At 41.0% G+C, this 144,179-nt stretch overlaps 3 protein-coding genes and 1 long non-coding RNA gene across 10 annotated transcripts; 2 read left to right on the forward strand and 2 right to left on the reverse strand.

Moving 5' to 3' along the window:
- Nucleotides 1-4,934: 4,934 nt before the first annotated feature.
- On the forward strand, nt 4,935-55,454 carry larp1 (La ribonucleoprotein 1, translational regulator). 6 transcript variants are annotated; one of them, XR_007114293.1, is made up of 22 exons: nt 4,935-5,929; nt 24,290-24,354; nt 26,041-26,106; nt 29,986-30,057; nt 33,397-33,547; nt 37,244-37,378; nt 38,111-38,260; nt 40,958-41,120; nt 42,872-43,016; nt 44,283-44,457; nt 44,560-44,741; nt 45,315-45,410; nt 45,705-46,031; nt 46,842-46,965; nt 47,874-48,079; nt 48,171-48,277; nt 49,619-49,776; nt 50,526-50,670; nt 50,796-50,905; nt 51,027-51,154; nt 51,921-53,629; nt 54,662-55,454. XR_007114293.1 is itself a non-coding variant. In XM_047606619.1 (21 exons), exons 1-21 carry the CDS (start codon nt 5,521-5,523, stop codon nt 52,149-52,151), a joined length of 3,345 nt encoding a protein of 1,114 aa, XP_047462575.1. In that variant the 5' UTR covers nt 4,935-5,520; the 3' UTR covers nt 52,152-55,454. The 6 variants fall into 6 exon arrangements, 5 of the variants coding, with proteins under 5 accessions (XP_047462575.1, XP_047462577.1, XP_047462576.1 ...); XM_047606619.1 differs by having other exon boundaries at nt 51,921-55,454; XM_047606621.1 differs by having other exon boundaries at nt 45,330-45,410; nt 51,921-55,454.
- On the reverse strand, nt 5,949-33,382 carry LOC125020946. Its single transcript, XR_007114294.1, has 3 exons — nt 32,424-33,382; nt 25,685-25,839; nt 5,949-15,861 (listed from the first exon to the last, which is right to left on the reverse strand). It is a non-coding gene; the product is annotated as an uncharacterized LOC125020946 (long non-coding RNA).
- An 821-nt stretch (nt 55,455-56,275) lies between the features above and the next one.
- faxdc2 (fatty acid hydroxylase domain containing 2) lies at nt 56,276-68,323 on the reverse strand. Its single transcript, XM_047607705.1, has 9 exons — nt 68,230-68,323; nt 66,874-66,917; nt 64,969-65,066; nt 62,961-63,064; nt 62,396-62,517; nt 59,510-59,712; nt 59,249-59,354; nt 58,248-58,414; nt 56,276-57,475 (listed from the first exon to the last, which is right to left on the reverse strand). Exons 1-9 carry the CDS (start codon nt 68,252-68,254, stop codon nt 57,319-57,321), a joined length of 1,026 nt encoding a protein of 341 aa, XP_047463661.1. The 5' UTR covers nt 68,255-68,323; the 3' UTR covers nt 56,276-57,318.
- Nucleotides 68,324-74,001: 5,678 nt separating this feature from the next.
- LOC125021391 (core histone macro-H2A.1) lies at nt 74,002-94,735 on the forward strand. Of its 2 annotated transcripts, none has more exons than XM_047607450.1 (9): nt 74,002-74,222; nt 75,350-75,550; nt 75,802-75,908; nt 75,997-76,188; nt 77,348-77,455; nt 84,558-84,648; nt 86,425-86,514; nt 91,923-92,097; nt 93,131-94,735. In XM_047607450.1, exons 2-9 carry the CDS (start codon nt 75,379-75,381, stop codon nt 93,294-93,296), a joined length of 1,101 nt encoding a protein of 366 aa, XP_047463406.1. In that variant the 5' UTR covers nt 74,002-74,222; nt 75,350-75,378; the 3' UTR covers nt 93,297-94,735. The 2 variants fall into 2 exon arrangements, with proteins under 2 accessions (XP_047463406.1, XP_047463405.1); XM_047607449.1 differs by lacking the exon at nt 84,558-84,648 and adding an exon at nt 82,295-82,394 and having other exon boundaries at nt 74,003-74,222.
- Nucleotides 94,736-144,179: the final 49,444 nt, after the last annotated feature.

Here is a 144,179-nt window from a genome sequence, read left to right on the forward strand (position 1 = left end):
TACCTCAGGGATCTATGCTTGGTTTCTGTCTCTTTTCAATTAGCCTCTTTCGGTGAGCTCCACCAATCCTTGCACAACATTCGTTCCCTCCCCGTTTTTCCAACGACAACATGTGTGTGGTCTTTATATTAGTGTGGAATGCTCATAATAGAAGTTATGTACAATAATTCCGCTATCAGACTAATTTCCATCTATTCCTTGCAAAATATTTGTCTGGGAGATCCAAAAGAAGGCGCATATGACAGCTGAGCATGTTCAGACTTGATGTGGTGATGATACCAGGTTCATCTTATGATTGCAAAGTTATTTATGTAAAACTGAAATGTTAGCGCGAGACATGACAGTTTTTCATCCACTTATCAATTTTGAGATTTTTTTGCTGTTTTGCTTCAATCAAACTAATTTTAAAAAGTGGTCAAAATGCGCATTTATATGTTAATTTCACTACACTTAGTCTGTGTTGTGCCTCTGATTTACCCCTAAATTCGCTAAAAGTCATCTTTCTACTGAGCCTTGTCTCTACCCCGGCATATGAGGTACCGTTGTGAAGCTCTTTTTCTCCACTTCAGTAGCTCTTACACACAAATCTGTAATACAAACTTTCCAGATGTATTCCTAACTGCATTCTGCAGGTATTTACAGAGGGGATTTTTTATATATCACTCAAAGCCTGATTTATAGGATTTATCATTTATGATTTATCATTTTACTCCTAAAAATGTGGAAAAGTTTGATTTTTTTGGACTGATTTTTTGAGTGATGAAATTCCCTCTGTAAATACCTGGATATCTAATAGAATTTTGAACCTCACTTTAGCCCTTATTCAGATTTCTGTTCTGGAAATGTATGCAAATTAGCGCACACTTAAGTAGATGACTCCTCATTTGCATATTTATATATAAATGAACAGAAAACGTGTAATACAAAAAATATTGTATTTATGTCAGTAATCAATTGGAGAGGTTTCATGGTGATATCTATTAGTTAGAAATTTTACCCTATTCACCTGTGGTGTCTGGCCTTAATTGATTTGGAGAGGAGGACCCTAAAAGTACCCCCTGTAGATAGTAATGATTCGCCTCTGTTCTAATACCCAAGGTAGTGTGGTAGCTCGGAGGACTTTTGTCTAAGGGTCTCTGAAAGGCTGGGAAGCGTACATGAGATAAGCACGTGGCTGAACAGGACTGTAAAGGTCATATCTAAGCACCTGTACTGTACCTGTACAAATATCCCAACTTTCTCTGCACCTTAGCCCGATGTTACGAAAGCCATAAGAAAATGTGTTGCAGTGAACACGTACGTCGAGAGATTGAATAAAGATAAAGCCTTTGCCTGGCCCTGATTTCCACACCTGAACACTTTTTTTTTTTTTGAAACTTTGCGTTCTCACTAGAAGGACTGACTGACTCTCTGACGGTCACATGACCCGTATTTGCCAGAGGCTTTACAGAAGCCAGAGGAAGGCTGGTCCAGTCTTGTCCACCACACCCCGTTCACACAAAAGATTTTTGCCCTTATCAGTCAGGGATCTGGCGGCTTTCAAAGTGTTACAGTTGTTTCATAGGTTTGTATTTCTGCACAGATTTATCATTTTATTAAGATGCACCACAACCTGGACACGATGCTGCTTTTAAATTTACTATGTTTGGGTGTAGTGATATTTTTAGGTGTAATTTAAGAGGCTCAAATTAAAAATGAACATAAAAGCAAACATTTCTCATTTCTCTTAATTTCTGTTGGCCACTGTTTTAGTTTAAAATGATGATTAGACATTAAAAATGACCAGTTCTACCTGCACCGTGGAGGGATTTGGGTTCAGACAATGACTCTTTTTTAAGGTAGGTTTGCGTAAGGTGTGCCCATCCATACGGGGAACGCCATTTAACTGTTCAGTTTGTATTTTTTATCCACAATAGTTTTCTGTCCTGCGCAGCCTTTCACACGCCTGCCATCCAAACAGAGCAGCCCATGCTGCGCCCTTCGTAGTAATGCAGCCACTGACAGTACGCGGTGAGAAACTGTACGGGTCATGATCAGTGTCAGCTAGCAGCATATTTCAGCCTTTAGTCATAAACACTCCAGGAATCCTGCAGACGCTGAGCAGCAACTCGAACTCCGTTTGCTTATTTCACCCGGTTTATATTTTTAATCATATATATGTAGACCTTAAGAGGTACAGGGCTGTGAAACTGGATGGCTTTAACCTTTAAACACCAGAATGCATGTGTTGCTCTGCAGCATCTGAACGGTAATTCCATGTACGAGGAACTCCATTGGCAAATTTGATGAATCTGGAGTTTGATCATGTAGTTTGTTAGATTAGGTGTTAAGTGCCGTTAATTAAGTCTCAAATACCTGGCGCTGCTTTAATCCTGTGTTATCAGTCTGCACTTCTGTTGGTTTAGCAACATCCATTTGTATTGTCGACTGTAATCCTGTTAAAAGTAACACATTAACTGTACGGTAATCTTGTTTTTCTATTTATGATTATTTTTCTTTCCCTGCACCACTGAGCAGCTTTGGAGAAATCACATTAACCCGCTCAGTGGAAACAGGTTTTTCTAGGGCGCCATAATAAACTGCAAAGACTTGTTTTTAGTAGTGAAGACAAATGAACCCTCTGTGGAAGTCCCTACAAAGCTTGAAGCTGGACGTAAAAGGCCTCAAGTTCCTCATCTGACATTTTTCTTTTGTACAAAAGAGAGCGACGCCATAAATAATCCTTCAAAGAGATATTTCTGTTGCTGTTGCTCCCATAAAGTGACGACTGAAGAGTGACAGAGTGAAATACAAGTAGAATGAAAAGTAATATATTGATGTAAGATGCATAAAAAACAAATATTGCATTATTAAGTATTCACAATACAGATGGATAGATATATCCTGAAGAGTTAGGCAAGTGTTGCATGATGAATTTATTCAAAGTGTTATATCTTTTGCTGCTTTATACCTTCACTAGGGGATGAAAAACTCGAGGTCTAAAACCTTTCGGTGAAATAACTTGGACTTGCAGACATGATGGGACAAATTGGCAAATCGATCCAGATCCAGGGCTCCGCACTTTTATATTCAGACTAAGAAAAAGCGTTGAGGGAGTAGAATGTTCTGTGAAATCCCTGAACAATTTTGCAAATACCAACCAAAAATTCCTTATTTTGGTCCCTTGCAAACAGGTTTTCTTGTTTTGTTATTCTCTTTTTAATGTGACAGTATTTCTTCCTGTGTCTATGGCCCTTTCAATGCTCCATACTTCATTGCAGTGCATTTAATAAGAGATGTTGCCTTTTCACTCCATTAAAAACAAGATTTTTTTTAAAGACACAAACTGTGGATGGTGCTTTGTCTCAAACGACATTAATAATAGTTTAACCACATATTTAACGAAATAGTTTGGAGTTAACTGTGGCATGTCATTCAGTTATGCCCACAAAAGTGACCAATGGTGCACAGTTTTACTCAGGTGAAGCCATTTTCTTCTCTGTGTTGAACGAAAGTCACATTTTTCTCTCTTGAAACACGTTCACTCTTTCCCACACCACCCCCCATTTTCTCTCACTGACACACACCGAGTATCAAATGTCACACTGTACGGCTAACTTGGGCATTTACAGCTATTATATAATCAACCAGACTTTAATAGTGAGACACACGTTGGATGTCGCCACAGACACAACACAAACACAAGACAGATGCAGACGCGGACTCTAGCACTTTTAAACTACACGCGTGTCAATGGTTAAAGTATCTGGAAATTTCTTGAGAATAAAAAAAATCACCAAAACGCCAATGTTCATACTCTGTAAATACAACCTGAGCACGAACACACACGTGCTGCAGCAGCGGGGACACGTGTGTGGAGCGTGGGGACGGTGAAGGAGGGTTTACGTGGGTTTTCTCCACCTTCTTTTGCAGACTATAAAAAAAGACAATAACATAAAAATACGATTAAAGATAAATTACAAATACCGGCTTTTGTAAACTGGTAATTACGTTAAAAAACGTGTGTTTTTGCAGATATTTAATGAGTTTACGGTGATTGGTGACTCACAGGGTGAGACCGACGTCATCTAGGGAACCGCGCTGCGTTCACGTGTGTCGGAAGTTTCTGACGTGGACGTAACAGGCGAACTACTCATCACAAAGACAAGAAGTAAATGTAACTACTAAAATACTGGCAGTACCATTTTACCTTAGTTTAACTTTTTTAAATAAGTGTTCTGCACTTTTCAGTACATTTATTTGACTGTTTCAAAGGAACTGAGTGTTAAAAGTAACAAATGTATATTAGAAAACCTGAGACACTAGCTATTTTCATTAGGTTTTGACATTATTGACTGACAGTGAATTGTTGATGTTAAGGAAGATCTGTTTGTGTATCAGCCCATAAATTGGAGCTAAATTAAATGATGGTCACAACAATTTCTTGCTCAAATTGAGTCTTTCAGAAGTTTGAGTTTCACAACACATTTGTCTAGATCTATATAGTATTTGTACTGTTGATGCTAAACTAAACTGACTTTAGCACTTAACTGGGGCATTTGTCCTGATCTATTTGTACAGAATATGCCAATATAGCATATTTCTAAACTACAAAATTAGCTGAATTTCTCTTTTATTACTCTTTATTACTCTTTAATGCTAAATCTTGGCTTACACCACAGGTGTCAAACATACGGCCCGTGGGCCAAAAGCAGCCCGCCAGAGGGTCTAATCTGGGATGCATTTGCAAAGTGTGAAAATCATATAGAAGACTGCAATTTTTTGCTAATTTGTTCACTGTTTTAGTCAGAGAAGTGGACAGAACACAACACAGAAACCCCGGACTAAACAGCAGACGGCAGTGTACCCAAATTGCACTTATTTTGCTTAAGAAGGATAGTTTATTAAATGTAAACATTCGTCTAAATTACAAGTTCTTCTTTGCATTAAAACAACCGATAAGGTTGATTAGTTATGATACCGGTCCGGTCCACTTGAGATCAAATTAGGCCTTATGTAGCCCCCGTACTAAAATGAGCTTGACACCACGGTAAATACAGTTCTAAACAAACACAATTTTGTTACTAAAAGCACTTGAATGCGCCCTGCAAAGTGACACTTTACGACTTCCGAAATTGGAAGTGGAGAGGTTTTACGACGAGGAAGCACTTGAAAGCATCATCTCGACGTTGACCCTGAAGCGCGCTCCCTGCGTTTACGTGGCTACTCCCCCTCCACACCGTACGTGCGCGCTCCCCTCTATCGCGTGGTGGGGATCATCCATATTGCTGCTAGTGCTGGAGATAAGGTTGTAATCCAGAGAGGCCCTCGGACACGTTTCTTTACATTTTTACGTGTTTTATTCCGGCGCTGACTGCACCGCGTCTTGGGCTGAAGCTCGTTTGGTCTGGGAGCGACAGAGGAGCGGCAGCCTCCGCGGAACAACTTCACGTTTCCTTGAAACTAAAAGGCGAATTCGGACCGGGGGGTGGGGGGAGAGGACTGGTAATCCTGAGGGGGGAAGAAAGACGGTGGTGGGAAATGGCCACTCAGGTGGAGGCTCTCCTGCCCGGCAACCCGCTCGCCAAAGCGGAGGAGCACGGTAAAGTGATCCGCGGCGACCCGGAGGAGGAGGACGGGGGCCGGGGCGACGACGGGGCCGAGACGGGTGTCGCCGAACCGGGGAGCGATAGCAGCGGAGGCAGCAGCAGCAGCAGCAGCAGCAGCCCCGACGACCAGGGAGGACCCCCGGAGGAGCAGACCTCCAAGCGGGGCACGGAAGAGGGGAAAGAAGAAGAAGGAGGCTGTGACAGCGAGGACAAGCAAGGCGAGGAGGGTGTTAAAGGCAGCAGAAAGGAGTTTACCGAAGCTCCCCCGCCCAAGGTGAACCCGTGGACTAGGAAAATGAATGCGGTGACCGTGGTCAGCGTGAATGGACAAGCACACCACGGTCTGTACCCCTCCCTACATGTTGATTTACTGACTGTCAGTGTTGTCTTGGTGTCTGTGCGTCCAGGTGTGGTCGCCTTGTTGCTCCACACACACACACACACAGACACACAGGGGGGGCAACGTAGTATTTATTGAACCACACACACACTTAAAAAAAAGAAACACGCAAGTAGATTGATAAGCGCGTCCCTGGCTGTGGTCGACCTCTTGTTGCTCCCTGTAAGCTGGTTATATTTGGAGTGAAAGCCGCCACTCCCCCCCCCCCACCCCACATCATACTCCATACTGGTGGAGGCTATTCTTGGGGTTCACGGGCGACTGATTACACAAGTGATCACACCCTTTAAAACACTTGAAATGCTCCAAAAATATCTGATGATCTGATAATATTTGGAGGATCTGAGTGACCCCCCCCCAAAAAAATTCTCTGCTCCTGACTTAACTTTGAGCCTACTCTAAATTATCCTATTCATATGCTTTTTTTTAATTTTTTTTTTTTGGTGCACGTTTGCGACACGTTGTGTTGCCGTGCAGTGGTTGTGAGGTCGCTCAGCTTGTGTCAAAGCTCAAGATGAAAACTGCATGCACTTTTTTTTTTGGATCTCAGTGGGTATATTTTTTTTTTTAATGGAAAGGAGTGTTTCATTTCCTTTTTAGCAGTGTCATTGTGCCGCACGCTGGCTGCAGAGGCTTGAAACTTTCAGAAGGGATGAAGTTAAAAAAAAAAAAAAAATCATGTGCGCTGCATCACCATCTTCTCCTCACCCCCCCTCCCTCCCTCCCTCGCTGCCACCCAGTCAGTCAAACCTTAGCTGGCACCCACTCCCAATACTCGCCAAATATTTAAACCACCGCTTACTACTGTTTACTGTCTTTTTTTTTGTTCTCCTTTCACGCCAGACACCGACTAAACGAGACATCCACCCGTGTCTCACGTTGCACCAATTAGCTGCAAAGCCACGATCTTGGCTGGGTTGTGTAGCAGCTTAGCCGGCTAACAATAGCGCACGGTAGAGACTCGTCTCTGGCCTAGTCCTAGCGTTAGCTCCCAGGTGGCCCCTGCCCACTTAAAATCCACCCGGCGTGACGCGTGTCATCTCCACGGCCTCCCCAAAATACGCTTTAAACACTTAAATGCGGCCCCGCGTTAAACATGCGCTCGTTTAATCGCTTAAAATAGGAGCAAGGTTTTGTTGTGAGACGTCACGTGTTCACTCCACGTGTTCCCCCCGAAGAGAAAGGCATGGGCGCATGGCTGCTAGCTGGCTAGGTGGCTACTGGCTTTTACTGCACACGATCCGGGGCCGGGCATCGGTGCGCGTTGCCCCGTGTGACACAGCCCGGCCGTGTCGTCGTTAATGAGCCGGTTGTCATGTCGTGTACGTGTTGTCAAAGCAAACCCCGTCTCCCCACATGCGCGTCCGCACCCACTCGACGTTAGCTTGGTGGCTAGCAGGCAAAGTCATCGTGGCTGCTCTTGGATGAGCTTACAACTAATCACAGGCGTGTCTGGCCAATTTTTTTTTTTTTTTTTTTTTTTTTTTTTTTATGGGTCCTAAACTTTCTCTCAGCACCCTTTAGATATACGAATTGAAAAGACTGTTTTTTCAAAAAGGATTTGTTTGATAATAGGACAAAAAAACAGCACAGTAGTAGAAAATATGTGGTTTAAGCTACATTTTTGGGGGGGTTGACTGCTAAAAGTCTAAAATGATACAAAGGAGAGAATAATGATGTCTTTATCTTTATTGACCTTCATATCTTTATGTGTGTTTCCCACTTATTGTTACGAAATCATCTTTTCTTTATTGTTTAAACTGAGCGTTAGCTTTGTGCCACAGTAGTTTGACATTAAATCACCCCTAAAGCTCTGAGCCTAGAATCACCCCAGCGACTAATCACTGTGATTCATGTCTTACCAGTGAAATGCCTCCTGGATTTAGTTCTCAGTCAAGACTGGTTCTCAAAGTGACAGTGAGACAAAACGATTATGTGATTATTGATGATCCTGGTTGGAGGAGACCGCTCCCTCGTCGGTGTCAAGGCGACACGGTTCCTCGTCTCACAGACATGTGTTGTTGTCTGTTTTGCAGCTACACATCCAGGCCCTCCTGCTCATGAGTGTGGCCTCTCAGCTGTATGCGTTGTTTTGTGTGTTTTTTTTTTCTATCTCTCTAGACAAAACTGAACCATGTGTCACTAGTGTGGACTTCAGGGTACGGCCTGTACTGGTGGTCTGGTCTGGACCAGTCTGCGAGGGGGGCAGTTAGATGGATTTGCTCCAAAAGCTGTCACATCAGCACATAAACCTGGCTCAGAGCCATCGTTAAAGATAATCAGGGAATAGTGTCTCCTTCATTTATGTTGTGTAGGCGCCTGTGTTCAGAGATGTGGTTCAAAATGCTGTTATACATAAAATCTAAGACTCGTCTGCTTGGATGTTAACATGGAAGGAGTCATGTTTAATCCATCGCTTTGTTAGTTTTTTAATCAATAAGTGGTCGATAAACCGTTTAGTTTAACTTAACCTCTAAATAAATTCTGAACTTTTACGAATACATTTTCTCATCATGATTATATTGTAGCACAAAGAACCGTCTGGTGATAAACTAACTATACCGTTGTCACAGAATGTGAGTTATCCAGGTCATTGTATATTAAACAAGCAGAGCTAAAACAAAGGCAAAAGAACTTTTCACCGCTCATCCAAGCTTTGTCTTTTTAGAAATTCATCACAAAGGTTAAGCATTATGTCATGTAAACCTATCCAGGAAATGTGTTATTTAGTATCTTCTGCAGTGAATAAACATGCACAGTGTGAAGTATAATTTAGCTTTAATGATTGTACTGTTAGTAATTGTAAATGCATTTGAATTATTAATCCGTAAAAGGCTGTTACTTAACATGTAACATTAATAGAGAGTTTCTAGGTTTCCAGAAACATAAATAATCTTCCTACAACTTGTAAATGCACAAGTTAGCAGTATTTTTATTCTAGCTATTAGCATCTGGTAAGTTCTCATCAAACATTAGTCGCTGAAATTCTCTTATTACTTATGTTGCTGTGTTTTTTGTGGGCAGCCTTATTTGTGCTTTTGTCCTATATCCTATAGGGCTGTAAATTATGAATGACTTTTTATTCTTTTACTAGTACTATTCAAGATTTTAGCTTTTCTGTGTTGCTTTTAAGTGATTTTCTAAATTCGGCAACACCCATGGGGAAGTTTTTGCCCCACTGTGCTTTGCGGCCACTGTTACATTGTTCAGTAATGAAAAAGTAAGTAGCTGAATCAGAGTATGTCAGAACAATGGTGGAATGGTCTTTAATCAGTCATGTGTGCTCTCTGTGCGCCCTTTAAGAAGATCCCAGGCTGCTGTTGTGGATAAGTCCACCAGCTGAGTGGCTGAAAACGTATTTACACAGATCACAGTGGGAGTTTGTGACTTTAATTTGTAGCAAGAGGAGAAGCAGTACATTTTACACTTGGCTCGGGACACGCCGCTCCTGAATGGTTTCACTGTTATTTCTGCTCGCTGAACTTTCGCTTATGAAGTTTGACTCGGAGCCAGACTTAAACATGACGCATAATCATAAAATGCAATTAAGTGAAACCCACGTAGAAAGCAACAGGTTTATAACATAGAATCTGCAGCGTATGGGAGGCAGTTACATGTAAAAAAAAAAACCGATCAGCCGCTGAGTCATGATGTTAGGAGACAGAAAATAAGACCTGGCCAGATGGGGAGAAGCATGTGTCTCCACGCAGAGTTCAGAGAGGACGTTAATATCGTAAATAATGTGAGCTTTTGAAACCGATCCGGTGAAAATGTGTTTCGCTTCTAGCGTCAGACTTGTACCTCCCGTGTTCGGTTGCTGGTAGTATTGGTAACAAACAAGGCTGCGACTTGTCTCGTCACCGGGGTGTGTGGCTGCATTCTTCATATTGTCACCAAAAACCACCATTGATTCTCTGGCATGCAACAATTTCCCCTCAGGCTTGTCTGAATAACACACTGGTCGCAGCCCTAACGATGCCCTGCGGGCGTTTTCGACATAACATATGTAAATAAAAAGTGTGTAGTCGGCATCGTTCACAGAAACAAATTTAAATCCGTGCTTCGTTTCTATCCCTGTTTTCCTGGTGGTTTGTCTCCTTCGCTGCCGTTGGAAGCACATGACTAGACTAAATTCACTGAAATCTACAGCAAAGATGCGTCTTCTCTGGGCACATGCACAATACAACCCTGTTAAAACATTGCCGCTAGTCGTCAGACCTCCCCCACGGGGTAATTTTAAGGCAGGGCCATTAAATTGTATAAGGGGGAATTGTTCAGCTAATGTCCAAACATGTTTTCTCTGTCTTCATTTATGTTGAATTATTATTTACGTGTGCAGAAATAACATAATGAACTGGGATTGAGGGGTTAAGGGGTAGTGATTGACAGAAGTGGCAGTTTGTATATTTTACAGATTTGTGGAGTAGTTGTTGTTGTTGTTAGCCTTGCTCGCTTCACATGCTCACTCAGCTCCACTTCCTCTCCTACCGTATTTTTGCCGACTCACAGGTCTGACTTGACCGTCGCCGGCTCAGACTGACTGTAATGCTGAAGCTCCCATTTCTGGCATTTAGCTGAATCACTGCTCTCCTTTTGCCTTCAGTGGATCAGCGACGTGTTGTCTTGCAGAGATCACCGCCAAAAGCCAAATTCGGACGGTCGACTGATTTATTTTTTTTTATTTTTTTTTTCTGTGGTTTTAATGTAGCATAATCATGTTAGTTGTAAATAAGATCAAGCTGAATATCACCGTCCAGAAAACAACATTTAACTTTTAACTGCCAACAAAATGCAGCCACTCTGGCTAAGCGAGTTAGTTTCTTCTCCTGCTGTGGCACCTGTTGCTGCTACTGGACAGAAAAGATGGGTTCGGAAAATAACCTCACATCCCAAAAGCCCTCACCCCCCAAAAAATGGTGGAGCAGCACACTTGTACGGTGTGAGACATTTATAGGTGCACACTCTGCACTAAAAAATGTGTCTTTTGTTTTTTTCCAGTCGGGTTAATTTTTGTTTCTACTTCCTGCTTCACTTTCGACAAAAATTTTGCCAAAGCTCAAGTCTGTTGGTGCGTTTCATTTGTACTCAGAAGTTGGAATTTCCAAGTTCTGAGTTGGACTTTTCAGCTGGAAGTACCCCCTCGAGTTGAGTTTCCAAGATGGCCGCCCCGTGTGTAAACAGTAGTTAGAAGCTGCTGATGCTCCATTTATTAGCACTTCTGATGAGTTTTTGTTGCAGTAAATCGGTCGTACAGATAGTATTTTTCGACATACATATGTTGAAATGCTGTTAGAGTGTAATTTAAGTTTATCATGTGTTATATGTGAACTACATGGCAATTTCATGCTAACAACGGCTAAAAACAGTAGCCTGGTAAAACCAAAACGGAGCCAAACACCATCGTGGTAAATCTCTGCCTCGTGTGGTTTTGTAGATTTCATCACTGTAAATACTTCTAGTAAAAAAAAAAGAGTTTGTTGAAGTTATCTGTTTGCTTTAACATTAAACATTACAGCAATAATATCAAGAATTCTTTGAAAACTTTAATTTCACTCCCAGTGCTGAATTCCACCCATGTAATCAATACATACAATCAGTTCAAAAGTGGTGGTGATGGAGAAGCAGCTGGAAATACTGAAACACGTTACAACCAAGTGGACCAATCGCAGCTCTTCTGCAACGCCGTTACATTTCTACGGTCTGCGTTCACACCGTAGCCTCGTTAGTTTCAGGACTGGACAGATTAGTGGACCCTATGTGAGATTTCTTGCCCCTGGAGATCTGGAGTAATTCAACCGAATTCAAACCCAACTTGAGAAAAAGGTTATGCTGCATTTCAGGAACTACTGGCAGGTCCGACAGTTTATGTAAATGAAGCTTGGAGCCGATGCATTAGCGTTCCTTTAGCACATGGGGAAACGTTTGAGTAACGCTTGCAAACGCAGCCCATTCTGAAAGCTTTAAAGGATTAAATCGCCTCTTTTCTTCAGGCGAGATACACAAACATACAATAAGCGACTAAAGATGTGCTGTAAACCACCTATGTACCGCTTATTAACGCTAAAGCCTCCGCTCTGTCTGTACCACTTACTTGTCTAGCAGTTGTTTCCACTACTCACAGGAAAGGAGGCGGGGGGGGGTGCCCTTTGAAAATTAGCATGGACACCTCACTTGTCTCCCACATTTGTCCCACTCTGTGGAGCTTGTCTTTTTTGTTGCAGCCTTCTGACACCTTGGGCCTGTTTGTAGCTGGGTTTTTATGATGTGTCGAGACTCGGCAAAGGTCACGATCCTGCAGGAGGGGTCGGGTGGGAGGGAGATGTTGAATGGATGAAATGGGACTCCAGTCACGGGACAAATGTCCACTGGATGGGTGTTACATGCATTGGTGTGAGCTCAGTTGATTGGACATTGGTCTGTGGAAGAGAAGTCACATCTTCTTGCAGGTTAAGGTGAAAAGTGACGGCTACTGTTTGACACATGAAGTCTGTTTGTCTATGAAAGGATTGTTTTTGTGAAGCTAGCTCGGATATTAAAAGAGCTGAGATGATTAATTTGATAGTGGATCAAGCCAGAACTGTAATTTCCAACTTTTCTGATTTGAGGATTATTATCTGCTTTTCTCAGCTCGATATCCATGTAAATTTGTTTTAGAAAAGATTTTTTCAAAGGTTTATGAATTATTCAGTCTCTCAGAATTTTCTTTTTGCAAAAACAGACATTTGAATGTTGTTTTAGACAGTTTTTTTTCTTAACAAGTCTTAATTGTTATATTTATCAATAGTGATGAAAATAGCTGCAAGCTTTACCCTTAAAATACATCAAACTCAATTATACACGTTGGGTTTGCTTCCTTATATTTAACGTCGTCAACAAAAGTCAGAACATAAAAGCAGCTTAAACCTATGTGGAAATGCTAAGCTAGGTGTTAGCCGAGCGAATATCCTCCTAACGCTCGGCTGCTTCGGAGAAGCTCTCGTCCTAAGTCGTCCAGCTCGAGTTACTTTTATCTGTCTCAGAGTTGTGTCTGGGCTCGGTGATAACGGCACATCCCACTGTGGAGGTGTGGGTGTGGACTGTTTACGGCGAGGATGAGCCCAAGCTCCTGTAGCAATAATTCTGAAGGGTTTATTAAATGGTTTGCATTTAAATACTGGATGTCAGTTTACACGTTAAGTAGCTGGAGCACGTTGATCCTTTACAAGGGACGAATGTTGCTTCTTCTGTAACGGCCAGAAAACACAAAAAAGTATTTCCTTAAAAGCACAACGGGACCTTAACTGACCCGTTCCTGATGGTCTCCTCCCAAAACACCAGCCTTGTCAGGCTCCTTCATTTGACACTTGTGTGGCTGCGCGTGTGATAAAGTCCTGTTGGTAGAAGTCTCGCTCTTTACTTTTCTAGCTTGTAACTAAATCTTTGTGGTTTAGAGTTCACTTTCATTTCAGTTTGATGCCTTGTTCGATTTTTTTACTGGGAAAACCACAGGGAAGCTTTTATTGAGAAGCCGTTCGATATCTCTACCGATTTCCAGAATCGATCTGATTCTCGTTCACAGAATCACGATTTAATTAATTGGGTTTCAGATCAGTTTTGCTCGGTTATGAAAGAGATTTTCAGAAAAGTGATGTTTTTTTTTGAGTTTCGTGTTTCAGCTCTTGTTGGCGTGGGCTTTACTTCTTGTTCAGCTCTTCCGTCTTCATACTTTTTAAAAAAATCTGCAGCGTTGCCATGCATCAGCTCTCAGATTTCAGATCTGCTTCACAACCAGCCATTGTTCCATCATCTCTCAAGACTATTCAGTGGAAAATAAGCCTAGAGAAGCCACAGCAAGATTTCTAACAAGCATATTTATAACACAATAACAAGTATTTTATGAATTGATATCAAAGAATCTGGTTTTTTAGCTGCTTTCTTCAATAGGAATAAGTGAGTTGGATATATCCAGTGTGCCAGCATGAAGTTAACAGGCTGTTAAGAAAACGGTAGATTACTGGGAGATCGATATCGGGCTTCAGCCAAGTCTGATGTCTTACAGTTATATGTTTTTGGCCTGTCATAAACCAAAACCACGTCCCTGTAGTGACCAAAGACCCTTCTGGGGGGGACACACGCAGAGAAACGCAACGCAAATTTGATGTTAACATGTTTGAGGCTTTGGTGTAGAGATCGACGATACATCGGGCCGATATTTGCATTTTTTTCTGGTATCTGCTGATGCGTTTGCCAATACATATTCCTTATGTTTTTGGTTAAATTGAGACGTGTAACATTTATTATCATTGTGTCAATATTTATCATGTCACTGGATGGAGAAAAAGCCAGTATTGGCTCCAAATATCGGCTCAGAAAAATATTAATCCAAATGATCCGTTTACAGTTTGTGGCACTTGTTAAAAAAAAAAGTGGTGGTGGAGGTGCAGAAGTCGTTGGTGATCGGCTCAAATCAATCTTTTGAATGATTTACCATCATCGATATTAAGACATTCATAATTGAAATATCGCAATATATTGCCATATTTTTTTTCCCCACCCCAAGTAGCTAGGGGGGACAAAGTGACGTAAAAGTCTAAACCGCCTGTTATTCTTCTTCTTCTGTTTTAATAGAAGTTGGCTCGCATCAAAAAGAAAGATGAAAGATGACTAAACATGCTGCGAAAGCAGTTGCTAAAGTAAAATTGTTGAGATAAATATTCCAGAGAGGGTTACAGGGAGTTTATGGCGATGGATGACCAGAACATGTCGGGAGTAGAGGACACAGGTTTAAGATATGAGCTCTAAGAAAAGCCTTTATGAATCTCCAGGGGAGGAAATTTAGTTTATTTAACATGGGATCAACCGATATTCAATATTAACAGATCAGTATCGGTTAAAAGAGTTTGATCGGGACATCCCCTAGTAAAGGAGTTTGTTTACCTCTGCACTGTTCTTTCATGGTGTTTTTGCTCAAGAACAATTGGAGGATGTGTTAAAACCCACCTAAGGTGAGATGTTTGAGGGCAGGGGACATGTGAGGTTGGGTCCCAGGTCACTTACCTGTTAAATCTTCTCCCCTGGGGGGTTTGCGTGCTGTTATTTTAAGCTCGGTGTGTGCGCAGGGAGAAACGCCTCCGGGAACTCTGAGCGTTTTCACCAACACCCTGATCACGTGACGCCAGGAAGAGCCTTTGACGTGTTTGTGTGTGTGTGTCATGGAGGCTCTGCTGGTTTCCTCCATATTTGGTTTCTTGTTGTGCAGACAGGGTTCCCTCCTCTGTCGTCGCTCTGCTCCGCTCCGCTCTGCTCTGCATGTGCGATCATCAGACAGTGAGCATCCAGCCGATAATAACTGTAGTTTCACACTGACTAAATGTTACGTGTGACTTTTGGCTCGATACGCACACCTCTTCCAGATGAGCACCGTTTCCCTTTTAGCAAACTTTTTCATGACTTTTGTTTTGCGCTGTCTTCATTCATTCCCTTTTTTTGGGGGGAAATTTCTCCATTCAAACTTTCAAATTGATTGAATTCAAATGTATTTTATTATCATTTTGCCCAAGACGTGTTAAGATGTGATGCAGTCATTTGGGAAATTCCAGAGTACGACACAAATAAGACAAATTTCCACTGAGAATGAAACTATACTGAATGATGCTGAATGATAAAATTAAAAGGTGATGATTTAGACGAGCTTCAGGCAGAGCACTGGGCCACTGCACTACACAACACTACCACTGTGTTTATCTGAGAGTGCAGCAGCGATGTGACACACGGTTTATTTATAGGTCTCGCCAGCGATACCCTGTGGGATTTTGAGCAGGTATCGTCGCCGCTGCAGCGCCCATGGGAATTTGCCCTCGGTCTCCACCTGAGATTTGTGCACCTTTTGGGTTTCTGAGAAAAAGAGAAGGGGGACTGTTAAGAGGTTGGATTAAGTAGAAAGAAAGGCAATATCTGGAGTATAAGTACATTGATACTTTATTTATCCTGTGGGACGAGGTAGTTCAGCATTAGACTTATTTTATTGATCCACAAGGGAAATTGCACAACACTCTTAAAAAGTATGAAAAAATAAGTGTAAGATATTTAAAATAAATATATATAAAAAATATATTAAAACGTTATAATTAAAACTCAAAATAAAATGAAATTTGAATAAAATGAAAATTGAAAAATAATGATAATATATATATATATTATTTAAATTAATTAAATTAATTAAATGAGATGAAAATTGAAAACTAATTATAATAAAATTAAATTAAAACAATAGTATAAGCACGAATATAATATTTGCATATGTACAAAATCTACAAGAAACATAAGTAAATCTACACTATGCATCTTCTGCAAATCTAGATGCATATAAATCTGTACCACATTTAGATTCAAGAGGTTTCAACCTGAATGAATCGATCTAACGCTGCTTTAAAGATGATGACGATGATAATGATGATAATGATGATAATGAACTGGATGATATCAGCGGCTCACGTTAACGCTAGACTCTGGCTGTCTGGTGTGCACAGCAGGCTGCAGCAACTGTCTCCGAGCCTCAGGAAGAAAGACGAGGGTAATAAACGTGGGAGCAGAAAGAACCATGAGGAGGAGGAGGATGATGATGATGATGATGCTCTTGAGACTAATGGGAGTCACTTCATACTAATGTGTCTGTTTGGGGGTAAACAGCAGCTAAACGATGAATGCAGCATCTCCTCGGCTCCTTGCGGACATCCAAGCCTTTAGGTGAATTTACAGTTTGGTCTTGTGTTTAAACAAGTTTCTTCTCTCGTTTAACATCCACGTCAGTGGTTTTATAATAGGTCAACATCCAGGATGAGTTTGGGAAATATTTGTTTTTTTATTCAACAGTTAAAGGTAAAAGTTTGGTTTCATTCTCACCTTGTTAGTAAAGTGATTAAAGGACTTTGGCTAATCATTAACAGAGTCTGGTATGTGCATTACTTTTGAACATTTTCCGTTGTCTTTACCTGATGAGCTAAATTAATACAACGATTGAACCATGCCTCCCCGTCTTCTTGAATCTTGTGACTTTTGCTAAGCTAAGCTAATAATTAAACCCCTGCTAAACCATTGAACTGCAACAAGCACCAAGCTAAAATCGTTTTATAGCTACCAGTTACACGTGCATCTCCTATAACATTAAAGTTTAATGAGTTAACAACTCCTACATTCATTAATCAGCCCCTGATTCATGCGCTGTACGCTGTGCTGTGTATATCTGGAGGTTATTACTCGTTTGATGCAGCGAATACAACCTACAGGTATATGGAAAAAAAAGTCCACAAGATGATTATTTGGGTTTAGTTTGAAACTGTGGCATAAAGTTTGGTTCATTCAGTGTTAATGTGAGCTGCTTTGTTCCTGTGTTGTGGTGTCGTGTCAGATTGTGGTTCAGGAGCATCCGATCCATCTCAGTTCCGTCATTTGTTTTGTTACGGGTCGAATAACGGAGGCACAGTTTGTTGGTGACGACTTAAAAGCTGCGTTTTTTCCTCTCTTCTCCGCACGCAGTGCACTTCTTAAAACGCTTGTTATAGATGTTTATCCTTCTGAGGAATTTGCGAAGAGGTGGTTGCATCTAGTTTCGTTTTCATTGCTGGTTCAGCTTTAGGGTAAATTAAACACATTTGGGCCAATGAAACTGAAAATGTAGAAGAATAACTACTTGTGCTCTTCCTTCTTGCTCTCTTCATGTTTTCACTGACTCCTCATACGTTTCTGTTTTATATTAGACCCACAAACTCACACTGGACTCGTCCTTGGGTTTTAGAGAATATGTAACACTGTTATCACCTAACACCTCGATAACACCCAGCTTTCACTGCTACCTGTCGCCTCAGACTGTTCTCAAGGTGCCGTCACTGTTTTTAAAATAAACTCTTCAGGAAAAAAGCTGGAAAAAAATGGCCAAATTAGTCGAGAGATGAAAAGCAAAGATTGTTAACAATAAACTAAAACATAAAAATAAGAAAAGGCGTAAGGAACAAGGGAAGTTAGACGTTGGTCTTGTATATATTATTCTGGATAAAGTGGGACTAAATAACCCTTTAAACCATTTACCGTAGTTGTTTGAACTGTCATCACCTCGGTATTTCCTGAGCTGAAGCTGACGGAGGGAGGGAGGGGGGCCACCATGTATTTTATCTCAGGAACTGAGTAATTAATTATTCAAGTGTAGCTTCTTGGAAGAATTGTATAACACAGAAAACCTCTTTGATCAAAATGTCTTAATTCGTAGAAAATGTGGGATAACTCCAAGAAGCTGCATTTGCATCTAAATCCACGTAAAACTGGTGAATGCACCGATTGTGTGATTGCCAGAGGAGCAGCAGCAGCTTATAGTTTGAGAGACGCACCGGAGGCTCCTCTCTGACCTTAAAGCATCATCTGATATCATCTGATACCACTGAGCTGTGAGCGGACATGTGAGTGACTGTGAGTGACGTCTGCGTGCCCAAGTGTGGAGGATTGGTGGTGTGCTCCTCAGCTGATCAGCAGAATGCGGCTGACCTCCACAACAGCTGATTGTCGCAGCGATTGCCGAACTAAAACATTTAATTACCAGCCGGATACAGCTGTAGAAAACTAGCCGGGTCCGGTTTGTGTTCAGTTTACTGAAGTGGTTACAAAAGATATTACCAAAGACTTAAACTACTGAGCTGTAATGATGAACCGGATTTACCTGCAGCTTTCTGTTCGTGTACTATGCACCATTCATTCATAAAAACTTTACTCTGCTTCTTACTCATCAGTAAATCTATGATTACACACTTCCTGATTATAATACTCTCCCGTTTTGGGAAAGTATGGAAAACAGCTACGAGATTAAGTTAATATAAGAGACAAGGCGGCACACTTCATGTAGTACAGTCTAACTCTAGCAAATCTTGAACTATTAAGTTAAAATATAAAAAAGGAAAAAGCCAGTGGAGACAAAAGAAAGGAAGAACGCACACGTTCATTGAAGTTATAAATAATCCAATAAAGTTTTAAAAATTGTCTGTGTGTGTATTCGGAATAGTGAATGAAAAAGAACAGGAACAGTTAAATTATTAAACAAAAAACAGAAATATAATCATCCTAGTGTAAGTAGCAGGGTTTTTGGGTTCAAATTGCAGCATCCAGATGAACATTTTAACACGGTTAATAAGCATTAATACAGTAAAATAAACGGTTTGCTTTTTCTAAACACATGTCAAACCTGAAAACTTTACAAAGTATAATATTTGAGCCATTAAAGTGTGTAATGTGTACAAACCCTGAGGTCAAACCAGACTAAAAGTCTGCAGCTGTACCAGAAGCCCTGTGAGGGTGTAGACTGGTCAATGATTGAGCTAAATGCTAATGTCATGATGCTAACATTCTCACAGTGACCATGCTAGTGTTATGAAGGTGCAATGTTTATCACGTTCTCCTGTCTTTGTTTAAACTTTTAGCATGCTCTCTTTTTTTATAATTTACACTAATTGACATAGATGAGGATGGTGCGAGTGTCTTTAGTACTCTTGCATCTCCGGCATAGCTATAAACAATACATGAAAGAATTAAAGGTGTAGGGAATACAACTGAAGTTGTACCTTAACTGATCCCTGTAGGAGGTATTTAAACTATAGTGTTTGAGGAATGATTAAAAAGCTTATCAAAATTCTTTGTTTCAACTAAGGAGACACAGCAGTTTCCTCCGGTCAGTTGTTCTGAATCAATTTGTTAGCAGAGCCTGCCAAGAGTGCTCTGTCATAGTGACGAGGCAGAAATGCTGAGTGCTTCATCAGCTCTCTCTCTCTCTCCCGTGGTCATTCAGAAAAAGCTTCCGGAAATCTTTACAGTGATATCAAGAAACTTGGTGCATTTTTAAGATCTTGTCATTAAGATCTTGTTTGTTAAACTACCAAACTAGTGTGTGTGTCTTGGCCACGGTAAAACTTGCTCCGTCATGCAGTGTAACTAGCAGTGAGAAATTTCTGAAACTACTGTTGTTCCCACTTGGTGAAATAATCAGATAAGAAGGGTTAAATACCCGAAGAATTCATGCCGATTTCTTTACTTAATTTAGCACAAAGTTGTTGCCCCGCCTGAGTTTCTACACCAGGCTCAGAAGTTGTTGTTACATGTGTTAACTTGGACCCAGGAGGCTCTGTTCAATCCATGTCTGTTTACTTCTTTCTGGCTTATTATTGGCATTGTGTGTAGTTTATTTTAGTTCAGAGTTATGGGATTTCATTGGTATAAATATCCCAGAAGGCAATAAGTTTGTCAGCCACTAAGCTTGTCAGGCTTTTTACATCATCCCTTGTCTCATAATGGTCTGTGAACTGTGCCTCTCTTGTGGGGAGGTTTATACTCGGAGAGAAGTGATTAAATACAATTAGATTGTGTAACCAAGCTATTGAAAAGCTACCACCCTGTCCATCAGTTCTCCATGCCAAAATGATGTAAAAGAAACAAGCAAATCTATTGATCTGACGTAATTTATTTCTATGTGAAATATTGCACCTTTAAATTTGTGTTTTTTTGTTTTTGTGACATTTGGTGAGGTGTCAGGACATGGGCAAAGAACCTGTTCACACCAGACATTAGAACGTGCCTCGACTAACAAATTGTGATTGTTTTACATTTCACACCATGCGTAGAAGTAAAAGCGAACATCATCTGCATATCGGTGCAACTGCGCGCCATATATTTTCACTTTAGTAAATGGGTAACGACATTATCGAGTGAACCTTTAACTAATGGTAGCGAAAAATACAATACAGAAATACAACTACATTTTGCACCAATGACTAATTTGGATGTGTCAGCATGAGCATATTACTTTTGTTTGACTTTATTTTTCAAACCAGAAATGAAGTAGCAACTTGGACGAGTGGTGAAACTCATTCAAGTCCATTTGCCTTTGTTGGTTAGATTTTTAGAAATGCGGGGCTTGGATAATAAACAACGTATTCCATGTTGTGGTTTAATTTTTTGATGTGGGTCAGACCACTGAGCGGTTGCACATCAATGGTTCCTTGGGTGCATTGAGATCTGCCGAGAAGGACCTAAGAATGAAATGATTGAGCGGTTTTCTCTTGATCTTTATTTAACTTAACATGATTCTAACTGGTGGGAAACAAAACAAAACAGGTGGTGTTTGGAATCTACCAGCCCCCATAATAAAAACCCCAGTCATGGTCAGGGCTTCGGGTCAGCTAATCCTGGAGAGTAACTGATCGTAAAAACCCCAAGAAGACGTTTGCCCTAGAGACAGGATTGGGAAATCCTACCTTGAAATAGGAGCTTGATTGTGTGTCGAAATGCTTTGGTTCTTCGGTTTGAGAAATCCTCGTTTCCACTCCTTAGGGATTTTGGGATAAATGGCAGTTTCACGTGGTGTCATCAGCCATGATTAGTGTTAAGCTGTAGACTGTTGAAGCAGCATTAATGCTACCGGGGGTGAGATGGTGAGTTAACCGCTGCAAACTGCACCACTCATATAAGAGGAAACTGTTGGCAGCTTATGAATTCAAGCTTAAACATTTATATGTTTACACGTTCATGTCAGCGAGTCATCATTTTGTTAACTGTAAAGGGCTGAAATTAAGTGACTTGTAGCAATGACAGTGAAGAAAACCATTGGGATGCTAAGTGGGTTGGTACCAAGTTGAACTTATCTTTGTTTTGACGACCTTCGTCATTTCTCCACCGTCACAACCTGGGAAGTTGTGACCTAGTGACCAAATTGCTTCATTTGTCTACAGGGTTTTCTGTCCTGGAAGCTACAGTCCTGATCTTTGACTAGGGGTGTTTCTGTAGAGTTGCCTCATTTAAAGTAAATGAAAGGCCAAAGTTGAGGACTTTTTCCTCTGTTGGTCAAATTAGACTCTGGGAAGCTTAAATCTGCAACCATTGCTCATTGTTTCTCATGAACAGTGACTGTGCTTTTCAATGGCAGCAGACACTATACTCATCAAGTTACACTGTGTTTGTGTTTGCTACCTAGTTATAGTCGCTGTGGGAAAGACCTGTTCAATTACCATACATATTTGTGATGCTAATGGTCACGCCCTTTTGTAGTCTCAGGTTGCGGGGTTGTTGCTAGGTTCCCCCCTCCTTCCTTGTTTCTCTCTGACACACTGTTCGCCATTCATTATTAAAGACAGATAAGGAACTTATCTTTTTTCCCTTGAATTCTGTTGAAATGCCCCTGAAGGATGACTTAACTGTGGCACGGCCCAGCGAACAAAGTGAAGCAAAGGTCAATTAAACAAGCCCGAGTTTAATCACGGTTACACCATTTCTCAACTTCCTAGCTGAAAACCGAGCAAACAGTTTAAAGTTCAGAAGGCAAGTTTCAGCTTGCAGTGGAGGGCTTAATATAAAGACTCTGAATTGCAAATGAGCTTACTCGACCTGTGTAGCTCGCTCCTCATCTCTGCTGGAGGCTAATTTAGGTCCTCCGCTAAATCATCCGAGGCTTCTCCTCATTGATTCTTAAAATAAAATACAGCTTCATTTGTTTGCCGTTCAGGCATGTGTATGATTTCAACAATGTGGTGGACCAGAGCCAACACCGTAAAGTGTTCCTAAATGTCACGAGAGAGTAGATAACAAAAGTATTTGCCTTCGCATTCTGTTCTTTCACGTCCTGTGTTTAGACCAGCGCAGCCGGCATTAATATGAGAAAATTCTATATTACATTTATTTTTTTATTCAAGCAGTATCACAAAAATCCGGAAGAACCAGGATTAATGAGTGCGGCTTTCTCTTTTGTCACCATTCGGGGGATTTAATTGTGTGCACGGACCTGCACCTGCTGCCTGTTGAGCTTTATTCCCCCAATCGTTTGCATCGTGCTCATTTTCTGGCTTGAGGTCGTACGGTCATGCTCTCTGAAAACGTGACCTCCACTTAGTCACACTTTTGCCTGAAGGGCTGTAAAACTGTATAATACCAACATACAGTGTGCAGTGTTTCTACTCCCACCCCCTTAAATAAATAGAGACTGGGATTTTTTTTTTTTTTGCAGATTTGAGATGTTGTAGATTTATGTTGTGCAGTTTCAAAATTTAATACCTAATTCATACACAATCTATTTAAGTAGATATGAAGTTTTATATGGTTTTTATGTGGTTTATACTGTGAGACAGTTCTAGCCTTCACTTTGTTGAGCTAAACGTCCCACGTCTTATTCTGTGGTTGGAAATAAAGGTTATTTTCATTGTTTCCTGACTAATTAATCACGTCGTCTGTAGGACAATGTCTCAGAGCCCAGTGTGATGTCTTCAAATAGCTTGTTTTACCTCTGACTTATAGTTGATTAATCACTCAATCGAAAAATTTCCAGCCTAGAGCCGCAGGGACTGGTTAATTAATTCTTACAGAATGGAAAAAATGGTTTTCTGTGGGCCACTGTGAGAAACTGTAATGGGCCTAGTTATTTATTTGTTCGTGTCTAAAACATATTACTTTGATTCCAGTAAAACCTGCTGATGTCCCTTATTATGAACATCTTCCATATATACTATAGTGACATATGGTATTTGTTGTAAGTTGGCCCCTGTGAGTAGCTTTCACTTTCTCATGTCACCAAGTCTGCGTTAGGGTTAAAAGTTTTAAAAGTTTGGGTTGAAAGCGCCACCAAATCTGGCAAGAGGCAGCACCAGGACACAAGCCAGGTCGACCACAGGGGAGGGAGCATACATATTCATGACCAGGTACTGGCGCTGGTCACTGTTGGTTGATGTTAGAGGAGAAAAGCTACGTTTTAGAGCTACAAGGGGCAACACTGCACTTGGGGTTTTTAAGCTTCTCAAACTTTTTCTGTTATATTATCATAAAGTAGAAATCTATTAGATGTAACAGTAACTTGAGGATGTCGACTTAGACTCTGGGAAATCTTTGAGCTTAGGGTTGAATATATTTGTTCTTTAATTTCTGGACATTTTCTTCATAATTTTGATTTTTTTCTCATATCTTCTTCTGATCTTTTTTTTTGTAAATTTGTTCAAAGTAATGAGTCTGTAACTCAGATAAGACGTAAAAAACTGGCTGGATTTGTTTATCTTGAAAAGAAATGCAACGGTAGTTTATTAATCAATAGAAAAGAAGACACTGAAAGTCAATGAGACAAGACGAGTAATGGAAATGTTAATTAAAACGTAGAAGACAGACAAATTAAACCGAGGCAAACGAGTGGGTGGGAAATTCTAGAAATACAAATGTGTAATCTGTTGTCTTCTTGGTTTCTACTTAACATTCATGCTGTGTTCATGTGTGCAGAGCTTCTTGTGATGTCGGCCATCTTTTTGTCTTTCCACAGAGTCGACCGGTCCCGCCAAGGTGGTGAAAGCAGGGAACCCACCCAAAGCCAGACGTGGAGGAAAGGTAATAAGTGTTAATTTTCTATTACGGTCCACTTAAGGTTAGATGATATTCACAAAGTGTGACTGTTTTGTTAAACTGCAAATGATCCACACACTGATCAATTTAGATTTTTTTATTTAATTTTTTTTTGCTATTTTGCTTCATTAACATGTCTTCTATCAAACTAGTTTGCACATTTAGGTGTTATTTTCACTACACTTTTATATGTTGTGCCTCTAATTTTCTCTAAAATTCGCTAAAAGTCAGCTTTCTAAACCGGCTCGTAGCACTGTGAGCCTCGTCTCAAACAGGGCATATGAGGTACCGTTGTGAAGCATCTTTTCTCCTACAAAAGTCTGTCTGTCCAAATATGGTCCTATCCTTTCTATCGGCAACCAATCGTCAACGTAGAAAGGCCGATCTGAAGCTAAACTCGATCACTCACGGTTTGGTGTCGATTTCTGACAACATGATTGATTCAAAAGTGTCACGTGACCGGATATTCTGCCGTGAAGTCTTTTCTAAGAAGTAAATTACAGCTCAACTTGAACGAGAAAAGTCAAAGAAAAGACACATGAAGGAGAGGAGAGCAGGGGGGAAGTCAGACTCATCTGAGTTCATTCGGCTGTAAACTGTCTTTGGTAAAAGGAGACGAAGGTGAAACGATCAGCGATGGATCATCGTTCATGTTTCACACTTGAATGAATTTATTGAGAATTTAATCTAATATTTTCATATTATATCCGTGATATATGTTTTGAAGGATTTGAGTAGATTTGGTTTTGGTACATAGTGGTTTCCAATAAAAAATATTCATGTAATGTAGAAATAAACTTAAGCAAACATTGTTCCGTAGCTCAAAGTATTGTCACATATTGTTTTTAAAACACTGACATTTATCCAATCCAGTCAAAGTTAATCTATAAAGCACTTTAAAAGCCACCAAATTGAACCAAAGTGCTGTGCTAAAGAATCAAATAAAAGAGTTAAATAAGAAAAGATAACGGAAACCATAGAACAAATACAATAAAATAAACTAAAGTCGGCATTTATGCCCTTCAGGATATTCACAATGTCAGAAAGTGGACATGACTTAATTTACTTTAAACAGAGCGACGCTGGATGCTTCCCTCTGCCTCCAGTCTTTATGCTAAGCTTCATGTCAAAACAGCCTAATTTAAATTTTCAGCTCCAGTTACTCATCTGGATCCACTTTGAGGCCTGATAAACTAAAATGCATCCATTGTAAACTGACAAGCGGCCTTCGTTTTAAAGTTGTCGTCGGTGAACTCCAGGCCAATTCAAACAGATTATCTTAATTAGAAAAGCTAAATGAAGTTAGCGTATTTACCTGTCTGGCCTCGGGGCCCCGTGCAGTCGCCTCCCCTCACGCTTCCTGGTGTGCAGATGTTTTTCTGGTGAGCCAGTAGCAAACACCAGGGCTGGCGGCCACACCTTGACCACATACTTTTATGGCTTTCTTGAGTTAAGTGTTGCAGCCAGGCACTACATGGTTTAAAGATGCAAAAAGAAGATTGTTGATTTTTTGGGGGGGATAAGTGTGAAAGACCTGGTAGACATGATGGTAACCAGTGAAGCGGTTGTGAAGGTGGTGAGCTGTTCAGACTTGTTCAGTTGTTGTACTGACGTGCGGAAAAAGCAGTTTTTTGACAAATTCTTCTTTTTTGTTTTGTTTTTTTTGCTCAGGTTGGAGATTTTGGAGACACCAACAGCTGGCCGACTCCAGGGGAGATTGCAACTAAAGACATGCAGGTAGGTGTTGTCACTGGGTCGGTAGAAGTGTAATAATGGATGAGGTCGGTGTCGGATCTCTGGACGTAAACGACAGTTTGGCCGAAAGTACGAAAAGAACATTTTTAAGTAAAGTGTGAAGTTAAGATGTCGTCTGCAAACTGTTACACTAACAAACCAGTGAACACCAATTATTTGTTGTATTAGTGGATCGTATACACCGATCGGCCACAACATTAAAACCACTGGCAGGAGAAGTTAATTACATTGACCGTCTTGGGTGTTCTGATGGAAACTTTTGGACCTGGCTTTCATTCCTGTTGCTCTTACTTAGACGTGTACCGCCCATCTAGACCAGACCAGACACCTCCACCCCTATAGCAGTGACACTCCTAGTGGGCGTGGGTCATTCAAATGGAATTTGTGATTATGACCTGGGAAGTCGATGTACACTAAATGTTGGACGTTCAAATGGTAACAATGGCCGCTACGCATTTACGTTTTCTAGAAGCCTCAGAGGCTAACACTGTTAGCGAGCTAATGGGATCGATGGAATCACCACCTAGTACATTTACATGCACATGAAAAAAAAACAAATTATTGCTTTAATCAGACTCTGGACAACTTCAGCACATGTAAACGAGTCACTAGTTTACATGTGCGGGCGTTCTACTTGGGTCTGTTCACACAGCGTCGGCTTATTTTCACAGAACATCTGTCATGGTTCTACACTTGAGTGCATTTGAGCTTTATTGAGAGTAACATCTAAAAAACCTAGTTTTAACATGCATGAGAACAGAAACGGACGATCGTGTTCATTAAAAGAGCATCTTTGCAGCTTTAAGTAGCAAATGACAACCAATCAGAGGGTTGAGCTCAGCGCGCTGCGTTTCACAGCAGCAGTAGCTTTGAGTAGTTCTCTACAATAGGTTATTTAGTGGTTGTGGCTGTAATTACGCTGCAGCTAAACAGCAGGTCCAGTCACAGCAGTCTGCCTCTGCTGGCCCGACTCCGCGTCCCCAGTAGACCACGTTTCCTTTTTTAGGGTGGTGGGGGGTGGGGGGTGGGGGTTGGTCCAGGCTCACCGCCATACCAGGACTTCTTTAACTCGGTGGAGACAAAGCAGAGACCTCAAAGCAGGAATCTGGTGAAAAGTTTCTACAGTTTGGAAGAAGAATACAGAAAGTTGAAAAATCTCATCTCAAAGATCAACATATACAAGGGTGTTGAATTAATTATCCAATCAGACGTTGATTTAAACTCCTTGAACCAGTCTATGTTCTGTCATCCAGGAAACAAAAGACCTTTTGAGTGTGACTGGATTAAACAGCAGCTACTAAGAATTAGTTTGTCTGTAAATACTTAAATCAGCTCTAATTTAAGACCCGTATGGTTTATGCGAGTCCATTCAACTATTCAGTCTGGACTGTCACCAACCTCTTTAACATTTAATTTTAAGACGATAATGAAGAAATAGTGGCAAATTAAAAACGTCCTGCTGTTCTCTTTTTAATGTCCTTGTTAACTGGGTGTTTGGGGATTAATGCGAAGGCGTTTAGAAGAGATCAGACAATCGTATTCCAAACAGAAATGACAAAAATCTTCTTCTATCAGCTCCTATTTGCCACCTTCCTTCCTTTGCTAATTGAAAATCCTTGAGTTTTTTTTTATTGTTAATTAGCAGAAAAGACACTAGAAAACATAATTTGCCTTGACATTATCTCTTAACCCCAGTTGTTAAATAAACGATGTAGACAAATCAGTCATAAAAATAGTTGATGTTTCGCTTCCAAATAAATAAAAATACTTGAGTAGAAGGAAAGATGATGCAAGAAGTGTCAAATAAATGACATTGCGTGCTGGTTGAAGTCTGCATCCACTCAGCTCAGGTGTCCTTCGCATCCATGCAGCCAACATACTCGACCCCCCCCCGTGTCTCCTACAGCTGTTGGGGATGCTTCTAATTTGTGACCTCTTACAGTAGCACCAGCAGTCGGTCACCGCTCCGGGGCCGTCTTCTATTTCTGCTCTCTGGACGATAGTGTGTCACTGGGCAAGCAACCCCGGTAACCTCCACCTATTTTAGGGCGGCCTGGTCTTCAGGAGCACGACGGAGAGAAATCTGGGTCACGTCGCTCCACCAGGAATAACCTGCAGGTCCGGTGGCAGAAACCGGGCGGAGTGTGTGGAGGGGGGGGGGAGTAGTAACCAAGGCCCTGGGAAAGGATGTCCTTTTAGGGATCCCCTTAAAAAGAAACCACCCCTGGATCTGTGCTGCAGCTATTCTTAGGAGGACTGGAGTTCTCCACCATCACGTAACATTTAAGGCCGTAAATTTGTCACTGAATTCCACAGATTGTTCACGTCGGGATCTCGACTCTGACATTTCATTAAGGTTTAGTGAGCGTCGGCGTTCAGAGCTCAGAAAAGATCTAGTTTTAAAACTTAAACACCGTCTTTACTGAATATCTCAACATTCATTATTCATTTACACACAAATCATTTTAATAATGTCGGCTTCAGCTTTTAAAAATGAATTTTTGTTGATTATAATTTTAAAAAGTATTGGAGTTGGAGTTTATACTGTTGTTAAGGGCAGAAAATCAGTCGATTGTTTTATTTTTACAATGATCACTTAATTAATGAGTCATCTGATTGACTTAGAAACTGTATCGATCATCAAATAATCACTCTGGTGAACAATGACAAACATATGGTGTTTTCTGGGTCACACATGTGAGAATTGAATGTGTCTCCGTGTCACACATAAATTAGTGATTTTTAGGAGTTTTAGGGGAAAACCCAATTTCCAATATTTCTCAGACAAAATAAATAGTGGAAAAAGGGAAACAGTTGTTTGGATGCAGCCTCAGACCTAATGAGTTTGGAAGAGTCATTGTTTCATCTGAGTAATGTGTTTTGATTTTAGCCTCTAGTAAATAGCATAATGAGATATTCAGTGTCAGCAGGTTCGATAAGATAAGATACAAATCCTCCATTCTCCTACAATCTCATGCAATGAAACGTCACATACTGCATGTGTGCATGTGACTGCGTTTACTCCACGGCGTGTTATATATACGACGTGACAGGGCAACTTTTCCTCCGCAGCAGTTATAGAAACAAACGTGTTAGTTCTGTTTTCGTTTTTTTTTTATTTTTAACAGTTTGTCTTATGCGTTTTCACACCATCTCGTTGTCCGTTTCTTGTTCAGGTTGTTATTCATTGTCAGTGTTGATTTCTCGTGCAGCCGTGTTCAGGATTTTATTTTAATATTTCCTTTGTGAAAGTGGAGGGAACAGAAGCTTCATCCATTAGTGGAGGACGACGACTAAACCATCAAGGCTGTTTACTTATAATCCTCCACTTACACCTGGGTTTTGATCGTAGTCACCATCCTCTTTGTCATCACACACCATTCTGTCATCGCTAAGAAAATAACCCACTCATGAAGTGTGGCTGTTGCCAGGTTGCTGTGTGAGATGATATTGGACGTCGAAGCCCAGAAAGAGAGAGAGGGATCAGCAGGCTAATCGATGCAGCAGATGCTTCTTATTACCCACAGATTGTGCAACAACGAGAAGCATAATGCCATCGTGTTGTGGGAGCGGAGCAGCGCAGCCCAGAAGAGCTTTTAAAGTGCCAATAATCGTGTTGTTGTTGTTTTTTTTTTTTTTTCCACTTTCCCACAGCAGATTATAACTGCAGGGGATTGGAAGGGCTCACTAGTTACTTTATCAGGCTGCACCAGGACCCACGTCCATTTTTAGCTGCTTAGCAAAAGTGTGTTGTACATTTTCATCATGACGTGTGACTCTGTGTGTGTGTGTGTGTGTGTGTACATATCATATTCCATCTCATTGTCTTCTCTAAACTCCTCTTCCCTCCCCTCTGTTCAGATGGAGGCAGTGACACGGACCGTGTCCTGCCCGCCGACTGTCAGGCAGGTCAAAGACTCGTGGAGATCCACTGTAAGTTCAACCTGCTGCAGCCCATGAAACCTGCTGACATTCAGTCACTGCATCTGATTACAATCTAAAAATTTACTCTGCGTAAAGAAAGAATTGGGTCTGATTGCAAATTTGAGTCAGGAGAATACTATTTTGTATAGGTTTGATTTTTCTTTTTAAAAAAAAGACAAAACTTTTGGGCTTTTGTTCCTTGACATCTGGCAACAAGAAACAACGCGGCTGTGTGTGATATTACCCCCGTTCCCTCACTTCTAATAGAGGGTTGTCGTCATGAATCCGGAAGTCGCCATGTTGGAGGCTCTCGGTTAGCGAAACAAAGCGCACAGACTGAAGTGGATGGTGGAAAATGATGAATTATTGCCGTCTTTGGCTTCACCAATCAGACAGACTGAGGAAAACATTTGGAATTTTATAGACTGACAAAAGTTATCAGAGGAAAGGAGGCGATTGTGGTTAGCGAAGCTAAACCAGGATCCACGAGGCAAAAGTCTGGACAACATCCAAGTTAGATTGCCCTTTTCTTGTCAGGTAATTGAAATGTTGAAATCAACGACTCTTAGCTAGTTTTCTAGTGTAATGATAATAATATAATTTATATAAAGCTGCCACATGTGGCGTCATTGACTTGTTGACCTGTCAGTCCAACAGGCACCCGTCCTCCTATAATGAGAAATACAGCAGGTTTTTAGCTCTACAGCTCTATCAACATTTCAATTACCTGACAAGAAATGGGCCGAACTAATTCAGATATTGTCTAGATATTTATCTCGTAGATCCTGGTTTAGCTTCGCTAACCACAAGCGCGGCGTTAAGTTTGAGGTTGGGATTGTTCTCTCTGATTTGTAATAACTTTTGTCAATCTGTACAATTCCCAATGTTTTTCACGCCACAATTGGTACAGCAAAAAAAAAAAACAAAAACATGGCAATAATTCACCATTTCCCACAATCTACCTCAGTCCATGCGCTTTGTTTAACTTGCGGAGCGCCTCTAACATGGCGACTTCCATGAAAATCCTCTCTATCTTCTCTGTAGCGAGCAGGAAAATGAGATTTCTCACGCTCTGTGAACGTCGTCTGTCTTCCAGGTCATGGTGTATTTAAAGACGAAGCTAAAACAAAGCTGCTTCAGTTCTGGTTGGGGAGTCAAGGTTTTTTTTAGGAATTATGAAGGAATAAAAAAAAGAACCTATACTCCCTGCCACTCTTTTAAGGCTGTTGCATAGTCTGCGAGAAGTTTGTTCTCACACCTACGGCTGCAAGAACAAAAATACGTCGTCTTGTCTGCGCAGCCCTGGTTTGCTGGTTCTCGACCGGTGAACTTTTTGCAGTGTGCAGCAGCCTTTAGAGTCTAGTTGCCTTTGTTTTAGCTTCATCTCTGCGTTAATCATCGTCATTTTGCATCATCATCACCATCACCTGTTAACGTCATTACTTTGGTTCCACTGTAGAGGTTTCAGTGCTTCTCTCATAGTGAATAAATTCACATAAAGAACAGATGTACACGTCGTATGCTACGAATTTTTTTTTTTCCCGTTTTCCTATCAGACATTCGTTGTTTAATCTTCCTCTCCCTTCACGATTCGCTGCTTCAGGAAAACCTGTTGTGCCGATAATGTCTAGTTTGAGCTCAATGAGGTGGAGTCATCTCTTGCACACCTGTACATCCCAAATTATACAAAAGAGATTATCTCAGGTCAAAGCTACGTACAAAGAGCTAAGCTTCACTTCCATTTTGTTGCTTGAGTTCTCACATATCACAGAAGCATTTTGGATCGTAGGAACTTAATGAACCAACTGTTAGAGAAAGTACCTCCTCATCCTTTCATGGCTTTATCGTCTTTATGGATCAAACATGTGAATTCAGCACATGGCATCGCCGCTAGCCAGTCACCGCCGTTAGCGCCTTTAGCCTTAATAAATGGAGCAAACAAAAAGGTGGACCGACATGAAAGCCCGGGCTTTATCCAGCCTCTATGCTATATTGTTGTATGGTGTCTTGAATCTTCCAATTAGCCGTTTGAATGCAGAACGAATCAAGACCGTATCAATATCAGTTAATAATAAAGGACAAAAATAAAATGCATCAATATATTAAAAGATGTTCAACAAAAAGCTCAAACTTGCAAACAACGCTTAGGGGCACATATGAGCCCTGTGAAAATAATTTCTAATCACATTCATTTTAATACTCAAATATATATTATATTATTCCGGTTTGTTTTGTTTTTTTTAATGCAGGACTAAGAACTACAGTGCATGTTTGGAGTTGTCTTTAACTCCCTAACAACTGTACATGTCAAAGTGTGTATGTGGATGAGATGCACTGGAGCGCGCAACCTGTTGCACCTCTGCTTAATTACTCACTGGAGACGAATTCTTTTGCAGGACTCCTGTGCAAACCCCTCAGGAGTGTCCGAGTCTGCAGATATGTGTGTAGCTGATAGCTGAGCCGCCGTAGCGCAGAGTGGAGTCTGTTTGAATAAACTCTGATATCAGCTCTGCGAGCAGAGATAACTTCGCCGAGCCGCTACGTGCGCCGTGAAACTGCCCTGCGTCCGTTACTGTGTTGGCTCCTGCTCAGCTGGAGGCGCGGAGCTATTATGGTGCACTTCTGCAGTCAAATGTGGAGCGCGAACAAAAGACGAGATAATGGAAAAACGTAAACCGCATACAAAGTCGTCTTTGTCACAGTCACTTTTATTGCGGCGCCGAGTGTTGGTGGTTTTGGCAAATGCACTCGTATCCTGTTATATTCAGTGTGTAAAAGAACTTTCACCAAAATTATCGCTGCTTTATGAACATATTTTGTCCAAATTTACTCAAATTCCCTGTGTGAATATTACTTTTATTGTATTTTTAGTATTTGGAATCAAGAATTTTGCCAAAAGAAACACAAGTAATTTGCTGTAGTTGATTATTTCCTCTGCCTGAAGTCTTCTCACTGTTGTGGCTTTCGTTGCACAGTTGGCTGGAAGCATGAGCTCGTTTGGTCCAGAAGAGTTTTAAATATTTATTTAGTGTCTGCAAACATGACTGACTGAGGCTAAAGCTACACGCCAACATTTTTATGTATATTGTTGTTTTAGTAGAGACACCACCTCAGTCATGTTTGATAACCACATCTGGAACTAGCATAGCTCTTTATTTTATTTCATGCTAGTTGTGTTGCTAAGCTAAGTTGCTAAGCTAGGACCGAAAGGTTTGTCACGTTTAACTGGTAAAATCCGTCCCTGTGTGCATCCGTGACACTAAAATGTAAAAGTGTTCCCCAGTGAGACGTTCTCCCTTCACCTCTTTCCTAAAATATCCGTCTGTCCCGAACCTGTTCCCTCTCCAGGGCCCCAAACGGACGACGGCCAAGAAGGAGTTAAAGGAGAAGAGGGAGAGCAACGAGGAGAGCAAGGAGAACCTGAAGGCCAAGTCGGACGACTCGGGAGAGGAGAAGAACGGCGACGACGACTCCCAGAAGAATGGACCGAAGAAGAAAGGTGAATATCGACGCACATGCTAAGTAGCACATGCTAATGTTAGCGTGCCAAGGAAAACTGCTGAAACCTCAACACTGCTTAGTGTCGACATTCTGCATAAAACACAGCAGCTACGGTTTGCAATGTCAGGAACAAGGCAGCCTCAAACTATATCTGGGTTCTTTCTTGGATGCATCTGTGCAGGTTATTGTATTAGACGCTTATTTATTATAACCAGAGAGAAATGAAGCAGCTCGTTGGCTCCAACATTTCAGCTCGTAAAAAAAAAAACCTGAAGCCAAGAAGCAATGTAAGGACAAAGGCGATGGAATCTGAAATGGAAAAGGCAAAGAAATCTCCAGAACGTTTAACTGATGCAGGGACAGAACAGTCTAATAGCTTCACTACTGTCACTGCCCTGATGCTGCCACTTAACCTCGTTGCTCCTGCAAAATAATGTTTAAAGGCTTAAACTGCTGCTGCCTTCAAACGGAGTTCTGTTTACCATGATCACGAGAAGAGTCATGATGAACGCTGCTGAAATTTATAGTAAAGTCTGACTTTACCCAGCAAAGGTGGGTAGAGTAGTTACACAGCATCGCTCACCCCGTCACATACGAAGCCCAAACAGAAGGTTATTGTTTAAAACTCTGCTTTTATAATCTTTACAGTATTGGTTTAGTGGATGAGGATAATAATAAATTGGCTGAGAGTTAAGTCCTCCTACGTGATGCCACTCGGCCAATCAAGGCTGTGCATTCTGTAAACATTACAACTCTACAGACGACTTCCGTCAACGCACTGGCGTGACTGGTTTTCAGGTGCTATGTGGCGTCTTTGCGCCTGACATTGAGTGGAATATAATGTCCCAGGTCTGTATCTGTCTGAGGCAATACCTTCGTGTTGATTGCGTTAGAGAAGTAAACTTTTGGGTTTATTTACGACTTCAGCGAACGACAACGCTACTTTACAACGACCATGCTAAGCTAACGCTAACAGCTGCTCTGCCGGATTACCACAACGCCTGGACCGATTTAAATACGCCTTTTCCCACTTAACCAACTCTGGGAAACACGGTGAGTGACTGAATTTCACACAGGGGCGTCCTTCAAACATGAGAAGACGGTAGAAAGATGCAGAGGAAACGAAGGGAAAGTGTTCAGTTGAGATTTGTTATCTCGAAACAAAAAAGGGGAAATCCCGGGTTTCCTTTTTATTTTCTTAATTTTTGAACAATTAAAATCAACAGCTGAGACTAAGCTATGACAGATTAAGTTACTTCCTTACGATATAAAAGAGGTTGGGATCGTTCGAGCAGACATTCGGCCTCTCGGTTGCTTTTTTAAAACTTTGTGCCGACGACAGATGCCAGAGTTGGAGGTTTGCGGTGGCTGGTGACTGGTGGCTGTTTTGGCAGCTATTAAAGGCTTAAACTGTGCCATGCGGGCAGCGAGTGTTTTCTGACCTTCACAACATGGCTGCCCTCAGAGTACCCGACAAAATGAGTTTGCTGTGTTGGGGGACTTCCTGCCTGCCTCTTCTCTCTTTACCCCCTGAGACCGTACGGGCATACAAATGTGCTGGCAATGACTTCATTGCTGCGCTGCTGTTATGTTTGTAACCACAGGGGCTTTTCTCTTAGGCACCAGGGTAGTTCTGGGCCTTTGTGAGTAATATACATGTGGTTAAAGGTGATTTATGTACCGTGGTGTGACGCTGGCTAGAACTACTAACTCTTTTATTATTAAAAGTATAATAATTTGACTTATATACGCCGCCTGGTCAAAAAAAAGAAAAAGAATGTAACTACTGGATAATACCTGCAGATTGTCTTAGTGGTAGCTTCTCATTTCTTAAATATGGAAAGACGCGTCCCATCGTCGTGAAAAATATGTTTGAGAAGAGTCAAATCATTGGCATCAAGCAGAGAAAAAACATCTAAGGAAATTGAAGCAGAAACGACTAAAACTGGGTTAAGAACCGTCCAACGTATTATTAAAAACTGGAAGGATGACGGGGGGAACCGTCGTCTTCGAGGAGGAAATGTGGTCGGAAAAAAATCCTGATTGATCGTAATCGGGGATCGCTTAAAATCAAATCGAAGAAAAACAACAGTAGGACTCAGGGCTGTGTTTAAAAGTGAAAGTAAGAGCATTTCCACATGTAGAATGTGAAGGGAATGAACAACTGTGTGGTGAAACAGCGCCACGTAACATTAAATAACTTGGTGAGAAAAAAGGAAATAGACAATATGTACAAATCAGACAAATAAAAAACAAGATATATAGCGAGCAATGAGTGAGGCTAACTGGGGAAAAAAGGTTCTATTTTGATAGGGAGCATAAAGTTTGGAGTCTGATGAGTCCAGATTTACCCTGTTATAGAGTGATGTGTGATGCCTAGTGGCTGCTGTACCAGTCTGTCGGGGCAGTGCTGTGGTCTGGGTTGGTCAGGTCCAGGTTCAGCAACATTAACGCCCAAAGAATGAAGTCAGCCGACAACCTGGATACACTAAACGATCAGGTTATTTCACCAAGAACAAGGCTTTACGCAGTGGTCAGACTCTCCCATCATCAGTATAAGATATTAGTGAAAAATGAATGCAAACCTGGATGGAAATATTTTGCAGAAGCTTCATAAAAAGCAAAGCTAAAGGCAGTTCAACGAAATGCAGATGTGCTGTAGAAGTGATGAGCTCTTCATGTCTCTTCTCTGACTAAACACAAATGAGGAGAACTACAACAACTCTGATCTCGGCATTGAAGCAAAAAAAAAAACCTTGTTTTACTGTCGACCATCCTACATAAGATTTTCCCACATTGCAAAAGATCAAATTCTTCACTGCAGTGTAACTCCAGTTGGTTTTATTCATTTTTTTCCCCTTGTGTTTGCTTTCTTCTTTCCTTTTATTTTCCCTCTTCCTCCGTGTTTTTTTTTTTTCTTCATCCTTGACCTACACAAGGCCACGTCACTTTTAAACTGACTGTCATCTGTCACAAACTCACCCACACAGCCACACAGCACAGCACAGCAGGCTGACAACCACATGTTGGATTTAACAGCAGATCAGTGATGCCGCCTGCTGGTCGGCTGAGGAACTGCAGGAGAGTTTCTCATCCACAGAAAAAGACTCGTTACTGAAATAATTAGTGATTAGTGAATGAACATCAGTCTTAAAAAAAAAAAAGATATTTATTAAGTTCTGGTCTATCAATTAATTTCATATTTAATATGCCTTTCAAAGACTGGGCATTTGAAGTAACTTGTACTAAAAGTTTATTTATATACTTAAATTTATAGGAGTGTGCAGGATATTAGGACATCCAAAATACCTGTTTAAATGAAAGGATAAATACTTTAAAAGTAGAATCTTTTATTGTTAAATTTATGAACCTGAAATTGAGAATGAGCATCATTGTTAAGCAGGAATATAAAGGGATTAAGACGGTGTTTATATTAAAAAATAAATTAAAAAGAAAATCAGGGAAATTTAATCAGAATTTAAATAGAAAATGGTATCAATCAGTGTCTGGTGCTTGAGTATTGTTTCATTTATGTCATTTATTCCCATGAATCATAATTGTACCAGCACAATATAAATTTTGTGAAAAGATCCTTGAAATTCTGCATTAAAAAAAAAAAACAAAACAAAAACAAAACTGAAACACATGTTTGTCCTTGTGTAACTTTGTCTCCTTTGTGTGTCGCCCCAAACAGGAAACAAGCAGAAGTGGGTTCCTCTGATGATCGAGGTGAAGTCCGAGGGTCCCAGGGAGCGCTCGGCCTCCAGGAACAACAGCAGACAAAACGAAAACCCGCGCCTGCCTCCCAACGCCAGGAACGACCTCAGAGGTCAGTCTGAGACGCCGACGGTCAAAATGAGGCAGCGTCTTATTGGCTGCCTCGGAGTTTAGTCTGAATGTTTTAAGATGAGGTGAAGAAACCTGACATGTATCTGTATGTGTTGATTTATGGGTTGGTATCAGCAAGAACTTTACGTATCACATTATGATACATTATTGCGTTCTTATGATATATTCAATACATAGTTCACAGAGACATTTTAAATGCATTTTAAAGTACACATTGTATATTTGTACATCAGATGACATCAGTGACAATTCATTGGACAAATTGAGTCAAAAACAGTGTTAATTTATTGCCCTTGTACAGACAAAGTGGTGGTGGATGTGTGGAAGTTGTTCATGTTTGGCCCAAAATGTGACTTTTTCTTTTAAAATCGATATTAAGACTTTTAAAAAAAATCATATTGGGGTTGTATCAGAAGAAAAAGTATCACGATTTATTGCCATATGGATATTTTTCCCCACCTGTCGTGTTGCTTTAATAAAAGATGTTATCACTTGTAGGTTGAGGCCTCATGACTCATGAACTTTTACTTCTGCTTTGACAATTGACTATTTAAATGTGGTCTATTTAAATGACTCTTGTTTCTAACGTTCACTGAGGAAATGAAAGGTGCCGATTGCAGAGAAGAGATGAGGCCGTGCGCATAGAGAGAGAACATATTGTCGTAGGTTTGGTTTCTGCACCGTGTTGATTGTTTGCTGGCTTCCCCCTCAGACTGGCACAGTCAGAAGTACGAGCGGGAGTGGCGCGACGACCACGACGAGGTGTCCAGCGTGAAGAGCGAGGGGGCGCCGTTCCGCGGGGGCTTCAGGGGTCGAGGACGTGGAAGAGGAAGAGGACGGGGACGAGGCAGAGGCGGGAGAGGTAGAGTTTTTTTTTTTTTTTTAAATGTGTTTCTTCTGCAAACAGACACAAACGAAAATCAGCTGCTTCCTTATTTTCTTCTTTTGTGGTTATCATCCTTTTTTTCTTTTTTAAATCCTCCTCAAGAAGCTTCTTGTAGTCGACTCTATCGTAGTGACATAGCTTCAGATGTGCTGTGGAAGTGATGAGCTCTTCATGTCTCTTCTCTGACTAAACATCTGTGGAGAGAATTTTTTCACAACTCTGATCTCAGCATTGAAGTAGCGTCCTCCTTAATCGATACCACACTAAAGTTATTCTGATTAGAGAATCAAACTTGTCTTACATAGCGTACACAGACCCCAAATAAAAAGGTCTGATAACACTGTACACCGATCAGCCAGAACATTATGACCACTGACAGGAGAAGTAAAAAAACGTTAATAACTCCATATTGTGACAATTGAATGTTCTGCTGGGAAACTTTTGGACCTGGTATTAATCCCTGTGGATGTTAATTAGACATGTAGCACCCACTTAGACCAGACCAAGGCTGCAGTGGTTTGGGAACAACTCAGAAAACATGAATAACAGCACAAGGTGTTGACCTGGCCTCCAAATTCACTAGATCCCAAACTGATCAAGTATCTGTGGCCCCTCCCCTCAACCCACAGTGGCCCCTCCCCTCAACCATAGGACCCAAGGGCCTTCCCCCCTACAACATCCTGTACTGAGACATCACAGGACACCCTCAGAAGGCCCATGTCCATTCTCTGCTGAGTCAAAACTGTTTTTGAGACACAATGGAGACATAGGCAATATAAGGAAGGTGGTCATAATGTTTTGCCTGATCGGTTTGTATGGCTACACGACTCAAAACATCAGATACAGTAAAATAGAATCAGGCCTCTCTATTCAGATTAACGTTGTTACATATGATGCATATTAGTTATGTTAGTGTGTATGTAGTATGTAATTTAACTAATTTAACTTATTTATTATTTATTATCATGAGGTAAAGTGAGCTTGTTTTAATGCGTAGTACTGGAGCAGCGGTTTATGTGGGTTGGACCTCAAGTTAGGATACGTGTCACGATACAATACGTTATTGCGATATTATGATACTGCAATATTCTGCATCGTTTTTTGAGAAAATTTAAATGCAGCTTAACAGCAGAGAACCATGATAATGCATGTGTATCGCGATATGTTGCCGTATCGATCGATATCTTTTTTACTTGTTTTTAGTGCTGATTCAAAAACTAAACTTCCTTTAAATGTCGGTTTTTCATTTCAAAGTGAAACACAGTAGCATTGCCCTTCTCTTTTATGATGACAGTTCGAGTTTTGTTTTTAGCATAAAAGTTGCTGCGCGATGTCTTTTAAATATCCTCTTTGTTTCTTGACAAAGTGAAGCGTGTCTCTCTGTGGTCGGACAGAACTTGCCCTGGTTGTGTTTGGGCTGGTGACTCTGATCTGGCTCGACTGAGGCCACAGCGAAGACAAAAAAAAAACAAAAAAGTGCAATAACAGGCTGAGATTACTGGAACCAGGAAAGGCCTCGGATCCAGTGGGAGAAGCAGGTTTCAGTGAAGGCCTGTTGGTTTTGGCAGGACTCTGCCTCTCGCCCTCCTGTTGTTCCTCTCAAACACATGGTCTTGTTTTACTCTCTCGCCCCCGCTACCTCCTCCTCTCCCCCCTCCTTCCCTCCCGCTCGCTTTCTGCTTCCTATTTCACAACTCCCTTCGCTGGCTGATGCAGAGAACGAGCTGGCAACTTTGTAAAAAAAAAACCCAAAAAGGAACGTGTGAGAAAGATTGCAAATAGTAACCGAAGGACGATTTTAAATCCGTTTTTTTTATTTCTCCTTGAGGATTCATTGAGCGGCTGTGAAGAAACGGTCAGAGATATAATGTCGAGCAGATGAATTTGTGTCTCTGTTTGTTTACTTGGGTCTCGCGTGTGCGCTCGTATTTACTCGGGTGTAGTGTTTTATTATTGTTGTCGTCTTTGGTTGTAATAGCTGCCAGGAGGTTTTAGCCGTGAGTCAAATCTTCTCATATTTGCTTTTTCTCTGTGTGTTTTTGATGTTTAACTAAAAAAACAACCTGACTCCTGTTTTTTGTTATAAAACATAGCAAAAAGTCCAAATAAGAAAGTTACACACACACACAAGAAACACAAAAAGAAAGGTTGAAAAAATAAAAAAAAAGTGGATACGACCCCACAGACTTTCTGAATCAAGCTGTTGCTTTAAGAGTAAAAGTAAAAGCAAAAGTAAACTACTATGATCAGTCACGTGATGTTTTTATTCATCTGCACATGTCACACGTCTCTAAAACAGCTAAAGGCCGTTCCAGTTATTATTAGAGTGGGACATTAGATGGGAATAAATCACCTCACATGTAAACAGGTGCCCCTTAAACCATCAATCGCAGTGAGAAAAAAGTCAGATAATCAGCTAAGTTTCTGTTTGTACTTCAAACTGTGGCGACTGGACGTGAGACGTTCATGTTAAATAAATGTCAAAGGACAGAACCTGAAATCACTTGACCACAGAAAGACTGAAGGACAGTTTATGTAAGAGAACAATCCTTATAAATAAGGATGGATAATGTGAACAGTGACCAGATGTAAAGGTTCAGACGCCACAGTAACACAGACGAAGCTTCATGTTTATACGATGTTTAACTATGATGCTGTAAATGTCCGTCCCAGGCCACTATGACTACCACTACGGCTACAAGTCCTACGACGTGAAAGACGGACCCTACGCCCAGAAGTTCGGCAACTCCGTCACCTACTACTACGACAACATGAGCAGCAACGACCTCTTCGCCGTGGACCAGGACCTGCTGAAGGACTACATCAAGAGGCAGATGTAAGTTTATCGTGTCGTCGTCTCTGTTGAGGCGGTTTTGATCCGATGCGCTGCAGAAGTGATGAGCTCTTCATGTCTCTTCTCTGACTAAATGTGGAGAGAAACTTTCACAACTCTGATCTCAGCATCGAAGTAAAAAAAAAAAAAAAAAGGTTAGAAAAACTTTCAGCCGTGCACGAACAGACCATTATGATTCTGTAGATGTTAAGTTGGTGGACAAGTTGCATTGTGGGTAATGTAGGCACAAGATTCTGACAAGAAGAAAGTCCTTTTTTGTTGTTTTTCTTACCTTTGGAGACAAAAATATTCCGATGAGATTGATTAGATCCTACTCTAGTATCAGTCTAATTATGTGTTTGAGGCTGAACCAGCCAAATGCAGCTTTTATGTAAATATTTTTGCATAAAAGGCGTCAAGAAATGCTTGGACTGCTTCCTTTCAAAGCTGTAGTTGTTTCATTTTCGTTATGATATGAATTTTTAATATACGGTCATATATATACAGGTGTGTTTGATTACACAGCATCTGGAACGTTGCACCACGTGACACTGTTTCTGACTGGGCAATTTTCAATGTAGCACTTCTAAACACACATGGTGCGACTGTGTCACTGTGAAGCGTGGTGAAGATGGAAAGGTCTGAAAAACGAAGCGGCAGAATGAGAAGACTTGAGATGACCTGTCCCCGAAAGTGTCCCCAATTTTAGCTTTTTATGAATGAGAAAAATAAATGTTGCGCGCAGACTACAGTGATTACAGTAGCTGGTCATGCTGCTATTGATGTTACAGACATAGGAGTTTAAATATGAATAAATAGGTCAAAATAAATTTCACCTTAATTAATGATACTTTATTTCATCTTAATGACATTTAATTGTTTTTGTTTTTTTTATCTGTCTTTTAGCTGAAATGTCCCCGTATTTCCACATACTAGTGTGGGATTATTGTACGATATTTACTCATCATCACAGTAAAATAGTCCGTAAAATGAATTCCTCTCTCAACCAGTAGAAAATGTTGTGAACACGTGATTATGCATGAAAAGGTTGAGGTTCGTCTTTGGCAGACAAACGCTTCATCCAACCACCTGCAAGTATTTTGTTTCCCCCCCCAAACGTTTCCAAGAATGACTCCTCGGATGGTTCTGTGTGGTTCTCGTCACTTTAATCCTGTGAAATATCAATTTTCTGTTCCACGTCGTGATTTTTGTTGCATCTGCTTCAGTCTTAAATATCTAACAGGACCAACACAGCTGGTTCGTGTAGCAAATGTTTTGACCAGTTGTTCAGATCATTATCGTGTTTCATCGGACTATTTTCCTGGATCTGGCCCCGCCCCCTCCCACGGTGGCTTTGGAAACGCTGTGTGTGTGTGTGTGTGTGTGTGTGTGTGTGTGTGTGTGTGTGTGTGTGTGTGTGTGTGTGTGTGGAGACGGTAGTATTTCTGGCACATAGCTGAGTGGTAACACTTTCCGTGTGCGCACTCGGTGCCCCCTTCACTTTAAATCTGGGTTAAGTTACCTGGTCTTTGAAATCCTTTTTTTTTAAGGGTTCTGGTTTTGATTTGCGGTTCTGTGGATGGTATTTATTTACATTTAAAAACCAAGCGTGGGCTGTTTCCCAGGTTTTTAACATTTGTTTTTTTTGTGTGTGCTGTTTTGAAGCCTGTTAAGGGAAATGAACAAACAACAGCAGCAGCTTTTCTTTTAAACCACATCTCTTTTTTTTGTCGTTTCTTCCTTCGCCCTCGTAGCGAGTACTACTTCAGCCTGGACAACCTGGAGCGGGACTTCTTCCTGCGGAGGAAGATGGACCAGGAGGGCTTCCTGCCCATCGGACTCATCGCCAGTTTCCACCGAGTTCAGGCCCTCACCACCGACGTCAACCTCATCCTCGAAGTAAGCGCACGTCTTTGATTTAGTTGTGTCGGTCCAGAAAATAATTTTTGAATTCATGGTTATAGTGTGATTTGGAAATGTGCTTAAATGAAGTAGTCAGAACAAAAAGACCTCAAAATAAAGTTTATTAAACAATTTAGATAGATAGGTCTTAAGGTCTAAGGAATAATCTTTATAATTGTATGGATTTACAAAACAAATATGCTTATTAAGATCAGATAAGTGTCACATGTTCAGCAGAGCCAGTAATAAACCATCTCATTTTAATGGGTTGGTTCATGTATAAGTGACCAAAGGTTAGTTACTGTGAGATTTTGTCTCATATTGAGCGATTTCTGATCTATTTCTTAGTTATTTATTTTTTATTTGCAAACATTTAACAGGATTTGGGTAAAACAAACAAGAACTAACGAGGATTTGTTTTCTTTCTCTTCTTCCTATTATCAGATGTATTTATTTTTACGAAGTAGGGACACGACTAAGTGCAGTGTTGGATGTGAAGTTGTCGAATTTTGACTTGTGATGTTGAAATCAGGATAAACTGGGTTCTGAGTTAACACTTTTACTCCACTAGTTTCATGAGAAAGTGACATTTACTGTGTAGAAACTGTACAAATTGATCTAAAACGTGTCAGCTCCTCAGGTTGAGGATGCTGTGAACACACTGTGTAGCTGGACTTGGATTCTGCACGATTACGGCCGCAATGATAATCGCGATTATTATGATCAATATTGTTATCGCGATAATTCATCGTGTGAGGGAAAACATCCGTGTTTTTATTGCACTACTTTTAAACAGAATGAAACTTAAAATTAGCATAAATGTTTAATAATGAAAACGTAAAATTTACACAAAGTTGCCATACCTGCCAGATTTGGGACGTTCCTCGGACTTTGGAGTCTGATGTTTTTTTTTGTATAATTGAACAGATTAGTTGTGTTACCCTGCAGGACAGACACAACTCTGCTGCACTCTTTGCATATAACATGTTCTTGTTTCATGTCACTTGCCCTAAATTCAAAACAAGTCCATGATGACTCCTCTCGTTAGTACACCGTTAAACCGGAACCATGTGTTCGCCCCCTGGTGGTGGGCTGACTACTGGTTGAGAAACTGCCTGATTAGATATGCAGCAGAGCATTTTAAATGTATCTTAAGATTAGTTTAATCGTGGCACCCAAACTTGTGATCATGATTAAAATTCTATTAATTGTGCAGCCCTAATTCCCAACAAACACTAACTGACCGATCACACGTCTTGTCAGGCTTTGAAGGACAGTAAAGAAGTGGAAGTGATCGACATGAAGATCCGTCGGAAGGTGGACCCGGAGAAGTGGCCTCTGCCCGGTCTCACCATGCCCAACCAAACCCACACCGACTTCTCCCAACTCATCAACTGCCCCGAGTTTGTCCCCAGACAGATGACGGACGACTCCGTGGGTAAGCGCTCTGACCGGCCGTCAATGCCAGATTTATTTAAATGTTTAATTTAAAACATGTTAAATAAGTGACACGTAACACTCGTCTGTGTCTTTGCTGTAGGATCCCCCAGGGCCTCCACGCCCGTGCAGCGCCAGACCAAGACTGAACAAGACATCTCAAACCTCAAGACGATGCCCAAGGGCCTCTCCGCCAGCCTCCCCGACCTGGACTCAGAGTCCTGGATCGAGGTGAAAAAGAGACCCAGACCTTCGCCGGCCAGACCCAAGGTCAGCACAGAAAAGGTGAAATCCACGGGTTCAAGGACGTGAATGAGTTCTCCAAGAACCTCTGTAGCTTCTGTGTCTCCATCATGTCGTTACATCATTTCTTTTTAAAATTATTTTTATTGGTTGTTTCTATCCATGATGCTCAAAGATAAATGTGTGAAATCCAGCTCATTAGAGCAGATGTCTGAGTAATTACATGAGCAAATTAAATTCTAAAACATATTTATTTATAAAAAGGACAAACCGCCTCCAGTACGAGTCAGTTCAACTAAACAGCTTTGAAATCTGATTTAAATCTCATTAAATAGTCATCTACGTACATTTGAGCTCCAGAAACTTATTTATGAGCATAGCTAACCTGCTAATTAGACACCAGACTTTTTTTTTTTTTTAATCAAAGAACCATCTCCATTAGCTTCTTCACAGCAGTTTTAGTGCTTTAATTTCCCTCATTCACATCTGCGCTTTTTAGTTTTGTCATGCTTTTTTTTTTATTCTTTCCACATCGTCTCATCATCATCCATCTTTTTTTTCCGTTCCCCCTCCACCTCCTGTTTTCTTGTCCGTGTGCTCGGTTGACTGACGAAGGCCCCGTCATTGCAGCAGAAGGAAAAGGACGAGTCGATTCGCTCCCCCGTGCCCCAGCCCGGCTCCTCGCCGACGCCCGTCACCCTAGGAAATAAGGTGAGTGAGAAGATGTGTTGATATCGATATCTCTTGTTCAGAAGAAACAAAGCTACAAAGCTTTGAGGAATTGATTTAAAGTTACAATTAAGGGTTTTAAGGTCTTTTCTTTCAGCTGTTTATGTTGTTTGTAGTCATTTAGGCATTTTTTTTGAATTTTTTTTTGCTATTTTGCTTCATTAACACGTCTTCTACAAATAATCAATCATTATATAAATAAAAAAAAGCATTTTTCCCCAATAGATCAAAAGGTGAAACCCGTCTTATATTTTTGTTTGTCTCTCTTCTGATCAGGACGGAGCGGAACCGGACGAGCCGGAGGAGCTCGACTTCATGTTCGACGAGGAGATGGAGCAGATCGACGGGCGGCGCAACACCTTCACCGACTGGTCGGACGAGGAGACGGACGGCGAGATCGACGACCACGACGTCAACAAGATCCTGATCGTGACGCAGACGCCGCCCTACCTGAGGAAGCACCCGGGCGGCGACCGCACGGGGCACCACACGTCGCGCGCCAAGCTGACCAGCGAGCTGGTCAAGGTGATCAACGACGGCCTCTTCTACTACGAGCAGGACCTGTGGGACGACACGTACGAGCCCGAGTACGCCACCATCAAGGTGAGGGTCGTGTTTCCGCGCGGTGGGATAATGAGGATGCGTTAGAATTCTGACACAGTGGAGGTGTTTCTGCCCAAGGCCGGGTGACGAGCAGACTCTTCTTTTTTCTTCTTCGGTTAGAGCTGGTTCTGGATATGGAAAGCCACCGCAGAGTTTTGTTGTGGTTTTTGTTGCCCATTGTTGCATTGTTGCGAACCTTTGTGGGACCTTCACGTGCTCGCGGGCACGCGTCCAGCGACCTGTGGAACAGAGGTTTATAAATAAACCCCCGCATGACGAGGCCTCGGCCTGAAGGGCTGTTGCTACTTCCCCCGGGGGCAAAGATGGACGCTCGGAGGTGCGAGGATTCTTGGAGGCGCGACGGGGCGAGCGTGAGTCGATGAGCCCGAGAGGACGCGAGGACGCGTCTCATCTGCGTGTGGTTTTTATAACTGAGCTGTTTCTTGTAGGAGGCATTAAAGCCGCTGTTTCTAGAACGTGTGTGGAACGTTCAGGATGTGTGCGCTGATATAACCCCGTCGGTTCTTGTAGTCGCGTCAGAGCGTTAGAGGCGTCAGATATGAAGGTGAAAAACTTGTTTTGGGCGGCCGTGTTTTGCTGCTGCCTCTCGGCCTCCAGGCTGCTGCACATAAGGTCTGTGTCAGATGTTAAACCGGATTCGGTAGAAATATTTTTGAAAATGACTCGTTCATCCTGGACACGTGAGCCCTCGCCAACAGATCCAGCGTTTTCTTATTGTTTATTTATTTAAAATAAACTTGTGATGTCACAGATGTAACATTAACGTCCGATCCTTTCTCGTTCTTACAGCAAGAGGTGGAGAACTTCAAGAAGGTCCACCTGATCAGCCGCGAACAGTTCGACTGTTTGACCCCCGAACCTCCCGTCGACCCCAACCAAGAAGTCCCCCCAGGCCCCCCCCGACCCCAGCAGAGTAAGGACTTGCTTTTATTTTATTTCTTTCCTTATAGTTTAAAACTAAAAATAGGTTAAAGTATGTGACCCAAACACTGGGTCCAGAGTGATACAATAATTGAAGGGTGACAGAAAAACTGCACTAATTAATACATTTTTCTTTAGTATTTAAGAGTTTATCATGAAGATATTGTATTTAAAAGGCTTTTAAACTGACTTCAGGATGTCACATGTCTCAGTTCATGGATCGATAATGTGTTTTTCAGTTCACTGAAATATGTCCTGTGTGATATAAGAAGAGACAATAGGGATCCCAGTATTTTATAATAATAATGTCAATAAATAGTTCAAAGCCTGTAAAATACATTCAGCAGAGAAGCTTTTTTAAGAAGATGGATTATGAGGTTTAGTTTAAAAAAAATCTGTGAGGCCTTGAAGTGGTCAGTTACATCATCCCACCAACCACTCAGGAAAAACTATTATTTTTTTGTGTGTTTTATTCTGTGAAATAGACGTCGCTTTAGTTCTGACATTAAATCGGCTCATGATAGTTAACTACCATCACACTGAGAGTGATGTTGAGTGATGAAGGATGATTTTATTTCAGGAGATGAAAATAAAGAGTAGGGCTGAGTGTATCGACCTCAATATCGATAGCATCGATACCTAGGCCAGTATCGGATCGATACTAGTGTGATGAGTCGATACTTTTGTTACAGTTTCTCTTCTTTACGTCCAGTAAATTAGTTCTCACACAGTTCATGTGAGTGCGGCTTCTCTCCATAAAAGAGTATTGGTATCGGCGATACTAGCCACGTATTTACTTGGTATCGGATCGATACCTAAATTCCCAGTATCGCCCAGCCCTAGTAAAGAGTTTTCACTTTTATAAAATCATTTATTTTATGTTTTTTTATTTCTCCTTAGTCCCCACAGACGCTTTGGCAAACAAACTCTTCGGCGCCCCCGAGCCGTCCTCGATAGCTCGCTCGCTCCCGACTACCGTGCCTGACTCGCCCAACTACCGCAGTGCCCGGACGCCGCGCACGCCGCGCACGCCTCACCGGAAGGACCCGACCATGACGCCGCGCTTCTACCCGGTGGTGAAGGAGAGTCGGCCCGTCGACGCCAAGGTGAGACGGAAACCCGGTGCGAGGTAAAACCGGCCCCACCTGATGCCCGACCAAAACATTTGACGATATTTGTTTATTTTCCTCCTCTCAGACGCCCAGGAAGAGGAAGACCAGACACAGCTCAAACCCGCCCATGGAGTGTCACGTCGGCTGGGTGATGGACTCCAGAGAGCATCGATCTCGTACCGCCTCCGTCAGGTGAGACTCCTCCTCTCTGCCAACTGTTTGCATCTCGTATATAATATATAATACAATCTATTATCATCTAATATCTGGACACAAAAACTAAAACAGTGCAGCTTTAGAGTCTAGAAAAATGACATCAGACTTTTCTAAAAAGAAAATTATAAACCAGAATTACAGGTATATTTGTGCTGGGAGAGAAGAAAACAAAACATATTATTATAACAAATAATAAGTTGCAATATAGACATTTCTGCACATAAAGAAATACAAGATGCATTTTTGAAACAGTTTTGCACAGAGAATTTTATTAAAACTGTACAGTTTGACTCAATAGTCAGTTCAGTTTCTGCTTTCATAAATCTGCAGTCTGACTATAAATTGATTAAAATAAATAACTGACTGCACTCTTGGCACACCTGGTGCTGTCAGTTTTTAGGCTTTAACCTCCTGAGACCCTGTGTCCTCGTATGAGGACATGAAGTTTTAGGTTTGTAGCAGCTTGTTCTGCTTGATTTATACCTGTTGTCCTAATAAGTAGACGCTTTAGTCTAGTGGTAGCAAAAAGGTCAATGCACTAGTCGGTGTAACTCAATCTACAGCCAGAAGTGGACGAGGTACAAAACCTTGTCAAGTTTTATGGTTGAAACTTGTTTATTTATGCTCACTAACTTTTCTAATTTGTTATGATGCGCAGATTTAATAAATTCTGTCAACAGTAATTGACAGAGTTGTGTGTAATTCTGTCTTTATGCGGCCATGATCGGGTATAAATAAATAGTTTTATATTTATAAGTGATGCCGACTTTATTGTATTAAACAGTGAAATAATCCCCGTGTCCACATCCTTTTAGAAACTACTTCCTGTTCACAGATGATACTTAGCTAATACCAAATACCTTGAATAGAAATTAAAAATGCACACTAAACAACTTGGGTCTCAGGATTTTAAAGTTGTAAATTCTTCTTTTTCCCGTGTATTCAGATTCCTATTACTCAGTGACTGTGGCACTTATACAGATTGTGGCTTTTGCAGAGACAAATTGAGGAGAGCTGTCCTTTAAAAGAAAAAAGGACCATGCCTTTACTCCAAATAGTTCAAGAAGAGCTTTAAATTTACTTTGGGTATTCCTTTATAGGTGAAAATTAAAGGAATTTATTTTCCCTTAAGACATGCAGCGTTAAACCTGAGAGTCAAATATGACAAAGATCTCATGTCTCCAAACCAAATGCACATTAAATGGATGTAAATGAAAACTGAGAAACAAAAGAAACATGGAGTTTGTTTCATTAATTGTGTAATAATTTAATAAGATGCGAGATTGAATGTGTGTCCTCCACCTTCCTCCCTCTCAGCTCCAACGCCAGTCCGTCGGAGGGCACCCCGGCTCTGGGTAACATCGGCTGCACCCCCCAGTCCCTCCCCAAGTTCCAGCACCCGTCACACGAGCTGCTCAAGGAGAACGGCTTCACGCAACACGTTTACCACAAGTATCGCCGGCGCTGCCTAAACGGTACCCTCCCTCTTCTTCTCTGATTTCTTTTTGGTATTATAGTTATGAATATGTTTCATTTCCAACAATTTGTGTAAAAAATTAGTGATGTAACGATGAATTGCCAGATTAAGGTTAAAAAGCAAAACAAATGAGTGACGATTCAAATCAGCTCAGATGAAAAATTATTTGCGATGCCCTTTTTAAACAGCAGAGGGCGTAATCTAGTTTTGAGATATGTTGATCCTCCCTAAAAAACATGTAAATCAAGCTTTAGTTTATTTATTTGAAGGGATTTTATTTATTTGTGCGATTCATTTAGTTATTTTGATGCGGGATTTGTTTTAAAGATCCGTTTTATTTATTTATTTTTGTTGTGAAACACTTTGAAGAGGATGACATGTGTTGTATTGCACAGTTTATGCTACCTGAGAAAAATAAAAAGGGATTCTCTTTAATTTGCTGAAGAGAAAATATAATTTGTAGCTTTTATATATCTAAATATATATGTTTTTAAAATAAAAAATAAATAAATTAAAAAAGAAATAATGATTATAAACCTAAAAACAAACAAATAAATTATAAACACACTGAAAAAGGAGTTGCAAGTAGTAAACACTTAAATTCCTACTCAATTCTAACTATTCCTCAGTTTGTATCAGCATTTATTCTATATAAACATCATTATAAATATATAACATCTATATAGTTTCTTCTTCATCTTCGTCTTTTGGGCGTAAAAACACGTTTGTTTTCTCCACCGATCACAGAGCGGAAGCGGCTTGGAATCGGACAGTCGCAGGAGATGAACACACTCTTCCGCTTCTGGTCGTTTTTCCTTCGGGATCATTTCAACAGAAAGATGTACGAGGAGTTCAGACAGCTGGTGGTGGAGGACGGGAAGGAGGGATACAGGTGAGAGCCTTCACCAGTAATAAGACAAATCAATCTTTGAAAAGCAAACGTGTACAGGAAGTGTTTGGAAACTTGGATCCTTTCAAAATAAGTCGTAGCTAAATGTGTCGCTGTTTATATTGCAGGTACGGTTTGGAGTGCTTGTTCAGGTACTACAGCTACGGTCTGGAGAAGAAGTTCAGGCCCGACATCTTCAAGGACTTCCAGGAGGAGACCATCAAAGACTACGAGGCTGGTGAGCAAACGGCAGATACGAGGAGATGGAAGCAACGCGGTTATTTGTTTTCCTGATGTGGGGCTTTGAGAATAATAATAATAATAATAATAATAATTTTTGTGTGTGTCCTCACCACCAGGCCAGCTTTACGGACTGGAGAAGTTCTGGGCCTTCCTTAAATACTCCAAAGCCAAGACCATGGAGATCGACCCCAAGCTGCAGGAGCATCTGAGCAAGTTCAAACGCCTGGAGGATTTCAGGATTGATGTAAGTGGGAGGATATTAATCGTTTATACGTCCTGGAGGCGCTCGCTCCATTATGATCTGTTTAAAATCTGAAGCTTAAGTTGAGGATTGATGAACAATTAAAAAAAAAAAAAAAGAAAGAATTTAATTAAAGAAAAGTGTTGTAGAAGAAGGTTAAAAATCAAGATTGATTGTTATTATTTTATTATATATTATATATTAATTTGGCATTTAAAGATGTTCTTTCTGTGCTTTGCTGCCTAAAACTTAGATGATATGGATTTTTTTTTTTAACATCAGCTTTGGCAGATAGTCGATACGTGCTGCCGATACCTGGAGCCGATGTTGCTTTTCTTCCCTTCATTTACATGATAAAAATGACACAATGATAACAAATGTCTCCCAAGAATATAAACAAAAAAACTCTCAAATATCTCTAAAACACTTTTACTCTCATGAGGTTTTTTTTCAGACGTATTGATATAACAGTTTATTATTGAATTTTCAGAAACATCGCTTTTTATTTTGCGAAAAATTGTAATAGGAATGCAGATAATGTATGGGCTGCACAGATCCACAGGGTCTCCAGCAGCACAGGGCTGCCTGTGGATGTGCCTATCTGTAAATCTTGCCAGGAAAAAAAAAATATATATATATTTATATATCTTTAATAGAACGCATATATGTATGTTTGTATCGGCGAACGCACCCATGTATCGGCCTATGCCAATGAAAATATCGCAAATATCGGCCCGATTCTAAAAAAAATCGTCATTTCTTGTTCTAGCCACCGATGGAGGAAGGACGCCGCAGAAGACACTCCTCCAGCGGAGACGGCCGCCGCCGCCACCCCTCCCAGCCCACCAGTCGTCCCCACAGCCAGGCCAGCTCAGGCCCCGCCCCCGCCCCAGCCCCCGCCCCCAAGGATGATGCCAAACCCAGCGGCCAGAAAGCCCCGACCGCCGCCGCCGCCGCCGCCGCTGCTGATCCCGCACCAGACGCCAAGACACTGAAGTAACAGCTCCACGGACGCGCCGGCCTGCACGGATCAACTCAAACCCACGCCTGCAAGTCGCCGGTTCTCTCTGCGCCACAGGAGGGGGAGGGGCTTCCAGCTCGTCATTCTAAGCATGAGATTTTTATTTTTTTTTTTCGTTGCAAACTACCATCGATTGAGGAAAAAAGGAAGACGATTAATCGATCAGTTTCTTGATTCATTTTAAGTTTTTTTTTTTTTTTTTTTGGAGAACGTTTTGTCTTAATGAGGCAACGGATGAGGTGTCAAACACTTTTTTTTTTTTTTTTTTTTTTTTTTTTTGTCCTCCCCCCCTTGTTACAAACTTTTGCCGGTCCACGCGGTGGACGGTTTTTTGGTTTTTTATTTCTTCCTTCATGTTGAACCCCTCTTTGACCCTCTTTGATCGTCGCTGTCCTGCTGGCTTATCCCTCACCCAGATTAATAACTATTATTTCTTGAGCGTGAGGTTGGGATTGGGACGTAGTTTGAACGAGGCTGAACATCTGAGAATAAAAAATAAATAAATAAATATAGAAGAAGAAGAAGAAGCCCCCTCCTGTTCCCGACATCCACCCGGACCAAAGTGGTCAGAACCGAGCGACTGACGTTTCCACCCGCATGGCCCCCGAGGACGTTCAGTCGAGGGGCTGCAAATTTAGACACATTTGATTTATTTTATGGCTGGACTCTTGAGGGGGGAGAATATTAAAGAACCAAATGATATAAAAAGAAAAAAGAAAGCAAAAAAAAAGACTTATATCGACCCCTCGCTACGGACAAGATCATTAAAAGTTGCCTTATTTTAATGGTTTCACTGCTTCTAACGTGTGCCCGCCACCTTATCGTCGATTGTACAGCATCAAGAGTCACGCTAGTTTCAAACAGAGGTGGCGCTCCGTCTGCCAAACTGTCCTCCACCTCCCCCCCTCCCTCGCTCCATCCCTCCTTCCTCCTCCGCCTCCTTCCCTGAACTGAACTGTCTTCCAGGCGTCATCCAGTCTGTTACAAGTCCTGTAATTCTTCCGTTTATTGCAAGTCGTGGCTTTTTCGTGCTGAAACACGTCGCCCTGATGGAAGTCCGCCGCCTCCTCCACCTCCTCCACCTCCTCCACCCGATAAGGAAGACGGGATTTCCCGCGTCCTCCTCCTCCTCCTCCACCCTCCCTTTTCGTCCGTTAATCCCTCCGTCGGGACATCCATCCACCAGTCGACCATCAGCGACGCCGCAGGACTGGAATCCGGATTACTTGAAGAAGCGATGGTTTTTCGCGAGGAAGAGCCGTCGAGCTCTGACGCAGGTGCTCCGGGCGGAGACGAGGACACGCAGCCTCCACCCTCCTCCTCCTCCTCCACCCTCCTCCTCCTCTTCTGTTTGACCCGGAGTTGGACCCACGCCGCTCGACGAGGCCGACGCACTCTTCAGAAACCTCTTCCTGTTTCACACACAAACATCAGCCACACTGAACGTCACACTGCAGGTACACGATGTAGCGGCTCGAGCGAGGCCGGATACAGACGCTTGACCTCGCTGTGGATTTAAAAAAAGAAAAGAAAGTTAAATAAATAAATAAAATTCACACTCTTTTAAGTCATCGCTCTTCTCACGGTCGACTGTGCGGATAATAAAAAACCTTAATCCAACAACTCCAGAACTGATGATATCAAACAGAAGAGTGATTTCCTCCACTAATGTAAATGTGAATCTGACAGATGAAGAGAAATGATTACAGCTTCCTGCTACTTTGTTTTATTGTTTATAGAACAGATTATATATTTGCCTTACATGTGTACGTACTCTAACTTTTCTTTTTTTTTTTTTTTTTTTTTTTTTTTTTAAGGGTCTCATAATTATCTTTTAATGCTTTTTTTTTTTTTTTTTTTAATTTGCTGTGTTTCTCGTGTTGTCATGCTGGAGGCGGGAGGGAGGGAGGGATGGAGGGTGGGAGGGGGCGGGTGTCTGTGGATTTCAGGTTATGGGTTCACTACGCAAAAGGGAACGTTGGCATCAGGGCGTTAAAAAAAAAAAAGAAAAAAAAACTAAATCTGTAATCGTTTCATGTTGAAATCACAGTTGAATTTTTCTTTTAGTAAAGAGATCTGCCAGGATGAGAGCAACAACAAGAAACTGTTATTAAGCCTCCAGCGTTTTCTACAAATGTGTCTAAAAAAAAAAAAAAAAAAAAGGTCCACGCTTTGGTTTTAATTGAATCAGAGGTTCTGGGAGACGAAATAAGTCTTAAAAGAGAAGAATCCACACGTAAAAATCTTCAAATGCTTTTCAGCAGAAGAATTAGTTCCCAAGTTATATGTGCCTGTTTTTTTTTTTTTTTAATTTTATTATTATTATTATTATTATTATTTGCTCCTCGGTCGTAATAATAATCATCATGAGCCTGTAGGTCGTCCTGTCAGTGTTCAACTTCTTCCTCTAAATCCAGAATTATCTGAAAATGCAAACTGAAGCTGTATTTTATTTTCCTTTTTATTTTATTTTATTTTATTTTTTTTAGTTTTTCTTCAGGGAGATTTTGGATCTGAAGCTTACAGTTGCTGCATCAAAGTGTTTACTGGATGGAAATATAATAAACGCTACTCGACGTTATGTTCCCACAAACCAGCGGCGTCTCCTGGGAGCGGGTTGGTTGCGAGAAGCTGCCTTCTTCCTTCGGGACCGTCACACGATCCTCCTCTGAAAACTGCGATCTCATGTGTCGCCTGTCTCTGGACATTTTGAAGTGTTTGTGGGGGGGGGGGGAGATGTGTGGGCTTCAGGTGGTTTTGGGAGTTGTCATTCTTCCAAACAAACTCTAGAGGGCGCAGTCTGCTGCTTTGCTCGGCAAGTTTTACACGGACATGGACGCTGGAGGGACGAAAGATGGACGAAAAGACGAGGAGAGACGATGGGAAGAGCCCCATCGGGGGTTTTGCGATGTTGCTCAGAGGAATATGGCTGGTTAATGATGTCTGGAGACTGAAAAAACAAAAAAGGACAAAATTCCATAAAGCCATATGAATAAGAAAAAAAAAACTGTATATGAACCATTAAAATAGTTCATTACATTAAAGTATCCTAGGCTTGTCATGAGGAAAAAAAGATGAAAACGAGGAAAAAAGGAACAAAAAAATATATAAAAAGGAAAAATGTAAAATACTTGAATGAGATCTTGTATTATAACATTTAATATTCATAATATCTGCTTTGTAGGCTGACGTGATTCGCTATTAGTGTTATTTGTAATTTGTAGTAATTATGCTTTTCCTTAATAAAGAAAAAAAACAGAAAATGGACAAAAAAACCTCAAACACCAGCTTCAGTTGTTTTTCTTTGTGTCCCAACCATAAACTGAATATATCTATCCAAATATATATATATATATATATATATATGGATGGAGGAACTGCGCCCCCTGGTGTATGGCTGCAGTACAGGTCGTAAGCTCCAAACCCTTTAATCTCTTGGAATCTTTTTTTTTTCTTTCATTTTTATTTTCTCCCAAGGTATTTGGGATCAGAAGAATTAAAGCTTTTATTTTTTTCATTATTTATATTATAATAAAGTGACTGATGTGTGACAAATGTTTATTTTAATGCCTGTACATGCCAACAATGAAGTCCCAACATCCTCTAATGAGTTCTTGCTAATTAGCGAGGTTTAGCCTGTCGCTGTTGATAAAATTTGTTAAATTTTCAGGTCATATCAAACTATAAATGTTAATAAGCATAAATTAATACGTTTTAACCTTGGAATTTGATAGGGTTTAGTTCCTCATCCACTTTTTGTCCTGTTTTCTACAGTGTAGTGACTCTTTGCTACCACTAGATGGCAGACTAAAGTGTCCAATAACAAGGAAAACGGGTTTAAATGAAGAAGAACAAGCTGAAATAATAAAACCTGCAATCCAATCTACATGATTCTAGGTCATTAATATAATACTGATACATACTTGATGCTCTAGAAACAGGATGTGACATAATGGTGGCTACCAGTTGCCATGCCGACTGCGTCATTAAGAGTTGTAAATAAATAAATAAAATGCAGTGAGGTAGAGGAGAGCAAAGCATTAATTAGATGAAAATCCGAGTTGGTCGGGTCATCGATGTGGCAGAAAGAGAAGAGACGTGCGTTTCTTTTTAAAATATTTTAATTATCATAAAATTATCAAGTACAATTGTTGTCATATAAAAAAGACACATTAACACAAGTGCATGTTTTAAGTGCTACTCTTAAAGTGCAAGTGTATCATCTAAGACGTGTGTGTGCCTGTAGTGGTAAGTGAACCTAAAAAGTCTAAAAAAAAAAATTTAGACAAATCATGTTGGACGTAAAAACCAAATTAACGGAGAGAGGAACGTGTTCAGTGGTGACACTTTTTTTAACGATCTCGTGTACTCGGGGAGACGGTCAACATTTCCATGATGCACATGAACAAGAGGACGTGTTGTAGCTCCACCACAAACCCGTTCACTTTAAAAATCATTTGCATGACGTTCTGTTCTCTCGCACATCACAGCTTCACTCCACGATCAAACTGAGTAAGAGTTTCAAAGAAAGTAAAAAATAAAAAGGATACTGAGGGGTCTCGTTATAAATCGTAAGTGAGAATTGAACTTTCAGCCTGTTTATTCTGAAATTCTGAGAAAAATGTAGTTTAATTAGTTAATGAAGGAAATACAAACACTAAAGAATGCACGGACAACGGAAGCCATCATAAATACTCAAATTCCTCTTATTTTTTACTATTTTACTACATTACATAATTTTTCCTGGCACGTTTGGGACTCGTACATACATTTCCACCACCGTGTGCTGTTTGGTAGAACAAAAAAAAACCCTGGACCAGTGACTACTTCACTATCACTCAACCAAATCAGGAGCTATAAATACCGTCCCCTCAGGTCACAGGAGGATGTTATCGCGGCAGGAAACAGGTTAAAAGTCGGAGCCGAAGCTTCTCGAACTGAATGTCAGCGACCGTGTTTCTGCCGAGTGAAGTTGGTGAATGCAGCGACTTTTCTTTGATTAAAATAATCAAACAATCACCTTAGATTGATTGGAACTTTGTCCCCCTTTTTTTTTATCACAATCCCAAATTTGGCCTGAGGTTAAAGGTCAGGGGCGGGGGCGGGGCAGGGGGCGGGGCATGGGGGCGGGGCGGATCGCAGGTCGTCACTGGCCCTTCTTGGTTGTGTCAGGGATGCTCTCGTTCAGGGGCGTGAAGCTGGTGAGCAGCGTGTGGCGCTCGTACTGCTTCGTCTGCCTGAATTTGGAGTCGGTGCCGTGGAGACGGTCCAGGACGCCGAACACACCGAAACACTGGTTGAACCTGGAAGCAGGAGGGGAAACGACTTAGACTGATACACAATATGGAACTGGTTGTGTCACAGCAGCTCAGATGCACATAGAAATAAATAAGTGAATGAAAAAAAAAAAGTGAAAAAGAAGGACCGCTACTTGGCCAAAAGATGGTTCTTTAAAAGGATTAATGTAAGCATATGCTGTCCTTAAACTGAGTAAAATAAACTGAATAAAAAAAATAGGAAAATTAGGTGTAAGAGCAATAAATAAATAATTAAAAATGAATAAAAAATAAATAAAAATAATGCAATGAAAAATAAAAAGGAATAACAAATAAATAAAAATAATGCAATAAGTAAATAAAATAGAAAAAATAAATAAAACAAAAGGTGTAAGAGCAATGAATAAATAAAAATTAATACAAAATAAATAATAATGCAATAAATAAATAAAAATTAATAAAATTAAATAGTATAAGAAAAAAATATAAAGGTCTGCATATGTGCAAATACATATCAGATACAAATACAACAAATACAGACCAGAAAGAAAGATATGAAAAAAAAAATATGTGTGTATTAATCCGTCGTGAAAAATAGTCCCCAAACAAGTTCACCATTAACTCCTATTTGAGTGACGCTGCTGGTTTTGAAAAGGTTAAATTTAGCTGCACTTGACTTCCAGCATTTTTTTTTTTGTATCTGCACATTCAAGAATTCATGTGCTTCTGATACTGATGAATGATAATTCTTTTTTTGTTTGTTTGTTTTTTCCCTGGGGGAGTCGTGAGTTGGACGGACCTGAGGTGGTGGAAGTCGTGGAACTCGGGGGAGGGCAGGAAGGGGAGGTGGTATCCACAGTGGGAGATGCTGGTGCTGAACAGAGCCAGGCAGTACCAAGCGGTGGTGGAGGTCATGTGAGAGCCCAGGATCACGGGCCCCATCACCACCGGCAGCATGTTGGAGAGCTAGAGAATTAAAAAAATAAATAAATAAAACAGAACAGAACATGTAAAGAATGTAAATGTGTGATGATTTAAAACGGTAAATCGGTTACTTTGGTAAACCACAGCTGAGATCAGTGAGTTCAAGTTACTTCTCATGAACGTGTTTGTGTTTAGGATCAAGTTCGTCCAGATTCCAGGTGTTAAAATGAAGCACTCCTTTCCTCTTTTAGTCATTACATAACAAGAGAATGTGACAGAGTGAAAGACAGGAAACCAAATGCATAATGCTTATCTACCTCTATTATTACACCTTATCATTTATCTTTCTCCTGCAGGCCTATATATATATATATATATATATATATATATATATATATATATATATATATATTCTATATTTACTTCTATTTCTTTGTCTATACTTATGCAAATCTACATTATTTGCTTATTTTCCATTACGTTCTGTTCCATTGTCTTCTTCTTATCAGGGTTTAACTTATTTTATGTTACTTTATGTTACTGTATTTTACTTTATTGCAGAGTATTTTATATTCATTGAATTTTATTTGATTTAATTTCATAGAATTTTATTTTAATCTCATATCATTTTATTTTACTTTATTTAATGTAATTTAATTTAGTTTTATTTTATTTTATTTTATTTTATTTATTTAATTGAATAGTATTTTATTTTATTTTATTTTATTTTTATTAAATTAAATTAAATTTAATTATAGTATTTTATTTATTATTTTTTTTTAATTTTATTTCATTTTCTTGTACAGCTGAGCTACTGTGACCAAGCCATTTCCCTCGTGGAGCATTAAAGTGGAAGTCTAAGGGAGGATCATTCACCATGTGCTCCAGAGGATGAGCGTAGATGGAGACGACGCCGATGGGAGCCGTCCACTCGTGGTGCTGTTTGTGGAAGCGCTTGTAGAGGCTGGGATGGTGGAACAACCTGAGAGAATAAAAGAATTTTAGTCATTTAATCAGCTTTAAGACGCAATTAGAAAAATAAGACTTCAGCTAGATGCAGATTAAATATTTACAAAGAGTGTGTCAGGTGTGTAAAATGTTCAGGGTCACCGTTAGACTTGAAAGCGTAGATATTACCTGTGTGAATAGTAAAAGAGAACTTCCTCCACGATGGAGAAGAAGGCGAGCTCCATGAGGGCCCAGTGGAAGGTGGGCAGCTCGGGGCCGCACGGGTTCCTCCAGCTCAGCAGGTAGTAGACGGCCACCACCATGGGCCCCGAGATGAACACCTGGTTGAAGAGGACGACCTTCACGGCGTGACGGAGCTTCACTGGGTCCACCTGCAGGACGGGGAACAGGAAACTCTTCAAACCACCGTCTAGTTGTATTACACGACATATTTATTCTTAGTTCTGTATAAATATACTTGTGAAGTAATGACACCAGAGTTCAAATTCTTTTTTCTTTGTCACTATTAACATGAAAAAAGGGGCAGATTATTGCATCACGTTACGTGTATGTGTTATCTTGACCTTTAGATCCAGGTTATGAACACGTGATGAGGACACACAGATGAACCTTTGCACATTAAATGTACAGATGAAGTACTTCAACTTGGTCAAAAATACAGACATGAACAGAAATAGACGAAGAAAAACTTTGATTAAATTGATTAAAGTTAATGTTAATGCTGTAGAGGTATTTTTTTAAGACGAGCAAGATACATGTGACTCCTTTTTAAAACTTGATATATATATTCTAACATGGTTAAGAGATGACAGGAGTACAGGTCTGTGTGTGTTTTGGTCTTTGAACTTCCCATTCAGACAAGGACATAAAAGGATATTCATTTTAAAATTCAAAAATTAAAATTGAAATTCAAGGCATTTTTCTTTATTAGAGTCGAGAATAGATAAACAAAACTTTTAATTTGCTGATTCTAAATACAAAAAATAGAATCATTAGAAGACAGAAACAAAAATGCGACCGGAAGTTGTCGTTTTCAAAGTAAGAGCATGTATGAGGACGGCGCTGTGTAACAAGTTGATGGATGTGGATCAGTAAGTTGTTTTTCGAAACAATAAAATAGTGAGTATCAGGGAACACGACATGGCTGCATAAGAACTAAGACGCATATTTCTGGTAAAAACTAAAAATAACTACGTGTAATCCGGGAATAGTTAGCTACTAGCTAACATTACTCTGATATACGTGCAGAAGACGAGCTTTGTTTTGTCAAAGATGACGTCAGAGTAAGATTCAAAGAGTCTGGGCTTGGGAAGCCACAGATAGAAGTCATGTATTTGGGCGCGCTTGTCATAAACACAGTACTGTCCTCATACGTGCTCTTACTTTGAAACGACAACGGATGCAAAATATGAAAAAAAAAAAAAAAACAGGCGCTTTTTGCTTCAGTCTTCTAATGATTTTATTTTTAGAAACAGAGAATGAAAAAGAACGCTTTTAAAGTTTTGTTTATCTATTCTCGACACTGATAATGAAATATCGAATGTCAAACGAATTTGATTTTTTTTTTATTTTAAAATGAAAATCAAATAACTTCCTTTTCTTTTTTTTTTTTTTTATCATTTTCTGAATGGAAAATCCAATGACCAAAAACATACACGGACCAGTAGAAGGTTATTATAAATGGTAAAATTATATGTGGGAAAAAAATCGTTTTAATCTAAATTTAAATAAATGCAATATAACAATATTAAACGTACTTACATAACTAATATAAAATATATAACAGGAAGCTTTTGTTGCGTTCGCATTTTAAAGGCTGTTCTTAGATTCATAAATCTTCTGATAAAAATCCTCTAACACACACATATAACAAAGTAAACTAATAAATAAAGTATGAAACTATAATAACTAATTGTTTATGGACTTTGGAAATAACCTCTACCATCAGATTTACTGCTTGATAAATTACACAGGCAGACATTTTTTAATCCTCGACACACGCCAGCACATCCTGTCTTTGTTTATGACTCATAGATCCCTGGTTCACACGGTTATTCCCGGGAACTGAACTCAAGTGACTCCTCGGAGTAATGCACAGAAGTTATCAATGAACCAATAAAACTTTTTATGTTTGATGATGTAGACAAAGCTCGACGCTGTAAATGCATCGATGAACACGAATGTCCTCCAGCAGCTGATTAAGTGTTGAGTTTGAGCCCTGGTTATCAGCCGTGTCGCTCTTTATCTCCGCGGTGTCCAACAACAAGTATTACTCAAACACCGTGAGGGGACTTTGGTCAGACGGGCGTTTGGACGCTCTGATTCAGCAACACTGAGGGCTGCTCTTGAACTCACCTTCAAACACTAGATAGATTTGACTTTTAATTAACTAATTTGACTTAAATGAGACGTTCAACGACTGATGAAGCCTCTCAAGATACAAAAAATGTAATTAACCTTATGACATAATTAGAAAAACATGACTATTTTCAATATAAATGCAGATTAAATCAGCCCCATATGTGCAGAACGAGCTGTTATTCTGCACTTGTAACTATAAAAGATGCTGAAAATTCTCGCTCAAACATAATTTCTTGTGCAAAATGGACACTACTGGTCAAACGTTTGAGGTCACTCAAATATTTATCAAACCAGCTCCATGGGGTCAAAGTCTAGAGACTGGGTCATGGTCCACTCCATGTTTTCAAGCTTTCCATCTTGTTTTTTTGTGCTGAGGTAGTTCTGTTATAGCTTGGACTAAAGTTTTAGGTCATTATCTTAATGTAGGATGAAGCCCTGACCGACTAAACCAGAGGAAACTGAGTGTTGGTCAAAAACTTTACTTGTAGAAACATATATCAAACAAAGATCAATCATATCAGATCTTTTGTGGATTTATTTTAAAAATTACAACCTATTTGTGATCTGAAAATCTATCTTGCAGATCTTAAAGAAAAAAAAAGATAAAAATAAAAAAAAAACTGTGGGTAATTTGCAAACCCCTGTCAAATGTTCCTGTGCGCTGTGATATGAAGGTGTGAGAGGGGAACCTACCGGATTGTTCTTCTCCACCTGGATGCGGTAGCGAGTGATGAAGGAGGGTTTACCGGTGGTGTCCACCAATAGCAGCAGCCCATTTAAAGCCCAGAACACCAGAGGAGGGGCCAACATCGTCCCTGCAGAGAAAAGAAACGAGGTCAAGTGTAACAGAGCCATCCGACAGGATGCCCAACAGGTAGCGTTCAAGACTTCTGAAGTCACAATGGAATGAAAGGGAACTCTGCAAACTTCTTGGACTTGACCACTGGAAACAACATCCTCTGTTTGTTGTTAATGTACAATGTATTTGTGTCCCAGCTCATAGATAACATCTAGAGGAACAAAACCTTTCAGTGCACAAATGCAGTGAATGACAACAACGTGTCACGTGTCAGATCTAACTTTAAACTTTCCCTGATGGTATCACAAACCAGTTTCCAACGAGTTAGAAAAGAAAGAAACAAATGAAAACAGATCAATTAATCACTTATTTCCACCTGCTTCACAGCAACACAAAGACTGCACCAATACCAGACAGGTTGCTTAGTGAGATGACAGGACTTGACACACGAGTTTTTACCTGAGAAGAACAAAGCGGCCTCGTGACCCTCGAACGCCACGTACAGCTTTGTCCACAGGTTCTGCCAGAAGTCGCCTGAAGCTCCCCAGAACCTCTGGAGGTGCCTGCAGGGAGAACCAGAGCAACGTTTTTACCGTGTTACACGTATCTTCTTCTTCCGTTTGAAAGCTTTTGTGCAGACACAGACACACACACAGACCCAGCAGGTTGTGTGACGTGGAGGTTCATCATGACCTGTCTATGTCCTGTCACATTCCGCATCGTTTAATCAGAGTCACTTTATTATTCCCAAGGGGAAATTAATTTTGGTAACAGCAGCTCCTACTCAAAATATCATGAAATATATTCACTTGATTGTCCTACTCATTGTGTTGTCTTGAAAGGTCTACAAACGTTTCATTATTTTTTTGTATTGTTAGTACGATGGAACTGCATCTTGGGAACTAAAATGGAAACGTGACAGTCAGTGTTGGCTGATACCTATTTTAGTTCATTTTATTTCTTGCTTATTGTGTTTTTTAATTTAAGTTCTTTGTAAATTGATTCTTGGGGCAAAGGGGCAGATTATATAAGATTATTCTTCTTTCTGATTTCTTTTGGGAACGTTTGTGTTTATATTGAACTGTTTTAATCACTGAATGAAATAAAAAACTTAAGTGTACCAATGTTCAGAATAAAGAATAATGTAGGAAATAAGAATATGTAGATATATGTAGATATTTAGAATAAGAATACACGCATCAATGGAAAGAATACAACCAAAAGTATAAGTGAATCCTATTCTATGAAGGGCTTCTGTGCTCTGTCCACCTCATAATGCCTGGAAATGCAAAAGAAAACCATGGAGCATGACGACTTTTGTTAGAATAAAACTCTTATCAAACATCCAGACACATCCTACCAATAATGAGCTGAGGTCCGTTAGATCTTGTTCTGTTGCGTCCATGAAAGTGAACATAAAGACGGACGAACCCTTAATTATGAACAACTAATTTATAGATTTAGCCTTTTACAGTCGTCATAAATGTAGAAACAGTTTTTGCGTCTGGCTGTAAACTTGTTTGTTTCAGCTGTAACATTTTAACGTGGAGGTCTACGGGAAGTGACTCAGCCTCAAGTGGCCATTAGAGGAACTGCAGTTTTTTTAGCCATGTTGTCTCATGTCCTGTGACGTCAAGTTTCCCCACAAGCAGTGGCCTCTTTAAACAGGTTTACAGCCTGGTACATGAAACTGGTCTCAGTGGAACATATGCATATTTATATAACTCATTCTTAGAGTTGTGAAGAATTAAGGGCGCGGCTGCTTTGACTGACAGGTGGGTGTTGTCTCAAGTTGCTAGCTGGGCAAGCTAGGCATCAACCCACCGGCTCATGTGTCACCTCTTTGCTTATTTTTGCATAAGCCTGGGAGACGGGGGGGATTCAGGACACTGCCAAGACGGCGACGACCAGAGACGACCATTTCAGCTTCAGAACTGCTCTTTAGGAGTCGTTCGGATAATAATATGGGGTTCAACCACAGTTATGTACAATCATTGGTCCCACCACGTCTTACCTTGCATATTAGAAAGAGCAGTTCTAGATGGATACAAGCTTTATAGTAATTAAGTGTTTTATTTTGAAATTTTAATCCTAAATGTCGTTGAGTTGCGGGGCTGACAAGACACAGGGGAAACTAATGAGGGGGATGTAATCAAAGAGAAACCAATCAAACACTTGTTGGGGGAAGTAAAGCAAGAAGCAAAACACAGAGGAAGAATCTTTGCTAGCAGAAACAGGACCAGATACTGACGTTTGAAAATATGCAAACATCAACACCATGACGACAATTAACACGTCACACCCCGTGTCATTACGTCATATTAAGTGAGTTCATATCTGCCTATTGTGTTCTAGTCCTGTCTATCAAGTCTTTCATTCTTGACCTCTCTAATTTGCGTGCAATAATCCTGTGCCAGTGGCACTCCTGAGGCTCAGGAGCGTCTGGCTCGCTGCGTGGCGATCCTACCATGTCAGCGAGTTGCCGAACGCAGCCAGGAATAAGATTCCAGATCCGATGACAAACGCAGCTTTCTTCATGGAGTCCAACAGTCCGCCAGAGCCCTCCTGGGAAGAAGAAAAGCAACAGTTGTTGTGTGATGTCAAGTTCTCATCGGTGTTTCCCACAGAAATCTCTTCTACGGTGTAGAAGTGTCTCTACAACAACAGCAAGATTGTTACTAAAAACCAACAAGAGAGTGGTTTCATAGTTCAGTTTTTCATCATGTGAGGTGATACCCCGAGCAGGATGGTGTTGACCTGACCTCAATTCACTAGATCCCAAACAGATCAAGTATCTGTGGGATGATCCAACGAGGCCCCTCCCCTCAAAGGCCCCCCACTGACAACACTGTGTTTACGTACATGTGAAAAAAATGAATTATTGCCTTAATCCGACTTTAACTGGACAACTTAAGTGCATGTGAACACGTTTCTCTGTTATCGGTTCTCCTTATCTGATTGAGACTCATATCTCCGGCATGTATACGCCTTAATCTGACTTTAACTGGACAACGCATGTGGACATGCTCCACAACCGCTGCCCTGGTGTATGACCCCGGAACAAAAACATCCATGGTAAACAAAGCCGGTAGAAGAACCACCTGAGAGATGGCGTCATCTTATTTGCACCAGTGGTAGCGAACACATCACGTACGAGATTAACCGCAAAGGGGTCCGTATTAACCCGCTGACAAGACACATATCGCCACTTAGTGTGGAGGAGGAGGACATGTTCCCGTCAGGTATTCGATTTTCTCCGTTGCATGTAAATTGGGACGAGGACTGCAAATCAGAAAGATTAATTCTAAGCAAAACACATTCAGGTGTCTAATAACTGCCCGGTGCCGTCAGTAGAACACGAGGCAGCCGCACTCAGAGAAATCTGGATCAGTTCACTCAGTGGGAATTAAGTCCAGGGATTGATGTCACATTCACAAGGCCTTCTGAAATGCCAGCTTTCACCCCGGCTTCCCTCGGCCGAGCCGTGGCAACTGTGGGAACAATGAAGCTCAAATGCCACGCTGGTCTCAGGACTCAGAGATGTGTTTCCTCCTTTTTTTTTTTTTTTCCACAAAGACAAAACTCCTTCTTGAAGATGCAAATACACAAAATGAAGCCTGCAACGGGAGCATGCAAATTTTCCCTAGCGTGCTACACTCTTACTTTCTAAACACTCACGATCATAATTTTCACAGTCCATTATTTGCTGTCGTGTCTTTGCACCCTGAAGGACCAACACATTTTCTTGACGTTAGGAAAAGAAAAAGAAAAGAAAAGCGACTCATCAGGTTGAGCCTGTTGCAAAAAGAAGTTCCAGTGGAGACACAGCTGAAAGACAGCAGTCACGTGGAACAAGAAAAACTAACACAGGCTGGGTCAAGTGCCAAAACAAATTAGGAAACAGGTAAGAACAAATCATCTGCAGAAAGGACAGACACCAGTGAAATCAGAGTAACTGTTTTATGCAAACTTTAATTTAGCTTTATGCTTTGCTAAATGCACGGAGACAAGCTATATAAAAATACAGTCTAAGTGCTCATGAGCCTTCATCTAAATGCAACATTTTATATGTACGTGTGTTCTTTGATCAGCCACACAATTGCCACCGTTTAAGATTTAAAGGAGGATTTATAGCTGGTTGTTGTTAGAGGTTGCCTACAAGCAATTTAACATTTTCTCAGAACAGCAACTCCACCCATTGACAGAGAACCTGTAATTGAATAGACAACACCAGAAAACGAAGAAGAAAAAAAAAGAAAACAGCAGACATGGAACAGATCAAGGGTTGTGCGTGTGTTGACTTAATGTGTTGTGCCATCTGTCCCATTGAAAGGTGACGTAACAGGGAGTTGTAAAGGTGTTGTCATCATACCTGTCTGCCGCTGCTCGCTGCGCTGCCCTCAGCTCTCATCATGTCTGCAGATGGAATAGAAAATGCACAGTAAACACTTATTTATTTATTTATTTTAGTTTACAGGTAGACTAAGAAATATTAATCTACTGTTAAAAATAGGATTAAAAAAAAATAAAAAAATTTTTAAGAAAGAAATGAGATTAAGATGGATGATTGTGGGTGCGCTGTCCGAAAATAACTGATGGCAGAGGATTAAAAATGACATGTTTGCTGCTATTTGTTCTAAAAGGAGCGTGGCCCACTTTCAGCCAGACTGCATGTATGTGTGTTAGTCATTTCATGAATTCAATTTTACTGTTGCTACTAAATAAATATATCAACACCTTCTATACACCCACCAAAACATTCATTTTGAACTTCTTTTCATCTTTTCACGGTACATCAATTACTTAAATACAGCGGAGCCTGGTGCAGGATTATATATAATCCTGTTAGCATCTATTCTCACAGCGAGTAGTTTTTCTGGACAGATTCTTGGCGATACGTCCTCTCTGTCTCCCTCTTTGTGGAGAAAATACAGCAAAAAACAAAGGACAGAACCCATGACGACTCTGGAAATTTTTTTTTCGTGTCTAACCGTCCCAACACAAGAAAATACACTCAGTTTATCACGATAAAAGAGTGTGAAACGGGAGAAGAGGGAAACAGATGTATCTGATCATGTTTTTTTTTTTAATGAAATAGACAATATTTTAATGATAGAAATCAATGTTATGACAATGGGAGAACTGGGTAATGAAATTTTTTATAGCAAAGATAATCAAGTGGAACATCTTTTTACAGTTGTTTATTAAAGACAGTCAGCGCGTAAACTGATGATGATTTTATTTATTCTGTTTTTCACTTAAACAAATTGCATTATTTTCTCCACAATAATATTAATGTTTATTAATAGATTAATTAGTTTGCTGCTAATTACACTAAATATGAAAAGTAGGATTAAAGTTTGGAGCTCGTTCTTGGCTGGAACTAAACTATTTTCATATATTCTATTACGAAATATCATTAAGATATAACTAAAATAATAATATTAACAAAGTAATTAATACAGAAAGCAATTATTAATTCAGTCAAATGAACACCGAGTAGCACAAATCGTGTGTGCACATACTTATACTTGATTTAAATCTAATTTTAAAGAAAGAAAGCAGATTTTGAGATGTACTGAGTTTCACTGAATGCACCGAGAGTCCCAGTTATACACAGCTTTTGTTTGTTCGGATCTTTTCTAAAGTCATACAGACAGTTTTATCCCGCGTTACATCTGATTAAACCCGACTCCATCGATATGTTCCCTGTAAATCACTGACTTACCGCTGAATCTTGTCTCCCCGGTCATGTTCCTCCTCCGACTCGCTCCTGTTGCTGTTTCCCATGAGCTTCGAGCACCAGTTTATTGACAACGGTGAGCGGCTTCTGATTGGCTGAGGTTGAGTCAGCTGACCCGGAAGCAGCGCCTCCCCTTTCTTCCCCTTTGTTTTTGCCTTGGTGCGCAAGATTAATTGAGGTTAAGGTTGAAACCTTGCGAGGAAGGATGTCGCCGCTGTGATAATAAACCATGTTTAGAGCAAATTTTTATCTATATCACACATGCACACAGACACAGCATGTCATAGACTGGGACCTGCACTAAACTGCATTTTATTTACATTTTTCTTTCATTTTCTCCATACATATTGGTTGTTTTATATATTTTTCACAAGTGTTTTACTCATACAGTCATGTTTACATTAATGGACGGTTTGGAAAGTCGAAACATTTATTTATTTATTGGCATGCTCATTTGTATAAACTTTGTATTGTTCTGGTTTTTGCTATTGTAACTTAAAAATGTCTTGTACTGGCACATCATGCCGCTTTTAAATTGTGCCCCAGGGGCAAATTAAGTTTTCTGAATGTGAATCTTTAATTTTTGAGTTTTTTTTATATGTGTGCCTTTTCAGCTGTGAATCTCTGCAAAACTTTGTTATGTTCCAATAATAAGAATAAAGACTCTTGATTCTTGAGTTTGTTCTTGGGGAAACAACAACGACGTATATAATTTTAAGCAAAGAACTGTACGAGATAAATAAACTGTTAAGATTACATTTTTTTCCAACTATAAAGCATCACATATAAGCTGTGTCTCTTCTCTTGCACCCGGTAGATTCTACTCTTTAGTTTTGTATTTCTATTTATGTATTCTTTCTTAATCTGGTTTGTAAACTAAGCTGTTGCACAACCTGATCTCTTGCAGTGGGCTCGCACTGTGCATTGTTTTTTCTCTGGCTTGAGTCTTGTATGCTGCACTTGCATTGCTCTTCGTGGGATAATAAAGATTTACAGTTACAGCTGTGCAGTTATTGTGATTGAATAACAATAAACACCAGTATGCTGCAGGATCTGCTTCTTTTCTTACAATTTTACAGTATTTTAAATGTTCAAATTCATCACGAAACTGATCAGTAGCCCTAACCTTACCTTCTGATTCTCTTTGTTACTGCAACTTCTGGGCATTGGGTTTAATAGCAGACTTGACAACAAACACACAAAATGCAACAGACAAATAAGGAACCACCTGAATATAAATATTGATGTTTAAAAGTTTTTTTTTTGTTGTTGTTGTTGTTTTCCCCAGAACTATGTCAGTTCTGCCTAACAACATTGCGCAATCCGTCGCTTTCTTTGCACCTTAGAAATGAACAGAAGTAAACACAACACAACAGTGTTTGGGTCTATTTTCAGCTGTGAATGTGGAGCTCTTGTCAATATTTACAACAACTCTAAATTAACTACAGCGTTTGCTGATGATGAAGGAACAGGCCGTCCAGTGCAGTGATGTGGTGTGTGATTATTTTTTTTTTATGATATATGGATAACAATGAAGCTTTGTACAAGCTTTAATGATAGTATAGAAGCAGTTAATTGTTTATTCTGGTCTTTTTTTTATCATTTATTATAATATTAATATCATTAAAGAGACCTAACCTTTGCTTGTCATGTCTGGTTTGAGATTAGAAAGACCAGCCTGCAGGATTTAAAACAAACTTTCTTTTTTCTCACTCACTCAATTAACGTCCTCCTAAAACTATATTCTGATATCTATTTATCACCAAACACGCACCCTATTGGTGCAGACCAAAGGCACAGTCCATTCACATCAACGCAGGAGCTCATCACAAAAAGCTGGATTGTTCCCGCTGGTAAAATATTCATTGTTAGTCGCGTCTCTTGGACTTTCTCGGTAACAGATGACCACAGGCTATCACTTGACGACCTTCAGGCCTATCTGTTGGTGCAACACGTGTCCCCATTATCACTCCTTATTATTGTCCTGGGGGTCTGGTACACAGTCATCATTATGTAAATTATCATGACCTTCAGCACTGTTTTGTGGACCTGACCCGGACAAAGATTACATTATATAAATCTGAGATTTGAAGAATTTCTCTTATTCCCGCTGAAGTTATCATTCCTTTTTGTTGTCTCAATGATGTTGTTATGAATGAAATGAAATATGGTTGGTCATCTGACGGACCGTGTTACGTCATACTGATTAAATAAATATCAGAATATAATTTTACGTAGGCAGAATTCAGAGACGGCTCAGTTTTTATTTATGCACTCAAAGCCATTGTCAGGGTCACTCTCACCCACTGAGTGATGGCGTTTACTCCACATACCAAACATGACCATGAAGGATGTCATCAGTCTAATTTGTTTTTTAGTGTGTGTTTGTTTGTTTTATTATTTTTTATGGGCAGCAAAAAAAAAAAGAAAACTCCAGAATAAATGGACACATACACAAATATTCTTCACACTGAATGTTTTTATACGACTTAAAATAAAAAAATAATGGATTATGGTTATGGATTTTGATTGATGCAACAAATGATTTTTGCTGGATTTCTCATGTAAACTTTAGATTTTGTCTCTTTTTGCCTAAGTTGCACGATTCATCTGGTGTCATCCAGTTCAGTAAGTGACTTTAAAATGACATGTTTCCACACACAAGTGCTTGGCAGCTAAAAAAAAAGAGAGAGAGAGAAGGAGGAGGAGGAGAGTTCTTAAGTTCTGCAGAAAATGGTGGTTTTAATGCACGGCTCAGGTCTGACCTCTGGTGAGAAGCTGCTGCACTGCATCAGTGTGCTGCACATCTGTCATGTCGTTCCATTTATAAAGAATAAATAAATAAAATAAATGTATTATTTTGATGCATGTATGTTGCAGTTTTCAAGTGCCTTCAATTCTATGCCAACCTGTAATTTGGTTAAAATAACTATGCATTAGGCTTTATTCAACCTTTCTCAGAGTAAATTGAGAATCTAGAAAATAAAGTAAAGGTTGTAGCTGCAGCCAGTGACTGAAAGTACGGGACCTCATGCCAGTTGAAGTGAAAATGCTGGTATTGTTTCAGGTTTTGAATGATCAGTAAGTTCAGAAAATCTAAATTCTTCTCTATGAAAACAGGTCTGCACCATTAGCCATGGACTAAATGACTCTTGAGGGAGGAAATAACAACTTTTCTGCCGTATCTATTCTCATTTGCACATGTAAATCATTGCTATCATCAAATGCTGGTATCTCTTTTATGTTTTTCTCTTATGTATCATTTTTCCCCCCTTTTTTGACTCTACAGTCAGTTTTAATAGTAAAACATTCAAAACTTCTGTCACCTTACAAGTCTTAAAACTGGTATCTATTAACCTTTAACTCGTCTTAAGGAGCTTAAGGACAGTAGGTAACAGTTGGTACATGTCATTTATTTGACTCTATTTTTTAATATTGTATTAATATTATTATATATATTGTATTTTTACTGATATAACTGATTTAGTTTTTTTTCTCCACAAACACTTCATGTTGACATGTCAGATATGATTAACAAATAATAAGAAAGAATTGTGGCTAAACTCAAGTTGCTGCTTCAGTTTTAAGGTCATTTATTGCACATGCTGGTCCTCTGTGACTTAAAAGGACACTTGCACAACCCAGAGCCGTTGTTAACGCTGTTACTTCACCTGTTGTTTTCCAAGTCTCATGACTCCTGTCAGGATATGTCAATGCCAAAAATACTCTGCGGAGGAGTCAGAGAGAGGAGAGAGAGCTTGAGAATGCATTTGGTTACTTAAGAGAAAAAAGATAAATGTTTTTTTAAAAAAAAAAAAAAAAAAAAAAATCATGTTGATTTTGATTAACCAGCTTTTGTCCACTCAGCATTTTAAAGTACATTAACTGACAGTACAACTAAATGAAACACTCGATTCCCTCAAAACAGTGGGACCAGATTCAAGTCTGTTCAAATCCTGTGGTCAAACAGATCAATCACAACCACAATGAGCTGATTGAATCCCAAAGCAAAAGGTGAATTATGCTAAAAGTCTATTTACTCAAGCTCCTGGATCTGCCACTGAAAGGTCAAAACCCGCTGCGACTGACTACATTTCTGTCAACAACAGGAAAAGGAAAGAAATGACTCAGTCTTTTCCCTCTGTGCAGCGACTTCATCAAAACAGACAGGAGCTCAGATCATCTACAGTACATGATGATGAAACTGTCTGCCACATTAAAAAACGCTCTATAATTTAACATGGAAACATTACCCACTACACTGCTCAGACTTATCTTACGCCTCTTGTTCTGTGCTATCTCATACAGTCAGTCGAGCAACGATTCGAAGATTAGCTGATGCATCTTTTGTAAATTTAGCCTGTTCTCCTACATCACATACTAAATCTGCAGTAATTTATTAATATATCAATAGTGTGGTGGATTTGGCAGAGTCTATCTATCTATTAGTAGATTTAACAAATAATTGACAATATATCTGCAAATAATGTACACTATCACTATAAACACGTTGAGATATCTCTCCACAGATCATGTTTTCAGTTCTACCCAAGACTTCAAGTGCCTTTTTAAGACTCGTATGAAAAGCAGTTACCTCCTTAATTTCTTCACATTTTTTTATAAACGGGGATCTAAAACAAACAAAACAAACAAACACAGAAAACGACTTTTTGTTTCTGTGATTATTTCTGTTGTAAAGTTGGGAAGTTAACGAAGGTGGTCTACCTGGATTGACTCGTTATTGGAGACAGCCTCAAGTGGACATCCGAGGAACTGCAGTTTCAGTTTCAAGTATGTGCTGGAGATTCCTAGTCGGTATCGTTTATTTAAAGGAAATGATAAATGCAATGCAGGCAAATAACAACCGAACACACTTCCTCCAGACTCACTCAGGTTTTTGTTTAATTAATATTACGTTCTGCTCTAGCTGCCATGGCAACTGGTAGTCGTTATGATGTCACATCCTGTATGTATAGTGTCAAATAACTAAAATTAAACTCATCTAAAAAACAGAACAGGGATCAACATTATATTAACTAGATCCCAACTCCCATTCACTAACATGGATGAGGTGGCGGTTATGAACTATACTTCAACCAAACACCAGGGGGAGCTCTACTTGCTTCACTTTTGAGGAGCTGTTACGCCTTCTATCCTTATACAGTCTATGGTCCAGATAAAGCCAACATGCGGACACATCACAATTGGCCTTCACTGACAGTATCAGCCGTTGCTAGTCTATGATCACGCTGGTGTTGATACACCATGTATAACCAGATGTATTATAGTTTTAATTTGATAGAACAAAAATATTCAACAAGGCATTAAAATCTTGGTAAAAACTGGTGAAAGTGGGATGGGACGGGGAGGCGTCGCATTTCTTTCGATATATTTGTAATTTTTTGTTATTGTTTATGTGTTCTTCTTCTTTACTTAAAGGTTATTGTGCTTTAATGTTAGTGGTTTGGCTTTTCCCCCTTTGGATCAAATTGGGCTGAATGTGGCTCATACTAAAGCGAGTTTGACGCCCCTGGCCTAAGGGTTACCTTGATAAGTCTGGTAACACCTTTTCCTGATCCAAAAAACATTTTTACTCCACAGAAGAATTTATGTTTTGACACTTAAATGGGCCCCTGGGCACCTTGTAGTGACACCCCTGGTCAAAGAGGGAATGAATCAGCTCTCTCTATATATATCATGATATTTAAAAAGCCTAAATATAGGAGTCGTTATCGATGTGCCGGTTATGTGCGTTTCAGCTCAAAGACACGTGTTTTTGAGAGCAAAGTAAATGCGTAAAGGGTTAATGATCAGCTCCACAGTCAGACAGACTAGCTCTCCGCTCCCTGTGGTCGCGCTCCGCGGGCAGCGCTGGCTCACTCGGATATTTCAGCTCGCTGTGGATTGTGGGAGTCAGGGACACTGCCCAGGCTCGTTACCGGAGAACGGGAGAAAAAATTCCGCCGTCCGCCTGTTTTGTAAGTAATCCCCCGGGTTTGCGCGCAGCCGCTCCGCGTCTCTCGCGGCGTCTTCGCAACCGTCGCGTCGGTCTCCGTGCACCGAATTGAGGCGTTAACGTTGCCATTTATTCTATTTTATTTAATATTTTTTTATATATCTGCCATGGAGGCCGAGAGAGCGCGGAGACCGTGGAGCTGACAGGCAGGAAGGGGAGGGAAGGTGGAGCGGGCAGCGGCCGCCGCTCCACCGGGGTTATGTCCACCAGAAAGCTGACCCGAACGGGAAAATGTCACGCACGTCGCGTGACAGCTTTATTTCGGCTCTCGTTGCGGTCGCTCAGACCGGGGAAGAGATGAATGTACCTGTGCAAGACATCCGGCTGGCTGTTGACATGCGGAAATCGCTGTCAGTGGCCACAGAAATAAATGCCCACCGTGGCGGTTAAACCCACCTACACCTGAACGGGGTGCAGAAATCCTGCAGATGGTGCAAATTAAACGTATTTGCAATCCGCCGGCTCAACAAAAACGGCCAATATTGCGTTGGACACGGTGCATTAGAGCGGGGTTGAAGAAATGGCGTGGCCTATGGTGGCGCTAATTGATTATCACACAGCTAATTGGTGCCTGCATATGGTGCAGTGACACTGATTTAAATTCCAATAATGAGACTTATCATATCAAAAACTAACCGCTATTACACCTCAAACACCGGAACCACATGCACGTGGTGTTTGTGTTTAATAACTGAGCCCGGCTCGGTTCTCAGGAACATAGTGGGATGTGTTATTAAATGAAATATTTCAAAAATATTCAGGGCGATATTGAGGCTAATTGAAACAAGAAGCCTGATTTGGATCTTAGATATTATGCCAGTAAATAATGGAGCCGTCAAGTCACTTTGACTGGTCAATAAAAACACACTTTAAAATTTTTTTTACATCCGTTTCTTCCCGGTATTTCACGGCCGTTACCAGAAGCTGCACCCTGTCTTTGTTTTTACGTATTCATAAAGGACTGTGTTTCTATCCCGCAGGTCATTTTATTGCAACGTAAAACTGTGACATAAAAATTCTGGACATGATCAGACTTGTCAGTGGAGTGTGGTCAGCGTTGGTCCCCTCTCTCTCTCTCTCTCTCTGCAGAGTCCGACACTGGTTGCACTCTCAGCACCATGTCCAGCCGAGGAGGAAAGAAAAAGTCCACCAAGACGTCCCGGTCCACCAAGGCCGGGGTCATCTTCCCCGTGGGGCGCATGCTGCGCTACATCAAGAGGGGGCTGCCCAAGTACCGCATCGGGGTGGGAGCGCCCGTTTACCTGGCTGCCGTCCTCGAGTATCTCACTGGTGAGGTGAATTTTTTTTGGATAGAAGATTATTTAAACCAGGAATACTGGAGCGTGTTGCAACAGCCTGTTCTTTGACGTGTGCATTCAGGGGTTTCATAGTTCAGAGGTCACACAATGTCCTGATGTGTGCTTTTAAAGATGATAGCTTACATTTGGAGGGATATTTACTCTCCCAGTCTTGCAGAGATACTTTATCTGTTGTGTTGTGTAAAATATAACCCCCTTGCGTTTTGTTTCTGACCCCTGTAGCTGAGATCCTGGAGCTGGCCGGTAATGCAGCCAGAGACAATAAAAAGGGCCGCGTAACGCCGCGACACATCCTGCTGGCCATCGCCAACGACGAGGAGCTGAACCAGGTCGGCTGCTGATCAGACACCGAGAAGCTTTCGGACAGTTTTTTCATCTTCCGCTGATTGTTTACGTCTTTCTGCTTTCTGCTCTTAGCTGCTGAAAGGCGTGACCATTGCGGCCGGTGGAGTCCTCCCCAACATCCATCCAGAGCTGCTGGCCAAGAAGAGAGGCGCAAAGGGCAAACTGGAGGCGCCCGTCTCGCCCGCCCCTGAGAAGAAACCCAAGTCGGTGAAGAAAGCGCCGGCTAAGAAAACGAGCGGGAAGAAGGCGGGAGGAAAAGCCAAGGTACGTCTTCACGAGCGTGGTTAATAAACACTGAGGAAGTTTAAAGTGGATCACATTAATTAGTGCATGTTTTGGTATGCAGATGAGTTCATGAGCATGGCATGATCAAGCCGGTCGCGGTTACTGATTTATCCACTTTATTTGCCAGCTGTTTATCTGGAGGTGCTCAGCAACCTTGCTTTTAAGCCAAATAAATACAAGGAGAGCACACGAGGTGAATTAGCAAAAAGGTGGTGATAAAATCTTTATTCTACAAAGTTATCTATGGACCCGTTGTAAACGAGGCTAAAACAAAGGCAGCTGGACTTTGAGGGGTTTGGATTGAAACCTCAAACAAGTACAGCTGCCTCTACTTGAGCTTAGTTTTTACCGTGAGAATCTTCACAGTTTCACCACCAGCAGCACTCCCATCCCCGCTTTCTGCTGTAAACATGCACGTTAATAGACAATAAAATGCGGCATGAAAAATGAGCATTTGATAAAAATGCTGCAGATATTTAACAGTTAAAATCATTAATCACGTTTTTTTTTTTTTTTTTTTTTCATGAATCTGCAGCTAAAGTATCACGACAGCCCAAGTCATCATCCAATTTAAACAGCAGTTGTCGTACTGATCTGGTTAAAGAAACATTCATTTATCAGTGAAATCAAATCCGGTGTGAGGAGCAGCAACACGTCTACACTTGTCATTTAATCGCCGTGGAGACGTCTGGGCCTGATTATTGGATGTTTTTAATTGAGCTTGTTGAGAAAACTGAAGGAAAAGCTGATTTCATTCAAACAGCGACAGAAAATAATGAAATTAAAACTTAAATTACAAATTAAGGAACTGATCAAAATGATGTGTTGACAAGTCAAAGTTTAATTAGAAGAAATAAGTCACTAAGATACGTTCTGTTTTATATGTGGGAAATGGAATGAATATGTTTTTGGTACAGATAGGAAATAAATCAAACCTCACAAAGCTTTAATTAAGAAGACCTCTATGTCTAATATCCTGAAGATAAATTTAGATTTTAGGCGCTACACTGACAAAATACTAAACTACAGCTTCAGCCGTGACGCCAAAGCTGACCCTGACGCCCGACCTCCAAACCGAAGAGGACGACAGCGAACGTGAAGGCTGTGTACATGATCTTGTGTTCTGTGTCCTCAACAGAAACAGGGTGAGGTGAGCAAGGCGGCGTCTGCAGACAGCACCACAGAGGGATCTCCAGCCGACAGCTTCACCGTGCTCTCCACCAAGAGCCTCTTCCTGGGCCAAAAGGTCAGTCTCTGCCCACTCAGACTCTAGAGAGGACTTATACACGGTGCTTAGGCCAGTGTTTGATAATCTGCTACTCAAAGAGAGAGAAGTGTGGGTGCCAAACATCCAGCTCATGGGCCACAACCGGCCCGCCACAGGGTCCAGTCTGAATGGGCTTAAATATTACATAGAAGATATTAACTACAATTTTTCTGTAACATTGGCACCTATTCCTAGTTTGTCCACCAGGCACAATGCTGAGACCCAGAACTAGACAGCAGTTGGCAGCAGTGTGCCAAAATGTAAAATGTTTTACAAAAGGATCGTTTGTTAAAGGTCCCATATTATACTTTTTCTTAACAATTTCACACAAGTGTCAAGTTGTCAGAGGTCCAACATCATTATTTTCAACGTGCACTTCCCCAAATTCAGCCTTGGTCCTGAATTTCAGTCAAAAAGTTGCTCTAGTGAGCTCTACTGAGAACAGGCTGCCTCTGTGTCTGTACCTTTGCTAATGCTAATTAGTTGTGTCCGTCCACGCCTACTCCACGCTCCACTAGGGGACTGGATTTAGCTGGCGTTACCACGCGCTAATGTTTACGGTGACTATGACTATGGCTGGAAGAGACGCAATCGTTCAACTTCACCAGTTTGAACCAGAGTCTGACGTGATCGTGAATCACACAAGCATACTGATCAGAATTTTTAAGAAGCATGGTGGATGTCTATCTATCGCCTATGCTGAATGTCTCCTGATTAATTACTCTGGCGTATTATTCAAGGACACATACGTTAGCAGCAGTAACTGAGCTACGCTAGCTGCGGTGCTAACGTTACAGGCTATCACGCTAAGTGGACCTACACAGTAAAGCAACACGAAATAATTTCCAGTTAACATGTAGCTGTGACACGGTACCGTGTTGGTACCGATCCAGGCTTTATCTGCCGCTGTTTAACCAATACTGCTTTGCATGGACCCACGTTTAGAAAGCAGTCCCGGGAATGGGGTAAATAAAAATAAATTGTCCATGGGTCAGAAAAGGCAGTGAGTGACTTTTGTGGGGCTCATCTAAAGGCAGTATCCAGTACCGGAGAGAGTGGTCATTTCCCCTCATGACATCACGAAGGGAAAAATCTCAGATCCGCCTCTTTGTGCACACATTTGTTAAAACGTGGAGCAACCACATGAGGGAAGTGGGCCTCATACTCTATGGGGCTATGGGGACACATATTACTGTTAGAAAACTTCAGAATTGTGCATAATATGAGACCTTTAAATATTACATATAAACATCTTCATGATGTTCTTCTTTGCGTTAAAACAAAGAGAAACATCTGGAGTTATTTAAAGTTTATTATGTTCCTACTCCGGTCTCAAATTAAGCCGTATGTGGCCTTCGAACTAAAATGATTTTGACACCCCCGGGTCTAAGGTTTCAAAGAAAATGTGACGTCTCATTCTTGAGCAACCGAAAACAAATGAAACAGAAAGGTCACTTTTTATTCTGCAGCAGATTTAAGAACAGTCACCTTATTATATCCAAATGTTTTCATTTAGTCTTTTATCTGTACTTTCCCTTCACAACTAGACCTAAGGGTAGAAATCAATTAACGATGTGACAAAGTTTTGGTGTCATCTGGCCTGGCCTCATAAAAGGAAGCTCCTTTTTTTTTTTTTTTTTTAATGTTTTGTTGAACACATTTCCTCACACTTCACATCATAATACGTCTGCTAGAGCTCCACCGATGTTTAAGTAAGAGCTAATTGTAAGCTTTGCTTGTGATAGCAGCACCATGTTGTGTGTGCGTTTATTTCAGATCTGTTCGTTCCCGTTGCTTTGGTCCTGCTGAGAGAAAAAAAAAAGCTGCTTTTTAACTTGCGTTGAGCTGAAACATGAAAGTAAAATCTTTTACATCTTCGAGATCATAAGATTATAAAGATTGAAGGAACGTGCAAATAGATAAAAGCTCACAGCGACACTGTGTGTTACAGAAAGAATGACTCAAGAATGATGCAAGAAGCGTCACTGGTTCCATCTTACTAATTTTGCACATAGTAAGTGTATTATATGTGCAACATTTATGTCAGATGAGACTGATTTCTACATTTGTCTGTACAAATTAAATGAATTACACCACTTTGACGGCCGGTGCTCCTGCATGCATTGCAGTGCCGCGCATACGTTTATACGACTGTGTTGATTTGATACTAATTCCTTTGACATTTAGCTGGCGGTACACGAGGAAATGATTCTGCCTGTAAAATTGAACCACTAACCCCCTTTACTGCTATTTTCAAAGCTACATCTGCACAAACGATATTCAACTCGAATTGAAATCATTCTGATCAGAGTCTCCAACAACTGTCTGCACGGATACGAAATAAAAACATCTGATTTATGAGTTTCAGTACCACAAAAGTACTTTCCTGTGGTTCTTCTCATCATGCGCACAGTTGGGTTCATCCCACGTGCAGAAAAATTACAATAAAATAATGCACTAATATTATAATAACATTAGTAATAAATTGATTATCAAAGGTTTGTCAGAACATTCCTCCAGATGGAGTCAGTCTATCTCGATTCCAGTGATTAAAAGAGGTGTTTTTATTCAGATTATTAGTGGGATATTAGCGTCATTGTAAACACAGCACTTTGTTGTGAGTCTGTGAGTTAGCTGCATGAACCAATGAGGACTGAAACGGTAAATACCGTGTAGGGCTGAGAGGGATGACCAAAAATTTTTTTTTTTTTTTCATGCATAATCACGTGTTCACAACATTTCCTACTGGTTGATAGGAATTAATGCAGTAGATTGAATAAGGATGAACTATTTTACTGTGATGATGAGTAAATACTGTAGAATAATCCCACACTAGTAGTAAAACAGGTTTACATGGGCCTGTGTTAGCGCTGCCTTCTGATTTGGAAATCTGGGGACATTTACAGCTCAAGCGGGAAAAAAAAAAGAATTAAATGTCATCAAGATGAAATGAAGAAACAGGGACAATTATGGTTTCATTTATTTTGACATATTTATTCATTTTTAAACTGCTATGTCTTTAATGTCAATAGCAGTGTGACTGGCTACCGTAATAACTAGTCTGTGCGCGACATTTTTTTTCTCATTCATAAAAAGCTAAAATTGGGGACATATTCAGGTTCAGCTATAAACGGGGGACGGGTCATCCAAAACGGGGACTGTCCCCAGAAATCAGGGACCTCTGGTGACCCTAAAATAAATAAATAAATAAATAAAGGACCCAGGACAATATGGCGCAATACCACCCAGACCTAACACCATGCTTAAGTGAGGAACAAATAATAATAAAAATAAAAATAGATGGAATACTTGAAAATATATTTAAGAAAATTGCTTTTTTCATTCATTTATTGGATTGCACAGAAGAGGCAGAACTGATTTGAAATCCAGCCAGGAGTAACTGAAAGTGAAGCCAGTTCCCCTGCACTCAGTAGCTGCCGTCCACAGATTACAGCAGTTAACCTCCAACTGATAAAGATAATGAACCCAGGAATAGAAAGGTTATTTTACACACTTCATTATTTTAACTGCACTTTACTCTCCACAGCGTTTCCACTTGTGTTTAATTCAAGCTCATGCTTTGTGCTGTTGTCATTACGTTTTCTTATCTGGGCCTGGTTGGAGGAATGTAATGTTTGGATAACGGATGATTTAAATGAGTCTTACACCGAGAGGTGCTGATTGGATGTAATAATTTTTTACATTTAGAGGGATACCTTGACATTTGGATGATGGCAAACAAAACTAGATTCAAACAAAACAAGGAAATTGTGGCACAAAAGTAATGTTAATAAATTTGGATTGTCTCGGTAGGATAAATGTTACATGAAGTGGACGTCAGAATCAGGCAGCAACTTCCTGGTCTGAGAGATGAAGCCCATGTGGAAGTGTAAAAAATTGCAGTTCATCGAGTGGCCACTAGAGGCTCCAAAAGGGAGCAAATCCCCATAGACCCCCCATGTTAAAAAGTCCTACTTTACAATAATATTAAACATGTTTACAGCCTGGTACAAAAAGCGTTTTTTGTCTCAATAGTTTATTTGACTATTCATGACAACTGTACGGGAATTATTAATTAATTCATTAATTTATTATTATTATTATTATTATTATTATTATTATTATTATTTATTTAAGATTTAAAATTCTGCATAATTAAGGCCATTCCGCTTTGAGTGACAGGTGTTAGTCTGAGCTAACAGGTAGCGGAGAGTCGGGTGGGCGGGTCTTAACGTCCAGGATGCTTTAGCTCCACCTCAACACGATTCCTTTATCCATATTTAGAGCATCCGAGCCGGCTCCGCCCACTTCTGGCTTCATTTTTGAGGTTCAGAATCCAATGGGTGACACTACGATGAGTTTGTCCATAGATATATACAGTCAATGGTCAAAATTAATAAAACAATAATTAAATAAAATGTAGATAATGTATCAGAAACTGTACTTTTTTCTTTATTATTTTTTTGTAAGGGCTTCATCATCTCATCCAGGCGTCTAAATTTGAAGCTGCTCAAATTCTGTTAATTGTCATTTAATCTGATAAATTACATGCTGTGTGCATGAAGCCGTATAATTTTCTCTTTGCGCAGTAACAGGAATCGCACACATCACTACACAACCTATTGTCACATTTACTCTCAGTGTGCGTGTTTTATTTTAATGAATCAAAGTGTCGAGGTATCCCTTCAAGCTGCTGTGTGAATCTGGTTTTAATGGCTTTGCTTCCTCACCTCTTCCCTCTTGCTCCTCCTCCTCCTCCTCCTCCTCCTACACGGCATGCCTCCCCCCGTCGCTCTCCCCTGCCTCCCCCTTCCGCAGCTCAACCTCATCCACAGCGAGGTCAGTAACTTGGCTGGCTTTGACGTGGAGGGGGTCATCAACCCCACCAACGCTGAACTCGAACTTAAAGACGATCTAGGTGAGCGCCCCAGCCTCCCTCCCCCCCTCCTCACCCCCTCCGCTCGCTCTCTGGTCCCAGCGAGCTTTGAGGTTTTAAAAATTCTTGACGGTCGAGAAGACGTTTTCCACAAAGAATGTTTCTTCACACTGTGGGTGGTTTGATTCTCATCTTGCTTGTTTGGGTATGAAAATATATGAAAATTGCTATTTTTTTTAAAGACACGAATCAGTCCATGACTCAGACGTTGAGGCTTTTTGGAATCCAGACTAACTTAATCCACGTTTCTCTCTTCGTTTTCTGTTATTGGAGGCATTTACGTTCTGAGCCTGATGTCCTCCTTTGCTTTCATCTTTGGAGATCAGAGTCCATGTGTAGCATTAAAACAACGTGATGCTCTTTAATGTGTGAGCTTTAGGTTTATTGTAGCTACGCGACATCGAACAAGCAAATTTGATTCGCTTTGATATTTACTTTATATCTCAGAAGATACACAGTGTTAACTATGAATTAAGATGTTGGCTTCATTACTTAAAGATTAGTAAAAGACGCAGCCACTCCCCGACTGCTTGCTGCATGCAAACTGTAAAGGCTTTGACCAAGTTGTTGTTTTTTTTTTAATGCGGTTTATGCGGCAGTGAACTTTCCTCTGTAGACGTTCTTGTTGATCCCTCTCGGATGGTCCGCCTTTCAGGAAATCAAAGAGCCGCTCACAGTGTGAATAAATGATGAGATCCTTTGATTCGATGTGAATTCAAGCAACCGATCCGGCGCTTTGACGGTGAAGGTGGAATTTCTCTTTCAAATCAACAGAAAATCATGAATAAATGAGACTTTCAAGGATTTTTTTTTTTTTCCTCAAAGCTCCTCAGAGCGTCCTGCTTGCTCCCCCTCATTGTGTAGATGCGTTGAGGTTCATTCCAGGTTGTCTTCCTTCCTTTCAAATGGCTGCAAGGCCTCGGTAAAAAATAAAACCACTGTAATTCCAGGGGAAATGCCCGGGGAGTTAAAGCGAACATTTGTTGCTGGCTGCAGCCTGACTGTGAGGTTGTTCACCTGGAGTGTGGTCAAGATGTTCAGGAATCAGGTCGACAACAGCTGGACACAAAACTGGTTTCTGCATTAACACACAGTCAGCAGTGTTGGGCAAATTACTTCAAAAATGTAATGCATTACTTATTACTTGTTACTGTAATTTCAAAGATTGTGAGGCATCACATTACTTTTAAGTTGCTTTCACCAAAATAACTGCAATTATGTGTTTTGTGTTGTCATTAGTTCTTATTTCATTCAGTGTAGCTCATTAACACATCCAGTAGAAGGTGATGTAGAATAAATAAGCTAGGCTAACGCTAACAACGGTACATTATAATGGAGCAGTTATGGCTCATGGAGCAAAACATATTGTGATGGAGATGGTGTAAATTTAGGTGTATTCATATTTTAGTCAATATTACTAGAAGCTACTACTGTATATACGGTGTATATATGTGTAACTGAACATCTAAAGAAAGCTGCACCACGCTACATGTTTCCTTAAATTACTTGTGCTATTTCATGAGGTCCAGAGATCTTTTTGTTTTGCACAAAAAAAAATGAACTTAACTATAATGTTCTTCAGATTCTTTTCTCTGATGAACTGAAAATAATGAGCATATGTCCATCTGGTGAACGTAGAGTCAGACTCTGCCGCTGCAGTCGTCTTCTCCCCAATCAGCTGTTCTCTAGCACTAACAGGAAGTTATTTTTTTCTCCTCTGCTAATGTTGAATTTGTAGAAAAACACACAACTTAATTAATTTAATTAATTTCATGTTTAAATTCCATTGTAACATGCGTTATTTCTACGATTTTTTTTTTTGTAATGCCTTACATTACCATGTTACAGCTAAAAGTAATGCATTACAGTAATTGGATCGCTTTTGTAAAGCGTTACTCCCAACACTGGCTTATATTTACTCCTGAATAAATCCATCCAGCTGTGCGTCCCTGCTTCCTCATCGTTTCCTCTCCTGCCTCCTTGTTTCCCGTGACGTCCTCGGCCAATAAGGAGCGTCACGCCTCACGCCTCTGTCTCTTCCTCTCCTTGTTCTTCTCCTTCTCCTTTTAGCCCCATGTTGTTGCTCCTGTGCTCATTCACTGTGTTTTTACCACCATGTTGTTTGCCTGTCGTTGTCGTCTGTAGTTGCAAGTTGTCCAAGCCGACATTTCCATCGTGGAGAGCGACGCTGTCGTTCACCCGACCAACTCCTCCCTCTATACAGGTGGTGAAGTAGGTAAAGGAACCACTGACACCGCAGAGACCACCGCTGCCTGTCTGCTCTCCCTCTGCATCTCCAGAGGCTCTGCGCTACAGTCTGTGGACAAACATCACAGCAGCAGCAGCAGCAACAGCAACACATTATCTCGTTATAGGAGGTTTTTAGTTGGGGATCACGACTGGAACAGAAACCCACAACTAAACGTATTGTAAGTCATTTAACTTACAATTAACTTACTAGAGAGTCCTGAAACGTGCAAGCAGGGGCTCTCACATTTATGCTACAAGAGTGTTCAATTAGATTAGAAAGTCGGCTGCCAAAGAGAGCAGCGTTCACATGCTACGTTTCCAATAAACCCGACCGAGACGTACCAAATGTGGACAAATGAGGAAAAGGCTCATTTAGCTGCTCACCGCATCAGAAACGGCTGTTAGCTGGAAGCTGACTGTCTTTTCTCAGGCGTCAGACGTGCACCAGAAGTGTTTGGTTTGTTTCTCGAAGCAGAATTAACTCACGAGTCCCCAGATCACTGACAGGAGCCGGAGCGGAGAGGACTGCTTGACGTTTATGTCTGGCAGGAAAGTTCAGCTGGGCTTTTTGATCACTTTCCAGACTTGTATCCTGTATTTCAATCCTGCTGATGGATTATTCGGTAATCCTGAATTCAAATGTGAAACGGACTGCGTTAAACGTTCACTGCACGTTTAATTTAATGCGATCTAAAGCAAAGCAGTCTGCAAAAATACCCCAAAAGAAGTCTTCAACTTGGGTAATCTATACGTTGCATTGGATGTGTTTCATTTTTGCAGCTAAATCTGCACCGTAGTCTATCAGTTAAAAATGATCCGCTGAGCAGATTTGGAGCGGATCAAGTAATGCACACAGGACTATTTTGTGTAATCCTGAAACGATGCTGCTGCTGCTGCTGCTTGTTGTTTGTTGTTGTTTGTTCTGCTCGACTGAATCGTGGACGTTCTGGGCTTCATTTCCTGTGACCTGTAACCCCTCAACCGTGCTGTCAGCTCAGCTGGTTAGAAAGAGAAAAAAAAAAAACCCTTAGGGTTGATCAATGGTCATGTGGATTAATGAGTGAACAAACTGTGTAGCCATTAATGACCACAACAGGCTCTGAAACCCTGTCTGCTTGCTCGTATAGATTATGAAATACACAGAAGAGCTTTTTTCTTTTCTAACTAACAATTTCTCTTCGTCTGTTTTAACGATTTTGGAGCCAGAGCGTTAATTTCTCTGCCTCTGATGGAGTTAAATTGCTCTCTGGTTTCGTGTATGGCTTCTCTCCAGTGTGAAACGTCTCGCTTTAGAATAAGAAGGAAGAGAACAGTTTAGTCGCCAGCTGTAACAACATCTCCAGTTTGAGAGTGAGAGACAATGCCCTCAGTCCTCTTGTGTGTGTGAGGCACTGTGGGAGGACAGAGGGAAGTAATTATGGACTGAGGCTTTTAATACGTTACGTTAACTGACTCTCAGTGACTCATTTGGAAAATAGCAGGCTTGGATGTTTATTTGTGAGACTTTTCCTGAGCCGCACAAATAATGGAAGTGTCAGGATGTCTGTAGGCTTAATTAAGGGTTCAGCGATTCACAGAGAGAGGCCAGGTGAAATGACTGACAGCATCCTTGTCTGCCTTCTTGTCTGTCTGTCTGTCTGTCTGTCCACATGTCTGCCTGCTTGCCTATCTGTCAGCATGACCATCAGTCAGCTCTGCTCTTTCCTGCTGTATTCTGCAGTATGTGAGGATGCATTCACCCCAATCTCCTCCCCGTGTACAGGCTCCGCTCTGGAAAAAAAGGGAGGGAAGGAGTTCACTGATGCGGTGCAGGAGCTGAAGAAGAAGAACGGCCCTCTGGAGGTGGCTGGAGGTAAGTGCGTGCAGATCTTCTGACTCATCTCCGACTCTTTTTTCGGACCCTCCTCAGGATGGGGATCTCTTGTGGGGCTCAGTCTTTCGTTTCATAACTCAGGACGGTCGTTTGCTTTCATTTGGTTTGCTAAGCACCAGTAAGACCAGCAAGACCTGAAACTAGAGCCACAGATCCTCACTGACTGCCTGATGGTGACCAACTACTTCTAATAGTAATAATACATTTTAATTGTAATTAACTTTTCATCCAAGGATCTCACGGTGCTACAGGTTAAAAGCAACAAGTTAGAGCATGAAAGAGTAGCATAAGAAAAATACATGTATTCATGTATACACTTACTTATTAGCTATAGCTTTTGCCTTCAGAACTGCCTTAATTCTTGGTGTCATATTTCAACAAGGTGATGGAAACATTCCTCAGAGATTTTGGTCCATATTGACATGATAGCATCACACAGTTGCTGCAGATTTGTCGGGTGCACATCTATGATGAGAATCTCCCGTTCCACAACATCCCAAAGGTGAAATATTGGATTGAGATCTGGTGACTGTGGAGGCCGTTGGAGAACAGTGAACTCATTGTCATGTTCCAGATGATATGAGCTTTGTGACATGTTGCATTATCCTGCTGGAAGTAGCCGTCAGAAGATGGTCCACTGTGGTCATAAAGGGATGGAGACTTGTCAGATCCTGTTTTTCCAATCTTCGATTGTCCAGTGTTGGTGATTCTGTGTGAACTGTAGTCTCAGTTTCCTGTTCTTAGCTGACAGGAGTGGCCCCTGGTGTGGTCTTCTGCTGCTGTAGCCCATCTTCTTCAAGGTTGGACGTGTTGTGCGTTCAGAGATAGTATTCTGCATTCCTTGGTTGTAACCAGTGATTATTTGAGTTGCCTTTCTATCATCTCCAACCAGTCTGCCCATTCTCCTCTGACCTCTCACGTCAACAACTAATATTTTCTCTGTTTCAGACAATTCTCTCTAAAACCTAGAGATGGTTGAGAGTTAAAATCCGAGTAGATCAGCAGTTCCTGAAATACTCAGACCAACAACCAAACCACATTCAAAGTCACTTAAATCCCCTTTCTTCCCCATTCTGATGCTCGGTTTGAACTTCAGCAAGTTGCCTTGATCACCTCTACATGAATAAATGCATTGAATTGCAGCCATGTGATTGGCCTATTAGGTATTTGTATTAACAAGCAGTTGAATCGGTGTAAATAATAAAGTGGCAAATGAGTGTATATAGAATACACAGATCACTGACATCCCAGCAGTCAAAGGATGTTTTTGAATATAAAAGTTTTTAGAGCAGCTTTAAAGGAGTCCAGCCCTCAGGTGGAGGAGGAGACTGTTCCATAAACGAGGTGCTGGTCTGTCGTGGTGGAGAGATTGTGGAGTGATGAATTCTTGTAGGCAGGGGGGGTGCGTGCCCATTGACGTATTTATGGGCGAGCAGCAGAATTTTCTAATCAATCCAGAATGTGACAGGGAGCCAGTGCAGTGTGTAAAGGACGGGAGTTATGTGCTCATATTTACGGACTCTCATCAGGATCCTGGCAGCACTACTTTGGACGTACTGCAGCTCCTGGATGTACTCGCCAGGAATCCTGGTGAAGAGTCCGTTTGCGGTAGTCCAGTCTGGAGGAGATGGAGGCACGGACTTAACATCTGCTACTGATTTTTAATTTGCTTATTTTGCAAAAACACCAGCAGCAGTTAAGTTTCTATTGAGTAATGTATTTATTCATTACACTTGATGCTGAATACTTGCTTCTGTCTGATAAATGCATCCTAAACTAATCCTGTATCAAAACGTGGAGCTATTTGCTGTTGTTTCCATTGAATTAGAATAAGATGGGAATGACTGTTCCAGGTATTAGCCAGATCCTCTGGTTATGGCACATATTCAGTTTGCAAAATTCATGAAAATATGAATAAAGGGTCTTTTGAATTGATAGTAAAATAAGTAGAAATAACCACATAAATAATATGACCCTCTTTCTACGGGGTAGAAAGAAACACTTCCTGCATACAGTGAAGATTGATATATACACCAATCTTCTCTTCTCTTGTTGTCATCCTGTTTTGCTTTCCTTACTTTCCATGTCTTTTTTTTTTTTTTTCCAGTGCTGGATTTAAAGGTTTTGGAAAGTGCATATTGATCCACTCAGCGTCACTCAGCTCTTATGACGGTGACGTCAGCAGGTCCCTTAAATTTCTCATCTCTGACATGCTAACAGCTAAATTGGGTCCACAGGGCGTCAACTCCCACACGGGGCAGATGATTTCAGGACACACAGTACTGGCACGTCACGTCTGTTCCCCGTGACTTCAGTCCAAACCCTCACAGAGTCGTACTGTTTGAGCCCTTACACATTATTTTATCTTTCAGTCCATTCGTCTTTTTTTTTTCCCCTCCTCATTTCGTTTCCTCCTGTCTTAGTCCTTTTCCATCTGTCTCATTCATTACCCGTCAATCTCACTCACTTCTTCAAACAACCCCCCCCCCCCCCCCCCCCACGTCAGCCAAGTTAGCTCAGCATCGTAATCCCGGCCTATGTGTGGAGCTCATAAATAGATTACCAGGTGAGTGAACACCAGGCCAGCGGAGGCTGTCGGGGATTCTCCTCTGGGTCCAGACCAGACCTGGATCAGAGCGAAGACGTCCAACAAGTTCTTCAGGACGTTTCGAATCTTACGGATTTTGTGAGCAAGCGTCTTAAATACGAGGCCAGAGATGGATTCTAACGTAGTAATTTATTAAATCTATTATCTACATCATTTAGTAAAAATGTGACCAGAGGAAGAAGATGATGAAAACGACTCCATAATCAGACCTACCAGCCTGTTGACCTGAAGTTAGTTTACTTGTTGCTTAGTGTTGCTGGTGTATTTTTCTCTGCTGAAAGTGGAGACTTGTTGATTTGTGATAAATGTGCAGTTTTAGGTCGAGGGGACTGAACGCAGCACCGCTAGTCTTTTTGCAGCTCATTCATAAAATCTTTTTTCAGTGTAGTGATCAGTAAGTAAGTCTCAGTATTTTATGTACTTCATCGTGGTCCACAAACTATTAAAACACCTGGCGATATCCAGCCGTACTTTCAATTTGCTCATAAATCAAGTTTCTGATTTAGATGTTCATACAAAAAAAAAAAAAGTTTCAAATCCTGGTATCAAAGAATTACATTTTATATTTTGTTTGAGCTTATTTTAAGATTTTTTTTGTCAAGCAAAAAAAAGCTTCACCCATTTGCAGATATTTATTATTTTCTTAATACAAGATGATTTGATTGAATATAAGAATATTTTGCTGTAGGTAAAACTGAGTGGATAGACATGTTTTATTAAAAGATTCTGTAGGATCTTTTAATAAAACATGTCTGGAATCCTTACGAACAAAATGCCACTGTTATGTTATGTGTTCATGTAATAATATGTCTAGTTGATAGATATTAATATAAAATATATATGAGTTTAAAAAAAAATGTCTCTGTGACAGCATTTAATTCAACTGATTATCAGCTTATCATGTCACCTGTTAAATAAATATACACCGATCAGCCACAACATTATAACCATCGACAGGAGAAGTAAATGACATTTAAACCATCTTGTGACAATGTGACCATGATCTGCAGGAAACTTTTGGACCTGGCATTCATTCATCATGTGGATGTTACTTAGACATGTAGCACCCACCTAGACCCAGACCAGACCAGACTGGGATCCCCCCTCTTCCCCTCTTCCCTGGGGTCACAATGTTACGTCTCATATAGTATAAATTAATGGGTTTAGGATTGACTGCTCGTCTCATTGTCATTCGCCGACATCTGGTCTGTCATTTGCAAGAAATAATGTTAGTGGTTATATTTCAGCACCAGCGCGGCTGCGTTTGGTTTTTTGGGGACTGAATAAAAGAAGCTGGTAAAACAAAAAAAAAAAAAAAAAATCCCAGAAGCCAAAACCACATCAGCAGAACGTCCACACACACTGGAAATGGTGCGGGACCGTCCACATCCTCAGACTACCACACACTCCTCCCTCCTCCACCCAAAACCGTAAAACAAGCTTCGCTTCGCAAGGCAGACATGAAAACCTGTGACTTTACCTCACGGGCAGATCACACATGCAGCGACGCCTGGCTCTGCCTCTGCCTCTGCTGTGTGAAGTCTCTCCATCGTCTCTGCGGGCCATCTGGAAATGAGCTCTTCCTCAGCTTTCGCTGCAGTCCAGTCACACGCTCGCTGTGGGCTAATAAACTCCCACTTCACAGAGTGAGGGGCTTTGGCTGGGTTACACTTTCTACAGCTGTTGGTTTGATGAAGGACTAAACTAACCGTTTAACTGCGGAGAACAGAACTGCCGGCCCTTCTTTCTCTTGTCACTCCTCTTCATCTCTCTCCATCCCAGCGGTCTGGAGAAGTGATTTCTGTGGCACCACTTCGCCTGAAACAGTCAAACCAGTTTAAGCTCCTGGATTCGCTTCATTCACTTTTCCGCTGAGTGTTCTTTTAGCTCTGTGCGGCTAATGAAGCTGAGAAAGTTCACTCATTGTCTAAAACTAGTGCAGATGCTGGATGGTGCTCGCGGGACACACAAAGCATTCGTCTCAGGAGGACTAAATAAATTGGGTGGCAGCTGTGGGTGACGACAGACTTTCTGCTTCCATTTAGTTTGATTACGTTCTCGGTGTTGTGCAGGCGCTCGTGTAAACATTTATCTAACATGTAAACATTTGCTCGACGCTGAAAAGTCACACCACATTTCTCTCTTTTTTTTTTTCAGTTTTCACAGATGAATATCATCCTGTTGATATTTAATGTGCTGCAGCTGATTTGGATAGCTGTTTACTCGTTTAGTTTGGTTCCTGTCTAGGTCTAATATCACATTTGGTTCCTTTCAGGCATTTTATAGTCGAGATCAGGGGTGTCAAACATAAGGCCCGGGGGCCAGAACTGGACCGCCAGAGGGTTCAATCTGGTCCAATTTGCAAAGGCTGAAAAAACTACACAGAAGATTACAATTTAACTGCAATTTTTCAGTAAAACTAACTTATTTTCTTATTTTTTATTTTTTTTTTGTCAGAGTTGTAGACACAACAACAAGAACTAAACAGCAGATGGAAGCAATGTGCTGAAATTGTTATTAATATGGTCCGGCCCACTTGATATCAAATTGTGGCCCCTGAACTAAAATGAGTTTGACACCTCAAACCTTCACGGCTAAATAAATATTTAATCAATGAATGTAATTTGTAGTTTTAGAATGACCTGTATCACAGATTTAATATCAGCATATGTTTTCATGTAGGGATGTGCAAAGGAGTTTTCATTTTCAGTTTAGCTAGCAGTTACGTCCTCACCACTTTTCCTTGTCTCCTCACCGACTGTCCCTCTCCTCCTTGCAGCCGTGCTGACCTCCGGCTTCGGTCTACCCGCCAAGTACGTCATCCACTGTAACAGTCCGGGCTGGGGCTCCGATAAGTGCGAGGAGATGCTGGACAAGACGGTGAAGAACTGCCTGGCCCTGGCAGACGAGAAGAAGCTCAAGTCTGTGGCCTTCCCCTCCATCGGCAGTGGAAGGTAAGGAAACACACCTGTGAGAGGAAGATGCTGTTAGAAAGTAGTTTTAGAACAGCTCGGAGCAGGTTTATCTCTCACAAGTTGTTCATGCAAATGAACTACCAAGGAGTTGTTGAAAAGCTTCTGACTTAAGCGTGGTTCTCTGTGGCACATAGATGCATAGGCTAACTTATTCTTCGCTGGTCAATATTAAAGAGTTTCGCAGCTTCCTCTGCAGTATTTTTCTCTGCATATTTCAAAATTTTCTCCTTGAAATTCACATCAGATTTTCTGCAAAAACGCTCGTTCATGTGGCACTTCAGTTGTAGCTGCTGCCGTCCTTTTGGCACTTGTTGTTACCAGAGCCATATGTTAGAGAGAGTCTGGTCAACTCAAATCATGGCACCATGTTTGCTACATCGGGGGGAAGATTCTACAGTGTAACCCTATGAGGTGGATGTGCTTTGTTGAAATAAATCGCCTATTTTCACCATTAACGGGCCTATAAATGTTACTGCTAACATCTGTCTGTATGTAAAAGGCCCTCACTTATATATCCCAGCCTCTACTTACTTTAAATATCTTAAATGAGCCTGTAAAATGCTTTGTAGCCCAATCACCTCATCAGTCATGGAGCTGTGTTTACCTTCTCCTCGGTTTCTGTGTTCGTCCATCGTCGTTAAGTTTGAAATTACTCAGAAAAATGATAAATACTCAGAAATAGTGAAAATTTAATTAGTCTTACTGTTATTTAGTATTATCATTATAACATTAGCATTCTAGCCATAATAACTTAGTAGTGACAGAGGCAAAATTGAGGTTTTGTTCACACCAAAATCTGTAAAACGCCTTTACAACTTCACGCATGAGAATCCAATAATGTAATAATGTGTCCCATTGAGCCGTGACAGTGAGGCACAATGTTTTCTGTTTAGAAATTAGCTATCCAGTGAAGCCTTAATCCAAACTAAACTGTCCAGTGGTTAATTGTGTGTCTGCTGCTTTTAAGGTGTCTGACCACACTTCACTCATAGTGCGTGAACTGTCTTTCCAGGAACGGTTTCCCGAAGCAGACGGCGGCCCAGCTCATCCTCAAGGCCATCTCCAGCTACTTCGTGGCCACCATGTCTTCCACCATCAAGACCGTCTACTTCGTGCTGTTCGACAGCGAGAGCATCGGGATCTACGTGCAGGAAATGGCCAAGCTGGAGACGAGCTAAAAGTACGAAATACTGGCCCCCACGTCCCCTCGTCCCCGCCCTGTGTTTTTTTCCTTCGAGGAAAGAGGAAGGTGTTTACTAGTGATTTGTTAAATATGAAGAGATGAAGAAGAATCTTTCTTAAAAAAAAAAAAAAAGGCCGGGAACTTGCTTTTGCATTATGTTTGTACTTTTACTATATTGTTTTTAATTTCTTATTTACCTGTCACCTCTGGCATTTAAATGTAGACGTGCACTGTTTCATTCGTTCATTCATTCATTCATCCATTCATTCTGCGGTCTTTGAATACACACAGTGCCACACAAACAAGAATCAACAAGCGAGAGGACTCAAGGTTTCATTTTTCAGGTCATGTGCAGTAAAAAGGTGGGAGACATGGCTTCACCTCAACGACACGGCTTCCACAGAAGTCAGATAAATACGGGTTAATGCATGTTAAAAGCAGTGAAGATATATAAAAAAAAACAGCTGTTCTCTTTCTTTTCAGTTAATTCACTTAATTGTGTGTTTCTCGGTATTAATTTTGCATTTTGGATAATCTCAGTTGTTTTAGTACTGTATAAAAAAAAAAAGAAGGAAAGTTTGGTCTTCAGATTAATGGAAATTTAGTTTTTGTGTTGTGTGTTACAAATTCCTATTTTTGTGCTGCAAACACCTTTAATTTCCAAAACAGCAAAAATTTGATTGGGGTGGAGAAATCTAAGAAGAAGTACTAGTGCTATGAGCTTTTACAGTTGAGGACTGAGGACCTGCTGGTTTTTATTTACAGTACAGTTTATGAGTACGAACTGGAGATTGAAGTTTTGTTTTTTTGTTTTTTTTGTTTTTTTTGCAGGGCACTTATGATTTCTATTGTGTGTTCTTATAAATGTTTATATCGATGGAGTATTTGTGACATGTTATAGTAAAATATTGGACTGTAACATAGATTTTATTTTCTATTTTAATTTTCACACTGATTCTAAACGGCACAAGATTTGGTAGGAGAAAAAAAAAAAGATGTCTTTTTTTTGTGCGTGTGTGTGTGTGTTTTGTCTTTGTTAAGCCATAAAAGAAATGTGGTCATTTTTCGCTGGAGGCTCTCTGCTGTCGCTTTTGGTTTGCTCGTCCACTCAGCTGCCACCAGATGGCTCCCTGTAATCAAGAATTGGATTTTTTCTTTTTTTTTTTTTTTTATCTCAGCCATTTTCTGTGCAGCAGCAGCAGCAGACCTCTTCACGCAGAAGCTGGGCCGATTTGAGTTGGATTTGAATTGGGACTGATGGACGTATACGCGGAACCCGGCTGCTCTGCCGCATTTGGACTTTTCAAAAGCCTAACTTTTCTTATGAGAAAAAAAAAAAAAAAAAAGTAAAACGCTTTCTAGAGAATTGCTACAATTAATGATTCTACAAAAAGTCTGTACACACTCCGGTAATAAAATACCTTTAAAAAATCACAATTTAGTTCCTCCTGAAATTATTTGGATATTTTATGAGTGCGGCATAAAATGAAATAATGTGTGTTAAGTTTAATATAAGGAGATTGTCGTTATAAATCCCGGTTCACTAAAGTGAGAACCAAGTGGATAAGAAAATATGGAAGAGGCTAAGAGCCACAGTCATGATACGACCCCCCAACACCAACACGCACACACACACACAAAAGGAATCAAATGTTCATTTTACACTATTGTATCAGTTATCTGTCATCTAGTTTTTTTTTTCATGTTGCGTAGTCTTTTTGAAACATTAATGTCCCATTTTTAACTAAATAAAACTTCCTGTTGACCCCAAAAATACCACAAAGCAAGACCTGACTTTTACATTGAATCGTAAAACAACACAAAAACACAAATTTCAGTTCATTTTTCAGTCGTCCTCTGGTCTTGTACTTGTTATTGAACGTACTCTTGTGACAATATAGCTGGATGTGAGATCATTTTTCTCTTACTTAAAACGTCTGTGTCTGTGGAAACAAAACAAATATTTTGATTTTCCATTACGGGCTCTTGTGGTCATACAAGTAAAGTAGTATCATTTTATGATGCATTGCTACATTACAACATGTGTTTGTTACATCACAACCAAATCAAAGAAAAGCAGATAGAAACCTATTTGTCTTGTCGGGCGTTGACCTGGAACTTTTACAGCTCCCGCCTTAATCCACGACAATTAATCTCACTTGTTAAAGCTGTTATATGAGCAAATATTATATATGTATTACATCACCTTTTTTTAAACTCGGGTTTGGCCTACACCATTTTCTGCCTCCTTCGCTGTTAGCGAAACGCTGACAGACAGACAGGCAGGTCTTAAAAACAGGCCGACGACACATGCTGCAGGAGTGAACAGTGTCGGTACAGAAGTGTGTAAAGTCAAAGCAATGAGCTGAAAGATTCAAAGACGATGAGATATATTGGGGTTCTAGTTTTGACTTTGGTTTAAAGTGGTGCTGATGTGTCTTCTTCCTATTAGCTGGCAGTGTGAGGTCAACAAAATGATGGATTTTTCTAGAAAAGTATCATGTGAAACCCTGAGTTTTTGATATAATGACGGCAATTTAATTCTTAATTCTAACCTTGATCTCATTTACTGAAAAATAACTATCAGAAGTTAAAATCTAAATTCTAATAGTCAACCAGAAGAATATGTAATAAGAAGTAGCAAACGTTTCAGGTTTGAGGTGAGGCTGCGCGGTTACAGGACAGAGCCGGGGCTTTGGTCCTGTCCTGGGGCTACATGCTGGTGGGGAACAGGGGAAGAGTCAGATGGGGGTCAGTTTCCCAGCCATCCAGGGAGGCCGGGACCTGAGACCTCCTCTGAGGGCGCCCATCTGACGCCTAATCCCCAGGAAATACAGGCAGGTTTCACCCCTTCCCTCCCCTTCTCCAACCCCTCCCATCTCCTTTTCCTCCCTCCATCTCACCATCCATCCCTCCATCCGTCCCGGGCTTCTTCTATAGCGGGGCAGAAAAGCCCCCGTAAATTCAAAGCATCTGTACGGGCAAGGGCCAATCCGAGGGCCGCCTTTCCCAGAGCCCGCGCAGATGAAATTTTATTCTTTGCACGAAAAAATTACAGGGGGAGGGGCGAGAAAAAACAGAAAATAAAGTAAAGCAAACAGTGTGGGAAGATCAAGGGGAGAGGAGGCGAGGGGTAAGGAGCTGGTCATCAGCCTCAGCGTTTCACTGCGTTCACAAGAACAAAGCAGTGTTATGTTCATGGGTGATAACAGCAAACGGGGCCGAATCTGCTGCGACTGGGGTCGGACGTGGTCGTGGATCGGAAAAAGGTCCAACGAGCCTTACTGTATCTTTATTTTCAGACATTATCACGTTCATTATTTCAGAAAAACTCTCATCACAAAGTAGAAGAGTGACATTTTAAAGAGTTTTTGTCTTTAAATGAACATTTTTAATTCTAAGCTGGTAACAAAATCCAAAAAGATTGCATAGACAAACCAAGAAATCTGTCGCAAACTTTCATAACACATAGAGATGATCCAATAAATATTCAAAAATCAGGAATTAGAAACAACCTCATTAATGACTATAGTTTTTCTGATGCAGTATCATCATGATGTCTTTTTCTTTCGTCTGTGCATCAATAGAAACTTCAATAAGTTTAATGAGTTTCATCACTTTTCAAGTTTAACCTCCTGAGCTTTTGTTTCGTATGCATTTTTAATTTCTCCATTTTTCTTTATTTGGGATTAGTAGGACCTAAGAACTATAAAAACTAAGCATCGAATAGTAAGTAGTAGAAGTAGTCCTCATGTGTGGACATGGGGATTATTTCACTCAATAATAAATAATAATAATAATAATAATAAAGTCACCAATATGTAACAAAATAAATAACTGTTTATTTTCATGTCTGAACATTGCTGTGCAAAAGTAGAGTTGCAAATAATGAAATCCCAATGTCCTCAATCGAGGACAAGTTATAGCTCCTTACTATTGATGCCCGGTATCATGTTTTTACTCTAACTAGTATCTAGCTATGAGAATAAAAGTTTAAATGTAGCAGAGCTGCCACAAACCTAAAACTTAATGTCCCCATATGAGGACGTGGGGTCTCAGGATAAACCGACCACATTTTTGCACACAAGACACTTTAGTTAACCTTACACTAGGACACTTTATCTGACTTCACACTGAGACACTTTGGCTAAAATGTCTGTGTATCTCATGTCTGTATATAAATGCTTGTATGTAAATTGGACTGTACATTTTTACTACCTCATTCTTATTTTATTTTATTCTTATTCTTATGTCTATGTGTGGTTCATATATGTTCTTTCTTATCTCGGGACTCTTGGACAAAATAATTTCCCTGCAGGGATCAATAAAGTGATCTTAAATGGGATCTGGACACATCTTACGTCTGCGCTGTACCCTCCCGACGGTCCAAGGACCTCACGTTGGGAAACCCACGTCCCACACGGCTTCTCATGTTAGAATAGAAGTTAATGAAAAAAATAAAAAAAACCTCCTAAAGCCTCTGCGGTGGAAGGAGCAGGAAATAAAGCCTGTGTGAAGTATATTTGTGAGCGCGGCGGGTGTTTTGCGCTTCTCCGCGACGGTTAAACGGTAGCCTTCGGTTGCTTTCTGGTCAGAGCCGGGTTTCATGTGGTCGGGGACAAAGGCGCAGCGCGAAATTCGATAATTTCCGAGAACTCAAGAGATGGATTTACACATGGGCAAAGAAGCATTGGATGTGACCTTGTGCGACCCGAATGGGTTATTTCCGATGAGCCGAGTTTAACCACGCGAAGGGCTGCGTCAGAAAACTGCAAACACTAGTGACTAAAAAGCTTTCGTTTCACCTCCTTTCTTCCACTTCCTGTCATCATGGGTGAATACCTTCTCAGCCAACACTCAACCACTTCTAATTGGGTTTCCACCACTTGCCGCAGCAAAAGAAAGTTCTTTCTACATACTCCTCAGCTGAATGAGCTGATGAACATTTCCCATCGCCTCAGTGACCCACTTAAGATCATTTGAAATCTGAAATCTAAAATTCGAACAGAGTTGCGGTTTCTGTCAGATAACACGTGATCGCTGTTTCCTCTGCATTTTCCAACCCGCCCTCCAGACCCAGTGTTGACATTGGCCGACCGCGCAAAACAAGGATTCAGTTATGTTTTTTAGCTTTCTCTGCCAACCTCTATATTGAAAACCTACTTTTCCCACATCAGCATTTTGCTTCCAGTGATGGGGTCTCCACATGAGCAAACAACTCCCTGCCAAAGTTAGAACAATTTTGGTTATTTGACATGAGAGATTGTGTGTGTTTGTTTTCTTAACCGGGCTCTCCTCGCTGGTTTGAAGCGAGCTGTTGGGAAACAGGGATGAGGGCTGATGGCAGTGGTTGGTGTTTGCAGTCGGATTGGACCAGACAACACCCCCGTGGTCCTAATGAAGCTGTACAGCCTGTTGGAAAATGAATGAGTAATGATGTTTCTATCCAAACACACGGACATGATCTTAATATCGGGCTTAGCTATGATTGGTTCTTCCAGTTTTTCAAAGCAGCAACAACACGTTTAAGACTGATTAAACAACACTCTTATTGGATGAGTCTACAAAACCATTTTAATAATGTTTTTTATAATGGTTTTCTCTCGACACCAAAGACACTTGGTTAACAGGTTAAAGGTCACTGGAGGAGTGGAGCCGGGTGCAAACTCATATCCTGAATGAAGGCTGGCTTTGCAACAAAGCCTAAGTTTCTGCATTATGTACTTAAGGCACAATACGTCCTAGACTGGCACTGGAAGTTGGCCTTGGACATAGTTCTCGGATGATGTTTTTTGTCCCCTCACCTCACACCTCACATGCACAAAACACTTCATTCATTAACGGATTCCCACACAGCAGCATTGTGTATGGTTGGCAAATTTCATCCAAAAACATTCAAATCAAGATCTGGACACACAAAAAACACACATCCAAGAGCTACTGACAATGATTGTGTCGTTGCATCACACCATGAACACAACATGGACAGAACAGACACCTGTCAACTAGCGGATTAGTTCTGCGTGGATGGAAATAACTCTTCATCCAAAAGGGGAAACAGGAAGAGCTACAAACTGTCAGAAACCGAATTTGACAATGACACAATGATCTAGAATTAGCAGGAATTAAATACTTGTGTATTTGAATATTCAAATGAGAACTGTATCCCTGGGAAATAGCATCAGTTTGGCCAATGCAAATGCAAGAACTGAGCTACTGATACTGACCGACGACAACACAACAGTAAGAAATGGCAGGTCGTCTGCTTGGTTTGTCATGTTCAAAAGGAGGTGTGTTTCTACTTCTAACCTTTTTGTTTTGGGCCTGCATCTCCACGAAGACTTTGGAAACTGTCAACCCGTTGGTTCACAGAGAACAGAGCTGATCATATAATCTGAACAACATATAAAGATTACACGTTGTCCTGCATGGTCACTGAATATCGGCAGCGGATATAAAGGTTGTCGTGATGAATTATACGCCTCGAAGTCATGGAAAGTCAGTGCTGGCGTTTCAGCAGGTTGCTCAAAAGGAAGCTAGGCTATACTCCTATGGTCTACCGTGAGCCTGTGTTCCTTAATCCCATGATCCACAACCATTAAACAAGGCTAAAGAAGGGATAACCAGCATCTACCAAACACTGGGAGGGAGTGCCACCCGTCCCCAGCGTGTCACCATCACCCGTACGTGTCCCTGGCTGCAACCCCGAGAGCGTCGGGAGATAAATTAGTGCGGACATGGAAGGCTGCTGCCTCCGACGCTCGCCTGCCACCTCGAAAGGGTTAAGTCGGATCCCAGGCCGGCCACATCACACTGTTGGGCCATTTAGTGCAGGAAACCTGATAGTTTGGTTCCTTTTGATGGCCTGATTCCCAGGCTTAGGAGAATAAATTAAACGCAATCCCCACCTAGGCCTCAGCTGCAGCAGCAGGGCATACTGATTTAGGATTTTCATCTGGGGAGCTTTTCCCTCCCTTCCTGCCCTCCCTTGTCCACAACACCACCACCGACCCCCACCCCCACCCCCTCTCCATCAATCTCCGCCTCGCTGAAGAAAATGGTAAATATGGTTTAAAATATGGGCTTTCGTGTGGCAATAATGAAGGCTCTGTGTAGCTGTCAGTCACTGAGACGAGTCGGGGAGGGAGAACAGAGGGGTAATGCTGCCGCTGTGCAACGGGGACACGGAGAAGACGGGGGATGGAGATGTGTCACCGAGTGGCTCATAAATCTGAGGCTCGGGATACTCAGTCCTGATCCAAAAGGCCCCGCTGCAGTGTGAGGGGCTTTAGGAGAGCCACCGGTCTTAGGCCAAAGAGGGATGACAAGCCTGTAATATGTGTTTAGACTCCTGATCTGTGAGTTTGTGTCACTCGTGTCCCCGACCGGCAGAGATGTGTCGGGGTTTTAGGGGATGATGCATCCCGGTTGTTAAAAGCAGGGTTTTAAAGCTGCATAACAAAACTGAAACAGGGAGGGGGGGGGGACGGGTTCTGATGCTTTCACAATCATTAATATTCATTAATATTCCAGCAGATCAGACGAAGGTGCAAGATAGTGGAGAGGAAGTTTAATCCCAGTGTTTATAGTGAAGTGTCATGGAACAAATGGACTGAATTATTTAAAATAGAAGGTGTTGTTATACAGTAGTTTAAGCCGTCTTTATAACATGCTGCCAGATCCAATTTTGAAGTGTAAAGCAAACTTCAATCTAACACTGTAACTGAAAATATTTTTTTTATTGTGTATTATTTTTTACTACTAAGTAACAGATCTGAGTACTCGTTCCATCATTGGGAAATACAGTTCACACTCACAAGAGACAAACACTGATATGAATGAATAAAATGATGAATGCTAGATAACAATATACATGAGTTAATACTCATACTTACATTACCTATACTACCTCTGTCATAACATGTAAATATATAATCCCTGTAATTCCTGTTTACATTTGCACATGAGTCACTGTATTCATCTTTACATCTTCTATAGATGGTGTGGAAAGTTCTTTAAAAGTGTCTGGTTCTTGCACGTCAAGCAAAACAGTTATCAAGCCAGCTGAGTAATCTAACTGATGAATAAACCAATAAAGTAAAGTTAATTCGAAAAACATCTTGAATCATTATAAAAGTGAAACGCACAACAGATTTGTTTCTAGTTTCTTATTTCAGCTACAAGGAGTGGATTGTAAAGTTTCATCATCAAGCTGCTAAGAGAATTCGTCTCTCCAGGTAAAGTGTCTGTATTCAAAACCAAAACAACAACAACAACAACAACAACATAAACAGTGGTGATGTAAGCACATTTGTATGGAACAGTATTAGGGCCAGTCACAAGAAAAAAAAAAATAAATAAATAAAAGAGGTACATTTTTTTTTTCTTCATGCACTTTGAGAAAAAAAGTCAAAAGTTGGAGAAAAATGTAAAAAAAATTGAGAAAAAAGTCAAAAGTAGAAAATAGATATTTAACCCTCTGGGGTCCAAATCACATGACCAATTTAAGATGACGTAGCAGCAAGAAGGAGCGTCACTGAATCTTCGTTTCAACTGTTGTAAAAAGTGCTAACGTCAAACTATATACCATTTTTAAACTGTGTTGATAGGCCAAGTTAAACTAGACTTATTAGAAATAATTTACCGCACACTTTTTCCTGAATATTGTCGTCATGTTGATGCGCGTCTGGTGCACGGAAAGTTAAAGCACCAGCAGAGATTGCTAGCCAGCTTCAAATGCTTGAAAGCAAAAAACAAAACAAAACAGACTCCCCCAACCCTGTTTAGTGTGGTTTTAGGTCCAATGTGTTAATACAGTTTGTCAAAATGAAAAAATAATTTTAAACTGACACAGGTGAGGTTGTGCTGAAAAGAATGATACCAAACAAGGCACTTTAAACTGTTTTTAAGATGAAATATAAAGGTAAAACCAAAAGTAGTCAAAAACGGCCAACTGGGGTTAAACCAGCAGTACCGTATACGTATGGTAGCGCCGATACTCTGCAGAAGAGTATTGGGGCTTAATTAATAATTAATACTTTTTTCTCAAAATTGTATTTTGACTTTTTCTCAAAGTGCATGATGAAAAAAAAATCTACCCCCCCCCTTTTTTTTTTTTCATGGGTGGCCCTAATACGCTTCCTTACATTTGACATTTTCCAAACATTAGCTGGGATTTCATGTCTGGAGGCGTCTGAGTGCACGTGAACCAAGACATGCAAAGGAATGGATTTGTGACCCCAACATTAATGTCGGTGTTAAAATAGTCAATGTGGGAAGAAGATCAACTCATCATGTTTAATAATTGCTTAAAAGAACGTTTGCCACAATATCTCTATCGGCATGTTGGATCAAAATCAATGCTTCCATTTCCAACGTCGTACCTCGTATCAAAGTTGGGGTTCTGCAACAAATGCAACAAAAAGGAATAACACACTACAGGGGTCACTGTCACGGAGGAATAAGTATTTGAAGGAGATGAAGTGAAGAGGAGTTAATTTCATTAGTAACTGAATCAAACACCGGGACGTTGTTTTGGTAATTAGAGCGAATCTTAAAGTGGAACTGGTTCCTCCTGGTGAATGCGGCTCAGAGAAAGGGTGTATTAAAAACTGTTGGAGGAGTGCTTCATAATGTAGTCCAGGTCAGACATGTTCAACTGCCAATTTAAATGAGTCATCAAGTGTCAGTCTAAAATCAGGGGCTGGATTCGACGCTCTTTCTTGCCGTCTTTCTTCCATTGTCACTCCATCTGTCAGCGGCTGACAAACACGGACTGTGTGATACATGAGCAGCAGTGGGTGGCCGTTTTCATCCACAGTTTGGTGAGCAGTCAAACCGGAACAGAATGTCATTATAACAGAATAAAACAAAACCAGTTTGGTCCACTGAGGACATGAAGCATCTGGGTTTCAGCACAAAGAATGCTGACCTTGTATATTCAGTTTGAGTGTGTTCCTGTGCTGAGTTTTATAACTTTAGGATGAATTAAATTACATTTTAAATATACCAGAAAACCCTCAGTTAAGCGTTTAACTGGTGGACTGCTGACATTTCCAGAATAAACTTTACGTTTTAAAACAATGTGAAGATCATAAACTTTAACAGCAGCTTAAAAGTTAAGACATATCTGGCATCATCCCCTCAGCTTTCTCTTCTGCCTGGCGAGCGACCACAACCTTTCAGATTTCCCACTAGTCTGAGCAGGTCCTCGGGACTCGGATTACTCAGATTCACGTACCGTGTGGCGAAGAACAAACACTTTTCCCTGACACCCCGGTGGTTTTGAAATTGGCGGTGGCTTTCTGAAAAGTCTTAATGCGTTTGAGGATTTCACAACCAAAGGTTTGAGTAACCCACTGGATTTTAGCCAGACCGACGGTCTGACCAATTTACACCAATTACACCCTAAAAACGCACCATGATGGTCTGAACGCACATGCTGGTGTTGTGCAATTTGTAGAGGCTCATTTGTCTGGGGACTAAAAAAAAAATGAAGATGAAGTTTGTCCTGAGGGTGGCACTGCAGGAAAGCCTGTGGGCTTATAAACAAACACTGCTTACGCCGTTTTTGTCTGGAGGAGGATGGTGCTGGTTTAAAACTGAATGAGGGTCCAGCTGGGCAAGATTTAATGGAAATCTTTCCAACACCATAATAAATATTTACCTGACGCACGCAGAAGTATTAAATCTCGTAGAATAAGAAAATGCATGAGCATTCCGCGACTTGGTCAGGACGTCATTGATATGAGTTCAATCCAGGAGTGTCCAAGTTTCCAAACGCGCTGGAAGAATTCTCTAAATCTTTTGTTGTGAATGGATATTTTCCTCGAGGAGACGTTTCGACTTTGCACACAATGTGTTTCCATCCACCACGCAGGCTTTCCAGCAAAACAAACTAAATAAAATACAGAGTGGATGTGGAAATTCAAAAACAATGCCAGATAAACAAAGCAAAGGAAACCGATTTGGGAATTAAAAGATGACATGTATTAGTTCCTGGGACTTATTTATGGCACCAGCTATTTAAATGGAAGCTGTGGAACTTTGAAAAGGTGCATTCCTCTCAGACTTTCTTTGGCTTTGTTTGAGCGTGGTTGTAAGGAAGATATCCATAAAAAGGCACCGGGGACGAGAACAATCACATGCTGACGTTCTGTGATAACATACACCGATCAGCCACAACATTAAAACCACTGACGGGAGAAAAGTAAATGACGCATCTTGTGACAATTTAATGTTGTACTGGGAAAAGTTTGGACTTGGAATTTGTTCATGTGGACACGTAGCACCCACCTAGACCAGACCAGACATCCCTACCCCATAGCAATGACACTCACTGATGGCATAAGCCCTCCCCAGCAGGATGCAGCACAAGGTGTTGAGCTGTCCTCTAACAACACTGTGTTTTGGAGGCACAACATTAGGAATGTGGTCATAATGTTATGCCTGATAGGTGTGTAGTGATAATGCATTACACTTATTCCATTAATGTCATCTCTAAATGTGTTAATGTACAGTAGAACATCTCCGTCCTTAGGCCCTGCCGCTAAATAACCAGGATGCATTGCTGCAGAGCTCCAGATAAGGTGTCGACATGATGGACAACAGACAAACATGACAGTGAATTTCTCCTGGGAACTGGACAACAGGGTCACGTAGCGCGTCACTGCTGCTCCGTTGTAAATTGCTTTTTATTGGTCTTGCCGGGGTCTCAGGGTCACGCCGAGGTTATTCAGCATCTTCACGCACGAGATGTACGCTCACAAGATCTTTGTCACTTCTTATACACACACACACATGCAGACTCTGTCTCTGCACGGTTAATCTTCAGGCCGGATCAAAGGGTCAGGTCCAGGAGATAAACTCCGGCCCTGGAGGTTCAGGAACCTCTTCTCTCTGTATATCTGCAAATCATTAAGCTCAAGGTGATTCACTGCAGCTCACCGAGGAGCCCCAGAGGATTCTGGGCCAGATAGAGGAGGAGGATTTGTCCGGGGCCGTCGCCGTCGACCAGGCTGCCACTCACGCTGTCGCTGAGCTTCGTGCCCCTGCATGCATCTGCACCAGCCCCACAAATAAAAGACCCCTTCACCCCCCTGACAGGATTGTATCTGGCTGAAAACATACCACGGAAATTATATTCCCTCCCGGCTTTGTGCGAAGGATCTCTAAGGATGGAATCCTTTTTGAAAAGGCCAGATATTCAGCTGGTTGTCTGAAGGCTTTATTGGGCAGAAAATTTTCAATGGAAGGCGAAGGGCTGTACTTGTCCCTGCTTGATTCGGAATACGCTCCTAACAATGCAGACAGGGGCGGATGAATGGGCACATGTGTCATCGCTGCTGACACGCTAAATGAAGGGTATCAAAGCGTGGAGGCTTGGCATGAAGGGAGGGCCGGGGCGCGAGAGAAGAAAGAGGCCGAAGGAGAAGCGTAGGAGTGATCACGGCCGAGAAGAAAGCCGGGAGAGGAGAGAATGAGCCGGGGGAAAAAGGTACAGCTGCGCGGCCTTTCAACAAACACGCCGCAGAAATGTAAAGTTTCTTTTATCGGTTTGTAAAAGAGAACTTGGAGCAGCGCCCTCTCAGTTCCCCGCGTTGCTTGATCAGTGTTTTACCTGTGTGTGGGGGCAACGTGGGGGGGTTGGCCTCTGGCTAATTGGATTCCCAACCTTCTTCAGCGCAGCGAGAGGCTCTCACCTCCGCGCTCCTTAAAAACAGCCAGCGTGCCCCCCACCCAGGAAGAGAAGAGGGTTCACCTCGGGGCGAGCTTAGACGGAGCCGTGACTCAGGTTCATCTCGGTGTTTGTGCGAATGTTGTTCTACCTGTATCTCGGTGTGTGCGTGTGTGTGTTGCGAGGTGCATACGCGGCTCCCCGCATTCGTGCGTATACATGTGGAAGCCTGCGCGCTTTCAACACAGGGTGGTGAACGTGTGCTCTCGGTGTGCGGCTGCCCAGGCATTCATAAGGGCGTGTCAACAGGGTGGGAACGCAGTTTGAAACGCTGACATAATGACAGCTTCGAAAATGATGAAATATGACGCATCCATTAGCCAGACGATTTACAACAGCGTCGTCACCAAACACAATTACACTCGTCATTAGACTTTTATGAAAATACATGGTTACGAAATTTAAAAGAAAACAAAACATGTTACAAAACCCCCAAAAAAACGAATTATTCCAATATGCTGTAATTAACTCATTCTCGTGCCCCGAAAATATTGCTGGATTTGAGCGTTTTGAGGATAACGTTACATAAACAGGCTTTTCGCGAGAAATTTTTAATATCTATTCAATCCTATTCCCACGCTTTGAAGTCCTGCCTCTGTCAGAAAGCCGGAGACCCTTTTTTTTTTCCTGCGGATCCCGTCTATCAGCATCTGCCTGGTGTTAATTTCAAACGCTGGGTGTGACCTCAAATCCACTCGGGCCGGGCCTCAGCCAGGCAGCCGAGCCGACGCCGCTGCCCTCAGCCAGCTGATTTCCTAAATCTCCCGCGGCCGGGGCGTATGATGGCAACAGATGGAGACGCGGAGATAAAGCTGCACGAAAGTACGGGAGCTTTGCGGTTGCATCACCGTCGCCCCCGGCAACCGTGTCAGCATCTTAAGGATCCATTAGTTAAAAGGCTCGGTGAGCATGCACAGAGGATCTGTGTCTCTGTCTCTGGGTAAGCGTGAGAGTTATACGAGTTGCATGAGATAACCGCTCAGCAAACTTTCCTTGAAAGTAAAAAGCCAAAAGAAGAACATAAATTGCACATTCTGCCGCATTTACAAGAAGAACCTTTCACCTTTTCAGCTTCTTAAGGAGGATAAATGTTGAAGTGCACCAGATAGCTAACTGCTAACCTTCTCCCGTTTGGTGCTCGGCAGGTACTATAGAGGTACTATAGATTTGAAATAGCATAAAGAGAGCTCATTAATGTGCGTGTGTGTAATGTGTGTAATCTGTAGGCAGCGAGGTTCTATTCAACAATGACCATAAAAGTGCTATGAAGCTTCATGGCTGCAAGAGCATGGGAGCCAGATTAAAACCTCTGCATCGGACCTGCGCCATACCCTGACGCGAGGAATGCAACACACACATTAAAGGTGACGCAGATTGCAACAGATTGCCGCTTTGAAACGCCTTCCTTCATCCACACCTCTCAACCCGGAGAGAAAAGAGCACAGGAGGTTCTTCTTCCGTCCGTCTCAGTCTACTGAGGCGTCTTCTCTCTTTCCTGAGAGTGTTGCAGTGATTTCAGTAAAAAGTAACTATGGTTCGACATTTTTAAGCGACTCCGACTTTTGAGGTACACGGAACCGGCAGGATGATGCTGCGTTTAAATGCTTACGGGGTTGTAGGCCTTGTAGTGGGCTAGTCAGGAGAATCAGTGCCCCAGTCTGGTGCCTTTAACGGTCTTGGCTCCACAGCGTTACGTCCCACTTTAAGCGTCTTCTACCTCTAACAGATGACTTTGTGCAATAAGACGTGATGTGACTGGAGCTGAAACATGCTAAACACGAACTAATAAATACCTCGGCAAATGACAAATGACTTGACATATCAGTGTCTTTAACTGAAGTGCCAAATGAACATACATCACTTTAATTCTTCGTGTCTTTCTACTGACACATTAGCCCTGACTGTTGTGAAAACATTGCCTTCCTCTTGATCTGTCATGAGTCAATTGCAGTCAAGCATTAATCATTTCTCGCGGCACCGGATCATTTATTAGGAGATTTATATTGTGGTGTTGAGACATGAAAGAATTTACTATTCCTGGGGCGCAACAACTTTTTTTTTTTATTAACATTCATTTGTTAATTGTTTTCCCCGACGTGTAACCAGATAGTTTGTGGTTTTAGTGGCAGGTGAAGTGATGAGACTGTCAGATGCGGTTTGGAATGAACCTCGTGACTGCTGCTCTGCAGAGCGGAGTGTGCCGCCGCCGCTGCTGCTGCTGCTGCTGCTGATTAAAATCCGTTTACAAGTTTACAGCACAACAAGATTTTATCAGTTTATTACATCACGGATCAACCATCTCTGTGCGTAAACAGCACCTGCCTGTGATCTAAGGACATGTGAGTGTTTACACCACAAAAACTGCAGCAAATATATATATATTTATATATATAGGCATCACAGGTGTTAGATTTATCTCTATGTGGATCCAAAGTGAGCGTCAACCAGATCTGTAATGAGCTTCATCTGGATCCAAAGCTGCTCGAAAGCTGCTTCTAGCCCGTATAAACCTACTGGCAAGAAACACATCCACGCATGGGAAATAATTAAGTCCTAATAGGAAGTTTCTCCTCTTCGAATGTTTAATCAAGAGCTGCAGCGAGGGTAATAATGCATGCAAAAGGATCGAGTATCACAACTGCGTGTTTTCCTTCAACGAAAAAACACAGTGATTTGATGGGACTGTGAGCGAGACTCCTGCGAGGATTATCTCGACTGTTGCACCGACACAAAGAGGAAAAAATAAACTAATTGCTTCCCAAAATCTGCTTCTTCCGGATGCGGAAAATTCAACCCTGCAGGTAAAGCAGAGTTTTTTTTTTTTTTTACAAAGCAGAACACCTTAGACCGGTTTTCCCCTGATGCCACATAAGTCACGACCTGTCAGCTCATTGATCCTCAGACATCCTGAGGCCTCACACGAACGGCTGCGATGACACACGCTGGCTGGGAGGGAAGCGGGAAACAGCGGCGAATATTCTCAAATGGTGCATTCAAATGTGAATAAATATTGTTGAATGGCATTGAAGGATAAATAAAATAACCCGACGCCACAATAGAAGCCGTCAGTTGTAACGCGTGACGTTAGAAGTTGGTTCTTTAGAACTGGAACGCAACTAAACATATTTTCTTGAGCTGGAATTAATCGAGTTTTTGCACTTTTGAGGGAAATAGAAAACAGTCTTAAGACTTTATTTGTCCCAGAAGGGAGATTTGTTTCCACTTGACTGTGCATGTATTCAACACAACAGAAAATAGGACAAGACAAAAAAAAAAAGTGCGCAAATCAACAATGACTTATGACATTAGAAAATGGCGGACATGGATGGCACGCAGGGGAGAAGAAAAAAAAAGAACAAACAGAAACATAAGGACTCATTTAAAGTTGGATCTCTGCGAAATATTTAACCTCCTTTCAACTCTACTATTTAACACGTAAATGATTCCTGTTTTGTCTAAATGAGAAGAAACTAAGAAGCAGTCTTAAAGGCACACATTCCATTGAACGTCTCAAAACCTCAACCTACAATCCCGGGTTTTGACGCAGATACGTGTCACCGATATCGCGGCCCCCTCAGACAGACATTCATCACAGCCAGAAAAGAAAATGCCCCCGAAGACGGATTATGTCTGAGAAAATCTCCACGGTGAGATGGACAGGTGGAGCCGGCCTGGTGGTCCTCAGCTGAGAGGAAGGTCAAATTAAAAAAGGTCTGGGTGTGGAAACGGTGTTGCATGCACCCGTGTGTGTGTTTTTTTTCTTTTTTTTTTTACACGAGAGCCTTGAGTCTGCATGTCTGCGTTGTGTTTTGATGCTTGCTCAGGCCACACATGTTCGTCTTTGTCTGCGTGTTTTGGGTGTCAGGGTCCTGACACTTTAAGCCTCTTCTTTTTGTACCTTCAGGACCCGAGGCCTTAACCCATCCTACACACAGACACACACACGCAGACCACAGCAGCAGCCCTAGGTGTCATCTATTACCCCGCCGAGTTCAAAGTCCAGCAGAACAATGGGACACAATTAGGAGCTTACAGAGGGGCGGAGGTTGGGGGGGGATCAGGGCCTTTCGCTGTCGGGTTAAAGGATACTGTCTGAGGAGGATCTTTGCGTGTATTTATTTCCTTCTTTTCACTAATGTCTGCCTCTTCTGTTTTCTTTCCGTTCACTGCCAAAGACACCATGTGTTAAACAGAGATTAATGACGATTAAAGATGACTTCCTCAGAGTTAATGGAAGGGTGGTAATTCTGCAGAGTAGTAGCACGGATCAGCGGCTCTTAACTAATTCCCATTAGCGTGATTAGTTTCAGGAGGAAAACCTGGTGAACAGGGAGGAAATGACTTCATCTGAACTGGAAAAAATACGCAAAAAGTTTACGTCTGCAGCCAAAACAAAACACGACTTATTATTAGTCTTTGCAAATGTTGTCTGATGAGGTAATAGGAACTAAGAGATATGAATATAAAAGCATCTATACACACAGACGACTACATGAGCTATGAAGACTGTCTTGTGATCATTTTTGAAGTATGTCACATGTTTTTTGTTACTGTGCCTCTTGGAATTTGCTTTATTTGGCCAAAGTATGGACACACATGCAAGAAAGCAGAATTTTGCATTGCTCTCAATAGGTTTAGATATAACAGGAACGGAAGAGAAGAGGAGGAGATATATGACAGATGAAGGTGAACAGAACCGTTTACATCCTGTACTCAGACACTCTAAAATCTTAAAATGTTCTGTTTGCCATAAGATTAGAAAGGAATGAAGCAAATCCTCTGAATTTAGACGATGAATCAGAGAATATTTAATCACTTTTCCGTGATAAATGACTGAAACAAATATCAATACCGTGCACTCGCTCTTTCCATCAATGAATCAACTAACGGCTTGACCATTTCCAAGTCTCTTTGAAGGCCACATACAGTACAACGCATATCACCTCCCTCCACACACACCCCCACCCCCCTCCGCCCATCAAGCACATTGTCCATGGTGTCCCCTCTGTCTGCGTCCCTGTCATTGTGTGTGTCCACTGTAACTGGAGACCAGTCTAGACTGGCTGGCTACTAGCTCTAATCCTCAGAAACATGCAGCCGAATCAATCTGAAACCGGAGAGCTGCCGCCGCCGCCGCCCCTGTTAGCTGCCCAACAACACAAACACTCATTATTAGGACAAACATACAAATAACAGACAGGAGCTCACGCTGCCGTGCCGAGGCTGCCATGATGCATTTACTGGCTTTAGAGGTGGTGGCAGGAATAGGCTTACTTATGGTAATAGAGCGACAGATATTGGTGCAGAGGGGATGAATGGCAACTTTTAGCATTTTTTTTATTGTGTTTAATTTATTTATTTATCAAATCGATGAGTCAAAGAGTAAAAACTTACCTAGGGAAATGAACTATTTAGAAAACCTAATTCAACAAAGACAACAAATGCTGATGAGCAGAAACACATGGTGAAGAGGCCACAGGTGACCAGAGAAAATGCCAGCGACGTCTAGACCCCAAGAACTTTTTTTTTTTTTTTACTCAGATCATCTTTACGTCCACGCTCCGGCTCGCTCTACAACGTGACACTGAGGGATGACGGGGAGGAGAGGAGGGCAGGAGCAGAGCGGATGGTATGACAGCGGGACACGGCGAAACGACTCTCCCTCATGGCCGCGTGTGCAGCACCTGCCATTTGTCTTGAGTTCTGCCTTTCTAGTTGAGCTCCTGCATGAAGACGAATCTGTTTCTGGGGGAGATCATCAGTCTGTAACTAAAACCAATGAGCCACATGCTGCAGAACGAAAGAAGGAACGAACGAAAGAACGAAAGAACGAAAGACCACTGTAAGTTTGCAAGGTCACGGTAAAAAGCTACACTTTAGTGTCATGGTTATAATTATAACCACATAGCGATTTAGACAGTTTATTTTTAAAGGCTGTGACACACCAACACCCTGTCAGGGTTGTTGTGTGTCTGTGGCCCTGATGTCGGTGGTGTATCCTGCACAGTTGACACTAGTCTGGACTAAGACTAGTACGTTATATGACGCTTTTACCCACACGATCATCTAGAATTAGTCCTCTTAGCTTCCTAGCTAAATTGTCATGTGTTTATAGCTCTTTTCCACCGACTAAATTCTTTTTCACATGCCATTTGCGCAATGGACGGTGGATCAGCTCCTGAAAAGTGAAGCCAAAGCAAGAAGAGCTCCCCCTGGTGACTGGCTGCAGTATAGGTCATAAGCTCGACCTCCTTCATGGGATGGGAATTGGGCCAAATTACAACATGAAAGTACACTGCAAATAATAATAAATATTTGGCAACTTCCAGGTCTGAGCAATGAAGCCAATGCAGAAGTTGCATTTAAAAAAAAATTGCAGTTCATCGAGTGGCCACTTGAGGCTCCAAAAAGGAGCAAATCCCCATAGACCCCCATGATAAAAAGCCCAACTTTACAGGAATATTAAACATGTTTACAGCTTGGTACAAAAAAAAAAAGCAGTTTTGGTCTTATTTCACTATTCATGACAACTGTACGGGGGGTGAATGTTTTCCCAAGTCATGTTTATTTTTTATTATGGTTTAAAATTCTGCATAATTAAGGCTGTTCCCGCTTTGAGTGACAGGTGGTAGCCTGAGCTAACAGGTAGCAGAGAGTTGGGTCTCAATGTCCTCACCCAACATGGTGACAATGTTGACTTCATTTTCGAAGTTCAGAATCCAGTGGGTGGCATCACGATGGGTTTGTCCATAGTATAAACAGTCAGTGGCAGCAGCATGTTTATGTACAGTCTATGATCCGTACACACAACTTGGGAAGCAACGTTCATACATCACCATCTGTCTTTGTTGTCTGTGATGAACAGTTTTGTGTGTGTTTGTACGTTTAGTCACGCAGACAAAATATGTAATAACAATAGCCAATAAAATGGTCGTAAACACGTACACGTACGCCATTTTGAATCGCAACTTTTCAGTGAAGAAATAAGTGTTTTGCAATTTGAAGGCTTCTTTTCTGTGTATGAAAATGAAATAACTGAAAACTGAACTGTGGGTCATTGCAGTGCAGGTTAGAGATGATAGTGTAAGGTCATGAATATTCCCACTGTGTGATAAATAAAGCATTATCTTATCTTATTTTATTTCTAGCTTTCCACGATGCTAAAATTAGCTCTGTTCCTTATCAACTCTCCCTGCAGCTGCAAAAAAAAAAGAAAAAAAAAGGGAGAGAATGCCGACATGCTACCCCCAGTTTGACTCCTCTCCTCACAACCTCACAAAGAACACATCATGGCCTCAGAGGATTGAGTTGTGTTTACACTATGACACCCTCCCATTTCCCCCTTCTCGTGTCAGCCGGCCATACGGGCCCGTTTTAGCCGAGGACGTCTTGTTTTTTCACTGCATATCCTCCGCCGGCAGCGTGGATCCATTTCTCTCCATGAGGGGGGGAGATGAAAGCTTCGAGGAGTCAGACGTGTATATTTGACTGAGGGGGCAACCACTCAGAGCTGGTCAAGATAAACCAACACTCGGCCCTCCTTCCTCCATCCATCCATCCATCCATTCATCCTATTCTCATTTCCTAAAAACCCTCGGGTTCCCCTCCGCATCTAAAGTCAGGTCAGTTCAGTTCAATCGCATGAGGATTACGGAAGCTCCTGAAGTAGAGCACCCAAATACAATAATGAATAAAAATAAGTAAAATTATTCTCTAGGTCACTCAGCAGTTATATTTACCGATGCTGTACTTGATTTTGGAGAATTAGAGTTCAATTGCAGTTCATTGCAGGAAATAAGTACGACCTTCAGCAGCAATTGTAGCTTAAGGAATAACCTCATTTCAGTAAGTAAAGATCTTTTGGAAAACATCACAAAGCAAATTATAAAACTTGTGCTGATAGAGACTTCAGCTGGGATCCTCTGGACAATCAGAAAGAGGTGGAGATAGGAAGCAAGAAGTCTGCAGGACGGATGCTATGAAAGGCAGAGTGACAGAACTGCAATGTGACTGTACAGTGGTTCCACTTACTTCTGGTAATATCTTTGTAGAAGGGACTTCACTTGACAAAGACAGATCCTCTGTGTTCGTATGGACATAAGTCATCATTCAAATTCTTCTACTGCAAATTTTGCACATGTCCATTCAAGACATAGTTATAGGCCTTAAGCTTTTCTTTTGTGTAGAGGCCGGGTTTCTCAATTAGGAACGTGTAAACGTCCGCCCATTGCACGGTAGGCAGTGATGGACGATTTGACTAATTATGTTAAGTTAATCATTATTTGGGAGATTCTTGTTACATGTTAATGCTAACGCTAACCGCAAGCTAGTTAGTTGCATTTTTTTTTAGGGGTGTTCGAGCAAAAGTTATATTTACTACGTTACTCTCCACAGTGGTTCCACTTACTTCTTGTAATATCTTTGTTGGAGAGGCTTCACTTGGAAAAGACAGACCAGACTTCTTCTTCTCTGCGTCCTCCTTTGGTCAAATCATTCATCCAGTGAGTCAACTTTTAAAATAACACTCACGGTCTTGGGGAGTGAGTGTATTAGTATATTCTGTGAAATATGCATTTTCCTCGTGCATTCCAGCCAAAACAGTGTGTTGAAATATTCTAACCACCGTTTACAGGCTATAGAGTTTGAGATGTTTTGCATCCAGTTAAGCCCCGCCCCTCAAAAAACGGCACATTGTTTACAAACTGTGAAGGGGTCTATAGAGAAGAGGACCCTGGAAGGACAGAGAACAGAGAACAGATCAGAGAACAGATCTCTACCACTGATCTTTTGCTCATATGTTCATTAAGCCAGTTGGTTTTGGTTCGTGGCCTTAATCAGTCTTCATGAAACTGCAAACAACATTTTAAATAGTTGGACTCCACCCCCAGTGACCCTCTACAAGTTCATCAGTAACAGACGATGATTCGTACTCATATAGGTTACTTCCAAAGGGACACCTGCCAACACTGGCTTGTTGTAGTGATCTAATAAAACTGATCAATGTGCCACAACTGTTGCTTCAGTTTTGACCCCCTGGCTGATCCCTTACAAGTTCCACAGGAAACGGCCGGGGTAACACATTCAGGAACAACAGAACGACAGTCTGGAGTCTATTTTATAGCATTTTATAACTGTTAGAGCTCATTAATTTCTCCACAAGTGGAGCACAGATAAAGATACTTTATTGGTGCCGTGGTGGTATTTCCAGCTCGAAAAAACGCCCTCCCTCCATTGTTGTGTCGCTGTGTGGTATTATACACAAGTTGTCCTCATGATGAAAACGTGACTTGTTGCATACACGACGCAAGAAGTAACGCACGCTGACTTGGATAAGTAACTTCAGTCTAATTACTGGTTTAGAAATAATACTGGAAAAAATGGTCAGTTCACTGCATACACAGATATGGACAGCTTTCGTACTGGGTGACAGGCTTTAAGAACCAATAGGGAGCAAAATAAATACGTGACTATATAACATCAAAAATGTGGATCACAAAAACAGAAAAAATTAAGTTCCAACTATATCAAAAGTAACCGGAAAACCAATGAAAGACCAACAGGAAGAAAGAGTGTGAGGGACCAAAGAGAGAGAAAATCAGGGGAGCCTCACACTGAATGAATCCAAATCAGGGTGCCCCTAATCATGCACCAGAACCATCTAGTTGGGAAATTGCACTATTTGCAATTAATGCTCAATTAAACTCGACTTGGTCGCCCCAAATCCTCTGTAAGGTAACAGATTAGTCTGCACAGCTGGTCCACATTGGCTCTGCCCAGGCGGACTCTAGAGTTACCATGTTAAGTTACATTCCCTTCCTCAATGATAGTATTTATGAGATTTGTTTCATCCCTCTCGGCCCTTCACGGACCAGCAGAGAGAGAGAGAGAGAAAGAGAAAGAGAGACCATTTGATTACAGCAGGAGTAATCACTGACACTTTGTTAGCGCACACACAAACACACACACACACGCACGGGAGGAAGGAATCCGTGGAATCCATCTGCACATGTATTCATCTGAGTGTGTATTAACATCTTATTAACAACACATGCGATCTGAAACCGAATGTCTGAGAGCTCGTTTCATGCCAGACGACGCAGACGATGAAATGCGGCGATGGAATCCGTGCGTCTCTGTGTGGTTATTTATTTAACACAGCCCTTGCTGACGTCCAACTGGACTCGAACGCGCCGTGCGGAGATGGTAAAAGCTTTGGCCCTGCTCTCACAGTGTTTGCTGTGAAATTAGGAGAGCAAACAGACCGGGGGACGTGACTGGCCCGTCTGTGGGAGAGTTCACTTGACACCCAAACTGATGATCCCTGATGAATCTGTGGAAGATATGCAACAAAAATCTGTGGTGAATTTCCAGAAAACCACGATGAATACACTCAAAACGGTTCATCCCAGCATGCATGCCATTTTATCTCCTCAACACGTCCAGGACTGCTTAGTCAAAACGGGGTGATTAATTTTAAAAAAAATATGGAAAATCAATGGTTGCTCACCCAAAAATCTTCTGTCCTGAGCAATACCTTCCCCCGAGAGATGAGCTGGTGGTGAAATAGGAGCAGAAAAGGGCACTTATATAGAACCCCATGTTTTATTAATGATTAACAAATCATGATAACAACACCTTTCTTATGCTTTAAAACTCCTAAATTACTAGTTTATGAGAACAACTTCGGTGTTGCCAGGTTTGAAAAATTATTTTCGATTAGTATTATATTCCTTAAAGAAACTTACAGCACCTGAAATCATGTTTTTGCTGAGCATCAGTGGATCAATTTCCCGTTTTGTCACTGTTTTGCAGATATGTGTGGTTAAGGGGGATAGCAGGATATAAGAGGCAAGGTCGAATTTTACCTTATTATAGTTAGAAAGTGAGATTTTAAACCATTCCACACAACATATAACCCTTCTTACAGAACAATATGTCTCAAGCGGGCTCAGATAAAAGATCATTTATTAAATGTTGCCATTCCTTTTTGCATATTTTCTGTCTGTTTGAACATAAAACATGATTGTGGTGAGAAATCTACTTTTAATCCATTAAACACAACAAATAGACCGTTTTTCTGAAACGTATGCCACAATTCAAAATGTAATTCTAGAAGTCGGCTTCACGTTTTATTAATTATTAACAAATCATGCTAATAACACCTTCATCATACCCATTTATTAGGGCAACGTTTGTGTTGCCAGGTTTGAAAAATTCTTTTGATTAGTGAAATCCTGATTCTGCTGCGCATCAGTGAATTAACTTCCTATTGTGTCACTGTTTTGCAGATATGTGCTCCAGACAGTAAACTGTGGTTATGGGGGAGGCAGGATAAAAGAGGCAATGTTGAATTTTAGCTTATTATAGTGAGAAATCCACTGTCAAGCTATTAAACACAACACAACCCCCCCTTTTTTTTCAGAAAAATATGGCACAATCTAAAATGTAGTTCTATCTGCAGGCATCATGTTTTATTAATAATTAACAAATCATGATAATAACACCTTCTTAATGCTATAAATATCCCAAATTACCCATTTATTGAAGCAACGTTTGTGTTGCCAGGTTTGAAAAATTCTTTTGATTAGTATTGAACTTTACAGCACCTCCCATTAACCTCCTATCATGTCACTGTTTTGGTCCAGAGAGTAAACTATGTGGTTATGGGGTAGGCAGGATAAAAGAGGCAATGTTGAATTTTAGCTTATTATAGTGAGAAATCCACTTTTAAACCATTGAACACAACATATAACCCTTCTTACAGAAAAACATGCCACAAGCAGGCTCAGTTAAGAGATTATTTATGAAATGTGGCCATTTCTTTTTGCGTATTTACGGTCTGCTTTAACATAAAATACTTTTTCTTTGCCTCTTAGCTGACCTGCATTCACCTGCGCTCTGCCACATTCCAGCGCGTCGTTGTATACGCATACCTGTGCGTGTGTTGTGTTTGTCGAGGGGTCTCTGGTGCTGTTGACTCCTGGTGAATGGTTACCTGCCCGAGTGTGTTGCGACAGGAACCACAGCGGCCTGCTCCTCAAACGCGTGTGTTTGTGCTTCTCAGACGGGAGGTCACCACGACAAACACCTTTGGCTGGAATCCGCGGTGATCATTACTGATTACTCTGTTCACTTATTGCGTTTGTGTCAGGCGGAGAGTTTACATGTGCCGGTTATTGATCAATTTAATGACCTACATGTCAAGGAAGGAGGCCTTTAATCACGAAGCACAAAAAAAAAAAAAAAAAAAAGTGTTTCCATTTGGAGGTTCGTTGCCGCGCTCCCTGTCGATAGATGATGATGTTTTCTTTCATCGCGGCGCAGCGTCCAACCTGCTCTCGTGTTTAGACAGTGATGATGTTCGGAGTGTTTGCTTGTCATGGAAGATACAACAAACCCTACATTTTCTAAACCAACAATCCCACACTCTTCCTGCAGAGAGGACAGACAATAAACACTCTCACCTGAACCTTTGCAAACCTGCAACATCCCCTACTGTCAGATGTAATCAGCAGTTACTTCACGAAAAGAAGCATTTAAACAATATATTGTGATTATGTGTTAAATATACAGAGGACTTTTGGATTATATTTCTAAGAGCAAATATGTTGAAATTTGGATTCTTCGTCCTAAAAGAGGAAAAGTTTTTTTGACTGTGTTTTTCTTAAGAGCATAAAAAATTTAAATATGAAGGAGGGAGATTTTGGATTGAGCCAATATGACAGTTTAATAAACACATCGAAGGTCATTCAGTGACAAAGAGGAAGGAGAAGACTGTGACTACGGGGTTTTCTAATAATGAGGAAAGGTTTTTATAAACATATGTATATATTTCTTAAGAAGAAGAAGAAGAGAAAGAAGATTACAGTTTGTCCATCCCATTTCCAAGGTCTTCTCCACATACAGTCCATTATGAGTCCGTACAGACACGGACTTGCCTGGTTAGCGAAGGCAAACAACCACGTGGTAGTTTTGTTTTATGCTCCGTATAAAGAAGGTAAACACTAGGCTTGGTTCTGGTAATGGAAAGATTAAGATATTGACTGGAGCAAAAGTGCTCAGGCAATTCAACCAAGAGATGTTTGCTTTATTAACATTTAGAGCCACGTGTTTCCACAGCTGTAATAAAACCGCATTGATTCATTAAACCACACGGATGCAGACTCGGGATAAATCTCTGGCGTTTTGTGAGGCGATTTGTTTCCTGATGTCTTGAAATAATATTGACAATTTATTCAGCAATTCATTATCTAAAAATACGACATTAACATTGATAAAAAACTAAGCTACTTTTGATCAGCAACGACTATCATTTGTGCGTCATAAATTGAGTAACCATTTGTCAAAATTGTAATAAATCTCCTCTCAAATAATAAAATATATATTTGTCAAGACTGCTGCCTTTAAATTACTTAGTTAACTGGTTCTGTTGTTTTTGTACACAGTGTAACCCAGTCACAGAGGTCAGCGCTGACATCGTCTCGATGTTTCGCGTGTGCATCACGGTTTTGTAGCGGAAGGTTAGAGGTGAAAGTCGGGTCAGAGGAGCCCGTCTGTCAGCTGGACCGCCGCTTTTCCACCCACATCCTCCCCGAGGTGTTAAAATGCATCTGACTTGGCTGACATGTTAGCATGACATGTGTGGCGTCAGGGGGAGACACCGCTGCGGGGCGTCCGGCTGCTGAGCCATCTGAAAACCTGAAGACGGGAGCTCGAGTTATGAGTCACCGCTCAGGAGTGACAGAGGCGATGCTGAAACGACAGACGTGTGCGTGTTCACAATGTTTCGTGGTTATGTAAAACATAAATATTCAGCATTTTTTAATGAGGATTCATGGCCCTGAGGCTCCTATCTGATCTGTGACCAGCTCCTGTCACTGTCAAACAGATAATGTACTCGAATGAAGGTTTTGCTGCTAGCTCATCTGTTTTCACATGATAATATTATTATCATCACTATTATTTACCTTCTGATTAGCTGATATTTAACTTTTGCTGCCAAAATTGAGCAAAAACAAAGAGATCACTTATCTTATGACTATATTTTCATCTCCTACCACAGTTGCAGGGGTCACACTCACACCTAGGGTCAATTTACAGTCACCAATTAGCCTAACGACCATGTCTTTGGAGGTGTGAGGTAAACCGGAGTACCTGGAGCAAACTGCAAACTCACCGAACCCAGACCTTCTTACTGGGAGTCAACAGCGCTAACCACCGAGCCACTGTGCCCACTACTGTATTTCATTGTATTAAGATGATGGTTTAATAATTTTATTTTTTAAACCCATCTTTTGGGGCCTATGTCAATTAGGGGCCCTTGGAATTCTCCTAACTTTAATCCCCGATACAGCAGCACTGGTCTGGAGACCTGTCCAGGGTGTACCCAGCCTCTTGCCCAATGACAGCTGGGACAGGCTCCAGCCCCCCCAAACCATGACCCTATAGAAAATGAATGAATGAATGAATGAAAGTCACTTCTAGACAGTGTTAGCGAGCTAGCAACAAACGCAAAGTATGACTGAGATGCTTAAATTAAAAATAAATTCAGAAACAATAAGTGATCCTGATGGCGACATGTCGGCTGCAATGATTGAATATTTCACAGGACAAAAAATCATCTAGAACTAGTTCTGGAACAAAGTGCTGGACAGAGTCCACGCAGCATCGCTGTTGAGTTTAACGAAATAGTAATACATGCACATCTTTCAGTTCTTTTCCAGCTCATAACAAGGTGGACATCTTAACTCAAACTAATAAAAGCTGCAGGAGGCGACTTTACAAACTGTTGGCAGCGTGACTGAGTTCAAACCAGCGAACTACACCAAGTTTATAAGTGTCAGCAAACCACTCTGCGATATCAGAGCGTAAAGGAGTAACCTATACTGTAACCTATACAGTAACCTATACAGTAATGTATACAGGGCGCAGAGATCCAAACAAACTGAGAACATAGTACATCATTTATGGTTTGGACAAAAATAGCAAGTATTCTTTTCTTTAAAACATTCAATTACTTGCACGACATAACGGCCGTCATTCTTGGAGATCAACATTCCTACATTTTCTGCATCACAATCGCCACGTTGACTGACACATCATGACACACCGTGAGCCGAAAGACGGGCTACAAGACATTGTGTAACGCCGCCCGCTTCCCACCGCTGTCACCGTCTGAGAGGATGGAGTCGTTGTTTTCCAAAGTCTTAAGAGAGGGCGGGACTGTTGTCGTTATCTGATCTGCATGTTAACATGGAGGAAGCAATCCCACTGTCAGCAGCCCTCTGTGTAAACCAGGCTATAGGAGCTCAGGACGAGAGGACGTGTCAACCGGAGCGGGCTTAAAAGGTTTCTGTAAAGATCACTTCCTGACGGTTCAGTCTGGAGCTGAGGGGGCAGAGCTCTAAGGAATCGACTTCGTCTTCATTTTAGACATGAAGAAGATTATTAAGTTTCATTTTTTAGATGTGATGAAACAAGAATCCGCCCAGATGGAGGTGGAGACAACATGTAGTAATTATTACACTACCTGTTTCTCATTGAATTGAATGAGAAGGTGTCTGCAAACTTTTGACTGCTAGTGTATATAATCAATCAAGTCAATTAGTAACTACTATTAGTAGTAAACTACTATTTTGATATTATATGTATAAGTATCTTTTACAGCCATAAATTTAATTTAATTTAGGGGCCTGGGACAATCAAAATGAAACAACTTAAGATGTTATTTTGAGGCAAAATGTCGTCCAAAAAAAAGAGAGAGGAACTTATTTTTCTTGATATCACCGATTCCCTTTATGATGCCGAGTTAAAATTCAGGTTGGTATCGGCGATACTGAACCAATACTGATACTTGGTGTAGATACACCCTAATGTGTCTGATAAACCTAAAAAAAATTCAAATCATAGCTTCATAAAGAATACAAGAGTAATTTATTTATTTTAAACTCAGAAGTATATTAAGGTAGTGTCCTCATGTACTATGCCGAAAAAACTGTTTCAATAAAAAAGAAACAAGTAAAATAATAAGACCATTAAATAAATTATTTTTTAACTATTAAGAACTACTATAAAATTAAAACTTGCATCTTAATTCTAACTCTGTTCTCTCCTCTTCTGTCCTCATCATGTTGTATTCTGTGTTGTGGTTTAACCTGAGGTGTTTTTGTTTGTGTTGCCACAACTCAATAGTTTAGTTACTTTACACTGTGTTCCTCCATTACCTCCAATGACTGAAGTATCAAAAGTATCGATATTTTGATATCTGCACGTCACTAGCTCATACCACATTTAACCTCCTGAGACCCTGCGTCCTCATACGGGGACATTATGTTTTAGGCTTGTGGCAGCGACTTATTCTGCTTCATTTAGACCCGTTGTCCTAACAAGGAAACACATATATCTAATACATATTTATTCACTTTTCTAGTTTGATATAACATGCAAACATAACAAATTCACAAGTACTCGTTTGAGGACGTTGGGATTTCATCGTTTCCAATTCTTCTTTTGCATTAAAACAAACAGTTTTGATGCACAATAGGGACTTGAATTCTAATATGCAGTGAAATAATCCCTGTGCCCACAAATTTTATTTCAAAAACTACTTCCAGTACAAAGATGACGCTCATTTTTTATACTTCTTATACTTTCTACTAATCCCAAATACCTGAATATCTCAACCTTATCTTAAAGAAATTAAGATGCATTCCAGACAAATGCTTGGGTCTCAGGAGGTTAACGCGCTGCTGCCTTTAAATGGGATCGGGTTTTACCGTGTTTTTGAGAAAAGTCAATACGAACACACCCCTCATGTCGTACTCGCATAATTTACAGGTTGTGGCATTTTCAGACGTATAGTGTAATCTGAATGCATTGAGCTTTAGTCATAATTTCACAAGATGTCATCATTACGTGTTTGCACGTCAAATATTAAGTCACCAGGTTCTAGATGCGGTTGCCTAGCAGCCACGTTCTCAGGACTTGGGCCCGATGTCGCCGCTCGAACATTTCTCGCCTTCCACTCGAAGGACATAAGCTCGACGTGTTTGAGCCTGAGCGGAGGACTGTGGGTAAATTGAGACTTCTTAATCATCTCGCTAAACCGAGTTGCATTTTTACAAAGTCTCTTTATTCTTCGTTTCACCTCATTTCAATTGCAATCAGTGACTCTGGAAAGCACCCGAAAATTACAGTTTAGCGTTAATGTGTGTCTTTAACTTAATTGAATGTCTAAACAAGTTCAAATGGCGCTCCGTTTGTAAAAGTCTCTCTTCGGCTTTTTAACTCTTTGGTAGCACAGAACAAAGCTCCTCCCCCCCGCCCCTCACCTCCTCCCCTTCAGAGATCCTTCAGGTGTCACTTGCTCCACAAACAGTTAAATAATGTACTCTCTGATGTTGTGTAAATGTTGGTCTGAAACGGCGCAGTAAGCACTTGCAGGTCTGTGCATGAGTCCAGAGCTGTGTGAGAAAGTGCTCTTTGTGTTTCTGCTGAGTACACATTACACATTATGGGGCGAGAAGACCGAAGCCAAAACTCAGTTACACAAACAACGTTCTGACTTTATTTAGTCTGTGAAGAAACACTGCAAATACTCTCTTCAACGGCATCGGTGCGCTGCCAGTGTTTTATTAGTTTGACATCACGGGAAAGATATCAGGCTCCTTTCCAGTGTGTGAACTAATAAGAGGGCAAAGATTATTGCAGGTCAAATGATATTGCAAGTAAAGAAATGCACGCACGTCGTTGAAACACAACCACTCAGGCACTTAGTTAACAGCAATATTTACTACAAGAGCAATAGTAATTTGTTAAGTCTTGCCCCCACGACGCAAGCGAGGTCATGCTATCAAGAGGAGGAAGAGGAGGAGGAGGAGGAGGTGGAGGGTGTGAAGGCTGGCCTCCTCCCACATCATCCCTCGTTAGTTAGGAATTTGTTTACCCTCCGTCTCAAGGCATGACCTGTAATGGACCACGAAGCCCTCTGGTCAACATGGGATTAACCAAGAGCCTCTCTTCAGGGTGAGGAACACACACACGTACGCAAGACTTCACACTGGGCGATAGGCCGCCTAAGCTCCACTGATAACAACCATCACTAATGGCAATTAGCCCATTAGATCCTTGTTAATGCCCAATGACTTGGAGATAGTTTGGGTGAATGAATCTGGGAGGATTTGGTCGACGTGGCCAAACTCTTTTTACTCCTTTGTCCCGAGGAGAAGATATGAATCCCTGTTCAAACAACAGGGGATAAGTGTTTCCTCATAGTTGTGTAGTTTTTCAAATTTATGGAGTGCAATACTTGGGAAATGAATGGCAGAAAGAAACACCGACTCTTGTGTTTGAAAACCAGACACAGAGCCGGATAAATTCTGTTTTAAACTGGGGATTAGAGCTGATTTTGAATGAACAGAAACCGGCTCCTGATTTAGCCTGCACGCAGCCACAGAGGTTCAGAAGCCTTGAATCTGAATAAGGTAATTACCAAGTCAGCAGCACCGCGACAGCCACTTGGCAACTCCTAATTCCAATTTCCATTTTTAACAATCACCCATTTAGCCGTGGGAATAACACGAACACCGGCTGCGCTGCTCAACACCAGGAGCCAGACTAGCCGAGAATCTAACCTAAGCACCTCAAGCTTAAGTGGTGATCTTTAAATTTTGTTGCCGTGTGCAGGATTTCTCCACCTCGGGCTCCATTAGAGGACTTTGTGTTAATCCTGCAGGGATTCTGCCGTGCCCTCGCCGCCCCTGGCCTCTGTGTGGGAGATAGGACGGCCCAGGGATGGTATGAGGGCTTGGAGGGAAGCCCAAACACTGCTAAAATAACTCAGCGGCCTCTTTTTCTCCGCATCCCTCCTGTGAGCAAAGACAACACACACATACCTGTTTGATGAATGGGAGTTTCTGCCCAGTTTACTCTGCAGTGAAAACGCCTTGGAGTGACTCACTCTGCATACATAAAAAAAAAAAGAAGACGAAGAAGAAGAAGAAAGAATAAATGTAGAAATGGGGAAGGTTTGTGTTCTCTGCAGGAGAGATGTCAAGTCTGTTGTACACGTCACTATTTAAAATCCTGGTCTGCCTTCATTTGAAGTGTTTCAAAATTAGCAATAAAAATACCTCCATGGGTCATACACAAACCAGCGCTGCTGGCCAAGAACTAACCCTGTGTTTTAATCATCCTCTTCTGCTGATTGTTTTTTCCCCTGAAGGATAACAGAGGTGAAAAGCTTTTGTATACATTTGTTTTTGTACCTCCACTCTCTGCCAGTGTCTTGTGCTCCTCCTTGGTCATAACTTTGACAGCTAACAGCAAACCTCTGCATAAGTGCTATTTGTTTAATTGCCCCCTAGCAGCAACAATACAGTTTGGACCCAAGTTGTGAGCTATAAACTTTTAATTAAGTGGACTCATTATGTTAAACCAAACCATATCACCAAAGGCCGCCATTTTTTTTTTCTCCTTTCCCGTTAAAGTTTACTGGGTTTATGATCGACCATCGCGTGACCTTTTAAAGGAACACCGCACAAATTCAGCCTGAGCAGCAAGTAAAATAAGACGTAGAATGAAGCCCACTCGGTTCAGCTGTACAACATCTCACCTTTCTGTAACAGGTAACTCCATCGCATTAATATTAATGCATGTTGGACTGTTGAACATTGCACATATTGCACATGGTTGTGAGTTCTTTTCATTCAACTGCAATTACATTTTTTTTAATATTAAATTATTTTATTTTGTCATTGTTTTTTTTAAGTTTTTTGTTGTATGTTATGTATGCTATGCTGAGTGCCTGTACATCACTGCTGCAACAGTGGACTTTCCCAGTTTGGGATCAAGAAAGTATGTATGCATCTATCTATCTATCTATCTATCTATCTATCTATCTATCTATCTATCTATCTATCTATCTATCTATCTATCTATCTATCTATCTATCTATCTATCTTGGAGTCTATCTACGTATCAATGTATCTACCTACCTACCTATCTACGTATCTATGTTTCTATCTATGTATCTATCTACATATCTATCAACCTACGTATCTTTATATGTATCTATATATCTATCTATCTATGTATCTTGGTGTCTATCTACGTATCTTTATATGTATCTACATATATATCTATGTATCTACCTACCTACCTACGTATCCTGGAATCTAAGTATCTATCTATGTATCAGTCTATCTTGTTCATATGCATTTGTACATTATGGCTAATACTAATTTATTAGATTTTTACTGATATTTTATTTGTTCATTAAATGTTTATCATGTAACTATCTTTACCTATTTTTCTTTCTATTTGTGGTCTTCAAGAGTGTTTTTTTTTTTGTTTTTTTTATGTGCAACTGACCAAGCAGTTCCTCTTGTGGATGAATAAAGTCTGGGTCTGAGTCTGAATCTAAGCCTAGACGACTTTACTTACGTAGAAGAATCTGCAACAATAGATGTCCTACATCTGAGGCTATGCAGGAAAAAAAAAAAACCCTTTCACAGTGATATTATGTCAGTTGCAGTTTTTATGCGCAACTGAATAGTTTGATCAGTGCTGACGCTCCACATTCTACAGACGAACCATATGATCAGTAAAAAGTGGAGCAACGAGTGCAGCAGAATGACACTTTCTTTACAAAGAAAAGACGCCTTTCGCATCACGGACACGCAATAAACAATAGTGCCTAAGGTTCATTGTGTGGATGTAACGCCGTCTCATTTTGAGCTAATGACCCGAGAGAGAGCAACGGCACATATCATGAGGTGGACGGGAGGAGCTGGAGGCCAAAACCCCATCGAGTGACAGCGGCCTCGTGACGGACAGGCGCTGATGAATTATGGGGCTCTCGCATCAAGACGAATGGTACGGTTGCACGGAGTCAACTTCTAGGAAGGGAGTTTCCCTTCAAAATGCCGTTCATTGGAAAAACAAGCCGGGTCTAAAACAAAGAGTAAACAAGTGCAGATGAATAGGTGGCCTACATGTTCTGTTTGGCAGCCCGAGGAGTGGCGAGTGAAAAGCAGAGACAAGTATGCAGTCTGACTTTTTCTTCCGTGGACAAAGTTTACTGTCATTTAATGCCAAGCGCCTTAAGATTGAATAAAACCCAGCAGTATTTGCAGCCCCCTGGCGATGATCACGGCGACTTATTCTCAAATAGAAACGAGTGAAATAGTAGAAATGCAGAAGTAAACGACGACACGGCTGTAGTGCTTGTACATCTTTTTCGGAATAAATGTTCATCCTCTTGCACAGTGGCCATTCGGCCGTTTACAACACTTCAAGTCACAATCAACCAACCTGTGTACACTTCCCTTAAATGAAGCCAGTGCTGAAGAGGGGTAAAAATGTTGTTTTTTTTTTTTTAACAAAGGCTACAGTATCTGTGAGAACCCATGGGTGCTGCTCTGTTTGCTGAAGGACTCGGCTGTTGTCAAAAAAGACAGATCGCCGCTCTTTGTCAACACGACTCTGTGTAATGATTACGCTCATTATTTATTTGGTGGCTACCATGGCTACAGTCTTACGGCACCGATGTACAGGGCTTCCGAGCGCTGTGACAGAGCCGCTCTCTCCGGTGACACATGTGGTGTTTTTGCCAGCGACGCGCGCTGTATGGGAACCCAGCCGTGCAGCGCGCTAAAGCAACAACGGGCCGAGCGCGGCTCTGCGTGACGCTTTGATGTGCTTTTCATCGGGAGATTAGCGACAGGAGGAGGAGGGAACAGAAAGGTGCTTTGAATTCACCTCACCGTTTTTTGACACCCTGTCTGTATAATAGAAAAAAGTAGTACAGTAACAGAAATAGGGTTTGTAGGTTTGAGTGCAACATCAAAAATGTGCTTCGAAGCGGACAGGAAACCAAAATGAGTTAATTTAAGAGTTTAAATGTAGCTTTCGGAGTGTGGATTTGTTCTAGTGCAGCTACCGACATGTCATGCAAAGCTGTAAATGATGAAAAATCTGCATTTCACGTATATTCTCACATCCAGCACAAGCTCAGCTTCGCAGTTTGACTAAATTTCCTGACATTACACATGCACGCGGGAAGAGTTCCAAGGTCGTAGCCCCGGTGCCCTGGTCAGAGTCCGCGCTGGAGCTAATATCTGCGTGCAGGTATTCTGATTTCAGGTCGGACGTGACGTGGAGCAAAGATGTTTGTCTGAGCAGAAAGCTCTGGTCTGAAGCGCGGAGCCCGCTTTGATGTGAGCCTAATATGGCTTGTAAAAAGGGGGATCCTGCACTTTGAAGTGATGCCTGATGTTGTCCAGACACAAGTGTGTCAAGTGTGTGTGTGCATTACGTGGACTGTAGTAGGCCTGTGTCTGTTATCCCAGAGTTATAAAAAGTGATGTAAACATTTGAGAGAGGCCTGGAGAAAGAGAGGCCTGGCAGGAGAATAGGTAGCTGTCAATGAGCAGGATATTATTTTTTTTTTGCTAAGGTTTTTTTTTTTTAAAAAAACTATATTAGATCTTATATTTACTCAACTTTCCACTCAGGAAAATACAATAACGGCAAAAAAATAAAATGCAGTTTTATTTATGTTTATATGTGTTATTGCCCATGCAGCACTGAAGTAGTGAGCTGCAAATATCATTACAGAAGAAGATGCAACACGAAACTAGAAACGTAGCAAACAGGGTTAAGAAGGTGGAGCAAGACACATAATCACAAAAGTCGATAAATTTGTTGGACTCCACTTTTACATTCTGATAGTTTGATTTTCAGCCTCAGGACAAATAAAATGTACATCAGCTAATAGAAACGACGTACAAAATGTCTGATAATGTCCTTTTATAATTAATTAATTGTGAGTTGCCTTTACTAATTTTCTGTTTTGGAGCCACATTGACGCCAGATTTGTTCGATTTGTTCGTAATTGAATTTAATCAACTTCCTGTGACTTCATATTTCCGTGTAGTGAGAAGAAAGAAAAAAGGAATCATATCTACATCTGCAAAGACCTTCACAGGTCTGAAAAACTGTTCACAATTTAATTTCTCCTATTATTTATTGGCACATTTGACATGGTTTAAGTTAAAACTAAGATCCCTCATAACGTCATAATGCATGATTATTCAGATTTTGCAGTTTTCACAGCTTTTGGACGCACGCGCTGAATGAGAAGGTGCGTCCAAACTCTTGACTGGTAGTGTACACAGCGGGATCATTTCAGTGTGTACTCAGCTCACAGATAAAGAGCCGTTTCGACAGACATAAAAACTCCAAAAGACCTTCAGATAACACAATAAAAGAGGGAGTTAGTCGGCCTCGGCCGCGTCTTCACAGCCACGTTAAAAGAGATGAGCCTTCACAGTACATCATGCGAGGTGACAATTATTCATAACAGTTTACGAACTCAACAGCAGTTGGAATTTGTTAATCTCGCAAAAGCGTACATTACCCTACATTAAGAAAAGAGGGATAGTAAGAAGAGATGAGCTTTTAGTTCGGAGGTGTGTTTGGTGGGCTGTGGAGTATATAGGAGCTGGGGCTGGAGTGTATAGATCACATTGTTAGCGAGGAGGAGGTCAGGGCCAGTGCAACTAACTCTTCTACTGATTGTTATGAAGGGCCATGTGTCAGCATCCATCTGACCACTTTATAACTCTTGGCTGTTCCCTGTGCCTCTCCTGCAAAAGGTCCTAATGCATTCTCTTTGACCTCGCCAGTGTAAATCAAATATCTGGCCTCAGATCTTGTCGAGCCACACGGTGCTGTGCGTGTGTGTTTGTGTGAGAGAGAAGCTATGTGAGCCTGAGAAAGAGAGGAGAGGAAGGAAAAGGGAGAAAGGGGAGACGAAATCTGTTCGTGTATATAAAAAGCTTTTTCTTTTTTTTTCTTTTCTTTTTTCTCCCCCTGCTCTCACTTCGAGTACGAGTTGCGAGTCAACCAACAAGTCCTCCCGTCTGAAGAACGTGACACAGAGGTTGTATCAGCAACAGGAGATATGGCCGCAGATAACCTGACAATGATCACTGTAGAAAAACAACCAAAGTACCCGCTGATAAAGAATCAACACTTTCAGGCACAGAAACAACCTGGTTATTTTTAGTGTTTTTGGGGTAAAACGTATTTCATTGAGGTCAGGTTAGAGGATCTTGTGGCACCACAATTAAAAGAAAGAACAAAAAACAGACAATTGATCTGAAATGGAAACAGAAGTCTCAGTCTCTTGTGTTAAAGTCCGAAGCACTGCTGACCCATCCATCAACCCCAGTCTCCTCGCTACCTAAGGGCTCATCTTTTGCTCCCATCATTGCTTAAATATGATGCCCTTTTAAGGACATTAGTGAACTGACGCCAAAAAAATATGGATAGCATAGAAAGGTGCTTCCACAAATTAATTTTTGGGGACTTTTACCTGGTATCATGAAACTTTAATGATTAGCGGCGCACTGGCTTTACTTTCTACATCCGACCGACATCCTACACAGCAGATCTTATTATTTGTACATATCTCATTTTACCTTTAGCAGGTCATTCGTTAATGTTCTCTGTTTAAACGGCTAAACCTGCAATAATTAAATACGTGGGCATCATCTTAAGGGCAGAGGAAAGATAAATACTCTCAACACAACTGGTTAGCAAACATTTAAAGATTTTAATTCAGCAGAAATGTTGCTGAGTTGTGTCTGTGACCAAAGATTACTCTCCTTTTAGCCCTGTTTTGGTCTCCACCAGTCTTGGAGGAAATTGTCTTTAGCATTTAAATGCGATTGAGAATCATCAGCTAATTTGGAAACAAAGAGCCAGAAAAACACGCTAAAGGATGCTGAACAGAAGAAGCGTTAACTCAGTCTTCATTCCGCCTCACAAATCTTCCACATGGAAGTAATCCCATGATCCATTGTTAATATAAAAGATTTTATTATAATTTTTCTATTTATTATTCTAAACGCACACGTGGGCGTCCGACTTTTTAAGTGATGACACTGCGTGTTATTATCCGACCACAAGATGACCACTGTTTGTTGCCGCACACTTTACGAGCAAAACACTGAACGCCGGCCGGTTGGCGGTCCAGACGACGTAGCAGTTCATTGAAGGCTGGAAGGCAGCATCTCCAGCCACATTTTCTCGTTTTATTATCCAACAAAACCTGGCCAGCGACTCCAGCTCCTGTCCAAATGTGATGTGTGTGGAACTACACGATTGGAGTAGTAATGTGGCGAAACGGAACATTTCTTTAGCCAGTCAACACAAACCGTATTGACAAATGTAGCGTATACCCTCATCAGCATACGCTACTCAGCCACATTGGCAGGAATCGAGGTGAAAAAAAGGAAAATCTGCTACCTGAAGTGTAGCCCTGCAAACCACAGATGGTTTTATCCCTTAAAGAGATCAGTGCATTGTGAGAAAGGGCTCACAGGAGGCCAGTAGCACAAGAAAAGACTTAAACCCCCGTTAAGGAAACAAGCTCTTTCGAGGACACTGACTTTCTGTTTTTCAAATAACTGCTCGGGCATTAATGATAACGTATGATGAAACGCAGAGGCTCAAATGCCTTGCTTCACGACTGGCCTATAAGTTTTGGGTGTGTCTTATAATAACTCACGGTAGATTTATACACTCCTGGACAAACATGTCGTGCACGCAAAGCCCTCCGACTGAAACATACATCACAGCGAGGATTTACTCCTAAAACAGGAAGGTAGCAGCAGATCCATCACAACAAGGCTGATATAGAACTGGATAAACGTATCAATAATAGTAAGAAAAGTCAACCTTTAGTATGTGGAGAGTTTCCATGTCATTATGTATATGATTGCCAGAAACTCTGCTCTCAGCATTCCCAGCATTCCCATGCAGCTCTTGACCCCTGACAGCCTTAAATTATTAACATTCCCATATGGGTTTAAACCCCCTGATCGCTGCTTGCAGCTACATTTTTTCATGTGTTTTTCATATTACCACAAGAATTGACACAGGAGATAAATATCTTATTTATAATCAGGACCTGAGTGCGTTTCTGCCTTTTGGTGCATCTTCCTGTTTATCCGTCCTCTCCGTCATGTGCTAAATTTTTACTTTCTGCAAAGCCCAGAGCTCCTCAGTGAGCACCGGAGGCCATCAGGGGGCAGTAGTTTGCCTCTTTCCGAACGCAAAAACAGTGACTCAACTCTCTTCTGCTGCCGCCGCTGCTGCTGCTGCTGTTTTCGTATCCCGCACCACTGACAGCATGCAGGGCCAACGGCACAATGGGTTATGAATGAGCTCCCATTCATCACAATTAATCAGTGGGCCAAACCCATTAACTGTCAGGCAGGGGACGAGTTTGTCTCCCTAAGAATGACTGACTGCGCGAGTGGTCAAACGCACGGGACGGCCTCAGATAGCCGAGGGAAGGAGCAAATCAGAGAATTGTTTGCACGTTTGGAGTTAAAAGACTAGTTTCATGAGTATGTTTTTTAACTGAATTGTGATTTGATTAATTTTAAGTTGAGCACCAACTCGTATCTGAGCTCAAATTAGTATTTAATGAGGATGCTTTTGAGGTATTTGGACTATACTTGACACTTTTAGTTTGTTGTTATTTCAAAGATTTAACCTATTGGAATGAGATGCATTGCAAAAAAACTGAACACACAGTTTAGCACCAGCTTCTGCATAAAAATGTTCCTTACATGAGAAATAATCCAATTAACACAGTAAGAAAATGTGATACGTAAAATCATCCCGTGCTTAAGGATTCATACTTGCTCCCCTGCAGCCTAAATCCATCCAGAATCTACATTTACGTCCTGTGAAGTGTTCGCCGTGAAGCTTTTTTTTCCCCCCGTATCATTCTGCACGCAGCGAGCCTCAGACCATGCTTCAAAAGCAAATACGGATTAAATATGTGACGAAGCATAACACGATCTCGATCAATAGGCCGCCGATAACAGTTTAAAAGGGGAAGTCCAATGTAAATATATCAGTCAAGTTTGAAAGGACGTCTGTAACATGTCTGAGTGACCGAACTCCAAACCCTCAAAGTCCTCCTCAAACAAGAGTAAATCTTTCTTTCTTCTTTTCTTTTCTGCTCACTTTTTCCCCCCTTCCATAACAAACACCACATAATGATTTTGGGTATCTGGTAGATCAAGCGGGGTTTTGCCAGCAGCTGTGTGGTGGTTGTGGGGTGGCCAAACTAAACAGAGGAGGGCTCCTGAAGTCACCTCTGCCCAAACATACACCTAATCCTCCCAGAACCGGCCGGAGCGCAACTCTCTCGAACGCACAAGCCAGTTTAAAAATAGAGGGGAGGACAAAGGTCAAATCTACAGAGGGATTTAAGGCCTTATCATTATCACGGAACAGCAGAGCCGAGCTGCAGCCCTGAGAAAGTGCCTCTGTGTCTGCCAGAGCTGGAGGCACAGGAGGCCTCTGCATGACTAACACCAGGCAGACGGGGTGAAAAAAGTCGACGTCCGTACAGATTCGAGAGCGTCCAAAGCTGGATGGTGTTTTTTTTTTTCAACCAAGGAGAAAGTTGCACTTTAAAAGGTCCGAACTGTAACTTCTCGCCGTATAATTAAAGATATATTTGCTTTTACTATGTATATTTTGAAGACACTTCGTTTATTTAACTGATCATAAACTACAGAATATGGGCCTGCTGCTGTACCTTTAACCTCATAAAGAACGTTTATGGCTTCGCCGCTGAAGCTCCCAGAAAAAGCAGCAGCAGCAGCAAAAAAAAAAAAAAAAAAATCACACGCACGTATACGGTATGTTTATACGTTCATCATATTTCATGGGTGATAAAACTTTTAATTGCCTCGTCTCTGTGGGATTTCATTTTAAATCACAGATCTCGCTTGAAATTATCACGTGTCCACGTGTACTTTAATGCCATACGCGAGCCTAAATGTGTGAACAGAAAAAATGGATAAAAATGGATAGAATATTTACCCACAAAGGCTGCAGAAGGGAAAAGTTGGAAAATAAAGTAAGATTAAAGCTGATTATATATTATTATATATACAAGAAGACTAATAAAATATGTTTAAGAAGAAGAAAGTATGTTTAAACCTAAAAAAAAATGTAAAACGATATCAATATTTCATAGTTTGTTCTAAAAGTGAATTTATAGCAATTAGAATTTGACTGTAACCAGAAAATAAAGTCTCTTCTTATTTCCCTGTTGGATTTTAATTAACATTTGAGTAGAAAACCCTCATAAACACCATGCAGACCATCACAGGACATAAAAATATCTCAGAACAGTCTGACTCAACGCATGGAGACCCCGAATGCTTCATTAAAAGATGAATACGAGACGGGAGGAAAGTAAAACTTTAACAGCAAGTCACACGGACTGATCATCTGGAGGTGAACATCCCAGGTGGGTATTTATGAAATTTATTAAAATCAGAAGGATTGTTGATGAAATTCTCTCTTATTTGTGTGTGCGAGCTTCGCGTCATCAGCGACACAAGAGCACTTGAGGCCTGACGAAAAGCACTTGCACAGGCCATTGAGTACCAGAGAGAGGGATCCCAGCAGCCGTATCAGGTATAATCAGTCAGTACGGGTTCAAATGTTGGCTCTGGGCTCAAGCTGGATGGAAGTGCTGGAGGAAAAAACTCTTTTTTTTGGAGAATTTAAGGGCTGGGAAATGCAAAATATCTGAGATATTTGTGCTAATATTTGCCTGCTGCATGGACAGCAACTCGTTAAAAAAAGTGAATTATTAATCTTGGGCGACGTTATCAGGACAAAACATCAAGGTTTGGAAAACAAAACCTTTAAAAAAAACTTTAAAAGTGTGAAACGCTTCTTGTAGCTGAGTTTTACGTGTCTAACTAGTTTGAAACAAATGATGATATATGTTTTTGTCTATATTTGGATGATGATCTAGATGGAAGTTTAAAAAAAAAAAAAAAAAAGTTTTTGTAAAATCAAATCTACTCCAGGAAAAAAAAAAGAGCCGAGTGCATCTAAAGTTACAAACTGAGACCAAATCTAAAGACACATCCTCTGCATCAATCAGAGCTTTTCTCCTTCCTGATGACAGTGAAATCCCAAACTGCCCCATTACAGCGAAGCTGCAGCGCAACTTCACTCCAACAAGCAGGAGGAATTTGATTCAAATTGCCTGGTTTCGTAAGCAGCTGGCTATAACTGACCACAGTGATATTAAATCAAAACCTTTTTGACATGCTGTCAGTTTGCTTTTGTTTTATTTTTTCCCCCCCTATGGCACAGCAGTGATAATTCTGCACAGCTTTAGCCGCACCATGAGCAGTTAGCAGCTGGTTTATTATCACCTTGTTGTAGCTTAGCGTGTATACATACACTGTATACAAAGTTATTACAGACATAAAAGCTGCTTAAGCCCCTCCAAGGAAAAAAGGGGTGTTCAGGGACTTGATAAAAAAAAAAAAAAAGAAATCATGGGGAGTTGAGGGCTTTATTGTTAGCTTTTGGCTACAGAGCTGGAGTCAGGGATGCTTTTAGAAGAAAAACCCCAAAGCTGACCTTTAGGCCTCAATCAGAAACAGACTGTTTGGTTAAAAAAAAAAAAAAAAAAAAAATGAGAGAGGCAAAGAATGATAGGAGAAGAATTTACCACAGTTACAGCGGAAAAAATGATATTTTTATGAAATCTACAGAAAATAAACTGAGGTGAGCTGTAGGAGATTAAGATTTAGATTTCTGTTTTAAGTGCTTCATCGATTATTTATATGCAAAAGATTAAGGAAAAGTGCGTGCGTGCTGAAACTTGGACTATCCCTGAAACAAAAACAAACTAAAAAAAAAAAAAAAAAAAAAAAACTCTGCCAGCAGCGCATGTATTTAATTTGCACTTTTAATTTAGCTTCTTGATCCGCTTTGGAATTGAAACAGCGGGGATGTTTAATTCGAAATGAGACTAATAAATTGTTTGTTTATTGTTTAGTCTGCGTGTCTCCTTACATGCAGTCAACCCGCACCGCCTGTTAACTTTTCCATGTGTATTTGTGTAATTGCGCGCCACCAGGGCCTACTGAAAGTTTCATTTGCGCAAGAAGCTCCGTGCGCGTCTTCCCCGATTTAAATGCGGCGACGTGCGACTCGTCCCAGTTTGGGGATCAAGTCACGTGCGACTCGGAGCGACTTAAACCTTATGAGCTCATTTGCTTGGAATAAAAAAAAAAAAAAAAAAAAAAAAAAATCGCGTTTCAATAAATGACCCAAACGAGTGAAATCAGACGTTAATTGAAGCTCGTTGACATTTGTTTAAGCCGAGAGGATTAAAAGTAAAGCTTTTATCAAAGAAAAAAAAAGACTCACACAAGAGATATTTTTTAATTTAACCAGTGAAGATTTATGACGAGAATAGATCTAATCTGATTTGTAAAACAAAATGAGAGTGGGGAAAAAAAAAACGAAATAGGGTTCAAAAACGGGAGAAAAAGTCAAATTAAGATCACATGTTCGGCCCTAATCAGACAGAATTTATCATTTAAAACGAAGTATAACACTTAGACATATTTCTGGGTTTTTATTTGGTTATTAACGTTTATTTTAAACGGTTTCACAGGTTCATATTTTGATATTTAATAATGAACAGAAGCAATTGGGTTGCAAAAATACGCACAAACTGTACAAATGATAAATGATCCGAGGCGCGTTTTAGCCTATAGTTGTTTATTACATAAAAAACGGAGAAAATTATCGCAGAAAAGAAAATATTAGTGTTTTTGAAATGTGAATATTAAGACAAAAACAACATGGACACAGAGGGCTTACTGTGCGAGATGAGTTTTTTCGTTATTTCATTTTATTATTATTATTAGTTAAACGCTGGGGTCCATCCCTTTATTTTTCCCCCGAGGAAGGGGACTTACCCTCCTTATTGTTCCACACTTGAGCCTCTTAGGGAAGACGACTCCCGATGTTACTTAAAACTGCTGCCGCTCAGTCTCCAGAGACAAAAACAACAGGGAATAAAATCTAAATGTCAAACCATTCTTATTCAACGAAGCAACACGAAACCAAAGACGCGCTGCATTCAACTGATGCGCAACATTGAAACATATAAACTATTTCGATCTTTAAAATATATAAATATATATGTATACAGAAACAAACGAATACACTAATGGTGGAAACGGTCCATGAATGCACCACAGGAGATGGGAAGCATCACAAGATGAGACCGTTTCGTTTTGGTTCTCACAGAAAGAAAAAAAAAAAAAAGATGAGTGAGATTACGGTGGGAAAACACGATGCCCGAAGAACAATGGAGATAAAAAGGAGTTGGAGAAATATCAGAAGTGATCATCAAACAGAAGCCAGAGGAGGCAGAAAATGTCACTTGATCTGATGGACACGGATCGATTTCCAGGGTTTAGAGCCCAGTCTCCAGCTGATGACGCGTCGTAGACATGAATCATCCCTTCATCCCCTCCACTGTGTGTGTGTGTGTGTGTGTGTGTGTGTGTGTTTGTCGGCGTAATATTTGGCTTCATGTAAAGACGTTGACATCTGAATTTAAACATCGATACGTGAATGTATTCTGCCGCTACATCTGATTGTTCCAGGTCTAAATATGGACGTATGTGAAGACGATTAGAAACATTAAAAATATGCAGATGGTCGCTTCAACTACATTATTTAAGAAGGAGACGCAACAGATACTGTCTCTTTTAGTTTTTTGTTTGATTTTTGCATTTCTCAAATTAACACATTATGCATATTATTTATAATGTCTTTGAAAATGTGCCCCGAAAATACATATAATTATGAGAAAATATTAAATCCATGCATTGCATAATTTAACCAAAAATATGTGAATTAAATACTCTAGAGCAATTTCTACTTTCCGTGAGCTACTAATTTCTTTTAAATGAAAAATAAATTGGCCCTGCAGTACTCTTGTCTAAACGTAGAAACAGTGTGACCTGCTCTCATAGGAACGTGGCTTTCTGTGAGACAATATGCTGTTGACACACTTTTCTAAACAAGACGGTTACACAAAACACTTTACCGTGCAATGACAACAAAAAAAAACAGCAACGCACAAATGGAGAGAAGAATTTAAATGATGTAACGTGGACATTAAACTGGTGCTAAAAGCCTCCTACATTGAGAGCGGCGTTACCTCCAGACAGGCAGGCAGAGTGCTTTTGTAATAGAGTCCTTACTGTCTTACTAACGCTGGCAGACTGTTTGCTGGGCCAGCCGAGCCGTAAGCCCCTCACACACCTACACACACACACACACACACACTGCGCCTGGCTTCTCTCGTGCAGCAGATGTGGGGTCAGTGCTGCAGGGCCTCACACAAGGCCTCGACTGAGCCGAGCTGATCTTTTACAGCATTAAATCCTCACCATGGATCCCTTTTAGATCGCTTAATTAGTTGTTAATTAAAGCACCAAGTAGAAAATAACTCAGTTCACCCGGACAGCCTTAATGAGATTCACGAAATGAAAACAAAACTTAAAGATTAGCAGATGGTTCAGAAAAGGTCCAACAGCTACGTCGGAGGAGCTTTCCAAACATGCCTTTGGATGTGTGTTTGTGCTTTTTAACTTGATGGCCGTTTTTATGTGTGGGGATAAAAATCAAAATCCTTCACAGCCTCAAAATACCACCACGTAAAAACCTCACATTTATCTTTTCGCTGGGGCCAAACTGCTTAGGAAACGCATGCAGGATGTTGTTGCAGCGGCATCCTGTTTAATTTTCATGAGCTTTGAGAATATTTTGAGGGGGGGGGACCCAATTTAGCTCCATAAATATTAAAAGTTTGTATTTAAACGCAAGAAGTGCACACAAATATATTAGTAAACAGAAAACAAAACACCCCCGGAGGGAAGTCAGACATTCTGGTGGTGGAAGGGCCGTGATCATGCCACTTGGTTCCCTTAGCTCTTAAGCCATCTGCGCTTTTTGCCCTGTTTTTAACTCGCATGATGTGCGTGAAAGTCAGTTACAGCAGCATAATTACAAGCAAGCGTTGGATTCTATTGTTTTTTTTTTTTGTAAAGCTCACCATTTTCCAAAACACGTCTCCACTCCTATACCTGCTGACTGTCGGCGGCATGGCAAAGCCTCGAGTGTGTCTGACTGAGGCAAGGGAGTGCGGCAGATCACAGCTGCTGCAGGGCCGGAGGGGAGGAGGGCAGCTAATGCACACAATTAAAGTCTAATCCAGTGATGGAGCATTGTCTGGGGATGATAGCGAAGCTGCTAATCGCCACAGCTAATGACAAGGGAAAGGTGGAGATCACTGCTGGATAACGGCGAGCGCCCTGTCTTTACGGAACACGGTGGGATAAAATGGAAAGATAAAGTAGGAAAACAGAGGGAGAGATCAGGAGGACGCTGCTGGATGCTGTTAGCAAGAAGAGGGTGGTAAAGTCTGGTAAACGTGACCGTACGTTGTGGGATGGGGGCTAAAAAATCAAAAGTAAGTTTTTAGGGTATAGTCTACAAAATAAATAAATAAAAAATTAGGTCCTACTTTTTTCTACAATTACAATTTTGACAAAACAAAGCTTCACCACCATCTAAAAAAATGTGTTGTTTTATGGCTTTAATTGAGGCTTGTTTCAATTAACATGAGTGGTTTTATTTTCAGTTTATATTAACCTCCTGAGACCCTGTGTCCTCATTTGGGGACGTTAAGTTTCAGGCTTGTGGTAACAAAGGTAACAAAAGCAGACAAGGTACAAAACCTCATCTAATTTAACAGCTGAAGCTTGTTTATTTATGCTTATTAACCTTTGTACTTTAATATGACACGCATATTCTATCAATAGTAACGAGCTATAACTTAGCTAAATACCGAGTAATCAATTGACAATGTTGGGATTTCATTATTTGCAAGTCTGCTTTTGTACAGCAATGTTCAGATATGAGAATTAACAGTTTTATACTTTATTAAATATTGGTGACTTTGTTATAATATTAAAATAGTATTTAGATTATTATTATATGAAATAATCCTGGTGTCCACACATGAGGACATCGTTTTTTTTCCAAAAACTATTTCCTGCTTAAAGAGAATCCCGAATAAAGAGAAATGGAAAAATTAAAAATGCGTAGCAAGCAAAAGGTCAGGTCTCATGAGGTTAAAATTAACAAGTGTACACATTTTTATGCAGTTCCCTCATTACCTTTTTATTTGACCTACTATTTGACATACTGTAGGCACACAGTATGTCAAATAGTGGGTTGTCTGGGATCAGATGTGCAGTATAAACAAACATTCTGAACACTGTAATGACATGTAGCAAGACTGCAGGTGCTGTGTATGACAATTCATTCATCTGTATCACAATTCACACACAGGTGAACAAGCATGTGCGCGTGTCTTGCACCAGCGTTCGCGGTATGCCAAAAGTGGCTCTGAGAGAGAAAAGAAAAAAAAAAAAAAAGAAATCATCCACACGAATACATGCACCCAGAAGGCAACGCTGACACCTCAGACAGTGTGGTGTTAATTCAGAGGGCTTGGCGAGGCTTAAGGGACCATTGTTGTGCAGATAACAACATAATGGTGTTTAGATGCATGAGCGAGATTAGCTCCGGTATTCCTGTTGGCAGCAAAGCACGCACGCAGCGACAGACACGCCAATGCCACCAATTATTGACTTGACATTAATTAAAAGGGCTGGATTTAAATTACGGCAAGGATTTGCAGTGCACAGTGTCCGTGCCGCAGAGCATTAGCTGCAAAAAAAATAAGCCACACTTTAGTCTCACCTACAGGTGTTGATGGAAAAGATGAATGTGATCGGCCCTAAGCGTGCACAGAGAGGGAGAAGAATGACTCTGTTTCCTGTTTCGCTCTATCCATGGCTTAAAAGACATGTCCATAACATATTTATGAACGAATCAACATGAATCATATTATAAGTTTTAATAGCCAAAGGTTTATATGACTTTGTGTGTGTGTAAACTCTCTGGGAGAGTTTATATTTTCACAAATAACTATCTAAACTCATCTGATTACACTTGCAGAGATTTAGAGCACAGTCGTAAGTCATTTTTTTGGGTTAATTGCTCCCTTCCTACCACTTCCAGCCTGAGGAGAGTGACCCTGATGCCTGCATGCTTGTGTATTTTCTGCTGTATCTGTGCAACAAACATTCATATACATGCATTCACCGTATCCACTGTCTGTTTAAGGAACCTCTGTGTTTCAGTCTCAATATTTCAAATACTATTCCAAAAAAAAAAGTCTTTAAAACAAAGCAGAATCTCCCTTTAAACGTGTAACATAAGCTCAGTAATCATCCCTCCAAGTGCTTGCAGGCACGGCGCTGTACAATCAACCGAAATTTGTAGGAACGGAAAGCCCTGGCAGGGCACAGGCTCCTGAGATCATGTCTGTTTTATTGGGGGGATAAATGTTGCCATTGACATTGTGGAAGAGGGGGGGAAAAAAATGGAGCGTGCTGCGCCCGGCTCTAATTGGCTGCATTAGCATCATCATTGCTCAACGCCTGCCCCTCCCACTCTGGCTCAGTCTCCTGCAATTCAATTGGCTACGTTGGCATTCCAGTGTAATTTACAAGCTACCTCAGGGAAGTTATTTTTTTTTCTTTCCCGTCCCTGCTTTGCTGGTTCTTTTTCTTTTCTTTGCCAGGGCCTAACAAGCGTCATTGTGTGAGCTCCAACAGTGCGCCAATAAGGAGGGGGGGTGGGGCCTAAGAGGACTGATTGAAACCGAGAAAGAGAGAAGCCTTTAACTATACTACATCCACACAGACCTGGAGAGAAAAAAAAAGATAAATATCAAATAATAAAGTGACAGAATTACCTTTTCCAAATATGGACCGCATGCAGTTTAACATGACGTTGAACAAACACTGCAAATCTGTCCAAAAGGTTCCTCTTACGTTCGGAGAAAAAATGTGCAAAACTGCCACGGTACTCCTTCAACAGATATGTGGAGCCAGCGTTTATGTCTAAGTGTCCAAAGATTTAAAAAATGTCCAGGGAAAAGAAAGTCAGAGGATGAACTTATCCGCTCGCAGCTCTGATGTTTGGACAAAGTTTTCTGTTGGAGCAAAGAAAAGGGCAAAAGAAAAAGAATGAAGTTTATAGAAAATTATGCCGGACTCTCTTCCCTGCTGGACAGACACTAACGACGTGACAATGGTGTGTTTATCATCTGTGGAATTATTCATGTTTTTATCTCGAAGCGATTATGAGTAGTTTAAGTAGTTAGTAGCGGGGCTAAGATAATCTCTCGGTTGAAGGTCACATGGTTGTGTGGTGGCAGCATGGAGGGAGGTGACTCCAGGACGCTGGAAGTCACTGTTAAGCCTCCTTGAGTTGTCGTGGTCTTAGCTTAACGAAACATCAGTGAAGGGAGGTGTCCACTTGAAAACCCCAATGATGCGTCGCATACCATCTACCTACTGCTGTTGGCTTGGCTAGTTAGCTGGTGTCTTCTTGTTGGTGGCTAGTGGTACCTGACGGCTAGCCTGCTAATCAGCTTTTTTTTTTCCAGCTGGACTGAGTTTCTAAATGTGTTTTGCCTCGTGTTTCTTACTTACTTCTGTTGGCTAGGCTAGTTAGCTGGTGTAGGTTGCTAGCTGGTAGCTGACTGTAAGCCTGCCGGTCAGTATCTCAGTTGGACTGTGCTCCTAAATGTGTTTTGCCTCGGATATTGGCACATGTGATTGTAACATCTCAATCTGTGTAATAATGCAAACTAAAAACACATAAATGTTCTTTTCTTAAAATTTAAAACTTGAGTAAGGATTTCGGAGATGCTGGGGTTGTACAAAGTTGTATGGGATCTGATGGGAGGTGTCGGCTCACTAGTCATGTGTTATAATATAATTTAGTCATTTTAGAAACAGTGCACGAAAAAGAAATAGTTTCAGTGCAATATACTGACATTTTAGTGCCTCCAACACATTGTGCACTAATACCTCCTCCTGGAAAGTCAGCGCTCTCACACACACACACACACACACACACACACTCACACACCTCTGCAGGTGAGCCGACAGACAGGAAAGGAGCAGTATAACCCTTCAGCAGACGGAAAGTGTCCACCCTGCTCTTGGTGGTACTGCTGGCTGAGCATGTGAATTCATGCACATGTGCAGACACACCTACCTTCCCAACCCTCCCCCCAATAACCCCACACCTACTCTGTCTCACCAAAAAAAAAAAAAAAAAAAAAAAAGAGCAAAAAGCTTTGTTGGGTCATCTTTTTCTAGCCCAGCCATCTTTAATCCCCGCACAGGGATTTACGCACTGAAGGGGGGAGGTTGGGCAGGGTGAGGTGAGGTGGGGAGGGGTGGGGTGTGGTGGGGTTGGGTTGGGTGTCTCCAGGGTGAAAGGCTGCCTGGAGTACTCTCACCCCAGGAGCAAGGGCCTAATTGGAGCCTCTGAAACCAGACTGTCCTGAAGGAAAACTGCCTTTTGATTGTGTTGCAACTTAAAAGAAAAAAAAAAATGTTTGGATGTTTGGAAACTGAGCTCATAGGAAAACAAAATGAAGAGGAGTAAAGTTATTAACCTTTACACAATATGACAAAAAAAATCAATGTAAAAATACAATTTAATTAAATATAAGACAAATCAAACATCTTGTTGCTTCACTTCCAGAAGATGAAAATACAAAAGTTTGTCTTTTACTTATAATTCGCCGCAAGAATTTACTTTAAACTCCATCGAGGATTGTCATGCTGCTATTCGGAGACCTGGATGTTTTCTCCAGTACCAATCAGAATAAGAACACCTATCAAATAAAATCCAGATGTTTAAACCGTGTTATGTTTACTTTGACCTGAGCTAAGACAAAGTAATCTGAGGGGTAAGTGTTTAAAGCTGCAGTATGTCTTTAATTACACCTGAATCAAACCGTTTGCATAAACCTGCATTTTTAAGGTGGATATTTGTTTAAAACACCACTTTTTTTTTTTTTTTTGTTTTTGGCGCACTGTTCTCACAGAACCAAAGTACTTACTGTGGATGCTGCCGGGTAGAAACCTGGAGCTATGGCACAATAAAACCCTGAGTGGGACCACTGCCGACGTAGCTGAGGGATTTGTTGGTTCTTTACGAAGCAGCTGCACAAAGTGAGAGCTTATTTGGGGGCCGTGTTCCATTTGGTTGCAATAAAGACGTTTGTAAAACAAAAAAAAAAAAAAAAAAAAAAAAGTAAAACACACAATT

Source organism: Mugil cephalus, chromosome 15 (genome assembly GCF_022458985.1).
Source record: "Mugil cephalus isolate CIBA_MC_2020 chromosome 15, CIBA_Mcephalus_1.1, whole genome shotgun sequence".
Classification (NCBI taxonomy): domain Eukaryota; kingdom Metazoa; phylum Chordata; class Actinopteri; order Mugiliformes; family Mugilidae; genus Mugil; species Mugil cephalus.

Coding starts and splice junctions, on each gene's coding strand:
- larp1 (XM_047606619.1), top strand. CDS start 5,521: ATGGCCACTCAGGTGGAGGCTCTCCTGCCCGGCAACCCGCTCGCCAAA. Junction 30,058..33,396: donor AAGACTCGTGGAGATCCACT/GTAAGTTCAACC, acceptor TTCCCTCTCCAG/GGCCCCAAACGGACGACGGC. Junction 51,155..51,920: donor TGGAGGATTTCAGGATTGAT/GTAAGTGGGAGG, acceptor TTCTTGTTCTAG/CCACCGATGGAGGAAGGACG.
- faxdc2 (XM_047607705.1), bottom strand. CDS start 68,254: ATGACCGGGGAGACAAGATTCAGCG. Junction 65,067..66,873: donor CAGCGAGCAGCGGCAGACAG/GTATGATGACAA, acceptor TCTTCTTCCCAG/GAGGGCTCTGGCGGACTGTT. Junction 59,355..59,509: donor CTCTTTTACTATTCACACAG/GTAATATCTACG, acceptor TTATTCTCTCAG/GTTGTTCCACCATCCCAGCC.
- LOC125021391 (XM_047607449.1), top strand. CDS start 75,379: ATGTCCAGCCGAGGAGGAAAGAAAAAGTCCACCAAGACGTCCCGGTCC. Junction 82,395..86,424: donor CGAACTTAAAGACGATCTAG/GTGAGCGCCCCA, acceptor CCCCGTGTACAG/GCTCCGCTCTGGAAAAAAAG. Junction 86,515..91,922: donor CCCTCTGGAGGTGGCTGGAG/GTAAGTGCGTGC, acceptor TCCTCCTTGCAG/CCGTGCTGACCTCCGGCTTC.